Source organism: Nothobranchius furzeri, chromosome 6, assembly GCF_043380555.1.
Source record: "Nothobranchius furzeri strain GRZ-AD chromosome 6, NfurGRZ-RIMD1, whole genome shotgun sequence".
Classification (NCBI taxonomy): domain Eukaryota; kingdom Metazoa; phylum Chordata; class Actinopteri; order Cyprinodontiformes; family Nothobranchiidae; genus Nothobranchius; species Nothobranchius furzeri.
In genome coordinates, this window is record NC_091746.1 from 69,891,157 (window position 1) to 70,030,520 (window position 139,364).

General features: G+C 44.9%; 7 protein-coding genes across 10 annotated transcripts in view; 6 read left to right on the forward strand and 1 right to left on the reverse strand.

Moving 5' to 3' along the window:
• Nucleotides 1-2,711, reverse strand: part of apc (APC regulator of WNT signaling pathway) — a 45,624-nt gene extending 42,913 nt beyond the window's left edge. For both annotated transcript variants that reach the window (XM_015943293.3, XM_015943292.3), the window contains exon 1: nt 2,525-2,711. The gene's annotated coding sequence lies outside the window, so the exon portion shown is untranslated. The remainder of the gene's footprint in view (nt 1-2,524) is intronic.
• Nucleotides 2,712-11,247: 8,536 nt separating this feature from the next.
• On the forward strand, nt 11,248-14,974 carry slc25a46 (solute carrier family 25 member 46). Its single transcript, XM_015943297.3, has 8 exons — nt 11,248-11,664; nt 11,869-11,911; nt 12,210-12,267; nt 12,337-12,414; nt 12,498-12,598; nt 12,751-12,807; nt 12,880-12,937; nt 14,159-14,974. Exons 1-8 carry the CDS (start codon nt 11,400-11,402, stop codon nt 14,753-14,755), a joined length of 1,257 nt encoding a protein of 418 aa, XP_015798783.3. The 5' UTR covers nt 11,248-11,399; the 3' UTR covers nt 14,756-14,974.
• Nucleotides 14,975-18,051: 3,077 nt separating this feature from the next.
• On the forward strand, nt 18,052-41,478 carry wdr36 (WD repeat domain 36). Of its 2 annotated transcripts, none has more exons than XM_015943298.3 (22): nt 18,052-18,306; nt 21,344-21,371; nt 21,447-21,547; nt 21,641-21,758; nt 21,848-21,980; nt 22,171-22,225; nt 29,738-29,870; nt 31,440-31,615; nt 31,695-31,815; nt 31,891-31,956; nt 32,048-32,137; nt 32,229-32,371; nt 32,499-32,616; nt 37,668-37,833; nt 38,002-38,110; nt 39,709-39,788; nt 39,899-40,006; nt 40,094-40,325; nt 40,398-40,517; nt 40,612-40,693; nt 40,981-41,168; nt 41,252-41,478. In XM_015943298.3, the coding sequence occupies exons 1-22, from the start codon at nt 18,160-18,162 to the stop codon at nt 41,399-41,401; spliced, it is 2,664 nt and encodes an 887-aa protein (XP_015798784.3). In that variant the 5' UTR covers nt 18,052-18,159; the 3' UTR covers nt 41,402-41,478. The 2 variants fall into 2 exon arrangements, with proteins under 2 accessions (XP_015798784.3, XP_054600600.2); XM_054744625.2 differs by lacking the exon at nt 18,052-18,306 and adding an exon at nt 18,342-18,462.
• A 5,787-nt stretch (nt 41,479-47,265) lies between these two features.
• Nucleotides 47,266-95,849, forward strand: man2a1 (mannosidase, alpha, class 2A, member 1). The gene is made up of 24 exons (XM_015943299.3): nt 47,266-47,455; nt 50,767-50,909; nt 51,122-51,319; nt 62,965-63,109; nt 63,182-63,269; nt 63,483-63,566; nt 69,240-69,367; nt 69,446-69,619; nt 69,708-69,894; nt 70,325-70,502; nt 70,637-70,827; nt 70,900-71,097; nt 73,094-73,208; nt 78,442-78,509; nt 78,584-78,752; nt 78,830-79,066; nt 82,471-82,599; nt 86,546-86,660; nt 89,155-89,288; nt 90,877-91,018; nt 91,799-91,932; nt 92,049-92,243; nt 95,117-95,227; nt 95,476-95,849. The coding sequence occupies exons 2-24, from the start codon at nt 50,769-50,771 to the stop codon at nt 95,629-95,631; spliced, it is 3,417 nt and encodes a 1,138-aa protein (XP_015798785.2). The 5' UTR covers nt 47,266-47,455; nt 50,767-50,768; the 3' UTR covers nt 95,632-95,849.
• Nucleotides 95,850-97,485: 1,636 nt separating this feature from the next.
• On the forward strand, nt 97,486-103,382 carry LOC139061546 (molybdenum cofactor synthesis 2). Its single transcript, XM_070552503.1, has 3 exons — nt 97,486-97,612; nt 102,534-102,658; nt 103,134-103,382. Exons 1-3 carry the CDS (start codon nt 97,601-97,603, stop codon nt 103,237-103,239), a joined length of 243 nt encoding a protein of 80 aa, XP_070408604.1. The 5' UTR covers nt 97,486-97,600; the 3' UTR covers nt 103,240-103,382.
• Nucleotides 103,383-107,423: 4,041 nt separating this feature from the next.
• mocs2 (molybdenum cofactor synthesis 2) lies at nt 107,424-116,984 on the forward strand. Of its 2 annotated transcripts, none has more exons than XM_070552502.1 (5): nt 107,424-107,556; nt 107,633-107,752; nt 116,408-116,564; nt 116,641-116,764; nt 116,832-116,984. In XM_070552502.1, exons 2-5 carry the CDS (start codon nt 107,641-107,643, stop codon nt 116,850-116,852), a joined length of 414 nt encoding a protein of 137 aa, XP_070408603.1. In that variant the 5' UTR covers nt 107,424-107,556; nt 107,633-107,640; the 3' UTR covers nt 116,853-116,984. The 2 variants fall into 2 exon arrangements, with proteins under 2 accessions (XP_070408603.1, XP_015798787.3); XM_015943301.3 differs by having other exon boundaries at nt 116,856-116,984.
• A 7,524-nt stretch (nt 116,985-124,508) lies between these two features.
• Nucleotides 124,509-133,174, forward strand: ugcg (UDP-glucose ceramide glucosyltransferase). The gene is made up of 10 exons (XM_015943302.3): nt 124,509-124,812; nt 125,248-125,392; nt 127,842-127,944; nt 128,028-128,129; nt 130,135-130,247; nt 130,314-130,492; nt 130,569-130,655; nt 130,755-130,862; nt 132,050-132,128; nt 132,779-133,174. Exons 1-10 carry the CDS (start codon nt 124,715-124,717, stop codon nt 132,947-132,949), a joined length of 1,185 nt encoding a protein of 394 aa, XP_015798788.1. The 5' UTR covers nt 124,509-124,714; the 3' UTR covers nt 132,950-133,174.
• Nucleotides 133,175-139,364: the final 6,190 nt, after the last annotated feature.

The window sequence follows — 139,364 nt, forward strand, 5'->3', positions numbered from 1 at the left end:
TTAGCTGTTTTTCTGCTCTAGTCTGGGGGTGTTTAGCTGTTTTTCTGCTCTAGTCTGGGGGTGTTTAGCTGTATTTCTGCTCTAGTCTGGCGGTGTTTAGTTGTTTTTCTGCTCTAGTCTGGAGGTGTTTAGCTGTTTTTCTGCTCTAGTCTGGCGGTGTTTAGCTGTTTTTCTGCTCTAGTCTGGCGGTGTTTAGCTGTTTTTCTGCTCTAGTCTGGGGGTGTTTAGCTGTTTTTCTGCTCTAGTCTGGGGGTGTTTAGCTGTATTTCTGCTCTAGTCTGGCGGTGTTTAGCTGTTTTTCTGCTCTAGTCTGGGGGTGTTTAGCTGTTTTTCTGCTCTAGTCTGGGGGTGTTTAGCTGTATTTCTGCTCTAGTCTGGCGGTGTTTAGCTGTTTTTCTGCTCTAGTCTGGGGGTGTTTAGCTGTTTTTCTGCTCTAGTCTGGGGGTGTTTAGCTGTTTTTCTGCTCTAGTCTGGCGGTGTTTAGCTGTTTTTCTGCTCTAGTCTGGAGGTGTTTAGCTGTATTTCTGCTCTAGTCTGGAGGTGTTTAGCTGTTTTTCTGCTCTAGTCTGGGGGTGTTTAGCTGTTTTTCTGCTCTAGTCTGGCGGTGTTTAGCTGTTTTTCTGCTCTAGTCTGGAGGTGTTTAGCTGTTTTTCTGCTCTAGTCTGGCGGTGTTTAGCTGTTTTTCTGCTCTAGTCTGGAGGTGTTTAGCTGTTTTTCTGCTCTAGTCTGGAGGTGTTTAGCTGTTTTTCTGCTCTAGTCTGGCGGTGTTTAGCTGTTTTTCTGCTCTAGTCTGGCGGTGTTTAGCTGTTTTTCTGCTCTAGTCTGGCGGTGTTTAGCTGTTATTCTGCTCTAGTCTGGCGGTGTTTAGCTGTTTTTCTGCTCTAGTCTGGAGGTGTTTAGCTGTTTTTCTGCTCTAGTCTGGAGGTGTTAAGCTGTTTTTCTGCTCTAGTCTGGCGGTGTTTAGCTGTTTTTCTGCTCTAGTCTGGGGGTGTTTAGCTGTTTTTCTGCTCTAGTCTGGCGGTGTTTAGCTGTTTTTCTGCTCTAGTCTGGGGGTGTTTAGCTGTTTTTCTGCTCTAGTCTGGCGGTGTTTAGCTGTATTTCTGCTCTAGTCTGGGGGTGTTTAGCTGTTTTTCTGCTCTAGTCTGGAGGTGTTTAGCTGTTTTTCTGCTCTAGTCTGGCGGTGTTTAGCTGTTTTTCTGCTCTAGTCTGGGGGTGTTTAGCTGTTTTTCTGCTCTAGTCTGGCAGTGTTTAGCTGTTTTTCTGCTCTAGTCTGGCGGTGTTTAGCTGTTTTTCTGCTCTAGTCTGGCGGTGTTTAGCTGTTTTTCTGCTCTAGTCTGGAGGTGTTTAGCTGTTTTTCTGCTCTAGTCTGGAGGTGTTTAGCTGTTTTTCTGCTCTAGTCTGGGGGTGTTTAGCTGTTTTTCTGCTCTAGTCTGGAGGTGTTTAGCTGTTTTTCTGCTCTAGTCTGGCGGTGTTAAGCTGTTTTTCTGCTCTAGTCTGGGGGTGTTTAGCTGTTTTTCTGCTCTAGTCTGGCGGTGTTTAGCTGTTATTCTGCTCTAGTCTGGCAGTGTTTAGCTGTATTTCTGCTCTAGTCTGGGGTTGTTTAGCTGTTTTTCTGCTCTAGTCTGGAGGTGTTTAGCTGTATTTCTGCTCTAGTCTGGCTGTGTTTAGCTGTTTTTCTGCTCTAGTCTGGGGGTGTTTAGCTGTTTTTCTGCTCTAGTCTGGAGGTGTTTAGCTGTTTTTCTGATCTAGTCTGGCGGTGTTTAGCTGTTATTCTGCTCTAGTCTGGCAGTGTTTAGCTGTATTTCTGCTCTAGTCTGGGGGTGTTTAGCTGTTATTCTGCTCTAGTCTGGCAGTGTTTAGCTGTATTTCTGCTCTAGTCTGGGGGTGTTTAGCTGTTTTTCTGCTCTAGTCTGGCAGTGTTTAGCTGTATTTCTGCTCTAGTCTGGGGGTGTTTAGCTGTTTTTCTGCTCTAGTCTGGCGGTGTTTAGCTGTTATTCTGCTCTAGTCTGGCAGTGTTTAGCTGTATTTCTGCTCTAGTCTGGGGGTGTTTAGCTGTATTTCTGCTCTAGTCTCGTGGTGTTTAGCTGTATTTCTGCTCTAGTCTGGGGGTGTTTAGCTGTTTTTCTGCTCTAGTCTGGCGGTGTTTAGCTGTATTTCTGCTATAGTCTGGCGGTGTTTAGCTGTTTTTCTGCTCAAGTCTGGAGGCGTTTTGCTGTTTTTCTGTACTATATCAGATAGTCTCTGTGTTAGCACACCACACAGCCGTTTTCCGGGTTTTAACCAGAATAAAGACATCTAGATCCGTTTTATGTTTTTTTTACATGAAACGTTGGCTCATACCAGTCAGTCCAACCAAAACGGCAGCATTCATTTCTGTGTTCTCGGTTCTGCCTAAATTCAATTCAATTCAAATTAATTCAATTCAAAAATACTTTAATAATCCCAGAGGGAAACTGATTAACACCGACTTGGTACCAAAACAAGTGTTAGTCTCCGAGCTAAGCTAACGGGGAGAAGCTCCTACCTTCCGGTAAAAAGTGTCTTCAGACGGCAGGCATACACAGCTGGTGTGTGGGTCTTCAGAGCCACCGGGGAGCCCTCATGTGTTTAAGTCTAGTGCTAAAAGTAAAGTTAAATAAAAGTCCGGGGGGATTTTAACGGGAACCGCTGAGTGTATCGGTGCAGCGGCTGCGGTGCACCGCCATCTTGTTTATGTGTGTGTGAAGGGTGTTACCGGCGCTGTGAGGACCTGTGTTCTGTTCTGCCGAGATTTGCGATGCTTTATCGCGGGAACTCACTCGGCCAATGTGAAGTGCCCTCTTCGTTTTGGTTCGTATCAAGTTTATGGAGTTTGACTTTTATTCTCTACGATATTTTTGTACTGTTTATTTTTTTAATAAACAGAGTTTACCTGGAGCAAAATACTTTAGAATAAGAAGTTTATTTAATGTCGCACACAAATCACAGGGCACAATCCATATGGGCACAATCACAGGTCTTTGTCAGACACGTGACCTGCATGTCATCCCACCCCCTTGGCGCCATTTTGGGTGTATGACGCGTTGCTGGGGAAAGCCGCAGCAGACGTTGAAGCAGAACAAGAGTCAAAAAGATGGATAAAAAGAACAAGGATGAACACATCCCTTACAGGGATAAACTTCTGAAGGAGGTGTAGGCAAGGCAGCGTTGTTTATAAAGCACATTTCCTTCACAGAGGCAATTCAATGTGCCTTCCACTAGCAAGAACATTTAAATCAACGTGACAGAAAATGCAATTTAAAATGAAAAAGAAACAAAGTTAAAGGGTGAGCAGTTAAAATGCAGAAGGTGCAGCATAAGAACATTTATTCAAAGGCTGATGAAAACATGAAGATTTTTAATTCCATCCATCCATTTTCATCCGCTTATCCGGAGTCGGGTCGCGGGGGCAGTAGCCTAAGGCAAGAGGCCCAGACTTCCCTCTCCCCAACCACTTGGGCCAGCTCCTCTGGGAGAATCCCAAGGTGTTCCCTGGCCAGCCGTGAGACATAGTCCTTCCACCGCGTCCTCCACCTTTAGGTCTCCTCCCGGTTGGACGTGCCCAGAAAACCTTACCAGGGAGGCGTCCAGGAGGCATCCTGACCAGATGCCCGAGCCACCTCAACTGGCTTCTCTCGATGTGGAGAAGCAGCGGGCCTACTCCGAGCCCCTCCCGAATGACTGAGCTTCTCACCCTATCTCTAAGGGAGAGCCCAGCCACTCTTCGGAGAAAACTAATTTCAGCAGCTTGTATCCGCAATCTCGTTCTTTCGGTCACTCCCCAAAGATCATGACCATAGGTGAAGGTAGGAATGTAGATCGACCGGTAAATCGAGAGCTTCGCCTTCTGACTTAGCTCCCTCTTCACCACGACAAACCGGTACAACGCCCGCATCACTGCAGATGCAGCACCAATTCGCCTATCGACCTCACGCTCCAGTTTTCCCTCACTGGTGAACAAGACCCCGAGATACTTAAACTCCTTCACTTGGGGCAGGACCTCATCCCTGACCTGGAGAAGACATTCTATCCTTTTCCGAATCAAGACCATGGTCTCAGATTTAGAGGAGCTTGTTGAGATGTTCAATATTGTGAACTCATGAGCTAAGCTGTGTAATCTGGTGTTATTAAGCAGGTTGTGCTTTCAGTTGTTCACCACTAGGGGGGCACGCACACTGCGTCATTACGTAACAGTTGCTTGAGGAGAATGGAGTCTCCGGTGTGGATGTTAACGTGTGTGTCGCATGCTCTAATAAAAGACACAAGAAGAAAACACTTTTGATCCCATCTTTCTTTTCCTCAAGTTCATACGCGATTGATGCTGCAACGCTCAACAGAGCTGATTCTCATCCCAGCTGCTTCACACTCGGCTGCGAACCACTCCAGCGAAAGCTGAAGATCACGTTCTGATGAAGCCAACAGGACCACATCATCTGCAAAAAGCAGAGACCTGATCCTCAGGCCATCAAAACGGATGCCCTCCACACCTTGGCTGCATCTAGAAATCCTATCAATAAAGGTTATGAACAGAATCGGTGACAATGGGCAGCCTTGGCACAGTCCAACTCACTGGGAACGAGCCCGACTTACTGCCGGCAATGCGGAACAAGCTCTGACACCAGTCATACAGGGACCTAAGAGCCCATATCAGAGGGCCTGGTACCCCATACTCCTGGAGTACCCCCCACAGGGCCCTCGAGGGACGCGGTCAAACGCCTTCTCCAAATTCGCAAAACACATGTGGCTGGGCAAATTCCCACGCACCCTCCAGGATCCCCCTAAGGGTACAGAGCTGGTCCAGTGTTCCATGGCCAGGACGAAAACCACATTGCTCCTCCTGAATCTGAGGTTCAACAATCCGATGGACCCTCCTCTCCAGAACCCCTGAATAGACCTTACCAGGAAGGCTCAGGAGTATGATCCCCCTGTAGTTGGAACACACCTGCGGTCCCCCTTTTTAAATAAGGGGACCACCACCCCAGTCTGCCAGTCCAGTGGGACTGCTCCCGATGTCCACGCGATATTGCAGAGCCACATCAGCCAACACAGCCCCACAACATCCAGAGCCTTAAGGAACTCTGGGTGGATCTCATCCACCCCCTGGAGCCTTGCCACAGAGGAGCTTTTTAACCACCTCAGTGACCTCAGCACCAGAGATTTGAGAGGCCAACCCAAAGTCCCTAGACTCTGCTTCCTCACTGGAAGATGTGTTGGTGGGATTGAGGAGGTATTCGATTTATTCTGCCCACTGATCCACAACGTCCTGAGTAGAGGTCAGCAGAACACCGTCCACACTATAGATAGTGTTGGTAGCATACTGCTTTCTCCCCCTGAGGCGCCGGATGGTGGACCAGAATCTCCTCGAAGCCGACACGGAAGTCTTGCTCCTTGATCTCACCAAACTCCTCCCATGCCCGGGTTTTTTCATTGGCGACCACCCGAGCCGCATTCCGCTTGGACTGCCGGTACCTGTCAGCTGCCTCTGGAGTCCCACAGGCCAAAAAGACCTGACAGGACTCTTTCTTCAGCTTGGCAGCATTCATAACCGCCGGTGTCCACCAGCAGGTTTGGGGATTGCCACCACGACAGGCACCGACGATACTGCAACCACAGCTCCAGTCAGCCGCCTCAACAATGGAGGCACAGAACATTATGGAAGTTCTGTCGGAGGTGGGAATTGAAGCTCCTTCTGACAGGAGACTCTGCCAGACGTTCCCAGCAGATCCTTGCGATACGTTTGGGCCTGCCTGGTCTGACCGGCATCCTCCTCCACCATCTGAGCGAACTCTCCACCAGGTAGTGGTCAGTTGATAGCTCCGCCCCTCTCTTCACCCGAGTGTCCAAGACATGCGGCCGCAGGTCAGATGAAACAACAACAAAGTCGATCATTGAGCTGCGGCCTAAGGTATCCTGGTTCCTGGTGCCAAGAGCACATATGGACACCTTTATGTCTGAACATGGTGTTCATTATGGACAATCCATGACTGGCACAGAAGTCCAGTTCAGATCAGGGGGGCCGTTCCTCCCAAACACACCTCTCCAGGACTCACTGTCATTAACCATGTGAGCTTTAAAGTCCCCCAGCAGAACGAGGGAGTCACCGGAAGGAGCACTTTCCAGCACCCTCTCCAAGGTCTCCAAAAAGGGTGGGTAGTCTTAACTGTAATTTGGTGCACAAGCAGAGACCACAGTCAGAACCCGTCCCCCCACATGTAGGCGGAGGGAGGCTACCCTCTCATTCACTGGGGCAAACCCCAACGTACTGGCACCAAGATGGGGGGCAACTAGTATGCCCACCCCTGCTCGGTGCCCCTCAGTGGGAGCAACTCCATAGTGGTAGAAAGTCCAACCCCTCTCAAGGAAACTGGTTCCAGAGCCAGAGCCATGTGTTGAGGTGAGTCCGACTATATCTAGTCGGAACCTCTCAACCTCACACACCAACTCAGGCTCCTTCCCCACCAGAGAGGTGACATTCCATGTGCCAAGAGCCAGCTTCTCTAGCCGAGGATCAGACCGCCAAGGTCCCCGCCCTTGACTACCACCCGTCACACACTGCACTCGACCCCTTTGGCCCCTCCCACGAGTGGTGAGCCCATGGGAAGGGGGACCCACTTTTCGTCTTCGGGCTGCTCTTTGTCTGATCCCTCACCTAGGACCTGTTTGTCATGGGTGACCCTGAAAGCCTCAGACAACTTAGCTCCTAGGATCATTGAGAGACTCAAACCCCTCCACCACGGTATGGTGGCAACCCGGGGAGAGGGAAGGTTTTTAATTGTGATTTAAAAGTTTCTAGAGTTGAGACATCTGAGGTCATGAGGAAGCTGGTTCCATCTGTGAGCAGCATAGTAGCTAAAGGCAGCGTCACCCTGTGTGGTTCTGATCGGGTTCTATCAGCTCACTGCTTCCAAAGGATCTCAGAGCGCTGCTGGGCATAGATACCTGAAGGAGATCTGACATGTATTCTGGCCCCATGCCATTGAGTGATTTATAAACTAGTAGAAGTACTTTGAAATGGATTATGTTGCTTACTAGTGACCAGTGTAGGGACCTTAGAACAGGAGTGATGTGCTCGGTTCTCCTGGTTCTTGTTAAGACTCTAGCACCAGCATTCTGCAGTTGCTTCACAGCTTTTTTGGGAAGACCAGTCAAAAGACCATTGCAATAATCCAGCCTACTGTAGATGAACACATGAATCAAAATCAGATTTATTGCCGTGTAGGTGAGAGGCTCATCTACTAGGAATTTGTTTCGATGGCAAGGTGCAAACATACATTCAAGTCAAAGTCAGGTTAGGCAGTATTTACATTAGGATACATCAAATAATCACAAAAGAAACACAGCCAGAATGCAATCATATGTGTAGGAATGTGGGTGACCGGGGCATTTCTTTGTGTTTTGGCTATTCATTGATTGTTCTAAAGCCTTACAGCAGAGGGGAAGAAGCTGTATTTGTGGCGTGAGGTTCTAGTCTGTAAGGACCTGAACCTCCTCCCTGATGGTTCAGTTCAATTCAAGTGTATTTACAAAGTGTCAAATCACGACCAGAGTCGTCTCAAGGACTTTCACAATGTTAACATTCCAGTACAGGTCAGTTCATTAAGCCAATCAGTAAAAAGTTTCCTATATAAGGAACCCAGCAAATTGCATCACTATACAGAAATCCTCATGCTAAGCAAGCATGCAGCGACTGTGGAGAGGAAAACTCCCTTTTATGTTTATGTTTATTCATTTCGCAGACGCTTTTATCCAAAGCGACGTACAAGTTTTTTTTTATAACCTGTAGGGCATGTTGTGATGTGTGGGGGAAACCGGAGTACCCGGAGGAAACCCACGCATGCATGGGGAGAACACGCAACTCCACGCAGAAAGGCGAGTTTTGAACCTGCAACCTTCGTGCTGCGAGGCAACAGTGCTAACCACTGCGCCACCATGCAGCCCTTTTAACAGGAAGAAACCTCCAGAGGATCCTGGCTCAGTATGAGCAGCCATCCACCACGACTCACTGGGGATGGAGAAGACAGAGCACACACACACACCTACACACACACACACACACACACACACACACACACACACACACACAAAGAGAGTAAAATGTTATTATCAGGAGAGGGAGGATGTTTAAGTGGTTAGCAGCAGTGTGCTAGACGATGGCCCCCTCCATGAGGCCACCACAGCTCAGCAGAACATCGTTGTAGCTTCCTCTGGGGAGAAAAACACTTAGAGAAAAAATAAAGTTAACAGCTGAAATAGCAGGAAATAATACAGTTAAAGACCAGGAGTCTCATTTATCAAACATTGCGTAGAATCCTGACTAAAACTGTACTTAAGCTCAGCTAAAAAACGTACTTACGCCAAGCAGGTTTGTGATGTATCAAACATGGAGTACACACAGCTGCACGCAATCTCCGCTTCATAAATCAGAGACTAACGAGAATGTTTCTCAGCTGCATTTTAGTCACATCCCGCCCTCACCACGCCCACTTACTGCCATAAATGGTCGATGCAAAGTGCCTTGTGGATCTCATGCATATACATAAGCCGGCTGTTGCAGCGCTCCGCCAATGACATGGCGACCGTAGATCAAAGAAGCGCAATTTCACGGAAGCAGAAGTTGAGGTACCTGTGGGTGAGGTGGAGAAATGAAAGGAAGTGCTTTTGCAAAACAAATAAGAGAAAATCCACGAAGTGGCACAGCGTTGCTGAAGCCGTCAATGTTGTGAATTCTTCAGAGAGATCTGTGGCGGATAAAAAAAAGGTCCGATCAGGATTCAATCCCCAGATTCCTGGATGAAAGTCACACGCGCTAACCAGTCACCCAAACAGAGATCTCCACTGTACAGGTAGCCAGGGCACATGATCAATCAGATTACAGTCAGTGGCGGGTTTGGCATTTTGGGGGCCCAAGACGAACACAGACATGGGGCCCCTTACACTAAATTTTCAACAATCTTATCTTTAACTGGATTTGCGAAACTACCCTCTTCTGACATGAGTTATTTTCCCTTTTTATTATTCCTCCTCTTTTTTTCCTGTATTTCCCTCCCTTTGAGCGCTTTCAATATTTGCTCTGCTTTCCTTTCCTGTCAGTGTTCCTGTGTTTTTGCCTTTGTTTTTTTCCATTTTCCATTTTGGTCTATGTTTTCCTCCCTTTAAACATTTTCCATTGTCTTTCCTTTTCTGCTTCTTTTTGATGTTTACATTGAAAAACGACGTCACTTTTGGAAGTGAAAATAAAAGGTTTTTTGAAGCAAGCTGCTTCTTTCTCTTATTGGAGCCACTAGGACAACTCCATTTATGCTTAATGTTTTGACTACCGCTTCGAGTTTGTTACGAACGCTCGCGCCTCTCTTCTTCTTTTTCTGCTATCTTCTTCTTATTTGTGGTCTTATGGCACTTGGCAAACAACGAATTGGTGCTTTACTGCCACCAACTGGATTGGAGTGGAATGACTACCAATCACTTCCTGTTTGTGCAATAGGAATAGTCCATTGCGGCATTAACAGAGGGGTGCCAGCAGTCAGGGCAGGGGGGCTCCCCAACATAAGGGGGCCCCAGGTGGCTGCCGACCTATGCCCAATGGTAAAACCGCCACTGATTACAGTGACAGGACACACACTGTCACAGACGCATGACATTCTATCTCAATCTGTCCCCCTGCAGATATTCTGCATTTCGTATTCTGCGCTTCAGGCTGTGTGTGTGTGTGTCTGCATGTGTGTGTACACGCGTGCGTGTGTGTGTGTGGGGGGAGGGGGGGATCTTGTTCTGTGTGAAAACGAAGCGGTACAAGTGATAATGCTGCAGGATTTCATACTACTCAGCAGCAGCACTGCAGGTGCTCTCCATGTTCAACATGTGCGTAAGCCAGGTCCTTAGTCAACTTAAAGTTTCGTACATTTTTCCGCTAAGTTTTCCTTCATAAATCCTAAAGTTTGCGTGGAAAGTTGCTTATGCAGTTTTCCGACCCCGTTTTGTGCGTAAGCAAGCTTGATAAATGCGACCCAAAGAAAGTAGTCGAGTGTGAAAAGTGGTCAGTGTGTCCTCCAGCAGTCTAAGCCTATAGCAGCATAACTACAGAGATAACTCTGGATAACCTAGCCTTTTAGATGGAGGCATGTTGGAGGCAGGGCAAGGGAGAGCCGTCTTTACTGACTGTACACTCCACCTCCCTCTACTCCCCCATTTGTCCAGATCTAGGCTAACATCAGATTTTAACCATAGGCCCTATCAAATAAAAATGTTTTAAGCCTAGTCTTAAAAGTAGACAAGGTGTCTCATCTCTCATCTCAGCCTTCAGTCTGACAGCGCAGAGCCAGAGTTGGTGCAGTGTGCTCTCTGAATGAATCAGTGAGTGTGTGTGTGTGTGTGGCACAGCTCCATGAGAGGCTCCACAAATGAGTTTCTGGCTACGCCACAGATCCAAGGTTCGCAAATATAACTTTGGGAAGAAAAAACAAATATTGTTACTTTTCTATAAAAAAGATTGCAACCATTTCATTTCGATGGACCCAGTCGTTGACTCAAAATCAATTGCATTTAAACGTCCTTCACTGTATCTCGATTGATCATGTGACCAGGCTACTTGGCTAAGGGGATGTCCCTTTGGCTCTGTAGTTAGTGCGCGTGAGTTGCCCAGAAGTCTGGGGATCGAATCCCACCTGGGCCCTCATTTCTCCACCTTGCCACAATAACAATTGAAATAAATGAGTGTTTGTGTAGTTCATATACATATAGTGTCAATATAATTTGATAAATAATAATTTTATAATTTGAGTGTGAGTGAACACGACAACCCGTCCATCAGAACCGACTGCTTAGTGATATTCTGTTTATGTTTAATTTTTGTGTCTCTCCTCCTTTCTGCAGATTCTTGTACATCCTTTGTTTATTTTTGTGCCCCCCCCCACACACACACACACACACACACACACACCTCTTACTTTGCTCTCATTTAATTTGAGGAGACCCGTCCAATATGGCGGCGACTATGTTACGCTTTCCCACTGCCCAATGGGGCGTCTACGTATTCCTGTCGGTCTGGCTACCCTAATGCTGTTCCTGCGCCTCCAAAAGTTTACTGCTTTAATAGAATACATAATAAGCGTAGTAATAAATACACATTATTGGTCCCATCGTTCTGACAACAGGGGAAGTTAGAAAGGGTCCTGCCAGAAGCCGCCGAGCTGTTTGGAACCGGGCTTTGGGCGGCAGCATAGATACCTTCTGCGACTGTAAGGAGAGACGAAGAAGAAAAGTACTTCCGGGTTCAGGTGGATGTTTTGCTTCTGATCGATCGACCTCCGTCGGTTCGAGTCCTCCGTTCTGTCATCGATACACTCGCTTTCACCCCGGATCTCTGCAATCACACCAGCTCCCCGATGGCCTCCAGGCGGCCGGATACTTTCGACGGGTTTGGATACCGAGCCCGCGACGATCCGCTGTACGGAACCGGATACTCGGTCCGGAGCTCCGGAGGCCCGTCCGATCCGCAGCTCCACCACTGGGTCACTACGCCACCGGACATCCCGGGCAGCCGCAACTTGCACCCGGGAGAGCGTACCCCGCTGGAGGACGAGCTCCCAGCCGGCCATGGAGGTCCCGGAGCCGGCTGGGAGGGCCCGGGATCGGCGGTGCCATCCGCCGGTAGGTCTCCCTGTATGCCGGGGTTCTAGTCTATCTAACAGCGTCTCAGGTCCAGGTGTCAGTGAACGCATCACAGGCACTTTACTCACCTGCATACGTGTGTGCGCGTGTGTATGAGTGAGTGTGAATGAGAGAGAGAAAGGTCGGGTTGACCAGTTCCAATGGTTCTGGTTTCGACTCTGTTTTTTTCTGTTTGGGTTCCAGATCAGCTGAACCGGTTCGCCGGGTTCGGAATCGGTCTCGTCAGGTAAGCTCCCACCAGACCCCCTTGAGCATAATTCATCCAGGTTCTGGTTCTGCCTCCGATCTGACCCGGTTCAGGTCTGGACTCTGCAGCTCCACAAGCCCGGTAGAGTTTACATAACCAACACTTTAAACCTGGCCCCTAGACAAGCCCATCAGAATCTGGTTCTGGTGAAGGAAACTGCAGCTTTTCTTAATATCACACCAAACTTCTCAGAGTCTGGTCTCAGCCTGTCAGGCAAAGCAGAGGGATGAAAGCCCCTGGGACAGGAGGGATTTTCAAAATAAAAGTCTGTTTGTAGTCTCTTCACAGAGAATGTGCTGGCCCACCCGTGCATCGTGTTCCGTAGACAGTGCCAGGTACATGTCTGATCAATACCTCCTGTACCTGTGGGGATCTGCTGCCTTCTGATTGGCTGTTTGTCTCAGGTGAACTACCACGCCCGCTGTTACCACCTGACTCCATTCAGCATCGTTTCTGTCATGTCAGCCATCACCAAAGCTCAGGTACTGATCAGCTGATCCATGAACAAGACCAATCAGGTTAGTCAGAGTCCATGTGTGGATCAGGTGATGCTGTGTCCCACCAGGGTGTGAAGGCGCTGTGGAAGGGGATGGGTGGCACTTTCATCGTTCACGGCATCACACTCGGCGCCGAGGGCATCATCAGCGAGGTGACATCGTTACCACGGTAACCACATGGTCATCATTCCTCAGGTCCACAGAACTCAATTCTCCCACTACAATTCTTCCTTCTTCCACTTTGTGTGTGCGTGTGTGTGTGTGTGTGTGTGTGTGTGTGTGTGTGTGTGTGTGTGTGTGTGTGTGTGTGTGTGTTTACAGGGAGCTCCCTCACAACTGGGGCTGGAAACAGCTGGCAGGACATTTACTGCTCAAAGGGTTTGTTCACTTCCTGTTGTTGTTGTTGTTGTGGTTGTTGTTTGACTTCCTCTGTCCCTCTCTCACCCACAGATTAACAGCTGTTGTAGCTCTTCCATTTTACTGTTCGAGCCTCATCGAGACCGTCCAGGTGACTGATTATTGATTATTGATCAAGATGGCTTCAGGTAAACTCAGACTTCCTGTTGGTGGTCGGTTTTGAGGTCATTGGCTGTTCACTTCCTGTGTCCATCTAAAACTCAATGAGCCAAAGATGGAGTCCGTTATGTTGGACCCTAGGAACCTAACCAGCGCATCGTCAGAACCAAACCTACCAGGTCCGGACCCTGGACAGGGGGGCTTTGTGTTTGCTGCCCCATCCTCTGGAAGGTTCCACATCCCAATCCATCAGTCCTCATCCGTCGCTGTCTTCATGTCGTGCTTGAAGACCTAACGTTGTTATTGGCTTTTGGACGGTGACTCTGTTGTAACGTTCTCTTTCCCCTCACTTTGTTTTTAATCATATTTATTGATTGGTTTTAACAATTTTAAGCGATCCTTTTATGATTATTGGCTGCAGTATGGCATGTGTCTCATGATGTCATCACATGCTCCGGTGCAGTGAAGCTGTGTGTGTGCGCGTGTGTGTGTGTGTGCGTGTGTGTGTGTGTGTGTGTGTATATATATGTGTGTGGGTGTGTGTGTGCGCGTGCGTGTGTGTGTGTTTGTATATATGTGTGTGTGTGTGTGTGTATATGTGCGTGTGTGTGTATATATATATGTGTGTGTGTGTGCATGTGTGTGTATATATATATGTGTGTGTGTGTGTGTACGTGCGTGCGTGCATGCGTGTGTGTGTGTGTTTGTTTGTGCGTGTGTGTGTGTGTGAGTGTGCGTGCGTGCGTGTGTGTGTATGTATGTATGTGTGTGTGTGTGTATGTATGTATGTGTGTGTGCGTGCGTGTGTGCGTGCGTGTGTGTATGTATGTTTGTATGTGTGTGTGTGTGTGTGCGTGCGTGTGTGTGTGTGTGTGTGTGTGTATATTTGTGTGCGTGCATGTGTGTGTGTTTGTTTGTGCGTGTGTGTGTATGTATGTATGTGTGTGTGTGTGTATGTATGTATGTGTGTGTGCGTGCGTGTGTGTATGTATGTGTGTGTGTGTGTGTGTGTGTATATTTGTGTGCGTGTGTGTGTGCGCGTGCATGTGTGTGTGTATATATGTGTTTGTGTGCGTGCGTTTGTGCGTGTATGTATGTATGTATGTGTGTGTGTGTGTATATTTGTGTGTGTGAGAGAGAATGAACTGGGGTGTAATGAACCTGTGGATGTTAGGATCCTGACTGTGTCCTCTCTCACCCATGTGTCCTCAAGAGTGAAATTGTGCGGGACGAGTCGTCCTCCGGTCTGCTGGACTGCCTCCGTGAGGGTTTGGCTCGGCTCCTCGGTGTCGGAGCGCCACACAGCCATCGCCTACTTCCTCTCAGCCGGTTGCTGTTCCCCGCCGCTCTGCACGCTGTGCTGCGCTACACCATCTCCACCTCCATTCAGCGAGCAATGATGTGGCTCCACCAGCGGACCAAGAGCCAGCAGTTGGACTCTCCTGATCCGCTAGACGCCTACTTTCCTGAGTTGGCTGCAGGGTGGGCAGGGTCTCTGGTGGCTGACGTGGTACTGTTTCCTCTGGAAACAGCACTTCACCGTCTCAGCCTTCAGGGGACTCGCACTATTATTGATGCCACAGACGGCATACTCGCCACAGGAGGTGGCAACAGCCCCATGGTTCTGCCCGTCAACACGCAGTACGATGGATTGTCTGACTGCCTGAGTGCCATCCGCCGTAAGGAGGGAGGGGCCGGCTTCTACCGGGGCTTTGGAGCGCTGGTGATGCAGTATGCTCTGCATGGAGTTCTGCTGGCTGCTGCCAGATCTCTGCTCAGGGTGCTACTGGTAGAGGCTAAGGCAGGCTAGGGCATCGCCATGGAGACGCAGCTGAGGCGGACTGCTGCCGTGTCAACAGGACTTCTCAGACCGTGATTGGTTGTTAATCGCCTGACTTCCTTTTCAAACGTCCCCCATAATGACATCAAGGCCACACCCACCTTTCTTTACAACGCTATGACCTTTTAAGGCTGGCTATATGTTGCCATGGAAACGGTTTGGATCTGAGCAGCTGATTGGTTCCTCGCAGCAGTAAAAAAAAGTCTTGTTTATAAAAGTGTAAAAAGTAAAACGTTCTTAGCTGAATTTAGATTAAATTATTTGTGAAATTAGTCAAATGATCTGAAATCAATAAAAACAGGTGTTTAACCAGAAAATGTCTCTCCTGTGGTTTTTGTGTCTTGTGAGGGCAGACTAATGTCACCTGGACGCTCCACCTGCCTGTTTGTGTAGCCAACCAGCACCGGTGCTAACCAGTCCTTCAGGGGCGGTCCAGCATCTTTTAGATGTTTCCTGCTTCAGTGCTTTAGTGGTTTCTCTGCTCCAACACTTCCGATTCAGTGGTTGAGTCACCTGCAGCAGCTCATCAGGAGCTGCAGAAGCCTGTTAATCACCTGCTGGTTGAAATCAGGTGTTTTGAAGCAGGTTAGAACTAAAACCTGGTGGACCGGCCCTCCAGGACCAGGATTGGGCACCTCTGTTCCAGAGACATGAACCAGACTAATCCACAAAGTACCATGGGTTCGTCTGCTTTTATTTGTAAAAGCAACACAGTAAAATTGTCATGTGGGTTGTTAAAGCAAGCTTCGTTGACACGCTCCTTTTATGCTCTTTACATGCCTCCAAGCCTGAGAGTCTGAGGTAGTGCTGCCACAATTGGTTGATCCGTCCCGATGACGTCGACAGTAAATTCAGCAGTCAGCGTCCCTTATTCTATGAAGCCTTATTTAATCTTGCCTGCAGCAGCCATGCCTGCGACTGCAGTACCACTGCTGTTTTCAGCTCGAGGCACATGCACGGTAGGGTTTGTAATTTAACACTAGCTGACAACAAGCTCCAGAGTTGTGTAAATAATGTCAGAATAGCAGGAGCAACCCAGAAGTCTCCTTAGAGGTGGTGCCTGAGCAGCGCTCGAACCTGCAGCCATCCAGTGGCAAGGCACTTAACCTCTGATTTGATAATGTTACTGTGGCCGTGCTCAGGACGCAGATGTCTGGAGCGCGTCAACGATCAGAGCTTTGCATGCGCAAGCTGGTTAAGGTAAGGATGGGGGTGAGTGGAAGGTTAATTTGCAAGAGGGTAAACGTCACAATTTGGTTACATGTCCGTTTTACGGCGGGTGTCGGTACCGACGCTCTGGCACAGCGCGTTGCCTCCCGACGCGCAGGAGCTTGTCACCTGCTGACAGCAGGCTGCTGTCTTTTCCGAGGACTGCATCTTGCCGGTCATTATCACGTGACAGCGACTAGTCGATGACAGGCATAAAAAGTCACTATAGTGAAATCGACTAGTTCATACAACCCCTGCTACTGCTCCCCAGAGTGTTCTGCAGCGCACGTTCTCTTTGAACTTGATATCAAATTTTCGCCTCCTCTTCGTCTCCGCACGGTTAAAGTTACCCTCGCGGTCTATCACTGGCAAAACAAAAGTGAGACGATGACACAACCGCCCCCCGTACTTGCTTGTTACCACATTCCACCCGACCACAATAAAAAAACGGCCATTATTCACCTCCGCCGACTCCGACACCGGCCAAAATGTGATACCCGGCCGTTAACTGAATACAGGCCAGTATTAGAGGATTTACGGTATATCAAACAAGTCTACTGGAAAATGATCTACTCGCATAACTTTAGAAGAAGAAGAAGAAGAAGAAGAAGATGAAGAAGAAGAAAGTATAATTTCTATAGCACCTCTCAAGATAAAAATCACGAGGCGTTTCACAAAAGCAAAGAATGTAAAAATAAAAAAAGCATTTAGAAAATGTTTAAAAATATATTTAAAATGAGCAAAAAATAGGCAATTGTGATAAAAAAAAATTTTAAGAAAGAGAGAGAGTGAACAGGAAAGAGGGAAATCAAGCCCACATTCCTCCTCTATATGGAATAACAGATTTGTTTTGTATAAACGGAAATCGATGCATTATAAAAGTTGGATGGACAAAGGGGTTTGGGCCATAGTACAGTTGATGGACAGTAATGGTAAGTTTCTGGAGCATAATAAGTTCAAAATGAAGTATAATCTAGACTGTTCGGTAACGGAACACTAGAGTTAGAAAGGCCTTTTCTCCAGTGTTTGGTCAGATGATCAGTCAAATTATTCAACATGGAGCAAGTACACCTAAGCTTCCTAAATTATTTATAGTTGATTTGTGTTTTACAGACCTTAAATGTAATAACTCTTACCTAAGAGCAGTCTTGTCAGACAAGTTTTTCCCTATTCCTGTCAGAAGGAAAATTCTTTCTCCGATTCTCTCAAATAAAGATACCAAATTCATAAGAACAGATTTTCTTTCTTATCCTCTTCTCCCCAAATTGAAGGAAGTCCACTTTAAAACGATTAATAATATATATCCATGTAAAGAATTCTTAAATATCAGATTTAATATACAAGATAATTTATGTGTCTTATGTAATAGTGATATTGAAACTCAGAAACACCTTTTCTATAATTGCAACTCTGTAAATACCTTTTGGTCAGATTTATACAATTTGCTATTATCCAAAAGGAGTTGCAATATCCCCTTATTCACATATAATATTATTCAGTTTGGTTGTATAGAAAAAAATAAACAGATTTAATTCGTTGTTAACAATTTGATAATTTTTTGGGAAATTCTTTATTCACAAATGCAGTTTTATGAAAGTGAAGCCAAGTCTGCCTTTATCCCAAAAATTATTTTATTCGTTTTTGCAATCCCTTTAAAAGGTAAATAATATACAGGCTGTTGAACTTGTCAGTTTTATTGAAGATTTCTTGAACTAAAGTCCTCTGTCTGTTACTTTACCTTATACTTTATTATTTATAAATCTGGTTATTTCTGCTGCTTAGACTTTTTCCAATTGGATTTGATGAAAGTTGTTGGTTGCCTACTGAGTGTTATTGTTTGTTATTAAAGTGTAATGTGATTGATGTTCAATAAAAAAAGTTATATCCTCACACTCTATGCCGTAAGTCAGTACAAGGTTTAATGTATGATGGCATTAAAACACTCAAAATGTAACTTATTCGAATGTAGGATTGTAAATACATATTTTACGTATATGAATTTGAAAATCTAAATTTGTTCTTTTTCTGTTTCCGCTTCCGAGCGGAACCTTTGAGCTTTGGGATGTGTTTCTACACGGACTCGGTCCCTCTACGCGGCTGCATGTGTCCCGTCTTCCACCGCGGTTCCAGCGTGTGTGAGTTTGTTTGTATAGACTCCGGTAATCATGCCGGGAGGCGGCAGCTGCTTGTTCTCCGGGTTTCGGGTTGTCGGCCTTTACTCGGACCACGTTCCGCATGCGATCCGGTACCACCTGAAGCACCGAGAGTTCTACGTGGTGACGTCAGTCGGACGAAGCTTCCACACGTTTAACGTAAGTTGAGACTTATTGATCCGTTCTGGAGCCTGCTCAGCGGTAGGCTTTTGGCTGCTTTAGCTAACCCGCCTGAGTCCGCGTGTCTGCAGCCTGGCCCGCGGCTGATGGCGCTGCTGGTCCGGCTGGTGAGTTTGGGATGAAGATGAACCTTTGGTAAGCTCCTGGTCCACTCGAGCTTCTTGGTTCAGGCCGACCTTTTCCATACACACAGTTCTGACTCGCACATAAAGCAGCGGCTAGTGTGTTCCCGCTGCCACACACCTCCTGACCTAAATGAATGAGTGATTAACAGGCATCTGCAGCACTTGATGTCCTGACGAGCAGATGTAAATCAGGTGTGCTGAAGCAGAGACATGAAAGCATGCAGGTCAGTGTGGCCTGAGGACCAGGGCTGGGACACACTGATGTGGACATAATCATTAGTGTGGCAGTTCAGTGCTGGCCTGGCCCGCCAGACTCCTCCTCTGTTTAATTCTGCACAGAGAAAGGCTCTGGGAACTCTCCTATTCAATAACCCCGCCCCTGAGAATTCTAACCGAGCCAATCAGCGCTGAGCAGCATGCAGTGTCATAAACATGGCGACTGAAGCGGAGCTCGCTGCGGCTCTTTCATCTGTTCTAAATGACTTGGATGTCTTTAAAACAAGTAGAAGCACTAAAAGCCTTTCTTCTAAAGGAAGATGCTAGCGCTGTCGCCAGACGCCATTTTTTTTACTACAGCAAAAAAACCTACAGCGTTGCGCGGTACAGTCGGTGTTTCCGTCTGTTTTCTGATTGGTTGTTTTTGTGCTGCCTAGTCCCGCCCCTCATGTGCCTCTCTGCCTGTGAGGTACCAGACTTGTTCTCTGTGTAGGGCACGAGTCTGGCAGGCCAGGCTAACGGCCCGCCACTCTGAAGTTGCAAGTGTGATGTTCTGGCTACAGAGGGCGCTGGGGTCTGAGTGACTCCATTAACCAGTAAACCAGGGGTGTCGAACTCAAACTCCCACTGGGACCAAGTCGCGGGCTAAACGCGATATTTTTAAAAAGTGACGCTAAACGTGCTCTTTTAGTCTCCAGATCTGTATGTTGAGCCTTTTCATTTGGAAACCAACAGATTTTAGCAGTAACACCGAATGTGGAATAACCAAATTACACACGAGCAAATCCATGTTAAACAAAGCACACATCAGTGGTCTCACTTATTAAAAATAGTTTTATTCCCTAAAATATTCAGCTTTTTACAACGTTTTAATCTTTGGTGTTTCTATATAGTGTTTTCTTGTTTTTATTTTTTACTCTGTTTTTGCTCCTGTAATAAATGTTATTGCTGCTTTCCCACTGAGGGAAAATAAAGGCACTTTCTATTCTTTTATCTGTAGTTTTTCCAGTTCCTGTTTTAAAGTCGGTAAACTTAATCTCACCTTTTACCTTTCATGCTTTTGGAGCAGAAAAATAACCCAAGCCCAGTTTGCTCCCACACCTGCACCTGTGGGGTTGGCTCGGAGCTGAGGAAGACCTGTTCATCTTCATCACAGAGAGCAGGTGCACACATAGATAAGTGCTGCTGAACATGGAGAGCAGCTGGACCACGCTGTTGGTCAGTGAGAGAGAGAAGCTGCAGCAGCCACAGAGGCCTGCTGGTGGAGCGTTGCTAAACTGGAGTTAAATCATCTGGGTGGAAGTTGGTCGGTGTGCTGTCTGCCGGCCAAGAACAGATTAGTGAGCTATTAAACTCGGGGCTGAGTAAGAAGAGGTACCGCTGATGCTAGTAGCATGGACGCTAATGACCGTAAACATACCGTTTTTTTGCCCTCTATCATCAACATGTTCCATCTTTGTTGAAACACCTTCCTTCTGCACCAACCCTTCCCTTCCTGGACATGTTGGGATCATTTGTGGAAAGTTATTTTCTCTTGTTGCATTAATTAAACCTGGATGTGGAAACACTGCCACCTAGTGGGGAAATACTGTCACTGCACTGCTAATGCAATCGCCATGCATTATGGGAAATGTAGTTTATATGCTGTGTGCTTTGAACTCAACTCAACTTTATTTATAAATCGCGCCATTCAGGCAAAAAGATGCCTCCAAGGCACTACACAGATCAAGTAAAAACATGAAACATTAAATCCAGAAAATTAAAACATTGTATCACAAGATACAGATAAAAATACAGTGTATACATATGTGTGTACCTGGGTACATACCTGTATACATATGTGTGTACCTGGGTACATACCTGTATACATATGTGTGTACCTGGGTACATACCTGTATACATATGTGTGTACCTGGGTACATACCTGTATACATATGTGTGTACCTGGGTACATACCTGTATACATATGTGTGTACCTGGGTACATACCTGTATACATATGTGCGTACCTGGGTACATACCTGTATACATATCTGTGTACCTGGGCACATACCTGTATACATATGTGCGTACCTGAGTACATACCTGTATACATATCTGTGTACCTGGGTACATACCTGTAAACATATGTGTGTACCTGGGTACATACCCAGGGTTTCCTCCAGTGCTTTATAAGCCTGGCGGCCCACCAGGCTTTACTTTCCCACCCACCAGGCTAAGCCTCATGCCCCGCCCCCTCCCCGACCCTACCGTGCACAGCAAAACCAGAGCCCTCCATCAGCTGATACTGGTGAGAAACAGCAGAGGAACGTGTGCAACCACCCCACCCCCGCTCTCACAGAGGAGGGCTGCAGAATGGAGCGCGCGAATCTCTCCCCCCCCCCCCCCCCCCCGACGGCTGAAGCAGCCAGGCTTAACTCCTTTTCTGGGAGAAACCCTGCATACCTATACATACCTGTATACATACCTCTGTACCTGGGTACATACCCGAACACATACCTGGTTACATACTTGTATACATATGTTTGTACCTGTGTACATACCTGTATCCATACCTGTGTCCATACCTGTGTACATAACTGTGTATATACCTGTAGCCATACCTGTGTACATACCTGTATACATATGTGTGTATCTGTGTAATGTAATCTAAACCCAAGTATTCATTCTCTTCAGGTGAGCCGATTGGGGATCGTTTCAGTCAGTGAGTGATCTACATTTTTTCCCATGATCCAGCCATGTTTGAGCTTCTGTGATCTAACACTGTGTGGTTGCCTAGGTAACAGTCTGAAAGATGACATCAGTTGCTTGGCAGCTGACAGGATGCTCGTGTTTGCTGCTAGCGGGCGGACGGTGTACGCATTTGCCAGAAACAAAGAGGTGACATTTGTCTTCATCCTTTCTTTTTCTTTTGTTTTTGTGCTTCTGTCTGACCTCACCTGTTAGTTTTGAGCTTTTCTGCTTTCCGTACAGGTGGTGATTCAATACGTTGGTCACAAACAGAACGTGTGTCTGCTGCTGCCAATGGGCGATCAGCTAATCTCTTCTGACAACAGTGGTGATGTCATAGTGTGGGACGTCCAGGGAGGAGGTGAGCCGAGGGGCTGGAGCTGCAGGCACATTCACCTGCTGCTCCAGTGTTCCTGTTACCCATCATGCTTTGCTCTCTGCGTCTGTCAGACATCTACTTGCAGCTGCACTTTGATCCGAACACCTTTGATATATCTGCCATGATGCATCCCAGCACTTACCTGAATAAAGTGCTGCTGGGCAGCTCCCAGGGTGCACTGCAGCTCTGGAACATCAAGACCAGGTAAGACCAACCTGACAGCCATGGCAACGATCCACTTCCTGTTTTTGTGTTGTTCAGAAGAAGTTTGTCTTCATGGGACCAAACAAGCAAACCCTTGTTGGCATCTGTCTCGCTAACAATGATGATGATGATGATGACGATGATGATGATGATGATGTGACACATGAGTAAACTTACACCTCTTCCTCAGTAAGCTGCTGTACGTGTTTCCTGGATGGTCGGCTGGAGTCACCGTTCTGCAGCAGGTCAGTCTGATCCACCTGTCCTCTGAGTCCAGGCCTGATCTTTTCTGGACACGACTTGTTGATTATGAATAATGTTAACAGTAGGGTTGGGTGTCGTTTGAATTTGAATGATTCCAATTCCTCGTTTTGATTCTGGTTCCTATCGATTCCCGATTCTGATTCTTTCCAGTGGTAGGATCCAAAAACATGGCGCGGCTTAAACGAGCCGGCTAACCACAGGTATTACTCGATGAAATAATCTGAACTCAACATCCATCCATCGGAGCTCCCTCCATCTCCTACACATCTTTGGGGGCGGATCTGCGGCCCCTCACTCTCTATTGGACGCTCCTATAGAGAAACCTTACAGATACAAGCGCGTGTACACACACAGATACACACAGGTGCTCACATAAGGATGGACTTGGGCATTTTCGACACAGGTCTTAAAGCTGGAAGGTAAATCGAGAGCTTCGCCTTCTGACTCAGCTCTCTCTTCACCACGACAGACCGGTACAACGCCCGCATCACTGCAGATGCAGCACCGATCCGCCTATCGATCTCACGCTCCAGTTTTCCCTCACTCGTGAACAAGACCCCGAGATACTTAAACTCCTCCCCTTGGGGCGGGACCTCATCCCTGACCCGGAGAAGACATTCTACCCTTTTCTGACTCAAATCCATGATCTCAGTTTTAGAGTAGGGATGTCCCGATCAGGTGTTTTTGCCCTCGAGTCCGAGTCATTTGATTTTGAGAATCTGCCGATACCGAGTCCCGATCCGATACTTTTGATACATAAAAAAACAAATAAGAAGAAAAGGAAGAAACAGTTCCAGAATGTTCCTTCTTTTTTATTTAATTACCTTTTATTTAAATTTTTAACAACAGATCACTTCTGTGAGGTAGCTTGAACAAGTAATAAATAACATAAATTCTTCACTTTTGGACTTTATTGCAAATATAAAAAGTCTAATATAAAAACAGATCGCACTTCAACTTAAAATACCTGGCAGGGGTTTATTTTGCCTCGGCCCCCAAAATGCTTAGATACATCCCTGGACATGGGACGGAGTTTTGAAGACGATCTGAATTGTATCGACTATATAAACATGCTGATAAGTTATTGCTGTATACAGGTACAAACGTGTAGTGGGATCAATCTACCTACTTTTTATTTTTTTAAGAGCTTTGTTTTGTTTTCTTGGTTTTTATTTTCCTGTCTTCCTGTCCTGTCTCTCTGATCTTCCTGTCCTGTCTCTCTGATCTTCCTGTCCTGTCTCTCTGATCTTCCTGTCCTGTCTGTCTCTGATCGTCCTGTCCTGTCTGTTTCTGACCTTCCTGTCCTGTCTCTCTGATCTTCCTGTCCTGTCTGTCTCTGATCTTCCTGTCCTGTCTGTCTCTGATCTTCCTGTCCTGTCTGTTTCTGACCTTCCTGTCCTGTCTCTCTGACCTTCCTGTCCTGTCTGTCTCTGACCTTCCTGTCCTGTCTCTCTGATCCTCCTGTCCTGTCTGTCTCTGACCTTCCTGCCCTGTCTCTCTGATCTTCCTGTCCTGTCTCTCTGATCTTCCTGTCCTGTCTCTCTGATCTTCCTGTCCTGTCTGTCTCTGATCTTCCTGTCCTGTCTGTCTCTGATCTTCCTGTCCTGTCTCTCTGACCTTCCTGTCCTGTCTGTCTCTGACCTTCCTGTCCTGTCTCTCTGATCTTCCTGTCCTGTCTCTCTGATCTTCCTGTCCTGTCTCTCTGATCTTCCTGTCCTGTCTGTTTCTGACCTTCCTGTCCTGTCTCTCTGATCTTCCTGTCCTGTCTCTCTGATCTTCCTGTCCTGTCTCTCTGATCTTCCTGTCCCGTCTGTCTCTGATCTTCCTGTCCTGTCTCTCTGATCTTCCTGTCCCGTCTGTCTCTGATCTTCCTGTCCCGTCTGTCTCTGATCTTCCTGTCCTGTCTCTCTGATCTTCCTGTCCTGTCTCTCTGATCTTCCTGTCCCGTCTGTCTCTGATCTTCCTGTCCTGTCTCTCTGATCTTCCTGTCCTGTCTCTCTGATCTTCCTGTCCTGTCTCTCTGATCTTCCTGTCCTGTCTGTCTCTGATCTTCCTGTCCTGTCTCTCTGATCTTCCTGTCCTGTCTGTCTCTGATCTTCCTGTCCTGTCTGTCTCTGATCTTCCTGTCCCGTCTGTCTCTGATCTTCCTGTCCTGTCTCTCTGATCTTCCTGTCCTGTCTCTCTGATCTTCCTGTCCTGTCTCTCTGATCTTCCTGTCCTGTCTCTCTGATCTTCCTGTCCTGTCTCTCTGATCTTCCTGTCCTGTCTGTCTCTGATCTTCCTGTCCTGTCTGTCTCTGATCTTCCTGTCCTGTCTGTCTCTGATCTTCCTGTCCTGTCTCTCTGATCTTCCTGTCCTGTCTGTCTCTGATCTTCCTGTCCTGTCTGTCTCTGATCTTCCTGTCCTGTCTGTCTCTGATCTTCCTGTCCTGTCTCTCTGATCTTCCTGTCCTGTCTGTCTCTGATCTTCCTGTCCCGTCTGTCTCTGATCTTCCTGTCCTGTCTCTCTGATCTTCCTGTCCTGTCTCTCTGATCTTCCTGTCCTGTCTCTCTGATCTTCCTGTCCTGTCTCTCTGATCTTCCTGTTCTGTCTCTCTGACCTTCCTGTCCTGTCTCTCTGATCTTCCTGTCCTGTCTGTCTCTGATCTTCCTGTCCTGTCTGTCTCTGATCTTCCTGTCCTGTCTCTCTGATCTTCCTGTCCTGTCTGTCTCTGATCTTCCTGCATCTCCCAGTCCTCCAGACAAACTCCTGCCTGCTTCCTTCTTTTTCACCTCACAAGTAACTTTTTAACCAGCAGATCAAATTGATCTGTTGACCGCAAAAAAAGGCGGAGTGTGCGCCGCGCTGCCCGGCTGCGCTAGTGACGAGCGCTGCAGCGTGAGCGCATCCACACGTCATGCTCAAATAACAGACAGAACTTACCAGAGAGAAAATGAACGGACACGAATGACTGTGTGTTAATTATATATTTTTTGGTGACGCCACTTAGAAACTTAGGAAGTGTTACTGTGGCCGTATGCAGAGCGCAGCTGGAGTTCATGAATGATCAGCGGTCTGCCTGCCGCTCTGCATCTCTGCTCAGAAGAATCCCCGCTACGCTGACTCCATGTAAATAATATAATAAAGGTAGAAACTGGATCTCTTTGGTGCTCCTTCTGGGTGTGTAAGTTAAGGGCATCAGGGGAGCCTGAAAACCTTTAAGGAGAACCAAGTTGCTCTCCTGTAATTTGAACCCAGTATCCAACTCCGGATCGGGGCTTGGACCGGGAAGTAAAGCCCGAGTCCCGATCAGTCTGAAACCACGTGATTGGGCTTATTTCCGATCATGTGATCGGATCGGGACATCCCTAATTTAGAGGAGCTGATTCTCATCCCAGCTGCTTCACACTCGGCTGCGAACCGCTCCAGCGAAAGCTGAAGGTCATGTTCTGATGAAGCCAACAGGACCACATCATCTGCAAAAAGCAGAGACCTGATCCTCAGGCCACCAAAATGGATGCCCTCCACACCTTGGCTGCGCCTAGAAATCCTGTCCATAAAGGTTATGAACAGAATCGGTGACAAAGGGCAGCCTTGGCGGAGTCCAACTCTCACTGGGAACGAGCCCGACTTACTGCCGGCAATGTGGTCCAAGCTCTGACACCGGTCATACAGGGACCTAACAGCCCGTATCAGAGGGCCTGGTACCCCATACTCCCGGAGTACCCCCCACAGGGCCCCCCGAGGGACGCGGTCAAACGCCTTCTCCAAATCCACAAAACACATGTAGACTGGTTGGGCGAATTCTCACGCACCCTCCAGGATCCCCCTAAGGGTACAGAGCTGGTCCAGTGTTCCACGGCCTGGACGAAAACCACATCGCTCCTCCTGAATCTGCCAACTGAATCCTCCAAATGTCGATCCAAAACATGCCTTTAAATCACGTCACATGTGTAAAAATTTATTAAAAGTTAGAAATGTCACAATTTGAAAAAAGCAGCAATAAAATGGTTTAGTTGCTGGTGAAACTTAACATCAGTGATCCTAGGAGCTAAGCTGTCCGAGGCTTTGTGCCTGGTGGCCGGGCTTTTACCCACGGAGCCCGGCCGGGTTCAGCCCAAAGAGGAGAGGTGAGAAGCCAGGCGTCTTCAAGAAACCAAAGAAGTCTGCTTGGGTTACCGTGACCTGTATGAGTGGGAACCTTCACCTGCACGTAATACACAAATCATCAAGTAGACTCATTTAGTGTGTTTAGGATCTGAAATGAGAAGCATTTATGTTGATTAATGAATCAATAAATCACTTTATTCGGTTCATTTATTTCAAACATATACATTCACCAACATTTCATAAAATCATTCCATGCAGTTGTTTGAAAAGGAGTAGGGAGAAGTGTATACTTATTTAGCCCCACCCCCTCAGGTTTACATCCTCATCATCTAAATTTAAACAACAAAATGTTTACAATGCCTTCAAAAAAAAACAAATTATAATAATAATAATTCTCATGTTCAACTAGAACTGTATTTAGATTTTCTAATTTGTAGAAGAGATTAAACATCGGTTTGCATGCCGTCCTGGGTTAATTGCATTTTCTTCATTCTTATACTTATTTAACATTTCTTTTTTGAGTTTTATTTTAAACTGGTTTATGTCACTACTGACCTTTATTTCTTCTGTTAACTCATTCCAGAATTTAACACCCGCTATTGAAATAGCCATCCTTTTCAATTTTGTTCTTACTCTTTGTACTTTTAAATTCCACTTCCCTCTAAAATTATACCTCCCTTCTCTTTCTAAGAACCATTTACTTATTTCAATTGGGAGCATCCCTTTCCTTGCCTTATATATTATTTGCACTGTTTTAAACTTGACCAGGTCCTGGAATTTTAAAGCTTGCGTCTTAATATAGAGTGCGTTTGTGCGAGCCCTATACCCCCCCTGATTTATTAGTCTAATAGCCCTTTTCTGCATTATGATGATAGTCTGAATATTACTTTTATATGTGTTTCCCCAAACCTCTACACAATAACTCATGTATGGTAATATGAAAGCACAATATAACATATATAATGTTTTCCTATCCAGAAAATGTTTTACTTTCCCCAAGACAGCAATGCCCCGTGCTAACTTTCCCCTCACATAAGTGATGTGTGATTTCCAACAGGCCTTATGATCAATGATCACACCAAGAAATTTTATGGTATTAACCCTTTCTAGATACACATTATCAACACAAATTTCAATGTTAATGTTTTTCTTATAGTTTCTGAATAACATAAATTTTGTTTTATTTAAATTTAAGGACAATTTGTTTCTATCAAACCACGTCTTTAATATCTTTAACTCCTGTGTGATCACCTCCACAACCTGTTGAATTCCCCCACTTGAACAAAGTATATTGGTATCATCTGCAAAAATTACAAACTTTAGCATCTTCGATACTTTACAAATATCATTTATATTCATTATAAACAATTTTGGTCCCAATACTGATCCTTGGGGTACTCCACATTCAATATCCATCAATTTAGATTTAAACTAATTTATTTGTACATATTGCTGTCGATTCATCGCATAGCTTTTTATCCAATCCAATACCACACCCCTAAACCCATATTTCTCCAGTTTGATTATTAGAATTTTGTGGTCAACCTTAGGTAGACCGTTCATTGTAGATAACAGAATATGATTTTAAACAACCTTTGGGTTGAAAGAAATCATTTATGAGTCTAAAATAAGAGTAAAAGTCTCGTCTGCTGAAGGATGTGAGGTTCGGGCCAGATCAGGGCGTCAGGGACCGTGCTAAATCAAACGTTCCCGGAACGCAAATACTGACGTCAAATCAAAGCTCACTAAGGGTAAAACTGATGCCGGAACGCGCGGAGGGGGTGGGGCTTAAAATTGTGTCCACATTTTCAAAGTTAACACACATCTTTAACTCTGAGTTCCTGCTGCTCTAAACATTAAAATAATTATTTAATTTTCTGTTCCTCACTTCTGATTACCTTCAATGGTGTCTGTTTGTTGCAACCACCAGGTACAAAAACTAACTTGTTTTTATTTGACTATTTTTCTATCCTGTCTGTTTATTATCTTCCTGCATCTCCTCTCAATCCTAAAGAGAAACTGCTACCTGGGTTCATTTATATTCACCTCATGAGTTACCTTTGAACTGCAGTTCTAAAAGATCTACCGACCGCTAAAACAGAGGAGTGCATCACCTGGTGCGGTGATGTCACCGGAGGACGAAACAGGTGATGCGCTCCGCTCCGCAGCAGCGAAAAGCATCAGGCACAAATAAAAGATAGAAAACACTAAAGGAAATGAGCCGACATGAACGATCACGTGTTAGTTTTTGAGGTGGCGACACCTGATTTGATAATGTTACTGTGGCCGTGCTCAGGACGCAGATGTCTGGAGCGTGTCAATGATCAGAGCTCTGCGCCTCTCAGGTAGAAATAATCCCCGGAGAGTCCACATAGATAATGTAATATAAGCAGAACCAGCATCGATCGGGCTCCCCCGGGTGTGTTGAGGGCTTCCAGGAGCTCCTTTAGCTCACCCGTAATTCGGACGCTGCGTATAGCACAAGTTTGTGGCGTGAGTTGTTGGATCCTAGCAGACAGTTGCCGTAACGGTCCTTTCAAAATAAAATAGTTACCTGATCTTGTTCCGGCAGGATCCGGCTCAAATGAAGCCCTGGTGTCAGGAGAAGGGATTTTTTTATGGCTTCCCTGCTTGGTAGCAAGGTCACAGAGCCCGTGTCCTGGGGTGGAAAACGCACAGTTAACAGCGGACAAAGCACTCTGGACATTTCCAACTCCACATCGTGGAACACTGGACCACCTCTGTATCCTTAGGGGGTCCTGGAGGGGGCGTGTGATTTCGCCCAACCAGTCTACGTGTGTTTGTGGATTTGGAGAAGGCGTTGGATGGCGTCTTTCGGGGAGTGTAGTCCTGATTCTGTTGGTGTTGTTTGTGAACGGGGATGTAACGTTGTGTGAGATTACTATTCTGTCTCCTTTTGCCGGTTCTGTGCTGTTTTACAGTGTTGGTCTGTGTTAGTCGGCTGAAGGTTTAGCCCATCAGCTGTCTAAGTGGGGGGGTCGGTTTGTGTGTTTTGGGGTAATGTATATTTTTGGTAGGAAATCAGCGTTTGTACATTTTTTCTGTTATTTACCTTTTTTCTTGTGGTTTCAGTCATTTTTGATGTTTTTCTTAATATCTTCTGTTGGATCTTTTTTTGCATGTTTTTCTGTCCTCTAGCATCTGTTCTGTCTGTACCTCAGTCGGGTGTTTTCTGGAGAAAAGAAGAAAACACAATGGTCACTAGCTCTAGACTTTGGCTCTTACATGATATGATGTAGCGTGGCTGGAGCAGCTCGTTCTGGAAGGCCTACGTGAGACCTGATGAAACAAAATTCGTGTCTGTAAATCAGGCTAATAACTGACCTCCGTCGCCCTCATGGAGACTGTCACCTACCACTTTAAACAAAGACGTCCTTTTTCAGAGTCCTGCGGTGGATGTGGTTGGTGTTGGCATGGCAACGGGCCGCATCGTCATTCACAACATCCGACTGGACGAGACGCTCATGAGCTTTACGCAGGACTGGGGACCAATCAGCTCACTGGCCTTCAGGACAGGTATGCTGCACCTCAGCTTTATTTACTCAGAAGGATAGGAAGCTGGTTCAGACTTAAATCCTGACTGTGGCTGTTGTCGGTGCCAAGGAACCTCGCCTTGATGCCTTGGTCCTACCCCTATTGCCTAGGAGCATGGATGTAATTTTTTGGGGGGGACAGGGGGGACATGTCCCCCCCACTTTTTCCAAAGTCAAGTTTTGACCCCTGCACTTTTTACCATCCAAAAACAATATTACGCTATATTAAATTGACATTAGTTGAGCTCTAGGACCAAGCAGAAAACAACCGTTTGTGTTGAAGCCTGTTTCCCATTAGAGCATACTGTAAAGATCCCCCCCCCCCCCACTCCGTGTCCCCCCCACTTCTAAAGTGAAAATTACGTCCGTGCCTAGGAGATACATCATCAGGAACCGCCAAGGCGTGTTCCAATGTTCATCAGGGTATCCGCGGGTCCTTAAAAAGTCTTAAAAAGTCTTAAATTAGCTTTTCCAAATTTAAGGCCTTAAAAATCCTTAAAAATGACAAATAATCCTTAAATAGTTTCCAAAGGTCTTAAATTACCAAAGACCCAATAAACGAGATTCTTTTATTTCTATAAAATTTTCATGAATTTCTAGTTAGTTTGGCATTTTTTGTGTATGATATTGGCATAAGCGGAACCGTATACATTCGGTTGGTTGTGAAAGGGGGCTATTTTTAGATGAGCATGCTAGTGGGAGTTTGCGCCATGGGGAAGTGCAACATTAATGGTAACTGAATGGCTAATCCCACGTTCACGACGTGGTTAGCACCGGTTCCAGGCAATAGCTGGAAATTATAACTTAAGTTTAATTTAAAAAAAAAATAGCTTAAATTTGGTCAAAGTGGTCTTAAAAAAGGTCTTAAAAGCCTTAAATTTGGCTCCCTTAAACCTGCAGATACCCTGTTCATGTGCTAGCGCGGCGTGTAACTGTTTAGCTAGCTGACCAAGAATACACAGGAGGTGTCTTGTAGCCTAGCCTTGGTCAAGAATGTCAGGGAACAGCGCGGTATTTTCAAAAGGATGGCGGGTCAGGAGCCGGCAGCGACTTCATATTTAATTAAACCGATAAATAAACAGACTAAAAGGCTCATTATACATTTATATTGAAACTTATACGTGTAAAATACAACTTAACCTCGCGTGTCACATGGCGTTCGGAGAACAGTCCGGCCCGAAGAAGGATGACCCTCTGAGACGGTGGAAAGTGGGTTCGGGTCAGCGTTAGCTGTAGCTTTCCTGCTGCAGCGGTGGTTTTCAGCAGCAGGTGATGCCGTGTCAAAGATGAGGCCTCGCCTCAGCCCTGAACATGGAGACACGCTCGCCGAATCAGGAGATGTCAGCCCAAACCAGGTCCGTCTAACCCGAGTTGGGACTTAAAGTAGATTTATTTAGAACTTTAAATCCAGAGGGTGGGACCTGAACCTGGTTAGGAATGATGGGAATTCCAGTCTGTGGTTCTGTAGGATCATGTCTTAACCCCACTGAGGGTTCTCCTCTGCACCTTCATGTCGCACAAACACGTGTTCCTGCTGTGTTCTCTGAGTCAGATGGCCCACCCATCATGGCATCAGGCAGTCCTCAGGGCCACATTGCATTTTGGGACTTAGAACGCCAGCAGCTGATAAATCAGCAGAGACACGCCCACAAAACAGCTGTTGCTGGAGCAACGTTCCTGCATGGAGAGCCGCTACTGGTCACCAATGGAGCCGATAACGCCATCAAGGTAAACAAACAAACAAACAAACAAACAATTAGAGCGCTACGTGAACGCCTGACAAATCACTAGAGCTGTTTTATCTCAGGTGTGGATCTTTGATCAAGAGGGAGGTGGAGCCAGACTTCTGCGTTGTCGTCAGGGCCACAGCGCCCCTCCTACAACCATCCGTCACCATGGTAACGACGGAAAGAACATCCTCAGTGCTGGTAAAAGCCACTGGATTAAACAATCATGTGACCCTTGATGTTTTCAGAAGAAGAAAGTTGTGCTGCTCTCTGCAGGTCAGGATGGGACGCTGCAGTCGTTCTCCACCGTGCATGAGCGCTTCAACAAGAACCTGGGTCATGGTCGGTTCCCTCCTCCACCAAGTTCTGCTTAGAACCGCGGTCACCAGATGAGGATTCTCACGGAGTTTAGTTTTCATCCAACATTTTCCAGGTTCCGTCAGCAAGAAGAAAGAAAAAAAGAAGAAGAAAGGTCTTTCATACGACGAGCTGCGACTTCCTGCAATAACAGCATTTTCCTCAGGTGGGTGTGCCGCCACGTCACAAACCCACAGATGAGCCATAGGTGTTGGGCGGTCCTTAGGAAAACCTTGTGCTCGTCTGTTGATTGGCAGCTGTCGCTCGTCAGTCAGACTGGGATGGCATTGTTGCTTGTCATCGCAATCGCTTGACTGTCACCACGTGGAACTACCTGCGGTGCACCATGGGAGCTCATCAGCTGAAGCCCCCGGGACCTAGAGGAGAAGCCATCGCCACGGTAACGTCGAGTTCTTATAACGTATCATTTCTGTTGTGTTCCTTCTCGTGCGATTGTTTTTTCTAAATGAGCATGAGTCTCTTAACTCCACCCACCTCTCAGAAGGACTGCCTGCTTCTGTTCCTAGGCTGTTGACATCACTTCCTGTGGAAACTTTGCTGTGATTGGCTCGTCGTGTGGCCGTGTTGATGTCTATAACCTGCAGTCTGGCCTGCACCGTGGTTTCTACGGTGACAATGAGAAAGGTGAGGTCACCTTTTTTTTTATTATGACAGAAAACCGACAAACGTGACGCCAATGAGAAGATGGATGGAACCCCGAACACGGCATTACAGGGAGTGTCATGTTGCCATGGATACCAGAGAGGGAGTGAGGGGGGTTATAGGTTTCGTTTCGTTTTATTGAGATCCTCATTAGCTTCTGCCTGAGTGCAGATGCTAGTCTTCCTGGGGTCTCATACATTTTCATACAATTGTTTACATGGGATAATACCCTTTACACACAAACACACACACATTCACGCACACACATCCCTAATTCCCATAATACCAGTAGCTCAAGATGAAATCACATATCTAGAACAAAATTATATATATAAACTAATATCGGGAAAGGAGTTAATCACACCAATAAAGATTGAAAATAAAATATAACAGAATGGTGACATCATGTCCATTGTTTCGTATCATAGTTCATCGATATCCAGTATTCGACCTCAAACACAGATTCTCAATCCTTCGTTGCAGAGTTCATAGTCACTATACAATTAAGTGTGTAAACAAAAACATTTTCAGTTTCTTATGAAAAGAAATGTTATGTAGGTGTGTTCTATTCATGAGGATTCTTAAAGCAGACCTGCCAGCCTCTACCCATTTTGCGTAGCGAGTACGTATCTAGTTACGCAGATACATCTCTCCCCTCTGAACGACGCCTACAGCGGCGGACACGTGAGTTCTGTAGCAGATACGCTCGTGTCTGACAACACCACTCAGCAGCACGGTGAAGAAGGCTAGGCCTGTCCCTGCTGCATCTGCCCAACGCCCCTCTCCATCCTCCGGTTCCCGCTCGCTGCTTTTCTGTGGTTAAAGAGGTAAACGGAAGCCTGAGTGGAAAAGAAAGATCTGCGAGGAAAGGGGCGTCTGTGCATGTTTTTCAGCCGTTACACATACATGGCACACACATTTAAAGGATGAATGTGAATATTTCTACAGTTTAAACGCGTCTTTTGCAGCACGGTTTACAACCCATGCTATGGCAGATGAGGGAGAGGTTAGCGGGCCTGCGAGCAAGAAGAGGGTCGGTGCGTTTCAGACGGTTTCGCCTACAGCAGCAGTGGCCATGCTGGCAGTCTAAACCCGGAGTCGGGTTACGGGGGCAGAAGCGTGGAGAGGCCCAGACTTCCCTCTCCCCAGCCACTTGGGCCAGCTCCTCCGAGGAAATCCCAAGGGGTTCCCCGGCCAGGTCCGGTAAGAAGTCCGCTCCAACAGCTTCTGGCATTTTTAAAAAGTATCCCAGGGACACGGTAAGGGTCGGAGATGTTTAGTCAATTTAATTTCTGACTATATAAAACGATTTCTTCGGTTTTAAAGTGTGAAGTAAACTCCGATGAAGTAAAATCCAAGCCGATCCCGTTCATGTTTACTATCCGTGTTTGTTTACCTTTTTTGCCTGCCAATAAGGCGTCTACTAACTGAGAGTCACGTGGGGTCCGGAGCTCTATAGCCCCAGTTGACGTCAACAGCTCCCCATCCCCACTGTAAATGCGTTTACATGCAGCCAGTAACCCTTTTAAAACCCGAATATTCACAATAACCTGGTTCCGCAGGTCCATGTAAACACTGCCAAAAACCCGGATATGCTCATAACGGGTTTTTTAAAAACCCGGTTACTACACCTGGGGTAACCCTTTTCTAACCCGAATGTTTGGTCGTGTAAACGCATACCGGGATATCCCCATCAAAGCGTGTGTTCTGTGCATGCTCTGTTCACAAGGAATCTTGGTCTTTTGAGTAGCGAGACGTCTTGTTTGCGCCAGAACACCGGAAGTAAACAACAAGTTGGGAGCAACATGGCGAGTCGCGGCACAGCACCACACTTTTGGAGTGACGAGGAAACTAAAGCACAAACAAACGCGGTCGCTTTCTCTTCCGAACTGGGAAACATGTTGTTTTCACGGATACCGGAACAAGAAGAACCGGAAATGAGGCATATTGCGTCTGGACGTAGTCCATACGTCCTGAAGCTACCCCAACGTCCGCATTTAAATCGGGTTATGCAAGTTAGGGGTAACTCTTTCTATTTATGCTTGTAAACGGGTTATTCTGATCAACTCAGAAACCCGAATACCGACCTTAACCCGATCATAACCCGGATATTGGCTGCATGTAAACGTAGTGTGAGCAAATTGCTGCCTTCTATTCCTGAGGCACCGAAAGGTTTGCCCGAACCTTTTTGGAACTGATCGATAGTCTGTCTCCAGGGTCTCGCCAAACTTCTCCCACGCCCAAGATTTTGCCTCGGCAACTGCCACCGCTGCACCCCTCTTAGCCCTCCTGTACGTGTCTGCTGCCTCTGGAGATGCACAGACCAGCCTTGCCCTGTAGGCCGCCTCCTTCAGCTAGACAGCTCCCCCAATCTCTGGTGTCCACCAGCGGGTACGGGGGTTACTGCCACAACTGGCACCGGCCACCCTGCGACCACAGCTAGCAACAGCCGCCTCAACAATTGCAGAGCGGAACAAGGCCCACTCGGAGTCAATATCCCCCACTGCTCTCAGGACGCGGTCAAAGCTCTGCCGGAGTTGAAGACCTTCTGGACTTCTGATTCATCTGCCAGGCGTTCCCAGAAAACCCTCACAATACATTTGGGTCTACCAGACCTGCGCAGCATCTTGCCCTGCCATCTGATCCAGCTCACCACCAGGTGTTGATCAGTTGACAGCTCTGCTCCTCTCTTTACTTTAGTGTCCAAAGCATATGGTCTCTGGTCAGATGATACAACTACAAAGTGAATCATTGACCTGTAACCTAGGCTGCCCTGGTACCAGGCATACCGATGGACATCCTTATGTTTGAACATGGTGTTTGTTATGGCCAAACTGCGACTTGTGCAGAAGTCCAATAACAAAACACCACTTGAGTTCAGATTTGGCAGGCCGTTTCTCCAAATCATGCCACTCCAGGTCACGCTATCATTGCCAACGTGAGCAATGGAGTCCCCAGTTGGAGCACCATCTAGTACTCGTCCCAGGGACTCCAAAAAGGGGGGGTACTCTGAACTGCTATTTGTTGCATAAGCACAAACAACAGTCAGGACCCATTTCCCGAACTGAAGGCGCAAGGATGCTACCCTTTCGTCCCCTTGAGAAAACCCCAACATGCAGGCAGAGTCTTGGTCTAACAAAAAGCCCACCCTACCCTCTCACCCTGACCAACTCCAGCATAAAAGAGAGTCCAACCTCTCTCAAGGACTTGGGTTCCAGAGCCAATGCTTTGTGTCGAGATGAGCCAGACTATATCTAGCCGGTACCGCTCGACCTCCTTCACAAGCTCCAGGTCCTTCCCGCCAGAGAGGTAACGTTCCATGTCCCAATAGCCAGTTTTTGTGTCCGGGGATCGGACCGCCAAAACTCCCACCTTAGTCTGCTACCTGATCCACATTGCACCGGACCCTTCCTGTTCCTCCTGCTGGTGGTTGGTCCGGTTCGGGCTAGGCCTGGGCCCGGGCCCCATGGGCGCGTTCAAGGAGGAGTAGTCAAACAAATGGATGACTAATCAAGTGGTGATTTGTATTTTTTCTCAAGATTTCTGAATTGCTTACTGTAGTGCTCCGCTCTCCTGTCGGCTTGCATGAGTTTAAATTCTTCCAGGGAAACCTCAGAGTCTGCTATGAGCTTGTTCATCCACATCTCCGTAAAAAAACATCATGCTCTCAGTAGTACCGCTGCAGCAGCCGGGTCAGCGCTTAGAGCTCAACCATTTTATTGGGGAGAGAGCGGACATTTACCATAATCGCAAAGGATAGATGTGGTTTATATCTCTGTTCCCTCTAAGAGCTTAATTCTGGAGGCAGAACTGACGTTTCCCATAAAAAGTTAGCTGCTTAAGGGAGCTAGCATTAGTTGCGCCCACCTTAAGGCCATTAAAACGCGCACAGAAGAAACGGCAAAGTATAAAAAGAGAGTAACAAAGCAAGAGCTGCTGTTACTGGCTGCAGCTTCCCTTATGCTCTCTGTAACTGAACCTGATCTTTACTTTTGGACTTTAGAGTCCATCTTCACGGTAGCAACTCACCACTAAATAAAGCTACCTGAAATATAACAATCTACATCTGACCTCCTCCCACTTCTCTGAGTTTACACCAGTACGTGTCCCCACTCCTCACCTCCTCCTCCTGCTCGCTGCAAATTAGGAGCAGAGCCAGGGCTCATCGAGGAGTTGACCAATCACGTGCGGCTTAAAGACAAAGAGAGAGAAAGGGGAAAAAGAAAAACAACCTCTGAGACTGAGCCGGCTCTGATTGGTTACTTCAAAGAGCCGTTTCATCCGTGAACGACACATCACTAACCCGTATGAAGAAAGTTCACTTTGGGCCATTTGGGGAAATGCAGACCTTGAGCACGCTACACAGCTAAAGGTGTGACAGTGATGCATGTCTGAAGTGCCCCCTAAGTTTCTGGACTAATCCTTGGCGGAGTCGCGTGCAGATCTGGGTTTGTTTTTGTTTCTAATGCAGATTGGACCTAATCAGGTGTTGATGGAGTCTTCCAGTTCTTACACAGTTTCTGCTTTAAATCACATGCTGTTTCATGAAGTTCAGAGCAGAGTCCTGCATGGGTCTATTTTTACAAACTCGACCCGAGACCCCGACATGGACACGGTGAAGTGCCTTTACCCGTTTTATTGCAGCTCTCTCCTCATCTGCCTCCAGACGCCCTCAGGATGGGGAGGCCTGATTAGTGGTAGCACACAGGTGTGTGTTGTCTCCTCCTGCTGCCTCTCATGGTCCTGTGCCACTGACACAATATTGAATATAAAATCTGAATATTTTTCTCTTGTATTTTTATGTAAATAAAAGGAGAAAATGAAACTTGTGGGATGAGGTTTTGATCTGACTTGTTCTGGAAATCGTGACCATAGCAGCTCAAGTCTGCTCCTCAGTGTGTGCAGACCCAGATCTGTGAAAAATAATTTATGCATTTTCCTGTTGCAGGACTCTGGTTCTGAGTCGATAGATGAATATTATTGTGTTCGGTTCGCCGTGCCTGCCTGCGTTAATACCATCTCCTCTGCTCTAGCTCACAGAGGTGTGGTGCGAGGTGTTGCCACGGATACACTGAACCAGCTGACTCTCACCTGTGGCTCTGATTGGCTGCTAAAGTTCTGGCGCTTTAAGAAAAAGACTCTACAAGGAGAGCTGAAGCTGAACGCGGCACCAGCTAGCATGAGGCTTCACAGAGACAGGTAGGTGTTTACCTGAGATGAAGAAGAAACATGACCTGAAACAGCTGTTTAATCTGCTGTGTGTGTGTGTGTGTGTGTGTGTGTGTGTGTGTGTGTGTGTGTGTGTGTGTGTGTGTGTGTGTGTGTGTGTGTGTGTGTGTGTGTGTGTGTGTGTGTGTGTGTCATTAGCGGGATGCTCGCCATGGCACTGGATGACTTCACACTAATCGTGGTTGACATCGAAATGCGAAAAGTTGTCAGGAAGTTTGGAGGTCACCATGGCAACATAACCGACATGGTTTGTGGCACTAACTATGCTATCTAAAGGTGCTAGCTAACGATGCTAACAATATTATATGGCACCAGATGTTGTATTCATCTTTAGAACAGGGTTAATTGTAGAAGAAAGTAGTCTTAAGAGTAGGCTTAAAACATTTTTATTTGATAGGGCCTGTCAAGCACCTTGGGGGGGTTCCATAACTCTAGAAGACGCTATATTAAATACAAGAGAAAATAAATAATCAAGCTCCATCATACATGAGTGACCTGATTGTTCCATACGTTCCTAACCGAGCACTTCTCTCTCAGACTGCAGGTTCACTGGTGGTTCCCATAATATCAAAAAATACGATGGGAGGCAGATCTTGTAGTTATCAGGCTCCTCTCTTGTGGAACCAGCTCCCAGCTTTAGTCCGTGAGGCAGACACTTTGTCTACTTTTAAGACTAGGCTTAAAATATTTTTATTTGATAGGGCCTATGGTTAAAATCTGATGTTTGTCCAGATCTGGACAAGTGGGGGAGTAGAGGGAGGTGGAGTGTACAGTCGGTAAAGACGGCTCTCCCTTGCCCTACCTTCAACATGCCTCCATCTAAAAGGCTAGGCTATCCAGAGTTATCCCTGTAGTTATGCTGCTATAGGCTTAGACTGCTGGAGGACACACTGACCACTTTCCACACTCGACTACTTTCTTCTACAATCTGCTCTTTAACTGTATTATTTCCTGCTATTTCAGCTGTTAACTTTATTTTTTCTCTAAGTGTTTTTCTCCCCAGAAGAAGCTACAACGATGTTCTGCTGAGCTGTGGTGGCCTCATGGAGGGGGCCATCGGCTAACACACTGCTGCTAGTCACTTAAACATTCTCCCTCTCCTGATAATAACTTTTTACTCTTTGACGTTGGATGTGCTACTACTAGTTTACCCGTTTAATTATAGATTCACTAGGATAAATACAATAAAGTTTATCTCTCACCAAATAGAATATTTACTAAGAAATCACAATGTAGCCATAGAAACACTACTTGGTTTGTGTGTGTGTGTGTGTGCGTGCACGTGCGTGTGTGTGTGTCTGCTCTGTCTTCTCCATCCCCAGTGAGTCGTGGAGGATGGCTGCTTATACTGAGCCAGGATCCTCTGGAGGTTTCTTCCTGTTAAAAGGGAGTTTTCCTCTCCACTATCGCTGCATGCTTGCTTAGTAGTCAGTGACTCGATGCAACCTGCTGGGTTCCTTATATAGGAAACTTTTTCATATTGGTTAAATGAACTGACCTGTATTGGGATGTTTATTATGTGAAGGTCCTTGAGACGGCTTTGGTCCTGATTTGGTGCTTTAGAAATAAACTGGACTGAATTGGAGAGGAGGGCTATTCAGAGGTAGTTTCTTTTGGACAGCTACAGCTTATAAACTTGACCCTCCCATATTCCAGTCAGAATTGACAAAGCTCCTCAGATGAAAAACTCCAGCTCTGTGATAAATGGCTGATGGATCTGTTGGTATCTAGATGGTACCTATCTAACCTTCTACACTGTAGTACGGCTGAATTGTGGTTAGCAACAGTAAACTCTGCTCTGATCAGTAACAGGAAGTACTAAAGTTTGTTGTCTTTGTGCGTCAGACCTTCAGCCCTGACAGCCGCTGGCTGGTCACCGTTGGGATGGACTGCACCATCCGTACCTGGGACCTCCCGTCTGGAAGGTGAGGGCATCAGGTTTGAGGGTGTTTGTGCAAACCAAACCCTCCTGTTTGTTGTTGCCACGCCCCCTGCTGGCAGCTTTGACAGTCGCCTGGTCTTTCTTTCCTCTTAGCCTGGTGGACTGCTTTCTGGTTGCCATGGCGCCTGTGGGCGTGTCTATGTCTCCGACCGGAGACTTCCTGGCAACGGCTCATGTGGACAGTCTTGGCGTTTACCTCTGGTTTGAGTCACTCAGTTATTGTTACCATGATCACATCGCTTAAGTCTCCCTGTATCGTCCAATTAAATTACATTTGTCCTTCTTCAGGGCCAATAGGAGTCTTTGTGGGCCTGTGGGGCTCCACCCCCTTCCATCTGACTACCAGCCAGCAGAGGAGATGCTGCCAGGTGTCTCCACAGAAGAAACATTGCAGGACATTTCTTTAGAAGATGCTGATGATGTGTATCAGTCAGCTGCACAGCTGGGGGCGGAGCTTGTGACACTGTCCCTGCTGCCAGAGTCCCGCTGGAAAAGTCTACTACACCTGGACACCATCAAGGTGAGCTGAATTACAGCTGGCAGGCCAAGCAAGCAGGTGGGTGTTTTTCTTACCTGTTGTTTTAATTTACAGAAGAGGAACAAACCTACAGCGCCCCCTGTGGCTCCGCCCACTGCCCCCTTCTTCCTGCCAACAGTTCCTGGTCTCACACCTAGATTTGAGTTACCTCTAGGAACCACGCATGATGCACAGGTAGATAGCTCAGGCTCCACCCCTGCAATACACTGTCATTGCTCTGGGTCATGTGACTGACTTCTAAATAAGGTTCTCACTTCCTGTGTGTAAGTCAAAGGTCCTGCCCTGGGGTTCTTTGGCTCAGAGGTCTGAGTTCATTTCATCTCTAGAGTCCGCTCTGCATTCCGGGTCATGTGAGTACACACCTGGCCTTCAAAGTAAAAGCCTTACCTCACAGCAGTGTTTACTGGAGACCAGCTGAACCAGCTGTCCTTGTTTATTAAATCAGTGTGTTTGGAATCATTCTGCCAAGAAGAGTCGACTAGTCACGCCTACGCTGCTCATCAAACCGGCATCAATGTTCATTTCTGAAGCTTTGTTTTGTCTCATAAGTGCTGCTGTAACCTCTGCTGTGTGTGTGTGTGAGTGTGTGTGAGAGAGAGACTGAAAATTGTTTTAAAACATTTGACATCACCAACAGTTGATGTGCCGCTGCGCCTCCTGAGAGAATGTGGGCCGTCAGCGCTGTCTGTGGAACTTGCCTCTCTGACATCAGAAGGAGGCGGGGCTAGCAGCCTCTTGGTTGGCTTCATTAGAATGATTGACAGCATGCTGGCGACTGGACGAGACTTTGACCTGAGTCATGCCTACTTGGCTCTTTTCCTGAAAGTGAGCCATTCAAAGAACTTCTCTGGTCTTTTATTGTGAAAAGGTTCCAGTTTTTTGTTTACTGTAATATTTTGTTTTTTCAGCTCCATCTGCGCACTCTTTCTCAGGATGCTGTTGCCATGGCAGCGTTGCTCCAGCTCTCATCCAGGCTGGAGGCTGGGTGGGCAGAGCTTAGATCATCATTCAACCAGTCATTGTGTTTGCTGTCATTCACAAAGAGTGCAATGCTGTGACACACACACACACGCTTACGTGCACACACATATGTGCAGAGTCAGATTGTGTTTTAATAAAGTTTCTGGTTTTTGAATAGAGCTTCAGAGTTGCTTTGTTTGCAGAAGATGAACTGATTGATCAGTGATTGGTGTGGGGTTGGGCAGAAGTAACTGGGTACAAGTACTCGAGTAGTTAAACAATGTGTGGCAAGGTGGAGATATGAGGACCCCGGTGGGATTCGATCTCCAGACTCCCAGGTGAGAGTCACGTGTGCTAACCAGTCAGCCAAAGAGGCATCTCATTGGCCACACAGCCAGTAGACAGGACACTCACCCTGTCACAGTACCATATCTGGTGTTCTGTGCAGTTTAGTTAAATTTATCCTGAATTATTCATTCATTTATTGGTTAAATAGCCCTTTAAAACAGTCAACTAGACAGCCAAAGTGCCTAACAGATGACAAAAAAACCCGAAAATCAAAAGTAAACATTAAAAACACAAATCAGACGAGAAAGCCAGATGGGATCGAATCAGAAGTCCCCGTTGCTGTGCACTAAAAGCTTTCCTGAATTAAAAGGTTTTAAGTTTAGATTTAAAAGGCCAGGGTCGGAGATGGAGCATAAGTCCAGAGGGAGCTGGTTCACAGAAAGCCCAGTCGCCCCAGTGTTTATTTCTTATTTTTGGAAGAGTAACTGGGATGAAGACCGTAGGGCTCTACTGCTGGTGCTGAAGCTCAGGCCTGAAGTGCAGGATGAGGCCAGAGCATTAAAGACGAACAATGCCACTGCCAATAAAACTGAAAAGGACCGGTCCGTCAGGTAGGACTTGACCCAGTTAAGTGCTGTGCCACAAATACCAACATCATGGTTTAAACGGGAAGAAGGACGGCATGATCCACAGTATCAACGCTGCCGAGAGGTCCAGTAAGGAGTACAACAGGACACTTACTATCAGCAGACAGCAATGTCAGTAGGAAGTAGAGCCGTCTGCACTACGTCGCTGTCTGAAGACCGACTGGAATTTTTCCAAAATAGAAATGTTCTCCAAAAGCCAACAGCTGAGTGTACATTTTTTCAAGAACCTTTGAAAGGAAGGGCAGATGAGAGATGGGTCTAAATTAGCTGAAACCATGGGGTCCAAGTTGGCTTTTTTAAGAAGGGGCCTCACAACGACGTGTTTATAGCTCTTTTCCATCGCCTGGTCTGGAACGATTGGGTCTGGGTATTATGGACCGGTATGTTCCGGTGTCGATACAGGATCGGCTCGGGGTCCTTCGACTGCTGATGACATCAAAGTAGTTGATTGGCTGAACATGAAGCTTACGGAAGTTACATTATCACGTTATGATTTTGGTCAGAACAACTTTGCGGTCATAGTCTTAGCAGTTGTAGTCCTGTAGTCCAAAAATCAACACTTTTTGTAGAAAATATGTTTGAATTTCTAAAGGAAATGTAAAATATAAGCAAATGAGAAACGGTGACCCTCAAAAGCTCTTGATGTTGATGAAATGGGGCAAAATAAAATACAAGAACTTTATTGAAAGACACCAAGCAATATTTTGAGTCAAACAATGTATTTAGATAACAACTAAGGAAATAGACAGACGAACTCCACATGAATACAAACAGATGTGGCTTCACATATAAGAACTGCTCTATTTTTTGTCCGTCCGATGTTGGTTTTATGCAGTTTCACATTCTTTACAAAACAAAGATAATATGGTGTTTTATTAACAAATTACAATTATAAAGAAAACATTTAGGTGTTAACAAACAAGAATTTATTAACAAAACTGCTGATGCCTTTCCAAAACGTGTGTGTGAAAGCCGAGTAGATTAGCAGTAATGTGACGTCATCGGGGGTCGAAGGACCCCGAGCCGATCCTGTACCGACACCGGTATGGGCCGCACAGTTAGTAACTTTTTTAAAAAGTAAAGCAACCGGAAGGCAGTACGTTTCTTTATTCTGAAAATCTCGGAAAGCTTTGCTCCGTTTCAGCGTCCGATTTCCTATCTTTCCTTCCCCAAAAATGTCGCACTTGACCCGTTTCAGAGGCGTAGCGCGTAGAAAATAGAACCGGCGTGTATGGGCCGCGGCATGCTGCTCCTGAGACGCGGCCGACTCGCGCTGCTGACGGCTGCTGAAGGCTCCGGTGGAAAGAAGGGGTAAGCGTGAGGAGATGAAGGTGTGGATAACTATCTCAAGTTCAGAGCAGGACAGAATGGGGCTCAGCTTAGCAACGTTCCTGAGATGGAAGAAGGAAGAGCCAACAAGAGAACTGACATGAGAATCCAGTGTGAGAGCTGGGTCAAAGGTCACGCCAAGATTCCTGACAGAAGGTTTGGTGTGAGAAGCAAGCTGACCAAGAGAGTCTCTGACTTTGGGAACCAGCTTGTCTGGGGCACAGATGAGGATCTCAGTCTTATCTTCATTCAGCTGAAGAAAGCTCCCACCATCCAGGTTTTGATAGAGTCTAAGCAGGTGTGTAACAGCTGCAGCTTAGACATCTCATGGGGCTTAAAGGAGATGTACAGTTGGAAGTCATCTGCATAAAGATGGTAGGAGATTCCTTTGAAGGAGCTCAGGATGTGCTGAAGAGGAAGCAGACAGAGGAGGAAGAGCAGAGGCCCCAGCACAGAACCTTGTGGGACACCATGGGTAAGAGAGGTGGTTGGAGACAGCTTGGAGACGGCCACAGAAAAGGAGCACTCAGAAAGATAAGAGGAGAACCACTTCAGAGCGGGCCAGTTTCAAATTCCTCTCTTTATTTCCTTCTGCTGAATGTGAAAGAACCCTTTGTGTGACAATGTTATTGTTCTTTTCCGTGTAAACCCATACAAAGTTAACCTGAGGATATGAAATGTGAATTTCCGCTTCATTTGAGCTTTTTATAACTGAGTTCTCGAGACATGAAAGTTGCCCCTTTAAAAAAGAAGGTAATTAGGCACAGGAAGTTGGCTCCCTGGTTTAATTCTCATTTACAAACTTTAAAACAAAACTAGAAAATTGGAGAGAACATGGCGCTATACATACCAGGAGGAGTGCTACTTTTCCTGGAAAAATAGTCTTGTGCTTTATAAATATAAGCTTCGACAAACTACAACTGCTTTTTTCTCAGCTTTAATTGAGGAGAATAAGAATAGCATTCTCTGGCGCTCACAGGGAGCAGACGCTTCTGCCTTTCCTCCCTTATCTGTGTTTTCCCAAGGCTCTTTTTGTCCCGTCTGCCTACAGAGCGCTTCTCTGCATTTCCTCTGCAATCACCTTTTTATTTTTCAATATGGACTTAATTAATTGGTCATTCAACGCGATTGATAAGATTTTTTCTACAATGAGGACGGAGGAGGGGGCTCACGCTTGTCCTCAGGGGACACATGCAGCGGGATACATGTTCGATTCCTGGAAAAAGTGGAATGTCATCTTTCTCTCTCAGCTGTCCATTGAGGACGGCGAAGATATGTGGATATTTGGCCTGATGATCGTTGGATTTCTTCTGATTGGAGTGGGAGGATATCTGGCTTTCCGTAAAATTGGGATGACGGGAGCGATTGGAGGGCGACCCGCATCCATGGACGGCACCGTCCGGGTGGATACCTCACAGACTGGTACGTTGCTCGAGGTGAATCGCAAGCTGGACAATGTCTTGGCTGCGTTAACGGTGTTAGCGCGCAGGATTGATAACATCTCGGAAAGGGTCACCGGACGGTGTGGAGATGTTTAATCACTGAATTGGCTTCACTGGAGGACTTGAATGATCAATACAGACTTAAGGCAGAGAGGAAAAATTATCTCTGTCTGACCCAAAACAAAGTTCTGTTATCGAATCTGACGCCATAAGCAGCCTTGGAGTTGCATGCAAAACCCCCACGCTGGAAGGAATGCAGACAAATGCTGTGAATCTCTATCCACCCCACCGCAGCCCCCCCACCCCCAACACCCACCGACCTTCAGATTGTGCTCTCTACCGAGGTCATGAAGCTGAAGGACTCACTGCTCTCTGTGCTTCCCCTGACCTCCCTCCCACCTGCGGAGCCAGCTGGTGAGCGCCACACAGGCCGCCCCCGCTGATGAAACCAGGATCCCAGCCCCACCCCCCTACCTACCGGGTCTCATGTTGTGAACTGTGACATTTGTTGCTTACATGTCGGGTGTTTTTTTGCATTGGAGCGCTACACCCTGCTGGTGTAACCCTGTTAATGCCTTTTTTCTCCCTCCCTGAACTTTCCTCATGTATTCCCTTACTCATCTACAAAGGAGCGCCGTTATGGCTGCTCTCATGGTCTGCCTGTATCTGTCTTGTCTATATGTGTGTGTGTGTGTGTAACCTTGGTCAGGTTGTACTGTGGAGTCAAGTTCCTACGCTCTGAAAGGAGCGCTGGCAATAAAATTCTTCTGATTCTGATTCTGATTCTGATAATCCAAATTTTCTTTTCAGTACAGTTGCCAAACTTACACAGAATCATAGCTCTGAACCATCTATTCCCTTAGCCCTCAGCAGCAATGACTTTATGGAATTTTTCACAAGTAAAATTAATTCTATTAGAAACAAAATCTTTAGTATCCTCCCTAATGCGATTTCTTCTTCCCCAGTAAGTAAGGCAGCAGCAGAGGTAACTGTAGAACCTCATCTGTGTTTGAACCATTTAGATCCAGTTGAGCTTTCAGAGTTATCAAAAATATTAGCTTCATCTAAACCTTCAACTTGCATTTTAGATCCAATCCCAACCAAATTATTTAAAGATAATCAATCTATCCTTAGTAAATGGATGTGTACCACAGGATTTGAAGATTGCTGTAATCAAACCTTCACTTAAGAAACCTTCTCTGGATCCAGATGACCCAATGAATTATAGACCAATATCTAACCTTCCATTTTTATCCAAAGTCCTGGAGAAAATAATGGCCATCCAAGTGTGTCAGCATTTAAACACGAATGCTCTGTTTGAGGAATTTCAGTCTGGTTTTAGAAAGTATCACAGCACTGAAACTGCATTAGTGAGAGTTACAAATGATATTCTCATGGCCTCAGATAAGAATCTTGTGTCTGTTCTAGTCTTGTTGATCTCAGTGCTGCCTTTGACACAGTAGATCACAATGTTCTTGTAGAAAGACTTGAACATGTTGTAGGGATCAAAGGAACAGCGCTAGGCTGGTTTAAATCCTACCAGTCTGACAGATTTCATTTTGTAAATGTACATGACAAATCTTCTTCATACTCCAGGGTTACTTGTGGAGTACCACAGGGTTCAGTGCTTGGACCAATTCTTTTTACTATATATATGCTCCCAATTGGTAAAATCATTAGACAGCATGGGATAAACTTCCACTGTTATGCTGACGATACAGTTATATCTATCCATTAACCCTGATGAACCTAATCGGTTGGGTAGATTACAGGCTTGTCTTGAGGACATAAAACATTGGATGACTCAAAACTTTCTGCTTTTAAATCAAGACAAGACGGAAGTTCTCATCTTCGAACCTGAAATTCAGAAAAGGAAATTGCTTAGTCAATCACCTGACCTGAACAGCATGAAATTAGTCTCAGAGAATAATACAATAAATACATATTTTTTGTATAAAAAATAAAATAATAAAATCCCATTAGGTGTCACACACACTGATGTGTGTGTGTGGGTACCCTGTCTATTTAGATGGAGTCCTTCAGGCCCAAACAGATGCTTCCTGCCCCAAAAAATGTAAAAAAAAAATGTTAAAATTGTCAATAAAAGCCTGGACACACACACGCAGCTCAATAAAGGGGGTAAACCAACACACCTTAATGCTAAGATTTAGCACTAACAGGAAGTGACGTTGCTGATTGCTGACTATGCCAAACTAAAACGGGAAGCAAAACAAAGCGCAGCGCAGTCGCAGTAGAGTGGTGTACTAATGTCCAGCGGCAACAAACGACTTGAAACTTTGTTTTCTTGCTGTTTTCTTGCATTCTCGGAATTGTTTTGTTGGTTTACTTCACTTTTGTTGCTTTCCCGGTAAACTGAAGCCGCAGCTGAGACGTACTGCCACAGGTCCGAACTGGAAGTGAGGAAGAGAAGTTCGGACCGGTTCAGGTAAAGTTCTGGCCCGCTTAAGTTTGGAGTCGTCTCAACTCAAAATTCGCTTATCGAACAAAAACAATTGAGAAGCAGCTAGTCCCTGTAGGCCTGGAGCCATGCTAGTCCAAGGCGTTCAAATGAAGACGACCTTCTATAAGTTACAAAAGTATACAAAAATACTTCAAAAATTATTAAAATATGTTTAAAATGAGAAGAAATACAACTTGTGATTACAAATTTAAGGAAAGGGAGAGAGAGAAATAATAGGAAAGAGGGGAGGTGGAGAAGGTCCCACCAAACCTGAACTGGTGAGTTTTTTTAAAGGAGACCACTGAGTCCACTGATCTCAGGCTCAGGTAGAGGTCCAGAGTCTGGGGGCCACAGCAGCTGCTGCAGCTTTGTTCTTGATGGATAAGTTAGTAATAAATGTGAAGTTTAAACATGAGCTCTAACTGGATTTACATCTTTGTTGTATTTAATGTTCATTTGCAGCGTCTGATTCCACTGATGTCAGCATTATTAATAATTATACATCAGCTTTAGTCTGGGATGGACCCATATCATTAACACGCTGTCCTCTTTATGTTAAATAGCCTTAGACTAGCTTACAGCTGCTAACATAACACATGTAAGCTACTTTACTGGTGTGACTATATATGTACTGTGGTCACACGTGTCAAATGTCTGATTTTAATGACCTATGTGATGTTTTACCCTCAGCGTGTAATATGAGAGCTAAACGGTTTCCAGCGCTAACTTTAGGGTCACATGACCACAAACGTATATTCTTAAAGCTCACAGCTGCTCAGCAGAAATAACGTCCTGCAGCAGAAACCTCCAGACTCTGGAGCAGAACATAAAAACCACATAAATGATGAAACTTTAACAAAGCAGGTGGAGAAACGAGCTGAAGTAGACTTCTGGCGTTGCCATGGAGACATGTAAATTCTGCAAGCTCTGATTAAACAGCTCCAGCTGCACAGCTTTAATCAAACAGCTGATGGTCTCTGTTTTAGTTCTGATATCTTTGTGGTCCTCGTAGGCATGAATGAATAATTATTTCTCTGGATCATCATTTATCTAGTATCGATTAACAGGGTCTGCTTACATGCGTGTTAGCCTTGATTGGAATAGAGTTACCACCAAGCATCGTTGGAGGTACCGTAGCAGGCACACTTTTATCAGGATAGCCCTGATGTTCTGAGCCCACTTAGAGAAATATCCCCTGGTCCCCGTAGACCTGGCCCTAATTTATCATCCTCGGTCATCTGGCCTCTCGTACACACCTTCCTCCACACTCGTCTGATGATAAATGCCACCTATAATCTTTACCACTCTCTTTATTCTGCTCTCCCCACCTGTTCCACCTTCCTCAGGATCCACTGATTTCCCTCTTTCCTACTCACTTTCTCTCTTTCTTTAAATTTTTTAATCACAATTGCCTATTTTTTGCTCATTTTAAATATATTTTTAACCATTTTCTAAATTGTTTTGCACCTGTTCTAGTTATCGGGTACATAACTGTTACACCTGTTCTAGTTATCAGGTACATAACACCTGTTACACCTGTTCTAGTTATCGGGTACATAACAGCAGTTACACCTGTTCTAGTTATCGTGTACATAACAGCAGTTACACCTGTTCTAGTTATCGGGTACATAACTGTTACACCTGTTCTAGTTATCGGGTACATAACTGTTACACCTGTTCTAGTTATTAGGTACATAACACCTGTTACACCTGTTCTAGTTGTCGGGTACGTAACACCTGTTACACCTGTTCTAGTTATCGGGTACATAACTGTTACACCTGTTCTAGTTATTAGGTACATAACACCTGTTACACCTGTTCTAGTTATCAGGTACATAACACCTGTTACACCTGTTCTAGTTGTCGGGTACATAACACCTGTTACACCTGTTCTAGTTATCGGGTACATAACTGTTACACCTGTTCTAGTTATTAGGTACATAACACCTGTTACACCTGTTCTAGTTATTAGGTACATAACACCTGTTACACCTGTTCTAGTTATCAGGTACATAACACCAGTTACACCTGTTCTAGTTGTCGGGTACGTAACACCTGTTACACCTGTTATAGTTATCGAGTACATAACAACAGTTACACCTGTTCTAGTTATCGGGTACATAACTGTTACACCTGTTCTAGTTGTCGGGTACATAACACCTGTTACACCTGTTCTAGTTATCGGGTACATAACTGTTACACCTGTTCTAGTTATTAGGTACATAACACCTGTTACACCTGTTCTAGTTATTAGGTACATAACACCTGTTACACCTGTTCTAGTTATCAGGTACATAACACCAGTTACACCTGTTCTAGTTGTCGGGTACGTAACACCTGTTACACCTGTTATAGTTATCGAGTACATAACAACAGTTACACCTGTTCTAGTTATCGGGTACATAACTGTTACACCTGTTCTAGTTATTAGGTACATAACACCTGTTACACCTGTTCTAGTTGTCGGGTACATAACTGTTACACCTGTTCTAGTTATTAGGTACATAACACCTGTTACACCTGTTCTAGTTGTCGGGTACGTAACACCTGTTACACCTGTTATAGTTATCGAGTACATAACAACAGTTACACCTGTGTTTTACCAAACAAACCTCAGAAACACTCCTCCTTCAGATAAAAGTTGCTGATTTAGTGGATAAGAAAATCTCTATGTGTCATGACATTTAACTGTAGCCTTGTATTAGGAAGATATGCACGTGTGTGTGAGTGTAGATCATGATTACCTTGTCATATCAAACATTACTGATCATAACCTATAAGTCTTTCATTGTAATAATAATATTCATTTCAACTTCATTGATTTAGGCACAGATTAATCAAAACATTATTGCTTTGGTTCTTTTTTTGTACCTTTGACTATATGGTGAAGGTCTAAAATGTTGTAGTATTTTTATTAGTATTACTTCAAGCCACACCTTCTTTTGTTGATTGCTCCTATATTTCTGAATTAGTCTTGCAGGAAAACGTGAAGAAATAGAATAATTTTTCAATGACCTTTTTATTGTTTTTGAGTGTAGTGCATTAAAATTCTGCCTTCTGTCCATGCCTCAAGGCAGCTGTGGCTATGATGCAGCTCATCAACACCAGTGTGTGAATGGGTGAATGAGTCACTGTAGTTTTAAACATTTTGGAGACCTCTGACTCAAATAGGTGCTACACAGGTGCAGATCATTTATCATCCACGTGGAGCAGGACTGGGTGCTGTGGTTTAGCATAATCGATAATGGTAATGAAGACATCAAATAACACTTGATTTGGTTTGCTTGTTGTCATAGTGATGAAGAGGGGGCGGGTTCTAGCTGTGCTTGTGGGTGGTCTCTTCTGCTTTGCTGTGATGTCACTGTACCGTATGCTGGAGCTGATGCAGAGGGCGGAGCCTGAGCAACATAGGGGCACACCTTATGGACAGGTGGATGAAGTATGTAACTACAAACCTAAACTTCCTGTTTCAAAGTAAAAGGTTATCTAATGCAAGTTTCAACTTCTTGTTTGTTAAATTTCACTTCATAGCTGTATCTGTAGAATGCACACTCATAACTTTACAACCAAACTGAACCTTTAATGAATGTTTTTAATAAAGATGAAATGTATATTATTTGAAACATTAACAATTCAGCGGTGTGTGTTCAGGATCTGTCCCAGCTTCAACAGAAGATTGACAGGTTGGAGCATCTTCTGGTGGACAACAATCACCTGGTTGCTCAGCTGCGTGACTCGCTGCTGCATAAAAGCTCCAACAGTAGCTTAGACTCCTCCCACAGACGAGTAGAACTGCTTCCTGGCTGCCGAATAGCTGAGGACATGAAGGGAAGTGCTGACGGAGTTCAGGTGAGGTTCCTACTGGGTTTGGAATATTTTAATATTGAGTGATTTTTGGGTTGTGCAATAGTGCTGCCATGCAGGAAGAAGTTTGTAGGTTTGAATCCCAGCCAGGGATCATCTGTATAACACACATAAATCACACACACATTCTATAAATGACTGATTAAAGCCACGATTACCTTCTATAAAGGGTTTGAACCCCTGAAATATCCGAGTGAAATAAATTCAGTCTACTACTGATTTGCAACATTGATGTTTCATCTCCACAAATACCCCAAGCTTGGAGGAGTTCTGCTGTGTGTTGGAGTTGCTAATGCTAACAGTTAACTTCTACTAGCAGAGACCTTCTCAGCTGTTTTCTGTTCAGAGAGTCAAAATGGCCTAACATCTATTAACATGACACCGAGGCCCAAGCTGAGGGCTTTCCCCAGAGCTAGCTCTGAAGTCACATGGATGCTCTTTAATTATTCAAATCTTCTTAAACAGAAGAGTTTCAAATAAATCCACCCCTCAGAGTTGTCATGACTGTAAACTAGATCTACTAAACCTAGAATATGTTTCTGAACCAGGCTGTAAACATGTTTATTTCTGCTGTTTAGTTGGCTTTTTTAACATGGGAGTCAATGAGGATTTACTCACTTCTGACACCAGCCCCTAGTGGATGGGGGTGGAACTGCAAGTTTGCCACTTCCTTGCTTGCTTCATATCCAGAACCGAATTATGGGGCTTGGTTCAACGAGGCAGAGAACACAAGCTGTGATTGGTCAGGATGCTGCTTTTGTCAACAGCACTGCTATTGTGCCCTCAAAATATTAAGAGAGCCAGATATATCTAGTGACAGACAAGGAGCAGCTTGAAGAACACCTCACGGAAAAACTCTTAACAACATGATCGCTTTATTCACCCGTGACTGGAGGAGTTAAAAGATACGCAGCAAGCATTTTATTCGCGGATGGAAACAACGGTAAACCACACCGCCTGCACCAACCACTGACTAAACTCGATGGTGGTGTTTGGAGGGGGCGAGCGCATGAAGAGGTGGAGGAGAATGAGGGACAAATTAGTCTGCGCTGGAAAGTCTCTAAAGTACAGAAAACACAATATAAACACAATAGTAAATGCACTATCTTGGACCGGATACATGACAGGATACCCCAGAACAGCTCTACGCCTTCTGTTGACCTGCAGGGATTGCTTTTCAACACTCAGCAGGAGACGGAGAAGTCTGAAGTTTCCTATACAAGGAACCCAGCAGGTTGCATCGAGTCACTGACTAGTGTCAGAGTCTTTACAGCAATCCTCATACTAAACAAACAAAACTGAGGTAATAATGAAGGGGTGCTTGAGCACCTGACCCTTTTGTCTGAAGTTCCCAAAGTGTCCTTTTTCCGGTCTTCTGTGTAGCAATTAACTACCTTCTGACCTTCCGTGATGCTACATCTGTCAGATTTTACTGTTCAAAACTGTCATACTTTGATACAGGCCAGGCACTAGGACCATGCGGAGGCAGCTCCCTCAAGCTGAAGCCTATTTTCCTTTAGACCCACCCACAATCTCACTGATTGGCTCTGGCATGTCATGTGTGATTGATTGTCCCTGCTGTCGCTGTAACTCGCAGCCATGGAGACGACAGACTGGTGTTTTGCCTTTCGGCAGCAGTCTGCGTTCATCTAGCTAATGCGTGCTTTTATAACCAGTAGAATTGATTACTGCAATGCCCTTGCTTTCTGGTCTTCCCAAAAAGAGCATCTCAGGTCTACAACTTTTACAAAACTCATCAGCACGTGTCCTGATGAAGACCAGGAAGCGGGAGCACATCACTCCGGTTTTAAAATCACTGCACTGGCTCCCCGTATGTTTCAGGATCGATTTTAAGGTTCTTTTAATGGTTTTTAAGTGTCTTAATGGTCTTGGGCCTTCTTATCTTTCAGAAATGCTTTTACAAAATAAACCCTCGCGGTCTCTGTGCTCCTCTGGCAGCCGTCTCCTAGTTATCCCTAAAGTTAAGACTCACACCCACGGCGAGGCGTCCTTCAAGTACTACGGCCCTCGCCTTTGGAACGGGCTGCCGGAGGACCTCAGGGCCGAAGGGAACGTCCAGGCTTTTAAGAATAAGCTCAAGACCCACCTTTTTAGCTTAGCTTTTAAATGATTACTATTTATCTAGTCTGTTTAACTGAATCGTCTGTCATATTTGTTTATTTATATATATCTATATCTATATATATATATATATATATCTTTTAATTAATTTGATCATTTTATCTACATCTTAGTGTTTTTACATGATTATGTTTTCTTTTACTATCTTTATAATCACTTTTTATCAGTTACTGTTTATCCATATTAGCTTTTGTTATTTTACAGTTATATATTTTAATCCTCCAGTGTTTCCTCTGCGGAGCCCTCTGCCTTGGGGCCGGTGGTCGGCAGCGGCAGCGGCCGGGGCGCTCCTCGGGTAGTGCCCGGGCAGTGGTGGGGGTTTCTGCCCTCCCCCACTGGGCGTCATGGGCCGGTGTCTAGGCTGCTGCCGTGGATCTGTTGCTGCCAGGGCAGATGGCTCCGCTGATGATGTGTCGTTCATTACCTGACCCATCTGAACTCAGCCTATTGTTTCCTCTGTTGTTCACGTGTGTGTGTGTGTGTGTGTGTGTGTGTGTGTGTGTGTGTGTGTGTGTGTGTGTGTGTGTGTGTGTGTGTGTGTCACAGTCAGGTAGCAGCATGTCTGAGACAGAAGTGGACACGAGAGAGACTTCTGATGTGAAGTTAGAGAAACTCACACAACAAAGAATCACAGATGATGTTTCTCACTCTAGAATCTCTGTGTCATAACTTCTGAATGCCTGATCCAATTAAAATATTTCCAATGGTTTCTAAAAGGACATAAAACAAGCTTCCCAACGAGGTATTTCATGATGTAAATCATATTTCTCCAAATATCGCTATTAGCAGTGTGTGATTTGTGAAAAAAGCATGGGGGGGGGGGGGTGGTGGTGGTATTGGGGGGGGGGGTAGTTTTTTCACTTTAAATTTATGAAAACTATAACATGTATAAACTACAACATGTATAAACTGCAACGCGCATAAACTACAACGCGTATAAAACTACAACGCGTATACAACTACAACGTGTATAAAACTACAACGTGTATAAAATTACAGCACGTATAAAACTACAGCACGTATAAAACTACAACACGATAAAACTACAACACGATAAAACCACAACGCGTATAAAACCACAACGTGTATAAAATTACAGCACGTATAAAACTACAGCACGTATAAAACTACAACACGATAAAACCACAACGCGTATAAAACCACAACGCGTATAAACTACAACGCGTATAAACGACAACGCTTATAAAACGACAACACGTAAAAAACTACAGCACGTACAAAACTACAACATGTATAAACTACAACATGCTTTTGTATGCTGACTGCAGGGTATTTTGTACCAAGGTTTCCCCTTTTGACCGACAGGAAAAACGCAAAAAAGGAAAGTTATGCTGACATCTTTATTCATCTCTGTGTACGAGTGGCTCGGTGGCAAAAACAAACAATATGCCTGCTATCAAAATGCCACATACACTTGTAAGGAAGTTTACGTACAAAATCCCTGATATATAAAAACTTTACCATTGTAGCGTTTACAAATTGATGATTTTAATCTGTTATGACCACGAAGATGTAATATTCTATATAAATATAAAATGTTAACCTGCGAGGTCTTTATGGCAATTAATCAGGAGACTCTAGGATTTAATGCAGAAGATCTAGGTTCTTTGCTTTTTCAGTGATCAACCACGCTTCGTGTTACTTCAAGAAAGAGTCAGGTTTATAAAAGCAAGAATTTATTTTACAATCCATTTAAAACATGACTACTGAATTAAACATTTAAGGTGAATGAGTGGAACTAAGATGCTGAAGTAACCAAGGCGTAGATGCTTGTATCTCAGGGATTCTCTTAAAGAGCAAGTCACCCCTAAATCAACTTTTTTTTTGCTGATAAACCAAATTAATGAGTGTCTAATTGTGCTGCAGACACGTGCAGTCAATAATTTGGCATTTCAGTGCATCTTAGTTAAAATTTAAATATTCTGCCTAAAACTGTCAGTGTTGTACTGTTGTCAGGTAAAAACTATGCACTGTATTTGAATTTAAATCTGCCACCGCTATTGGCTAAGAGGTATGCTATGATGTAAACTGGTACATTATCAGGGTATCTGCGGGTCCTTAAAAAGTCTTAAAAAGTCTTAAATTGGCTTTTCCAAATTTAAGGCCTTAAAAATCCTTAAAAATGACAAATAATCCTTAAATACAGTTTCCAAAGGTCTTAAATGACCAAAGACCCAATAAACAAGATTATTTTATTACTATAAAATTTTCGTGAATTTCTAGTTAGTGTTCAGCTTCTTTTTTGTGTACGATGTTGGCGTAAGCGGAACCATACACATTCAGTTGGTTGTGAAAGGGGGCTATTTTTAGATGAGCACATTAGCTGGTTAAGCTAGTGGGAGCTTGCGCCATGGGGAAGGGCAAGTTTAATGGCTACTGGATGGCTAATCCCACGTTCGCGACGTGGTTAGCACCGGTTCCAGGCAATAGCTGGAAATTATAGTTTAAATTTGGTCAAAGTGGCCTTAAAAAGGTCTTAAAAATTCTTAAATTTGGCTCCCTTAAACCTGCAGATACCCTGATTATGATGTCACCATGCTGTCGTGAGTCTCTGTGTGTGTGTGTGTGTGTATTTGTTAGGGGCTCCGCCCTCTCGGTCTGCCAGGCAACGGCATTTGTTGCATTTTGTAGACGTGAAGTGGGAGTGGAGTTAGACTCTGGTAGGGGGTGACTTGCTCTTTAAGGAGTTGAACAATATCAGCTTTGATCTGCAGGAAGTTTTTCTCATCAGCTTTGCAGGAGACAAAAGGTTTTTTCGACGTGTCAAAAACTTGGATGTTTCTAGAGTCTTGCAACAGATGGCCAGTCTGAGGGAACTCTCCAGTACTCTCCAGAACTGAAGAACTCTCAATCTGTTGTAGTTTTAAAGTTTAGCTGTTATGATTTGGGCAGCCAATAAGAGGCTGACAGGAAAGTTGATGTTACCAAGGCAACACAGAGACACGCCTTCTTCAATATGGAGACTCTGAAATGTGTGAAAGGTCTAGCTATGTGGAATGAATTTAACTTAGCCGTACTTGTTATTGTGAAGCAGGTGTGAGGACCTTGTCGTCAAAACATGGTGAACACAGTCTAGTGGATAAACATAACATCCACTCAGTGAGTTAGATTAATGAAGCATTTCATTTCGTTATACTATTTTACCACAAGTGATAATAAGCAAATGTTTATTTAATGATTAAATAGATTAAAAGTCATAGAAGAAAGTATTAATGATTTAATAATAATAATAATAATAATAATACATTTTATTTATAATGCGCTTTACATTACAGAAGTAATCTCAAAGTGCTACAGAGTATAGGGGACAGGTATAAGGTACACACCTAGTTACAAACAGTTACAATTTCAGGATACTATCAAGCATGGAAAATAAAAACAGTCCCCAGAAATAGATAAAACCCATCTAAAAAGTCATTACAGTAGATACAAACAATAAGTAAAAACAACACAATAAAGTAAAACACTCAATAAGTCATTGTGCACTAGAAAGCCTTATTAAACAAAAAGGTCTTGAGGCCTTTTTTGAAAAGCTCCACAGATTGTGTGGCCCTTAGAAACTCTGGGAGAGAATTCCAAAATTGAGGGGCCAGTGCCTTGAAGGACCTGTCTCCCATAGTGGAGAGTTTAGTCAGTTGTTGGTGCAGGCGGTGTGAAGAGGTGGTAGATCGGAGGGTTCTTGTGGCAGTGTGTGGGATGAGAAGTTCACTCAGATAGGCAGGAGCAGTCCCATGGATGCATTGGTGAGTAAGAAGGCCAATTTTGTACTGAACTCGATATTGGATGGGCAGCCAATGAAGTGATCTCAGAACTGGAGTGATATGTTCGTATTTGCGTCTCCTCATCAGGACCCGGGCAGCTGAGTTCTGGATGTGCTGGAGTTTTTGTGTGCTCTTGCCGGGGGCCCCAACGAGGAGGGCATTGCAATAGTCCAACCTGGAGGAGATAAATGCATGGACCAACTTCTCTGCATCTGGCTGGGAAAGAGAGGGACGGAGTTTAGCAATGTTTTTGAGGTGGAGAAAAGAGACCTTGCAGAGGTGACGGATGTGGGTGTCAAATGTAAGATTTGAATCTAGTCTGATACCAAGATTCGTTACAGTAGAGGAAAGGGGAATGTCATGACCGAAAATGGAAATACTGCTAAGGGAGAGAGACTGTGTTTGATGTGGAGTGCCGATAATGATAGCTTCAGTTTTATTACTGTTCAGTTGAAGAAAATTTGCGGCCATCCATGCCCTCATCTCCTCCAGGCAGACCTGAAGTACAGATGGAAGAGTTTTAGGTGTATTAGAGTCCATTTGTAATAGTCCTATTATAATAACTCTTGCGTTTAGCAACTGATCCGAGCTGGGTCTTCTTTCTTCTGGAGCTGAGACCTTGAGGAAATTAGGTTACTGTTATGATTTAGACTTGTGGAGTCTGAATCCCTGCTGGTGTGAAGGCAGACTTGTTTAAAGGGAACACAAGCAATGTTGTGTCTCCTTAATGACCAGATGTTGAATAGATGGTGGAAGGTCAGGCTGTACCTAACTGACCATTGCTGGACGCTACACCATCCAAAGACAGGATTTAGAGAGGAGCTTATTGAAGACTAAATTAAAATTATTAAAAGCCCGTGTGAGCTCTGGGATGACAGAAAACGTTGCTCCCATTCGTCTGTTTTATACACAAATCTGCTGAGGAGATACTTTTTCTTAACAGAAAGCCCTCGACCCTTCACTCATGACAATGAAAGGCTTTCAAATGTCTGGAGGACTACGATTATTTAGTTTCAGGGGCTTGAGGCCCTTTCCGTTGCAAAATGTCTTTATCATTGGGATATTTTAGGTTTACAACTTAGTAGGCACAGATTAAATGAGCCTCTTTCAACAATGGAAGAGGCCTTCTGCACACACATCTCCTTCTGAAGTCACCTGTGAGGTCATCTGATGCTGTGTTACTCCTGAGCTGAGCTGATGACAGCCAGGATACTCAGGTGTTCTTGTGCTATAGAGGAGCCTCAGGTGGAGAAGCTTCATTCAGCAGAACTAGGAACTGCACTTAAATCACGCAAATAAAAATTCATTGTTTAACAGAAAAATAAAACGAAACAATACGAAGTGGACCAAAACGAAATGGTTCAACACCCCCTGTTAACCGTTACTCCCCTAGTAGTGACCAAAAGAACAAGATCACGGATAGGGGTGGCCGAAATGACTTTTCTCCGCAGGGTGGCTAAGCTCTCCTGTTGAGATAGGGTGAGAAGCTCTGCCATCCGGGAGGGGCTCGGAGTAGACCTGCTGCTCCTCCACATCAAGAGGAGCCAGTTGAGATGGCTCGGGCATCTGGTCAGGATGCCTCCTGGACGCCTACCTGGTGAGGTTTTCCACATCCAACTGGGAGGATACCCAAGGGAAAACCCAGGACATGCTGGAGGGACCATGTCTCTCAGCTGGCCAGGGAACGCCTTGGGATTCTTCCGGAGGAGCTGGTCTAAGAAGAAGAAGAAAGTATCATTTCTATAGCGCCTCTCAAGATAAAAATCACGAGGCGCTTCACAAAAACAAAAAATGTAAAAATATAAAAAAGAATTTAGAAAATGATTAAAAAATATATTAAAAATGAGCAAAAAATAGACAATTGTGATTAAAAATGTAAAGAAAGGGAGAGAGTAAATAGGAAAGAGGGAAATCAGTGGATCCTGAGGAAGGTGGAATAGGTGGGGAGAGCAGAATAAAGAGAGAGTGGTGAAGAAGGTCATATAAAGGCCAGCTTGAACAAGTGAGTCTTCAGCTGCTTTTTAAAGGAGACCACTGAGTCCACTGATCTCAGGCTCAGGGGGAGAGAGGTCCAGAGTCTGGAGGCCACAGCAGCAAATGATCTGTCACCTTTGGTCTTTAGCCTGGTGCTGCACAACCAGTAGGCTTTGATCACTGGATCTCAGGGACATGCTGGGGGTGTAGGGACTAAGAAGATCACCAATGTAAGATGGTGCTTGTCCATGTAAGGCCCTATAGACCAGAACCAGGATCTTGAAAGGAACCCTGAAGTTGACTGGCAGCCAATGAAGCTGGAGGAGAAGCCGGATGATGTGGGTGTGTTTGGAGGACTTGGTCAGAAGCCGAGCACAGGCATTCTGAACCACCTGTAGACGGTTCAGGGAGGTTCTGCTCAGACACGAGAAAAGAGAGTTACAGTAGTCTAAGCGTGAGGAGATGAAGGTGTGGATAACTGTCTCAAGTTCAGAGCGGGACAGAATGGGACTCAGCTTGGCAATGTTCCTGAGATGGAAGAAGGAAGAGCGAACAAGAGAACTGACATGAGAATCCAGGGTGAGAGCTGGGTCAAAGGTCACGCCAAGATTCCTGATGGAAGGTTTGGTGTGAGAAGCAAGCTGACCAAGAGAGTCTCTGACTTTGGGAACCAGCTTGTCTGGGGCACAGATGAGGATCTCAGTCTTATCTTCATTCAGCTGTAGAAAGCTCCCAGCCGTCCAGGTTTTGATAGAGTCTAAGCAGGTGTGTAACAGCTCCAGCTTAGATTTCTCATGGGGCTTAATGGAGATGTACAGTTGGATGTCATCTGCATAAAGATGGTAGGAGATTCCTTTGAAGGAGCTCAGAATGTGCTGAAGAGGAAGCAGATAGAGGAGGAAGAGCAGAGGCCCCAGCACAGAACCTTGTGGGACACCATGGGTAAGGGAGGTGGTGGAGGACCTAAACTTGGAGACGGCCACAGAAAAGGACCGCTCAGAAAGATAAGAGGAGAACCACTCCAGAGCAGATCCTGATAGGTCTACCCAGTCTTGCAGCCTCTCCAGTAGCAGGTAATGGTCAACTGTATCAAAAGCTGCAGTCAGGTCCAACAGGACCAGAACAGAACAGTCCCCTGCATCACTGTGAGTCAGAAGGTCATTAGAGACCCTAAGAAGAGCCGTTTCAGTAGAATGAGCTCTACGAAAACCTGACTGGAAGCTATCATAGATGTATGTTCATCAAGAGCAGCTGTGAGTTGTTTAGCCACAACCTTTTCCAAGATCTTGGAGATGAACGGAAGTTTAGAGATGGGTCTGAAGCTGCTATGGAGAGAGGGGTCAAGACTCTGTTTTTTAAGAAGCGGGTGGATTACAGCATTCTTAAAGTAAGCAGGGACCTGACCAAAGACCAGAGAAGCATTAATTCTAGAGAGCACGCTGGGACCGATGGACTGAAAAGCACTTTTAAACAAAGATGAGGGTAAGATGTGGAGAGGGCATGCAGAGGTCTTCATAGAGTTAACTAGTTTGGTTAACTCAGGCAAAGAAACAGGAGCAAAGTTATCTAGGATGATGGGCCTGGTTGGAGTCGAGAGAGGTGGCGATAAGGCTGAAGGAGAGATGCTAGATCTAACCTTATTGACTTTGTCCACAAAGAAAGACAGAAAGTTCTCACAGTCTGCAACAGAGTGGATGGAGGCTGTAGGAGAGGCAGGAGAGACGATGCTGCTGATGGTGTTAAACAGCACCTTGGGGTTCACTTTGCTCTGGGACACCAGGTTGGAGAAATAGGAAACCCTCGCGTCTCTGACTGCAGAGTGAAAGGATGTCAGAAGATCCTTTAGGTGCAGCAGATGGACGTGGAGATGGGTTTTCTTCCACAAGCACTCAATTTTTCTGCATTGGTGCTTCAGGCTGTGAAGGCTGTCATTAAACCAGGGAGTAGGGTTCACTGCAGGAACTGATCTGGTTCTGACAGGACAGATGTTGTCCAGAATGGAGAGGCAGTGCTCGTTAAACTGAGAAGTTACGGAATCTGGGTCGTTATCAGAAGAACAGGGTGGATCAAAAGCAGCAGAACATTAGCTAGCTGTGCTCTCATTAAGAAAACGAGAACTAACCATACGGCGAGCAGGAGGTAGGGACGCAGAAACTGACAAGTTAAAGAAAATGCAATGGTGATCTGAAATATAAACGTCCTCAGGACAAACACGGCCAGCATTTAGACTCAGGGTAAAAACAAGGTCTAGAGTGTGCCCCCTGGTGTGTGTGGGGCCAGAAACATGCTGGGTAAAGCTGAAGGAGCCCATAAGGCTGGAGAAATTCATGGCAAAGTGATCAGAGGAATCAACGTGGATGTTAAAATCACCAACAGTCACCAGTCTGGACAGCTTCACAGTGGAGGATAGAAAGTCACTAAACTCCTGAAGGAAAAAACCGTTTGTACCAGGTGGACGATAGACCACAGCACAGTAGAACGGGTCCTTACGCCCGACTTTAATCAGCTGCAGTTCAAAGGAAGCAAAGTGACCAGAGGTTGTAGAGCTACATGGAAGAGGGTCTCTAAAAACAACAGCTAGGCCTCCACCACGACCAGAACCCCGGGGCTGGCTAAGAAAAGAATAACCACTCGGGCAGAGTTCAATCAGAGCAGAATAATCAGATGTTTGCTGCCAAACTTCAGTCAGAAACAGAAAATGCAGGTTTTTAGAGAGAATTAGATCATTGAGCAGGAAGGACTTATTGTTAACAGAGCGGGTATTTAATAGAGCCATGCTGAGTGAGGTGGAGGAATCAGAAACTACAGAAACAGCTGGAGTTAGTGGACGTAAATTAGCAGGGGGTTAGATCCACGGTGTTTATAAAAACCACTTTATGGAGGGAACAGGAGGAGAAACCACTGAGGAATGAGGATAAACCAACCTTAAAAAACTTGGACGGAGAAACCGCGCCGCAACACGGCCTGGCGGGAATGCGGAAGTGGCGCTCAAGTCGCCAAACAAAGGATAAGAAGATCACGCCGATGTTTACTAGATAAACCACACTTTAAGAGAAGTGTTATTCTCACCTGGATTCCTGCTCGTTTACCTCTCTTCCTCCGACGTTTTCCCGGGACCAGATAAACATTGCAGGAGGCGCCCTGGTTGGAATCGTCATTTGGCTCCGGGCCAGTGCACCACTCAGATAAACAAACAGGGAGGTACGTCCTCGGTGCGTCTTGGGCGATCGTGAACGATCGGAAGGACAAAAGAGTCTAGTGATTATAGGAGATGGTAGCAGGGACACTACCGAACAGGACGCAGACAGGAGCAAGGTGGAAAAGAGGAGGTTAGTGGAGAAATGTTTGAAAAAGTGGCCGGTGACTGCGGCTAAGCCAAGCACAGGCGCCATCTTGTTACCAACTGCAAGGATAGGGTCAAATGTCACTTCCAAGTAGCTGGAGAGAGGGACATCTGGGCCTCTCGGCTAAGACTGCTGCAACCCTAACCTGCGTCTGCAGCTGAAAGTTCACCTGTTTAGACTGGCTTTGGTGTGACCTCCTATTCTGCACTTGTTTCTCTTAACACAGCTGTTTCTGCCAATTCTGTTTTTCTCAGGTTCCCAATTCTTTTCATTTGTATTTTTAAATTAGTTTCATTTTCTGTTGTGCTTGTGATTTTATTCTCAAAAGTCACTAAACAAGTAAACGTTTCTTCTTCTGTTATCATTTATTTATCTGTTTGTTGGCCAGTTGCTGGATGTTTATGACCTTCTGCCCTTCGATAACCCCGATGGCGGCGTGTGGAAGCAGGGCTTTGAAATCAGTTACCGTGGTGACGAGTGGGCAGAACATCCATTGGAGCTTTTCCTGGTTCCTCACTCTCATAATGACCCAGGTGGGTGAGACGAATGTCAAATGATTAGTGCTCAGGTGTGCTGAGGCCAAACTGATGTCTTCTGTGCTTCAGGTTGGCTGAAGACGTTTGACGGGTACTACCAGGACCAAACTCGACACATCCTGGACAACATGTTGGTGAAGCTGGGAGAGGACAGCAGGTATAGTCACTTCCTGTGGCTGTGAGGTGGGTTGGGCTGGTCCAGATTAAATGTGACTTCACAACCCAGATGAGATCAGTCAGGTTCATTGTATCATCCTCTCAAATGGACCCTACAGGAAGTCTAGAGTCAAGCGTAGGGTCAAATGTCACTTTTGTTCTTGTTGCTCAGACCTGGTGGTTCTGACCCAATCAGCTTATCTGATGTGTGCAGGAGGAAGATGATCTGGGCAGAAATCAGTTACTTCTCTAAGTGGTGGAACAGCATTGATGAGCAAAAGAGAGTGCTGGTCAAACGGTAACCTTCTCCTTCATTGCTTCTTGCCTTCTTCACTATCAGACATTAAAGCTGCAATGGCAAATCTGCAAAACAAGCTAGCTTGAAATGTGTTTCTCATGCCTCATAATGTTAGAACATCATATAGCTGTAACATGTTGACATTGCATGAATTGTTTATTTAGTATTTACTGGTAAATAATTTGACAAAGTTTCGAAACCGGATATTAGCATTCTGAATTTCAAAATAAGAGTAATGTGAACATTAAAAAGAATAAATTGCTCAGCGATATTAGTATTTAAATAATATCTAATAAAACAAATAATCTGGGATATTAACACCTCATACTAAGCAAGCATGCAGCGACAGTGGAGAGGAAAACTCCCTTTTAAGGGGAAGAAACCTCCAGAGGATCCTGACTCAGTTTAAGCAGCCATCCACCACGACTCACTGGGGATGAAGACAGAGCAGACACACACACACACACACACACACACACACACACACACACACACACACACACACACACACACACACACACACACACACACACACAATATATATACCAAGTATTATTTCTATGGTTACATTGTGATTTCTTAGTAAATATTCTATTTGGTGAGAGAACACCTTTATTGTATTTATCCTAGTGGATCTACAGGGTGGGCTGTTTCTATGGATACACCTTAATAAAATGGGAATGGTTGGAACATTCAGTCCAAGCACACCATTTCTTTTTCTTGTGAAATTCCCAATAAGTTTGATGTGTCACATGACCCTCTTCCTATTGAATAAACAAAAGTTGGGTCAAAGATGCCCGACTTCAAAATGGCCACCATGGTGTAGGGTTTTGGAAATTGAGTGCTTTAAGAGCTCAATATATATTACCTCTACTTATGACCAATAAGCTGTGATACTCTATATAAATATAGAATATCAACCTGCTTGGTCTTTACTGAGTTTAATCAGAAGATTCTAGGATTCTTTGTTTTATTCAGGGATCGTAAACACTTCGTTTTGATTCAGGAAAGAGTCAGGTTTGTAAAAGTAAGAATTTAATTTACAAACAATTAAAACATGACAAGTTAACAAATATTTACTGTGATGGATGGACCTAGATGGAGCAGATGTGATGTCAAACCTATGTGTGGATGCGATGTTATCAGAACTTCCGTATCTAGGAGAGCTGAGCTCTGGGTGTAAAAGAATTTGGTTTGCGTTAAGCTATGAAGTTAATTCTTATCAAAAATACATCAGACGCAATCTGTCATGTCTACATACCCCCTCGAAGACCCTCGTGATAGATCCTGAATGCCGAAGTCCTTGTGTTGGGTAATTAAATGTTGGGTAAGTTTTACTTCTCCATAACCCCGGAACCTGGAATGAATACACAGGACAAAAGGGAGACATTTTGCACTGAATTAGCCAAATGAGGGGAGACCACTAATGACACTAACTCTCTCCAGGGCTAGCTGCCATGCGACTTCCCCTTCTTCAGAGTTTCCAGTGGCTTTAATCAGCAAAGGATGGAGAAGGCGGGGCCTTCTCAAGTTACATACAGGTACACCCATCTCCTAGGGTTACCATGGTTACCACATTCCAGAGACTCTCTGGCCTCAGGCATTACAAATTTCACAGGAGCTCGTCAATCTCACAGAAAGAAAGATTCACAGACCAACCAACATGAACATTTAATAAAAATACCTAACACCTTGGACTCCCAGGCACCGAGGTCCATAGAAGAAACTGCGACACTACTAGACCGGTCTTAGAGTTGTCTCCAGGTCACAACAGGTAGTTGTTCTGTGTCTCGAGCGGATTCTTTAGGAATCTTGCTGTATCAGCTTTGCAGGTGCCAAAAGATTTTGATGGCGTGACAAAAGCTTTGATGGGTTAGAGTGTTTTTGCTTCAGATGGCCGGTCTGAAGCTTTCTCTAGAACTGATGAATCACCAGAGTGATCCGGTTTTAATGTTCTCATGTTATGACTTGTGTTGCCAACCAGAGGTTGACATGTTGAGGAATATTACCAAGACAATCTCAGAAACACGCCTTCTTTGATACCGGATGCTCTGATCTGGGGTAAAGAACTATCCATGTGTCATGCGTTTGACTTAACTTTACTTTGTTTTTGTGTGAGTGTAAATGGTTATGACCTTGTCATATAAACATGCTGAAACATATATCAATCAATGTAATCATAACATTCATTTCAAACTTCAATCACAGATTAATGAAAGCATTTCATTATATTGTAATTATTATAAGTAGCAGTAAACAAACGTTTATTTAAAGGGGCATTATGGAAGTTTGACAGCCAAAACATGTATAGAAATAATAAATGTCTTCTTCATACATTCTCCTGCAACGCCCTGGTCCTGTAGAACGAGCCCTGACATTTTTACTGTGATTGCCTGTTTTTCTGTAAAATCACAGAAAAGGAGATCTGCTCGGGTCGAGCAGGCTGCTTCATGCGCGTTCACGCTCAGGCATAGCCCGTTGCATTTGCAATCCGTAGCTTTAGCAGCAGAGAGAGAGGCAGTGCCAACTCGGCGACTTTGTCGCTGTTCCTAACGCCTAGTGATGAACCTAGCTACATTTCTGAGGACCTTAGCTACTTTCTTCTAAACATTTCCTGCAAATTAGCAACAAAATAGCCATTTTCACTCCAAATTGTTCTCCAAATGTTGTTTCAGCTGTCATCAAGGATATAAATATTACAGATACACAAGATGTTACTGGTGCTTTAGCTCATCTAATAAGAAGATGGACTGTCGTGCAAGGAGACCCGGGTTTGATTCTCGATGTGAACATAGTTTGTTTAGAGTTTACTTTTTACATTAATTGTATTTTTTTACAGTAAGATGCCTAAATTTTTATTTGAGACTCGCCGAACGGCATTGAATTCACAGATAAAAAAGATGTGGGTTCAACTTTCATTTTGGAACAAATTTTCAAGCAAGGGAAGGGAATGATCTGAGCATGCAGGAAGACTGACCCATCATAAACCTTTGTCGGCTGTGCTGAAGAGAAAGGTACAGAACCAATTTATTTAATTAATTAGCTGCATGTTCTCCTTTCCTCCTGGCCACACACACACACACACACACACACACACACACACACACACACACACACACACACACACACACACACACACACACACACACACACACACACACACACACACACACACACACACACACACACACACACACACACACACACACACAGGACTGTCTCAGCTGTTATTTTCATTAAGGAGTGTGCACGTACAGCATGCGCGCCTCGTGCACGAGCCTACTATTGAAGCTGACATTACGCTTTTGGCCTGAGGGGGCAATAGCGAGCATAAAAATTCAAAATTCCGTAAAGTCCCTTTAATGATTATCTAACTGTTTTAAATGTTCATATTTAATTTAAGAAATCATTCTTTGATTTAGCTACTAATCCGAGCTTCAAATGTTCACTTATTCAGAGGCATGAAGAATTCTGTAGGATGATAAGGGAAGCTTGGGCCTTGAGGAGAGAACATAATTGTTGACGGTATGTTATCACGTGTTCAGAGCTGCAGAGAGGCTCTGAGCTCCAGCTGATAGTTTGAAGGCAGGCAGATTAAAGGGAACACATGCAGTCTTGTGTCTTCATTGTGACCAGATGTTTAAGGTCAAACTGTACCTAAAAACTGACCATTGCCAGACATGACAATGGTCACCACCCATCTTGAAAAGTTTGCCCCCTCACATATACTAATGTGCCACGAACAGGACGCTAATATCACCAGCCATTCCCATCTTATTAAGGTGTATCCATAGAAACGGCCCATCGTGTAGTTAAAAGTCTTCAGCTTGTCCCAATATGCTGCAGCTAGAGTTCTGATGAGAATTAAAAAGAGATCATATCTCTCCTGTCTTAGCTTCCCTACATTGGCTGCCTGTTAAATTCACAATAGATTTTAAGATCCTTCTTCTCACATATAAAGCTCTTAATAATCAAGGTCCATCATCCATCAGTGATCTGATTGTTCCATACGTTCCTAACCGAGCACTTCGCTCTCAGACTGCAGGTTTACTGGTGGTTCCCAGAATATCAATAAATAGGATGAGAGGCAGATCTTTTAGCTATCAGGCTCCTCTCTTGTGGAACCAGCTCCCAGCCTTAGTCCGTGAGGCAGACACCTTGTCTACTTTTAAGACTAGGCTTAAAACATTTTTATTTGATAGGGCCTATGGTTAAAATCTGATGTTAGCCTAATTCAGGACAAGTGGGGGAGTAGAGGGAGGTGGAGTGTACAGTCGGTAAAGACGGCTCTCCCTTGCCCTGACTCCAACATGCCTCCATCTAAATAGGATAGATTATCCTGAGTTATCTCTGTAGTTATGCTGCTATAGGCTTAGACTGCTGGAGGACACACTGACCACTTTTCACACTTTACTGCTTTATTCTACAATCTGCTCTTTACCTGTATTATTTCCTGCTATTTCAGCTGTTAACTTATTTTTTCTCTAAGTGTTTTTCTCCCCAGAAGAAGCTACAATGATGTTCTGCTGAGCTGTGGTGGCCTCATGGAGGGGGCCATCATCTAGCACACTGCTGCTAACCACTTAAACATTCTCCCTCTCCTGATAATAACTTTTTACTCTCTTTGACATTGAATGTGCTACTACTAGTTTACCCGTTTAATTATAGATCCACTAGGATAAATACAATAAAGTTTATCTCTCACCAGTTAGAACATTTACTAAGAAATCACAATGTAACCTTAGTAACATTTCTTGTGTGTATGTGTGTGTGTGCGTGCGTGTGCGTGCGCGTGCGTGCGTGCGCTCTTGTCTTCTCCATCCCCAGTGAGTCGTGGTGGATGGCTGCTTATACTGAGCCAGGATCCTCTGGAGGTTTCTTCCTGTTAAAAGGGAGTTTTCCTCTCCACTGTTGCTGCATGCTTGCTTAGTATGAGGATTGCTGTAAAGACTGACACTAGTCAGTGACTCGATGCAACCTGCTGGGTTCCTTATATAGGAAACTTGTTACTGAATGACCTGACCTGTGTTGGGATGTTTACTGTGTGAAGGTCCTTGAGACGACTCTGGTTCTGATTTGGTGCTTTATAAATAAACTGGATTGAATTGAACCGCCACATTTCCCTGGGTCCTCCACTCATTACACATTTGCATGTTTAGCAACAAAACACCAGTAGTGTGAGGGGTTCTCCGTTCCATCATTTCAGAGAAGGAGAAACAGCCGGCTGTTTACACTTCAGATTTAGGACATACCAACCAGAGTCCCAAAAAGAAAAACGCCATTTAAAGTCACGAACAACAAAAGACGTTTGGATGTAGAAAACGGTGACTATAGTGTTTAGCACTCACTTGTTTCCTCTGTTACTGCGGGTTCCATATCAGGGGGGCGTGGCCTAGGGATGATAGCCGACAGAACTGGTGAGGGGTTATGGTTAGGGTTTTGTGTTTAAAGCTAGCTTGTTTGCAGATTGGCTATAGCAGCTTTAATGTCCTTGAATCCAAACTTCTGCTTCAAATTTTTTAATCTTTTTCTGAATCAGAGAAAAGTGAAACCCAAACATCAGAATACATAAATCCAACTGAAGTGATCATTTCTTCTTCTGTTTTTGCTGCACATGAACATAAAGTTTCTCTTTTCTTTTGTCTTCCTCCATGCTGCACTGTGATTGGTCAGTCTGGTGGAGGCGGGGCAGCTGGAGCTGGTGACGGGAGGATGGGTCATGGCGGATGAAGCCAACTCTCATTACTTTGCAATGCTGGATCAGCTGATCGAGGGCCATCAGTGGCTGCAGACTCACCTGGGTGCTCACCCTTCTCCATAACATGACCGGACAGATTGACTCTACTCACAAGTCTTTTTAACACTGTGTTTGTTCGCAGGTGTGAAGCCAAGTAACAGTTGGGCCATTGATCCCTTTGGTCACTCCCCATCTATGACCTACCTCCTGAAGGGGGCGGGGCTTACTAACATGGTCGTCCAGAGGATTCATTACTCGGTGAAGAAGCACTTTGCCCAGCAGCAGACCCTTGAGTTTCGATGGCGACAGAGCTGGGGTGACTAGACTAGCCCTAATCCGAAGCCAGACCGAGTAACGACTCAACAGTTGATTGTTGTTTTTCTTGCTTACTTTGCACATTCCAGACTCCTCCTCTCGCAGTGACATCATGTGTCACATGATGCCATTCTACAGTTACGATGTGCCACACACATGTGGTCCAAACCCAGCCGTCTGCTGCCAGTTTGATTTTCACCGTCTGCCTGGAGGACGCGTCTTCTGTCCATGGAGAATCCCACCTGAGCCAATCACAGACCAGAACATCAAAGAGAGGTAAGCAGGGGGCGGAGCCACCTATAACATTAAGAAATATTCCATAATAATAATAAATCAGTGCAGTTCTCCCATAAAAGCTGATGGCTGTCCTCATGGACGTAATTTTCACTTGTGGGGGGGTGGGGGGTGTATCTTTACAGTATGTTCTAATGGGGAACAGGCTTCAACACAAACGGTTGTTTTCCTCTTGGTCCTAGAGCTCAACCAGTGTCAATTTAATATAGCTTAATAGTGTTTTTGGATGGTAAAAAGTGCAGGGGTCAAAACTTGATTTTGGAAAAAGTGGGGGGGACATCCCCCCCCCCAAAAAAAAATTTACGTCCATGGTTGTCCTGGAACTTTATGTAGTTCATCTATGGGTGCTCTTAATGTTTTAGTGTGATCAATGATCAACCACTCTGTAGTGATCCCACTCTGGTTCTGTCAGAGCTCTTCTCCTCTTGGACCAGTATCGCCAGAAGTCTCGCCTTTTCCGCTCTTCGGTTCTTCTCGTTCCTCTTGGAGACGACTTTCGCTTCGTCGAGTCGAGGGAGTGGGACGCTCAGTTCGACAACTACCAGAAGCTGTTCGACTACTTCAATCAGCACCCAGAGCTCCACGTTAGGGTGAGCGGAGATCTGCTGAGATGGTTGAACAGTTCAGACGGATCTCTGACCAGATGATGAGTTGACACAAAGCAGTCCGAAGCTGCTGACCACGGAAGGCCTAACCTCGTGTTTATTTCCACCGTTTGCTCCAGGCGCATTTTGGGACTCTGTCTGATTACTTCACAGCGCTTCAGCGGCGGCTGAGCACCACAGGGACAACTCTTCCAACACTTCAGGGAGATTTCTTCACGTATGCCGACCGAGACGATCACTACTGGAGTGGATATTTTACATCGCGGCCATTCTACAAACGTCTGGACCGAACGCTAGAGTCCACGCTCAGGTGAGGTCAGCGGAGGTGTTCTGGTCTGTGTGCCCGCTTGCTGTTCAACTGATCATCTCTCTCCGCCTTCAGAGCAACAGAGATCGTCTTCAGTCTCACCATGGCAGAGATGCGCCGTTTCCGTGGAGATGGCCGGCTGGTGGAAGGTTTTCCTGCACAAGAACACTTCCAACGTCTGATTTCAGGGAGGCAGAACCTGGGGTTGTTCCAGCACCATGATGCTGTGGCCGGCACCGCCCGCGACTCTGTGGTCATCGACTATGGCACAAGGTTGCTACTTCCTGTTAGACAGCCTGACAGCTCGTTGGCATGCTGGAGAATTTCACTTTAATCCAAAAGTTAACGGCTACAGACACACTTTATGAACTTATTGGTAGGGATGCTCCGATCCGGTCGTGATTGGAAATCCGGGCCTGATCACATGATTTTTAACTCATTCACTGCCAGACGTTCCTGGTCAGTAGAGCCCTTTGCTGCCAGCAATGTTCAAAATTTGGATTTAAAATGACGACTTTTGTCGTCAATGGCAGTGAATGAGTTAAAGATCAGAATCAGGTGACAAGATCGGATTTAACTTTATCAAACAACAAATGCAATCGTCTACATCAGTGTTCTTTGCTTCATAGAGACAAGGACAAGTCATGGCAGGCAGACTAATTCAGAGCTAGTGTGTCTCCTCAGAAGGGAATGTCGGCAGTTTGGACATATTTAAACCAGACCGTGTCGACAGAAGCACATCCACTTGTAACGTGTGCAGACTGGGTATTCGACATGGTGCATGAAGAAGAAGAAAATATAATTTCTATAGCGCCTCTCATGATACGCAGCCTTCATAACAAACTTCGTTATCTTTTTTTCTTATTCAACACGGAGCAGTAATTAGATGTTTTTACCTTCGGCTGACATGTTCGTCCTGAACTTCCGCCTTCGTCAGAGCCGCCAGCTGTTCGTGGCGTCACTTCCGTTAATGTGCGGTCATCAGAGGATGATGTCACCCTCTTCATGCTGATAACACCGTCCCATGTGTGATCCAGCGTGTAAACGCCGTCGTCTCTGTTCATGGTGTTGTGTCTGCGTCTCCTTATCTCCGTCGCTTCCTTAACCCATTGTCTGTATTTTTGTTGTTCCGTGTTTATGGTCTGATGAGTCTTAATCTTCTGGCGTTTGCTTTGCGGTGTTGCCACAGTGAATCTCCTGTCTGTTTGCCGCTAGCAGTCCCAGTTCACTGTGGCAACTCTGACTAAAACACAGAGCAAGCCGGCGGGGAAAGAGTCGCTCATAATCTAAGATAAATTACCAACATATTGCAAAACATCGGGTTTCTCATTTGTCTGCAGCACCTGAGCCATGCGGGGTAGCTACAGGTGTTGTGCAGAGAAAAGTTAGCCTGCTGGCTGTGGTGCCGCGGGCCTCCCCCGTCACGAAAATCGCTCCCATACAATGAAGATGCATGAGCAGTGAGGCTACTTTTAAACATATATATAATATTAACACGTTTCTTCCCAAAAAAGTGACGTTTGGCAGATAAACGAAGGAAATGAATGGGTGTTATTTTATTTTTTTTATCTGTTGCCGAAGTTTCAGGTTCGGACTCGGTATCGGCAGGTACTCAGAATCAAATGAGTTGGATAAAACTACGCGATTGGAACATCCTTACTTATTGGACAAACACGGGGAAACTTTTTAATCGACTGGAGGGTAGAAGTTAACTGTAGTTGAGCCTTAATGCTCGTAGGTAAGGAAGAAAGAATATATATTAAATAGTGCCGCTCAAGATAACAGTCATGAAACGCTTCACAAAAAATAAAACTAACTAAATAAAAACATTTTGGGTAAAAATTTACTGAGTCAGTGTTAACTCTACCACGATCACAGCACACCAGAGGGTTTCTACCTAGACCTTATGTTAGTAGTCATGAACTAATCAGCCAGTCGAGGCAAGTAACAAACTTAAGTTTGCCACGTGTGCATGCTAAATTAGGCTAGAACCAATGTAGCTTGTTAGCATTAGCCTATTCTTGTCTAATTTTTTACTTCCATGCTCTCTGTTGAAGGATGATGTCATCATGGGAAATTAAAAGAGGTAACACGTCCATTAGTGTAAATAGTTAGCATGTAGCTTTAGCTTTACATCACACCTATGCATTTAGATTTAACATCTAGCATTAGCCTGTTAGCATGTATTTAGCGTGTTTTCACTGACTTTGTGTTTTATTAGCATGAATTTAAAAGCTGCATTTATCTGAATGTGTTGTTTGTTTTACAGGTTGTTTCACTCCATCCTGAACCTCCATCAGGTTCTCCAAAGCTCCGCCCACTGGTTGCTTCTGTCGGACAAGAGCCAGTACAACCCCGACCAATCCAAAACGCTCCTGCAAATGGTGACCTATGACCTTTGTAGCTGTTGTAGATGTTATTGCTGGGTTTCACGTAACGTTGCATCTACATCACCAAATGCAGATGGGGGTTCAGAAGTAGCCGGCGTGGCACAGAACCCTGTTTACATTGGTGACTGGGCGTAAAATGCTGACATTCTGTGCGGTCTACAGTTATTACAATCACTCTAATCGAGCCAAAGGCAAACATTTTTTTAAATCCTGAATGTAGTGCACCACAAAGGACTTGATTAAAAAATAAAAATACATACTGAAAGAAGTGGATCAGTGATCTATGGCTAAAACAGGAGCAGAAACGGACGATGCTGGAGATACAGCTTTCTACCAGGTAACAGGTTACTGAGTGTTTTATTAATCTGTTGCTTAGAAACAGCCATAAAAGCCACAGCTTGACCGTTGTATACGGTTTTCACACGTCCTCACTGCTAACAGCTTTCAGAATGCTAATGTTTTTAGCAGTTAGCTTATTGTGGTAACGTTTATACCTTATTAAAATCAAACTAACACCAGAAATTTGAATTTAAAAGGCATAAAAAGTTAGTTACAAGTAGATCCTAGCACAGACCGATCGTTAGCGTTAGCGATAGCATTATTATTGAAAAAGTAACACAACTCACTACTTACATGAGCAAAAACAAGATGGCGGTCATTTAAAGCTTCTCCGGATCACTGAAAATTTAACCAACCTGAATTAAAACAGCTGCAGGCTTCCAGGCTAGGAAAGGCTTTTGTTTGGTTTGCTGTGTGATGTGAGGAAGTCAGCACACGGTAGTTTGTTGCTGATCGCTTCAGCGCTGGATAAATCCTCCACAGTGGATGAAACGTGTGACTTTTAAAACTGTAGGGGTCATAACCTAAAAGATGTATTGTTTTGCGATATCGCGTCTGTGCCAGCTCATTTACAGCCGTAGTAAAATCGCTTTCATCCGTCGCGCCGCGTTATATCTCAGTGTTTTGTTGCGAAGCAAAACACTTCCTGTCCCCCATTTGAGTTTTGTGCGGCTGCAGACGCCACGTGAGCGAAACCCATCAACAGTAAGGAGTTCAGTGTTTCACTGTGGTGAAAGCTTTTTAAAGCCTAGTTTATTCTTCTCCGTCAGGTAGTTTGGGCTCACATGTTTACGAAGACGTTTTCATTTTGTACTTCTCCATTGGTGTGTCAGTGTTATGAAACAATTCACTGCCAGGACAGTATGTTTATGTTTATTTATTTGGCAGACGCTTTAGTTCCCTGGATTTTTTGACTATAAAAATTGCGGCCACATTTTCAAAGTTAATGAGCAAGTCACCCCCAAATCACATTTTTTTGCTGAAAAACTATATAAAGGAGTGTCTAATCGTGCTACAGACACGTGTAGTCAGTAATTTGGCAGTTCAGTGCATCTTGGTTAAAATTCAAATATTCTGCCTAAAACTGTCAGTGTTGCGCCGTCGTCAGGGAAAAATTCTGCACTGTATCTGAATTTAAATCTGCCACTGCTATTGGCTAAGAGGTATGCTATGATGTCATCTGGTACATTATGATGTCACAATGCCATTGTGAGCCTGTGTGAGCGTGTGTGTATTTGTTAGCGGCTCCGCCCTCTCGGTCTGCCAAGCAACAGCATTTGTTGCATTTTTCAAACATGAAGTGGGAGTAAAGTAAGTTTCTTGTAGGGGGTGACTTGCTCTTTAAACATCTCTTTTAACAACGGTAGTTTCTGCATCTATACTGCTCCGCTTCAGCCCTCTCCCCCCTCCCCCTGCGCCGCGGCCGCAAACTCACTGATGTGCCTGCAGCCTCTCGGAGTTCCTGCTGCTCTAAACATTAAAATAATTATTTCATTTTCTGTTACTCACTTCTGATTACCTTCAATGGTGTCTGTTTGTTGCAACCACCAGGTACAAAAACTAACTTGTTTTTATTTGACTATTTTTCTGTCCTGTCTGTTTATTATCTTCCTGCATCTCCTCTCAATCCTAAAGAGAAACTGCTACCTGGGTTCATATGTATTCACCTTATGAGTTACCTTTGAACTGCAGTTCTAAAAGATCTACCGACCGCAAAAACAGTGGAGTGCGTGCTGCTCGCCGGCCGCACCGGTGAGGTGCGTCACCGGAACACAAAAGAGGTGATGCGCCCGCTCCACAGCAGCGAAACGCATCAGGCACAAATAAAAGACAGAAAACATAAAAGGAAATGAGCCGACATGAATGATCGTGTGTTAAATTAGTTTTTGAGGTGGCGACACCTAATTTGATAATGTTACTGTGGCCGTGCTCAGGACGCAGATGTCTGGAACGCGTCAACGATCAGAGCTTTGCATGCGCAAGCTGGTTAAGGTTAGGATGGGGGTGAGGGGAAAGTTAAATTGCAAGAGGGTAAAGGTCACAATTTGGTTAAATGTCCGTTTTACGGCGGGCGTCAGATACTAGAATCCTCCTCCACCTCTTGACTAGAATCCTCCTCCACCTCTTGACTAGAATCCTCCTCCACCTCTTGACTAGAATCCTCCTCCACCTCTAGACTAGAGTCCTCCTCCACCTCTAGACTAGAGTCCTCCTCCACCTCTAGAATCCTCCTCCACCTCTAGACTAGAGTCCTCCTCCACCTCTTGACTAGAGTCCTCCTCCACCTCTAGACTAGAGTCCTCCTCCACCTCTAGACTAGAGTCCTCCTCCACCTCTAGAATCCTCCTCCACCTCTAGACTAGAATCCTCCTCCACCTCTAGACTAGAGTCCTCCTCCACCTCTTGACTAGAGTCCTCCTCCACCTCTAGACTAGAGTCCTCCTCCACCTCTAGACTAGAGTCCTCCTCCACCTCTAGAATCCTCCTCCACCTCTAGACTAGAATCCTCCTCCACCTCTAGACTAGAGTCCTCCTCCACCTCTTGACTAGAATCCTCCTCCACCTCTAGACTAGAATCCTCCTCCACCTCTTGACTAGAATCCTCCTCCACCTCTTGACTAGAATCCTCCTCCACCTCTTGACTAGAGTCCTCCTTCACCTCTTGACTAGAATCCTCCTCCACCTCTTGACTAGAATCCTCCTCCACCTCTTGACTAGAGTCCTTCTCCACCTCTAGACTAGAGTCCTCCTCCACCTCTAGACTAGAGTCCTCCTCCACCTCTAGACTAGAGTCCTCCTCCACCTCTTGACTAGAGTCCTCCTCCACCTCTAGACTAGAGTCCTCCTCCACCTCTAGACTAGAGTCCTCCTCCACCTCTAGAATCCTCCTCCACCTCTAGACTAGAATCCTCCTCCACCTCTAGACTAGAGTCCTCCTCCACCTCTTGACTAGAATCCTCCTCCACCTCTAGACTAGAATCCTCCTCCACCTCTTGACTAGAATCCTCCTCCACCTCTTGACTAGAATCCTCCTCCACCTCTTGACTAGAGTCCTCCTTCACCTCTTGACTAGAATCCTCCTCCACCTCTTGACTAGAATCCTCCTCCACCTCTTGACTAGAATCCTCCTCCACCTCTTGACTAGAATCCTCCTTCACCTCTTGACTAGAATCCTCCTCCACCTCTTGACTAGAATCCTCCTCCACCTCTTGACTAGAGTCCTTCTCCACCTCTAGACTAGAGTCCTCCTCCACCTCTAGACTAGAGTCCTCCTCCACCTCTAGAATCCTCCTCCACCTCTAGAATCCTCCTCCACCTCTAGACTAGAATCCTCCTCCACCTCTAGACTAGAGTCCTCCTCCACCTCTTGACTAGAATCCTCCTCCACCTCTAGACTAGAATCCTCCTCCACCTCTTGACTAGAATCCTCCTCCACCTCTTGACTAGAATCCTCCTCCACCTCTTGACTAGAGTCCTCCTCCACCTCTAGACTAGAGTCCTCCTCCACCTCTAGACTAGAATCCTCCTCCACCTCTAGACTAGAGTCCTCCTCCACCTCTAGAATCCTCCTCCACCTCTAGACTAGAATCCTCCTCCACCTCTAGACTAGAATCCTCCTCCCCCCTCTAGACTAGAGTCCTCCTCCACCTCTAGAATCCTCCTCCACCTCTAGACTAGAATCCTCCTCCACCTCTAGACTAGAATCCTCCTCCACCTCTAGACTAGAGTCCTCCTCCACCTCTAGACTACAGTCCTCCTCCCCCTCTAGACTAGAGTCCTCCTCCACCTCTAGACTAGAATCCTCCTCCCCCTCTAGACTAGAGTCCTCCTCCACCTCTAGAGTCCTCCTCCACCTCTAGACTAGAATCCTCCTCCCCCTCTAGACTAGAGTCCTCCTCCACCTCTAGACTAGAGTCCTCCTCCACCGCTAGACTAGAATCCTCCTCCACCTCTAGACTAGAGTCCTCCTCCCCCTCTAGACTAGAGTCCTCCTCCACCTCTTCACTAGAGTCCTCCTCCACCACTAGACTAGAGTCCTCCTCCACCTCTAGACTAGAGTCCTCCTCCACCTCTTGACTAGAGTCCTCCTCCACCTCTTGACTAGAGTCCTCCTCCACCTCTAGACTAGAGTCCTCCTCCCCCTCTAGACTAGAGTCCTCCTCCACCTCTTGACTAGAGTCCTCCTCCACCTCTAGACTAGAGTCCTCCTCCACCTCTTGACTAGAGTCCTCCTCCACCTCTTGACTAGAGTCCTCCTCCCCCTCTAGACTAGAATCCTCCTCCCCCTCTAGACTAGATTCCTCCTCCACCTCTAGACTAGAGTCCTCCTCCACCTCTAGACTAGAATCTAGACCATCGTTTATGGTCTTTAACCCATCGTTCGCTGAAGAAAAATGATTTTGCTTGAATGTATTCACATATATAGGATTGTTTGCCAGTCTACCTTCACCCTCCCATCCAGTCACCTCCTCATTTCCTGTCATTTTCTGACACGTGTAAAGAGTCTGCTCCGAATCTGAGTGCTTCTTCAGTGACAGTTTTATAAGCGTTTATATCTTCAGTCTTCTTCTGCGAGACATTCAGTTTTCTGTGTGTCTGCCACTAGATATCGTCGGCTCCCTTTTACATTTTTAAGGCGGGTGGAGAGGCGTCCTCACCAATCACAGACTTGCAGTCTCCATCCCTTTCAACATTTATTTAGAAAATTGGGCCCTACTCTATCCGTCCTTGTGTGCCTGCTGAGCCTTGCAACCATGAATTGTTGCGTGACTGCACCCCTGCAGACAGAAAAGTATAATTAGGTTTATGATTTGACCTCACCTGGACTCACCTGTGGTAAACTGACTCTTTTATTGGCAGACCAGCTGACTCTGATATAATATTCCAGGATGAAACCATCTCAGCACAGGATACTCTTCCTCAGAAGATGACGCTGGCACTCAGTGATGTGCCCAGGTAAGAGGTGGGGCTTTAAGACCACCCAGATTATTAGAATGTAATCCCAGGTATTAATCTTTGTTTTATGTAAGGTCGGTGGTGGTCTTTAACCCTACGGAGCAGTTTCGAACCTCTGTTGTCAGCATTGTCGTGGACTCTCCAGATGCTCGTGTTGTTGATGCCAAGACTAGTCAGCCAATGGCTACTCAGATCTCCGCGGTTTGGGTGGAGCCAAGCCAAGTTTCTGCAGAGGTTTTCCAGGTGAAGGATAGATTATTGTCTAGTTTATTAATCGCCGTGGTTTCTTCTAATCATCTCAGTTGTGTTTCTTCTTTCAGCTCTCCTTCATTGCTGAACTTCCTCCTCTGGCCCTTCTTGTATATCATGTGACCAAAGCACCCACTGGCTCCACCCCCCGGGCTCATTACATCCTCCATCGTCATGGCAACCTGCCAACTGTACACTCTGAATATTTTCAGGTGTCTCCTCTGCAAGGAACGGAGGCCAACACCCCTCTGTTGCTTAGCAACAAGCACCTCCAAATATGGAGCTCTCCAGAAACGGGCCTTATGCAGGTGAGTTGCTTCCACATAAAAGCCTGAGCACGAGACCTGGGTTGCAACAACTTTTAAAGCACTGAGGGAAATTAGTGGTTAAATATTCAAAGTCAAATATTGAAATGTCCAGAATGGAAAGATTTTATGAACAATAACATTGATCTGGAGATAACTTCCTTTAAGGATTTATGTGTGGTTTACAGAAATCTACAAAAGATATGAGCTATAAAGTAGGCAGTATGTAATTGTTTTACTAAGCCTGGCCCTGGCCCTGTCCCCTCTTTTCAATCCACCATTACCGTCTGATAATTACCCAGATTCCTTACACAGCAAATGTAACTGGGGTGTTGGTCCAACTTAAGCATATGTAGAGTTAGTCTGACACTAAGAAGAGTTGTATAGCTGCTATGTAACACTGACATGCCAAATAGTGAGGGTCAAACCAGAGTGTTTCTTAATCCGCTCTGTAGGTGTCGTTTTAAAAATAATAACTCCGAACTCCTACAGCCAATTTAACACCTGCAGAGTTAATTTTCAGATTACTCCCACTTCTTCTAACTAGGGATGTCCTGTTCCGATATCGATATCAGAAGTTATTCGATATCGGCCCAAAAGCAGTGTATCAGATTATATCGGACGGCATCAAAAATATCCGATATGAGCGATCTAAGGTTCACATTTACCAACCAATTGGTTAAAAAAATAGTCATTTTTTTCATACTTACTTTTATTGGCTCTTGTTCTCTGATGAATTCACATGGCAGGATTTTTAAAGAATTTATTGGTAAATCAGGGTGGAAAATAAGTATTTGGTCACTTCAAACAAGAAAAATCTCTGGCTCTCACAGACCTGTAACGTCTTCTTTAAGAAGCTTTTCTGTCCTCCACTCGTTACCTGTATTAATGGCACCTGTTTGAACTCATTAACTGTATAAAAGACACCTGTCCACAGCTTCAAACAGTCAGACTCCAAACTCCACTATGGCCAAGACCAAAGAGCTTTCGAAGGACACCAGGAAAAGAATTGTAGACCTGCACCAGACTGGGAAGAGTGAATCTACAATAGGCAAGCAGCTTGGTGTGAAAAAATCAACTGTGGGAGCAATTATCAGAAAATGGAAGACATACAAGACCACTGATAATCTCCCTCGATCGGGGGCTCCATGCAAGATCTCATCCCGTGGGGTCAAAATGATCATGAGAACGGTGAGCAAGAATCCCAGAACCACACGGGGGGACCTGGTGAATGACCTGTAGAGAGCTGGGACCACAGTAACAAAGGTCACCATCAGTAACACACTACAACGGCAGGGAATCAAATCCTGCAGTGCCAGACGTGTTCCGCTGCTGAAGCCAGTGCATGTCCAGGCCCGTCTGAAGTTTGCCAGAGAGCACATGGATGATACAGCAGAGGATTGGGAGAATGTCATGTGGTCAGATGAAACCAAAGTAGAACTTTTTGGTATAAACTCAACTCGTCGTGTTTGGAGGAAGAAGAATACTGAGTTGCATCCCAAGAACACCATACCTACTGTGAAGCATGGGGGTGGGAACATCATGCTTTGGGGCTGTTTTTCTGCTAAGGGGACAGGACAACTGATCTGTGTTAAGGACAGAATGAATGGGGCCATGTATCGTGAGATTCTGAGCCAAAACCTCCTTCCCTCAGTGAGAGCTTTGAAGATGAAACGTGGCTGGGTCTTCCAACACGACAATGATCCCAAACACACCGCCCGGGCAACAAAGGAGTGGCTCCGTAAGAAGCATTTTAAAGTCCTGGAGTGGCCTAGCCAGTCTCCAGACCTCAACCCCATAGGAAATCTGTGGAGGGAGTTGAAAGTCCGTGTTGCTCGGCGACAGCCCCAAAACATCACTGCTCTCGAGAAGATCTGCATGGAGGAATGGGCCAAAATACCAGCTACTGTGTGTGCAAACCTGGTAAAGACCTATAGTAATTGTTTGACCTCTGTTATTGCCAACAAAGGTTATGTTACAAAGTATTGAGTTGAATTTTTGTTATTGACCAAATACTTATTTTCCACCCTGATTTACAAATACATTTTTTTAAATCCTGCCATGTGAATTCATGGATTATTTTTCACATTCTGTCTCTCACAGTTGAAGTGTACCTATGATGAAAATTACTGACCTCTGCCATCATTTTAAGTGGCAGAACTTGCACAATCGGTGGCTGACTAAGTACTTTTTTGCCCCACTGTATATATATATATATATATATATATATATATATATATATATATATATATATATATATGTGTGTGTATAAATATATGTGTATATATGTGTATATGTACATATATACATACATATATATATGTATACATATATATATACATATATACACACATATATATATATATACACACATATGTACACATATATATATATATATATATGTCTGTGTATATTTGTGTATATATGTGTGTGTGTATATATGTGTATATATATGTATATATATATATATATATATATATATATATATACATACACATATACATACATATATATATATATATATATATATATATATATATATATATATATATATATATATACACACACATATATACACAAATATACACACACATATATACACAAATATACACACAGACATATATATCTATATATATGTGTACATATGTGTGTGTGTATATATATGTATATATATATATATATGTATATATATAAATATATATATATATATATATTTATATATATATATATGTATATACACATACACACACATATATGTATGTATATATATATATATAAATATACATATGTATATGTATATGTGTGTGTATGTATTGTAGCATCATCAGGGTCTCTAATTTGTGGCAAAGGTCACATTTACCCAGCTGGGTCAGACAGTAATTTTTAAATCCACAGATTAACCCAGGAGTCATGATGTCTGAAGAATATATCTGATTATCTGCTGCTGTTCCATCCCAGAAGAAGGACACTTCAAGTTCACGATAATAATTAAATAATAATATTAATAAACTCTTTGACTTTATTACTATTTATTATAATCATCATAAATAATCACTTGGTTAAGTATCAATGTATTTTAATTACATGAAATGAATTATTATGCTTTGGGTATAATTATGATTATGATTGATGACAGTAATGTGTGTTCAGCAAATCAGAAGGTCACTTCCACTTATCCATCTTACATATACACATAAATAAACAGCACAACACGAGAGGCGTTGCTTAAGGCTGAATCACGGAAGATAGGAGAGGGACTTAAAGGAATAATGCACCTCTAGGTGGAGCCCTCTGAATGAAATATGCTTTAATATGAGCATTAATCAGTAAGATGGTTGTTGCATCAACTTTAATAACAGCACAGAATTACAATCATCCAAATCATCATTAATGTTTTTGTTATTTAGAAACTCCGCCTACAGTCTGGTCTGGTTCGTCAGGTCCAGGTAAAATTCTTGTGGTACGGAACCAGAACTTCAGCACACAAGGACAAGAGTGGTGCATACCTGTTTCTTCCAGGGGAAGAGGGGCCCCAGGTGAGTCAGGTCCATCAGACAAGGGTGTATATTTTGGGGGGGGGGGGGGGGGGGGTTGTTTTTAGGGACAGCAGTAGGTCGGAAGGTAGAGCAGGTAGTCCAGTAATCTGAAGGTGGCAGGTTCGATCCCAGCTCTGACCAGAGAATGCTGCTGTTGTGTCCTTGGGCCTCGTCTCGTCTCGTCTTCCTCCGCTTATCCGGGTCCGGGTCGCGGGGGCAGCATCCCAACTAGGGAGCTCCAGGCCGTCCTCTCCCCAGCCTTGCCCACCAGCTCCTCCGGCAGGACCCCAAGGCGTTCCCGGACCAGATTGGAGATGTAACCTCTCCAACGTGTCCTGGGTCGACCCGGGGGCCTTCTGCCGGCAGGACATGCCCGAAACACCTCCCCGGGGTGGCGTCCAGGAGGCATCCTGACCAGATGCCCAAACCACCTCAACTGGCTCCTTTCGATCCGGAGGAGCAGCGGTTCTACTCCGAGTCCCTCCCGAATGTCCGAGCTCCTCACCCTATCTCTAAGGCTGAGCCCGGCCACCCTACGGAGGAAACTCATTTCGGCCGCTAGTATCCGCGATCTCGTTCTTTCGGTCATTACCCAAAGCTCATGACCATAGGTGAGGATTGGGACGTAGATCGACCGGTAAATCGAGAGCCTGGCTTTCTGGCTCAGCTCCCTGAAACTAGTTTTCTTGTCCGGGGATTGGACCGCCAAGGCTCCCGCCTTGGTCTGCCACCCGATTCGCATTGCACCGGACCCTTCATGTTCCTCCTGCGGGTGGTGGGTCCACAGTTGGACGAGCCCATGTATCCGGTTCGGGCTGGGCCCGGCCGGGCCCCATGGGCGAAAGCCCGGCCACCAGGCGCTCGCTCACGGGCCCCAACCCCAGGCCTGGCTCCAGGGTGGGACCCCGGTAACCCTCCGGGCCGGGTACTCCGACTCCTTGAATTTTCATCCATGAAAGATCCTCTGAACTGTTCTTTGTCTCACCCTTCACCTAAGACCAATTTGTCATGGGAGACCCTACCAGGGGCACTAAGTGCCCCAGACAACATAGCTCCTAGGATCATTAGGGCACTCAAACTCCTCCACCACGATAAGGTGACGGTTCAAGGAGGAGAACAAGAAAGCAGCAATGACGACAAGGCCACAAACAAAGAGGGAGCTGTGTCCTTGGGCAAGACACTTAACCCACCTTGCCCGCTGCTGGTGGTCTTTGACCGGGTGGTCATTACTACACTGTTGAACAAGAAAAAAGACGATTATGAATCAACACACAGAACAAACATTCAGAAGAGTTTTAAAGATAGATAAAGAGAACAAGCGAAGGACGACTTCCGACGGTTGGAAAAACACCTAAAGCTGGCGTGTCTAAGCAACCACCTCTGCTTCAACTGAAGGTGCCGAGACAAGGACATAACACCCACAAGTCTGCAATTAAAACCTGATCAGAACGATGACGGCACAACACATAATGGACCGGTCAAGGAAAGCATTAGAAACGTCACAACCAAACAAAAACAAATAGAGAAGGATCTGGAAAATGGACACCTGAACTTACAAAAGATTTACAAACTGGATAAAGCCACAGTGGCACAAGTAAAAGGACACGTAATGCAAGAACAAGAAGAATTCACCACGGTCAAACAAAGACACACAACGAAATTAAACAAACTGATAGACAAGAAAAAGAGAAAAGAAAACAGGACAACACCTTGATATGCAACCTTTCACAACATAAACTCACAGAAGCAGAAGAAAGTTTACTGAAAAAAGACTAAATTAAGCTGCAACACCAAAAATATACAGTATGAAGAATTCAAAGTAGCAACGGAGTTGGCTTGTCGACAAATCACAGAAGAAAGCAATAAAGCAGAAATAAGGAACAGCATACCTGGCGCATTAAAAACCAGCTAAATACAACATGGCAACATCACAAACAAGAAAGCAGCAATGACGACAAGGCCACAAACAAAGACACCGTCCTACCAGCCGACAAGGGAAGAACTACAGTAATAATGGACACATTCAAATACAAATGTTAAAAAACTAAAACATAAAAACCTTTAAAAAAAAGACCCTATAGAAGAAATCAAAAACAACATGAAAAATATGTTAAAACCATTAATTGAAAAAGGAAAAATGACAGAAAACGTACAAACAATGGATCCCAATGGCAAACATTATACCAAGAGCATATGGAACACCCAAGATCCATAAAAAGGACAGTCCACTGAGAACAGTAGTTAACAGCATAGGTACACCCACACACAAAATGACAAAAGACATAAGCTGAATCATCAGTCCACTGTTAGGCAATACAGACCAACACTGCAAAAATAACACAGAACCAGCTAATGAAGTCAATAGGATTACAATAGAGGACAGCAACATCTCATTTCACACAGCGTCACTTCTCTGTTTACAAAAACTCGCTCCCAAAAAACCATCGACATTAATAAACAGAATCAAACCAGACAGAACGTTCCATAAAAAGACCAAACTGAAGGCAGACGACATAAACAAGTAATAGAACTGGTAGCAGACTCTACATACTTCACGTACAACGGACGTATTTACAAACAATTAGAAGGATTTGCAATGGGAACCCTGCCATCTCTGGGAATTCTTCATGGAAAACCTGGAACAAGAAGCCATCACCCCCCCCCCCCCCCCCCCCCCCCCCCGAACCCCACCCCAACATGCAAAATAAAGTTATGGAAAAGATACGTGGACGACATGTTAGAAGTAATCCCTAAAGGACAAACAGACACGCTAACAACACACCTAAACAGTATCAACGACAACAACACAAAATTCACACATGAAGAAGCAAAAGAGAACTGCAATCATAGACATGAGAATAACCAGACAGCAGGAATCAACACATACAGATCAATACCTACCATGGACATCAGAACATCCCATAATACACCAGTGATCAGAGATCAGAACACTATACCACAGAGCTAACATGATAACAGAAGAACAGGATCGCAAACTAGAGGACCAAAACTTGCAAAACACACCAAATACCTGCAGATACCCACCATGGGCACCACAGAGAAAAAACAACAACAACAAGGAGAACCAGGACAACAGAGGGAGCAGAACAGAACCAGCAATAGCCCTTCCCCACATTAAGGCATAACAGAAATCTAAGGACAGTGATGAACATACATGACATCAACACAGCAACTAAACCAAACCTGACGGTCAACAACAGAGTGGTGCATTCCAACGACCAAATACCAGCTGGACAAAAACACAGTGTCATCTACCAGATATCATGTGACCTCTGCAGTAGAACATACATCGGAGAACCAGGACGCCAACTCATCACACGAACAACAGAACATCAGAAAGAGTGTGAGAAAGAAACTAAACAAAGGCACACAAGAGCAGCACAACAGGAAGTGGAAAGTTCAATGAAAGAATCGGCGATAACGGGCCGCTGCACAAGGGAAAATCGCATAATGGATTGGGACAGCACACGGATCATAAACACGGAACAACACAGAAGATGGATTAAGGAAGCGATGGAGATAAGGAGACGCAGACACAACACCATGAACAGAGACGACTTTGGATCACACATGGGATGGTGTTATCAGCATGAAGGATGCGGGCAGCAGGGGGCGGCATCGTGACGCCACAAACAGCTGGCGGCTCTGACGAAGGCGAAAGTTCCGGCCGAAACACGCCAGCCGAAGGTAAAAAATCGTCACATTACTGCTCCGTGTTAAAGAAGAAGATGATTATGAACCACCTCTGTCAGGGCGCCTCAGGGCAGCTGTGGCTACAGTGTAGCTCATCCCCACCAGCGTGTAAATGGGTAAATGACTGATGGGTTTGTGAAGCGCCTTGGGGGGTTGTAGAACCCTAGGAAGGTGCTATACAAGCACAGGCCGTTTACCATGTGTGTTATTGTGAATGTTTCTCTCCCTGCAGCCATACTTGTCCTCTGATCCCCCGCTGATCCGTGTCACCAGAGGTCCAATCTTCTCTGACATCACTTCCTGTTTCAAACACTTCACACACACGGTCCGAGTCTTCCACCTGGATGGTAATTTTAAACCTTTTTCATTTAAAACAACAAAAGCTTGTATGCGTGTAATCCTTGTTTGGTTGATTTGCTGAACAAGGGGACAGTGTGTGTAACAGGAAATTCTCCATCAAAGTGTTTGCATATGAAAATGTAATAAATACATCTAACATGTAGTACCATATGACAGTCGATAGTATTTATGTAGCATCAGTACTGAAACAACAGGCTGAACTGTAGAAAGACTGAATTTAAGGCCATATCCCTTTGATGCAGACCTTCATACAGAGAATGAAAATAAAGTATTAGCTAGTTGTGTGAATCTATTATGATTTATTTGGGTGACCACATACACCACAGTACAAACCAGGACAAAAGATGGTGTTCACCGTCTCAGCCTCATACCGCGGTGTCTTCTTCATCCTTACATTCATAGAGAATTAGTGCTCATATTTTTAGTTTGAGCCTTGTTTCGTTTCTGTTCCATGGTCTAACGTCTGCTGTTGCTCTGATAAAGTGTCTTTTCCCAGTCCTTCCCTTTCTTTAAACATTTTCATGATTTCGTGGTGAATTTGGTCGTGTCTTTGGGTTGAGAGTGGCTCATGGGGCACGAGCTTGCGTTGTAACCAGTGGGTAGCTGGTTCGAACCAGACACTTCAACTCCCCACCTGCTGCTGGTGGTCGGACGGACCGGTGGCGCCTCGCCTCTGTCAGTGTGTTCCAGGGCAGCTGTGGCTATGATGTAGCTCACCACCACCAGGGTGTGAATGGGTGAATGACATAGACCGGTAAGCTTTCATAGGCAGTCCAAGGTCCAGACCCGGTCAAAGAAGCATTATATCCAAGCTTTTCTGCCTAGGCAGCGCTCCATTTAAACAACAGGAAGCCAGGAGAGTTTGGCGTGTCTCCTCGGTAAAAGAGCTACGGGAAAGTCTTTTCTCACTTTCACTCTCAGCTGCTCGTTCATTGGTTCGTCCTCCGCAAGTGTGCTGATGGGAAATGTGTGTCTTAAAGACGACTGACGATAAAAGCGGTTTCAAGATGAATGGACCAAACTCTTCAAGTACTTCTCCATATGAAGTCATCCTATGAAGTTGTCCTAGTTACCACGGTGACTCCACAACAACAAGCTACAGAATGCTCCCTCATAGTCTGATGGGTTTTGTAGGAGCAGAAGAAACCGTTCTTTGATGCAGAAGTGATGGGAGTGTGTGACGGAAGTGAAGTGAACCGTGCGATGACTACTAGATCCCCCTTTTAGAGTCTACGGCAGCAAGCCGTACAAAAGCTACGGCCGCTGATCTGACTCCACAGCTTTGTGGTGGATCTTAAAGAAGCAGAATGCGTTTCCTTAGGAGTCCACTGACCTTATCGACGAGGCTCCGCGGTTGGTGGTTGTGAGGTATTATGGGACAAATAAAAGCACTTTTATTTTTGCACGTTTTCTTAATCTTCATGTAGGAAGAGAACTTTTCCTTTGGTTTAGATTTATTACAGGAGTTTGTTTTTAGTTTGAATTAAACACTAACTGGAAATGACATCAGGTTCTTGTTGCTGTATCAACTGAAAAAGACAATTGTTGTTCAAACTAATGTGATGAAGGCTGATGGATGGATGGATCTTCGACTTGCTGAATTAGTTTGTGGCCCTTTACGATTCGTATTTGAAGACCCGACAGACTGTTTACACAAGATGGACAAACCCTCTGCGCCACCACAGTAGGTTCCTGAAGAGCAGTTTCCACCCCCTCCATCTTGGCCATGACATCACTCCTGTAAAATGGAGCTAAGAGCTGGGCTGTGTGGGTGGAGGCAGATGAGTGGCACCCATCAAATGCTGAGCAGATGTAGCTACGAGCTAACTGAGCTAACCTGGAGGTTATCAACTCACCGAGCTGCGACCTTACTGTGGTCTCCCTCGGAGAGCTCTACAGGCAGCCAGCCCTCGATCAGCCCCACTCCACTGCTGTCAGAAAAGGGGTGTGGCTTCCACTGGCACACCAGCAGCAGGAAGGGAGAGGGTACTGAGTTTTTGGGACTTGGTCCTACCAAAACATCATATTTCAACCCATTTTCAAGGATTCTAATGATTTAGTTTGTAATAGAAATAATTTTACTCGTGAAAAATCCCATAAAGTCGTTGCTGCTGAGGGCTAAGGGAATAGATGGTTCAGAGCGATGATTCTGTGGAAGTTTGGCAACTGTACTGAAAAAAAATTGTAGGATTATTCTTGTAATCCAGTTATAGTTGAGAGGTCTACCAGAGGTAGCTCGTATGCTGCTAAGTTTGGCTGAAACTTCTGTTCAGCGTTTCTGTTCAGCATTGTCACGGTTGCTAGGCAACAGGATATATACTAAGGTAAGGCTGTACAGTTTCACAGCCGTTCACCTTCGGTCTTGTTGTTGGGCACCACGGGACTCTGTGTCTGGTACCGCTACCAGCCTGTGTGGACCTGGGTCTTGTACTTCTGGTTCTGGTGCTGGATAACTATTACATTTATTTATTTATATCTCAGGGCATGCTGGGAAATCACTGGAGATTTCCAACACAGTGGACATCAGGTCAGAGGTCAACCGGGAGCTTGTCATGAGACTCGTCAGCGACGTGGCGAGCAGCAACCGCTTTTATAGCGATCTCAACGGTTTTCAGGTTTTTATTCCATCACTTTTCATTTTATTTTGAAATGCCATCAAACACTGATTTAGAGTGAATTTCTGTAGACGAGTCCCATTTATTTCCTAAACTCTTAGCCAAGTCTGGCCCACACTCCCCAGGAAGTTATTACAGCGGTCTACAGTTTCATTCATATTAAAGTTGTCTTCATCAATAAAACAGTCAGGATGTTAATTATTTTAATTCCCCTCAATAACAGTATTTATTATTCCCCATAACCTTTTAGTGTTACTCCTATTATCATTTATTAAGTTGGTAGAATATAATATATTACTAGGTCTTATTATAATGGTCCATTTATTAGAAATGTTTATACGTTTGCTCAGATTCTTTGGTCCTTAATCTAACGAATTATCTTTATGAAGTATTTTTCTTCTGACAAGCATTTTTAACCCTCGAGTCCTCGACATAACCATAGTCCTTTTATAGCGATGTTGCTTTCCTACGTCGTGGAATTGGACCGTTTTTATTGAATGCTGAATTAAAGGGAGAAGAATGCAGTTTAATCTAAAACTTGGTCTTTAATATCTAAGAAGCAGAAGGAATGTTCTGTCCCAGGACCCGGGTACGGGCCCTTCTAAACCCCTAAATCAGCCTCGCTGTTAACCCCTCCCACCTGGTCAGGACATGAATATGCTAATGAGCTGCTTGCTGATTGGTTGGTTTAAACCAGAAGGCCTCACACACTGGAGACTGCAGACTGACATCTTCTTATCCTTCTCTAGGTGAGCACGCAGCAGGAGAACTTCCTCCTCAAGTTTAAGAATTTTATCTTGTTTGATTTTTCTATCCGAGACGTCCTGTGAGAGACAGTCAGGTGCCTTTCTGAGACCCTCAGCCTCCTCTGCCACCAGGCTTTGTTCGGTGCCATGGTGATGACACGCAGCATCAACAAACAGATACACTGTCAAGGCTGGTTAGCTTTGTGGCTAACCGCTAGTCCCCGTCAACCTGACGCCGTAGGGACAGCTAGTTAGCTTGCGGCTAGCTCCAGTCCTAACTTCCACGGCAGCCTTCTTTTTTAATGGAAGTGTCCAGCGTCTAAATATAAGTCCGTAATCCTTTCTCGGTGTCCTTAATCCGTACATTAATCCGTCCAAAATCTTTTGAAAATAAAGCTTCATTCAGAATTCAAAACTGAGGCGCAACCATAACCGGAACCAGTCCCCCCCCCCCCCCTCCCACACACACACACACGTGGTTTTTCTCATTTAAGCATTTGTAATAATTTTAAAAAAATCTTTTTGTACTATAATTTTAATCGTAATTTTTATCTTGAGACGCTATAAAAGATTGTTTTCTTTCTTATCAAATAAATACAAACAAATAAAGGTGAATGTTTAGTGAAGTTGCACAGTAATGGTGTAGTCCTCTCCAGCAGTGCTGTAGGAGTGTGGCAAGGTGCCGCTCGGAGAGATGAATTCATATTTATATGCCTGAGGAGCTTATTTCTAAACTAGTTATTTACAGATCCCATCAGGTTATGTCATGATTGTCCCAGGCAGCGATCGTGTGTGTGTGTGTGTGTGTCACCCTTGACCTGTTTGACGTCTGCTGGTTGCAGATGCAGCAGCGCCGCACTCTGGAGAAGCTTCCCTTGCAGGCTAACTTTTACCCGATGAGCTCATCGTCATTCCTCCAGGACTCGACCAGTCGTCTGTCTCTGCTGTCGGCTCAGAGTCAGGCTGTGGCGTCGCTACGATCAGGTGAGTTCTGGTCCAGCCAGACCCACCTGCTGGTTAGTTTAGCACATCCTTTCCACCAAATGGACTTTGTTTCTCTTCTGAACCTCTACTGGAGGCTGAAGATGAAATCAGAAACGCAGGTCTGAGTTTCATCCCAGCTGAAGCCACGTTGGATAGGTATCAGACACACCTGAGCTCAGCTCCCTCTCTATTAAAGACTTGTTGGGCGTTCAGCCCATCACCTGCTAGAGCAGCAGAGTTTACTTGAGTTTTAGGAAATGGTTTGTATTTCTATAGGGCCTTCTACAGCCCCCCAAGGCGCTTCACAACACAATCAGTCATTCAAGCATTCACACGCTAGTGGGGATGAGCTATATTGTAGCCACGGCTACCCTGGGGTGGACTGGTCCCTCCGCCCACCACCAGCAGGCAAGCAGCATTCTCTAGCAAGCAGTGCTCGCTGCAGAAGGTGGAGCTGCACCAGAGTCAGCCCCGCCCACTGACTTCTTCTGTTTTTTGTTTTTTTTTACTTTATCACAAACTAACCTGACCCACATGAGCTACGGCTGTTACTGCTATGCTCTACGCTCCGGTTAAGCTAGATGAGTGTAATTGGCCATGAGCGGCCCACGGCCGCTCCAACTAAAGGCGTCTACAACAGCCTTTAAGGCTTCATACAGCGTGACCGCTGGTAGTCCAGCACCCTCTCTTCTCTAGCGGGAGCCGGAGTTGATCCTGCTAACTTCCAGTTACTGGACAACCCCTCTATCTGCTGAGCTTCTGTGGTGTGTTCCTGTACAGGTGAGCTGGAGGTGGTGCTGGACCGGAGACTGCAGCAGGATGATAACCGTGGCCTTGGACAGGGCGTCACTGACAACAAGCTGACTGCCAGTCTCTACCACCTGCTGCTGGAGGACCGCGTAGGAGGTGCTCAGGTGCGTGGGTGGGCTCAGATCTGTTGGACCTCTTTCTGTGTTTATACCTGGAGCAGAACTTTCTGTTTCATGGCGGCATTGGATCGTATTCATCTTTGTTGTCTTTTTTATAAAAGGAAGTGGGAGGAGCCTCAGTAGATCACCTGTCTCTGCTTGCCCACCTGGCCTCCCTCTCCCTTTGTCACCCGCCAATCACCATGGCCGCCCCTACCAACACCGAGGTGCCAAAGCTCCACCCCTTCCTCCCACTGCACTCATCACTTCCGTGTGACATCCACCTGCTTAATCTGAGGACACTGGAAGACCCGCAGGTGAGCTATGATGTCACTTCCTTTTGCAGGTCTTACTGGTTCTGACTGAGAACAGCTTTAACATCGACAAAATATGTGAACACCTCGTAGACTGATGCTGCTGACGTATCAATACAGCCATCCGCCATCTTGGATGGGTCCCCATGCGCCCCCAGCAAAGTATTAGCCAGCGAGCCGTCCGGTCATCGTTTGGGCGGCTTGACGGCCTAAATAATGATTGACAGCTTTAAAATGAGATGGCAAGCCATCCCTGTTTTCTGTTATATCAAACCTAGAATTCCCCTTTTGAAAAGAAAAACATGAAAAATGATTCAATGTAAGAGTGACAACCCCCACGCTTCCCTGTGGGACGCCCACTTTCCCAGTTCCTGGCTAGTTCCTGGGGAGGTCCGATGTTATTGGTCTGCCATTAATAAATGCTGATATCGACATAAAGTGTATTGGTGTGAGTTTTCCGTCTTTTATTGCTTCTCTCCCTCCACATTTCAGACTCTTTATTTTCAAACACGTTTTTAGAAGATGCAACAAAAATAAACGGTCATTCTAGATATCAGAATGAAACCAGCACTGATGATCACACATAACCAACTGTCCTGTTCAGGAAGGAGTAGGAGGAAGCAAACGCTTATTAAATCCTACCCTCAGCTCACTCATTATACAGTTTTGTCTAATGTGCAAATTAAAAAACTGATAAAAAGTCAAGTAAAAGGTTGTTGTCGTCTTCCTCCGCTTATCCGGGTCCGGGTCGCGGGGGCAGCATCCCAACTAGGGATCTCCAGACCGTCCTCTCCCCGGCCACCTCCACCAGCTCCTCCGGCAGGACCCCAAGGCGTTCCCGGACCAGATTGGAGATGTAACCTCTCCAACGTGTCCTGGGTCGACCCGGGGGCCTCCTGCTGGCAGGACATGCCCGAAACACCTCCCCAGGGAGGCGTCCAGGAGGCATCCTGACCAGATGCCCAAACCACCTCAACTGACTCCTTTCGATCCGGAGGAGCAGCGGTTCTACTCCGAGTCCCTCCTGAATGTCCGAGCTCCTCACCCTATCTCTAAGGCTGAGCCCGGCCACCCTACAGAGGAAACTCATTTCGGCCGCTTGTATCCGCGATCTCGTTCTTTCGGTCATTACCCAAAGCTCATGACCATAGGTGAGGATTGGGACGTAGATCGACCGGTAAATCGAGAGCCTGGCTTTCTGGCTCAGCTCCCTCTTCCCCACGACAGATCGGCTCAGCGTCCGCATCACTGCAGACGCCGAACCAATCCGCCTGTCGATCTCCTGATCCCTCCTACCCTCACTCGTGAACAAGACCCCGAGATACTTAAACTCCTCCACTTGAGGTAGGACCTCTCCCCCGACCCGGAGTTGGCAAGCCACCCTTTTCCGGTCGAGAACCATGGCCTCATATTTGGAGGTGCTGATCCTCATCCCAGCCGCTTCACACTCGGCCGCGAACCTACCCAGCAAGAGCTGAAGGTCAGAGCTGGATGAAGCTAGGAGGACCACATCATCCGCAAAAAGCAGAGACGCGTTTCTCCTGCCACCAAACTCGACACACTCCGCACCACGGCTGCGCCTAGAAATTCTGTCCATAAAGGTAATGAACAGGACCGGTGACAAAGGGCAGCCCTGGCGGAGTCCAACCCTCACCGGGAACAGGTCCATCTTATGCGGACCAAACTCACGCTCCTCTGGTAAAGGGACTGAATGGCTCTTAACAGAAAGCCACCCACCCCATACTCCTGGAGCGTCCCCCACAGGGTGCCTCTGGGGACACGGTCATAAGCCTTCTCCAAATCTACAAAACACATGTGGATTGGTTGGGCTCCTCCTTCAACCGACACCTTATCGTGGTGGAGGAGTTTGAGTGCCCTAATGATCCTAGGAGCTATGTTGTCTGGGGCACTTTTTGCCCCTGGTAGGGTCTCCCATAACAAATGGGTCTTAGGTGAAGGGTGAGACAAAGAACAGTTCAGAGGATCTTTCATGGATGAAAATTCAAGGAGTCGGAGTACCCGGCCCGGAGGGTTACCGGGGTCCCACCCTGGAGTCAGGCCTGGGGTTGGGGCCCGTGAGCGAGCGCCAGGTGGCCGGGCTTTCGCCCATGGGGCCCGGCTGGGCCCAGCCAGAACCGGATACATGGGCTCATCCAACTGTGGACCCACCACCCGCAGGAGGAACATGAAGGGTCCGGTGCAATGTGGATCGGGTGGCAGACCAAGGCAGGAGTCTTGGTGGTCCGATCCCCGGACAATAAAACTGGTTTTTGGGACATGGAATGTCACCTCGCTGGCAGGGAAGGAGCAGGAGCTGGTGGCAGAGGTTGAGCGGTACCGACTAGATATAGTCGGACTCACCTCAACACATAGCATTGGCTCTGGAACCCAAGTCCTTGAGAGGGGTTGGACACTCTCCTTTGCTGGAGTTGCTCCGGGTGAGAGGCGGAGGGCTGGGATTGGCTTTTTGTTAGCCCCAAGACTCTCTGCCTGTGTGTTGGGGTTTACCCCGGGGGCCATGAAACACCGCCACTGGACTACTGAAGACTGGTCAAATGGTCAAATTTAGCTCAGGAGGTAGAGCGGGTTTATGCTTTCGCGTCAGCTCCGTGAGGGAGACGCCTATACGCACCGACCGGTATCCTTTCATGTAATTTCAGAGACTTTTTAACACGGAAAAACTTTGTCCCTCGTCCTCTGTCACCTCTTCATGCTCTCGCTGCCTCTAAACCCACGTTTTCCCTCATTTTCATCCACGAATAAAACGCATGCTGAATGGATTTGAAAGAGAGGAACCCACCCAATATGGCCGCTATGCTGGATCACGCTATTCATGTCTATTGTTTTTTACTATAACCTAAAATGCTCTTCAACAGGAATCAGGAAGTCCATCACAGGAAGTGGGCCTCCTACTCCACAGGAAGGGCTTTGATTGTAGCACCAGCCCCAGCCCTGCACTATCGTGCACGTGGACCTCACAGGAGGAGGTGTGAGAACACACACACACACACACACACATACACACACACACAAACACACACCCTAACCTTAACTCAAACTTCATTCACACCATACCTCTAAAACCAACTGCTAAGCTCTTTTAGAAAGTGCGGACCAGATCAAATGGCCTCACCCTGTTGGTTAAACCCTCCCAATGGTCCTCAGTAGGTAGTAAGTACAAGAACACACACAGTAAATCACTGGCTCTGTATTTGTTTGTGTTTACTGCTTCCAGGTGAACTTGGACGATCTTTTCTCTCCTCTCCGATTCCGCTCCGTTCGTCGGACAGGTCTCACACTGCTGCGTGACCACGACGAGTCAGACTCCGCCCACAAGCAGGTGCTGCTGCGCCCCATGGAGATCAGTGCATTCCGTGTGCACCTTGACTGAAACCAAATGCATCTGATCAGGAAGTGAGTGACCGATCAGCTGTTACACCTCAGACAGGAAAGGAAAGGTTTTCAGAATAAAAACCTTCCAAGGTGAAAGTATGAAATACAGACTGATGCTGTAGTGTTGCTACGGTTACACAAAAGGACCAGTCAGTCTGTTTGACCAGTGAATGTGTGCGTTTCCACGGCAACGCTGTTACTGCTGTTTTTGTGGGTTTGATTATAATGAATGTTGTTGAAAAGGGGATTTTGGGAAAAATGCTATATTTTCTGTAAACTGGTGAAATGATTTAATGTGTCTGTTTGTGGGAAAAAAATCAAGATTTAATAAAAACTAAATTATTGTTTAAATGAACTCATCTTGTGCTTTCTGGTGTGAGATCCTTTAAAATAAGACCTGGTCCCCGTAGACTCAGTCCTGATCATTAATCCATCCATTCTCCGTCCCCTATCCGGGGTCGGGTCTTGCATCCGTAATCTTGTTATGTGCTATGGAGGCCATTGAAGCTAACATTCTCACGGAGCTGAAAGGAGTTCAAGCTAACCTAAAAAAAGAAATAACTGAGCAGACTGGGCTGGTGAAGTCAGAAATGACAGAGTTTAGAAAAGACATGGGAAGACAACTTGACGAGATTGCTGCGCACATGAAGGAGGCCACAAACAGGATCGAGGAAGTCGAGCAGAAGGTGGCCGACATGGAGGAGTTTGCCGCAGATGCCAAGGACGTCCTAAATACATACATAAACATAAACGTCCTTGGCTATACTCTCCAGCTGCAGGAGGACCTCCAGTCATGTACGTCTGACCTGGAAGCCTGCTCATGCAGGAACAACATACATAAGACCAGATTTAAAACTAGAGGGGACCTGTCCTTTCAAGCTGTAACTCCCAGACTTTGGAACGCCCTGCCCTTGTTTCTTCGTGTGGCCGACTCTGTTGATTCTTTTAAAAAGCAGCTGAAGACACTTATTTAGACAAGCTTTTACGTAAGATGACCTTGTGCTCCTGTTCTGTTTTGCCCTTTTTATGTATGTTGTGAAGCACTTTGTGATTTTATCTGTGAAAAGTGCTATATAAATAAAGTTTCACTTACTTACATATTCATGGCATAACAGAGGGAGAGGAAGGGGACAACATGTCTGAGTTCATCGAAACCTTCATGAAGAAAGAACTCTCCCTAACGGACAGTAATTTGGGCATACAGCGCTGTCACCGTTCCCTGGGCCCTTAACCACCACCGGGAGCCAACCCTAGATCCATCGTGATATATTTCTTGGAGTATAAGATAAAAGACAAGATCCTCCGCTTGGTGTGTGTGTGTGTATGTGAGAGAGAGATGTGTAGCAGAAGCTACTTTAATGACAGAAATAAATATTCTGTCACTTTTCTTTATAATTTATTTTATTACAGCAGCTGTGGAGTCGGGCAGGGGTTGAGGTGAAGTTGGTTCTGAAATCTGAGGCTTGCTGGTTCGGCTGTATTGTGTGCTTCCCTACAAAATAATGGTTTCTTGGCAGAGAAATAAAAAAATTACTGTTTCCAACATGTTGTATTTCAAATAATAATAACGAATCTATAAAAGGTTTGTAATTTTGAGTCACATTGCTTGCTTTATTTTTTTTTTACCAATGGCAAACTAGTTTAAGTAAAACACATACTCAGTTAAACATCCTAAATTATTGAGTGATGATTTTATCGTGTTTGTAGTCTAAAACAGAACATTTTCAGGAGAAATCGCACTAGAAACGTGAATCTAGTAAAAACTGCCTCGTCGCTCATAATGTTTTCTTACGGGACTTGCGGGTCTTTCGACAGGGGGATGCTCTTTTCGGCACAACACTTGTTCACACTCCAGCCCAGTTGGTGGCGCTAACGCACCACCACGCTGCTGGCCAGGCGCTTAGAAACCAGTCAGATGATTTCCGGTCACGCTGTTTCTGTGCTAGCGGGCAGCTGTAGGAGAACTCATGACTGCGCAGGTGAGTTTGTTCATGTTTTAACGTTTCAGTCGCGGCAGCCATGACTTTATTCAGAGTTTATTACTTTTCTGTCAGAGAGTTGCCACCATGGACGTCACTAGGATTGAGATATAGGGGTGACAACCCCAGGAGCTTGACCTGAACGTTTTTTGTCACGCCCTGCAAAAACTTTGTCAATTAATTCATTACACGAAGAACATTTAACAAAACCTATTATTTTATCACTTTCTTTTCCTTTCCTACCTTTGTGCATTTTCTCTCTTCTCTTTATAAAAAATAACACTTAATCAGTTCATTAGTGGGGTCTATGTTGAAGAAAGATTTTATGTAAGTCCATTAAAAATTAGATATGTTATATTTCCAAATAAAGCTATTCATTTCAGTCTACTGCACTTAACAGGGGGAAATGTTGCAGTCATTTATTTAATTTGTTTAATTACAACTTGTTTAATTATAAATGTTACTGAAATGTGAAAATAAAGAACAAATGAATAATTGTCAAACTTTTATTCTGCCAAATTAGTGTACAGTTGACGGTTTTAATATATGAATAACACTGCTATGATATGGAATAAAGGAGTATGTAATTAACAATTACAAGACAAAATAACAGTGTACATAAAAATATCCAGCAAGTGGTAGAACTTATAATACAGAAAGTCAACTATACAGATACAACTTGATATAAGGTTGCAGGCCAGATGATAATTATAGCTTTTTTTTTCTCAAGGTCTCTTACCTGTTCACTCCTAAATAGAAAACTGTTCAATTTTGCTTGGGAACTTTGTGCTCAGGTAAATGCTCATAACGGTGCGCTCGCCCCTGTTTTTGCTATAGATCACTGACCTTGACCATGCAGATCTCCTCAGCATCAACCACCTGGTCTCTCTCCTGTTCCTCACTCACTCTCTTAAAAATCTTCGTATATCCATCTAGCCAACACATTGAAAAACATTTTCAATTTTTAATGCCAAAACAAATGCTACTATGCCATTTAGTTTTCACTCACAATAATTGAAACAGCCATTGGTGGATAAATGGGACAGAATATGGACAACTGTTAGCCTAATATAGCCTATGTTTGGTTGCTCATGATGTTTATGTTTATTCATTTAGGAGACGCTTTTATCCAAAGCGACTTACAATTTATAACCTATAGAGCATGTTGTGATCTGTGGGGGGAAACCGGAGTACCCGGAGGAAACCCACTCATGCATGGGGAGAACACGCAACTCCACGCAGAAAGGCCCCAGCCGAGCCGAGTTTCGAACCTGCAACCTTCGTGCTGCGAGGCAACAGTGCTAACCACTGCGCCACCATGCAGCCCTCCTTTAGGAGGACATCAGCAAGTATGATCATCATCTATGGGACTATGGTCCCATCAGCAAGTATGATCATTTGCTTATACTTGGAGATTTTAATATTCATGTCTGTTGTCCTGAGAAGTTCCTGGTGGCTGATTTTTGTAATTTAATTGACTCTTGTGGACTGACTCAGTTGGTTGACTTCCCCACTCATGGGGGGTCTCACATATTGGATTTAGTTTTTTCTTTTGGTGTTAATGTAACAGAGGTCTGCCCTGATGTTTTTTCTCTGTCTGATCATGTTCCTGTTTTGTTTTCTGTGGATGTGGCCCGGCCTGTCTCTCCTAGGCAGGTGGGGATTTGCCGTGCTCGCCGCATTACCCCTTCCTCAGTTGTTGAGTTTTCTGTTTTATTTTCAGAATTTTTGTTTTTCTATGAGGATTCTTCTGATCCTGAGATCCTCCTATCCCTCTTTTCTGCCTCTTGCACTTCCGTGCTCGATCAGATTGCCCCTCTAAGATCACGACGTTCCCGCTGTCGCTCTGACCCTTGGCTCAACCTTCATACGCGTACTGCTAGACGGGACTGTAGGAGATGTGAGCGGCGGAGGATAAAGGTTAAATCTCTGGCTTCCTTCCAACTTCTCCGTGAGGCCTGGAGGAATTACCAACGCATCGTTTGAAAGGCCCGTTTTGACTATTTTGCTGCTATTGTTACCAAATATTCGGGTAACTAGCTAGTCCTCTACTCCACTGTTAATGCAGTTTTGTCACCCAACGTTCCTCTGCTTAATACGTCTGAGGAAAGGTGCACCCAATTTTTGCATTTTTTTATCTCTAAAGTTGCCACAATTAGGGCTCAGATTCTGCCTCCCTCTCACCCAGAAGCCCCTGTTTGTTCTCCATTATATTCCTTTGATCGTTTTTTCCCCCGTCTCTCCTTCCTCTCTATGGAAGACAGTGGCTGATATGAAGCCCTCTGGCTCTCCTTGTGATTTTATGCCCCCTCGCTTCCTGAAGGACGTCTTCCCAGTAATTGCTCAACCGATCCTGGAGATCCTTAATGTAAGCCTTAGGACGGGGATTGTTCCCCAGGAGTTTAAGCATGCGGTGGTCCAGCCTGTTCTATAAAAGCAAGGCTTGGACTCTTAACGACTTGAACAATTATTGCCTTATATCTTAACTCTCTTTCCTCTTCAAATTGTTGGAGAAGATGGTTTTTATCCAGATTTTTAATTTCATTACATCCAACAATGTTTTAGATTTTTTTATGTCTAGTTTTCGCCCTCACCACAGCACTGAGACTGCTCTTATTCGTGTTTTTAACTATATTTTGCTTGCCTCTGATTCTGGTGCTCATGTGTTGTTGGTGCTTTTAGACTTATCTGCCGCCTTCGACACTGTCGACCATGCAAGCCTACTACAGCGGCTTGAGCAGTTAATTGGCATTCATGGAACTGCTTTAGAGTGGTTCCACTCCTATTTCAATGGCAGATGTTTTAATGTTGCCCTGGGGAACTGCGCCTCTAGAGTGGCACCTCTTTTTTTGGGGGTTCCCCAGGGGTCCGTTTTAGGTCCGCTTCTATTTAATCTATATATTTTACCTTTGGCAGCCATTTTTAGAAAATTCCGGGTAAATTTTCATCTCTACGCTGACGATTGTCAGCTTTATATGGCCCTAAACTCTGCTGACTCTGTGCAACCACTGACTGACTGCCTGAGTGAAGTCAGGTCCTGGCTTTTGGCAATTTTCTCTATCTTAACAGCTCCAAACTGGAGGCTATTCTCTTTGCCCCCTGCTCCCCCTCTGCTGTGGAGCTATCTCCAATCCAATCTAATCCAATTTTATTTATAAAGCGCAATCACAAGGCATTACAACCAAACAAGGCGCTGTACACTAAAAATGTTGGTTAATTAAACCGGCGTTATACAAACATGTCGAACACAGATAAAAGTTAAAAAGGAAATACAACAAAATTCCCAAAAATAACAGCTAAAAATCAATAAAACACAGGGTGAATAAAAATAGGAAAAAACATTTTACAAAGAACCTCAATAATACGGAAGTCGATAATTGTGGAGTCCATTTTTAAACAGAGCAGATGTCAATGAGGTCCATAATTATGTTGTATAAGCTAGGTTGAAGTAGTGAGTTTTCAGGCGTGATTTAAAAATGCTAGCTGTTGGTGCTAGCCTCACTAGCAGTGGTAATGCGTTAGCTTCGGTGCACAGACAGAGAAAGCCCTTTCTCCACGGCTTTTTAAACGAGCATTCGGAACAGCTAGGAGGAGCTTATCTTCAGACCTGAGAGCATGCGGCGGGTTGTAGTAATGGACAAGTTCACACAGATATGGAGGAGCTTGATGGTTCAAGGATTTGTAAGTGAGAAGCATAATTTTGAAGTTTATCCTGAACTGCACGGGCAACCAGTGGAGAGATTTCAGAATTGGAGCTATCTCTGCCCCTGTTATTGTCAGTTTTGGTGAAGCCAACAATTACAAATTTGGGGGTCACTCTGGACGCTTTTTAAAAAATGGATGCACAGATAAATCAGGTAGTCAAGTCGTGTTTCTTTCATCTTTGCCGGCTGGCCAAACTAAAATCTGTCCTGAACAAAAAAGATCTTCAGTCAGTTGTTCATGCTTTTGTAACATCACATCTGGACTATGCCAACTCTCTCTTATATGGTATTCCCTCCTCTTCAGTGGTATACCTCCAATTGGTTCAGAATGCTGCCGCAAGGTTTCTTACGGGCATAGACCGACAGCAGCATATCACCCCTGTTTTGGAAAATTTACACTGGCTTCCAGTTCGGTTTCGGATGAAATTCAAAATTCTTCTGTTGGTTTACAAATCTATTCATGAAAAGGCCCCCTCATGTTTGGCACATCTTTTGAGTCCCTATGTTCCGGCGCGAACCCTGAGGTCCTCTGACCAGCACCTTCTGCTTGTCCCTCCGTCCCGCTATATGGCCCTTGGCGAACGGGCATTTTCAGTTTGTGCGCCTAAACTTTGGAACCAACTCCCCCTGACGGTCCGACTTGCCCCCTCCCTTCCCACTTTTAAAGAACGTTTGAAGACATATTTCTGTTCCCAGGCCTTCCCAGCTGAGACTGTTTAACCCTTGTGCTTTCCTGTTATTTTATTTTTGTTATTATAGTTTTTATTTGTTTTATCTATTTTATGTTGCTGTATCTAGTTTGGTGATGTACTGTCATGTACAGCACTTTGGTTGGCGTTGTCGCCATTTAAATGTGCTTTATAAATAAAGATTGATGATGATGATGATGATGATGATACATGGTATAATTCGGCAGGAAATGGTCAGTGTTCCAACAGCATCAGAATCACAAACTGGTTCCAGTTGGATGACTGGTGGATTATCTCGGAAGAGAAAGAAGTGTGTTTTAATGCGGCGTAAAGATTAAAATTCCCACCGGTATTGACACAAGTGTCGTTGCTCGGCCTCGCTGTCCAATTTAAAACACGGCTGAAACGCTGAGGTTTCCACCTGAGGAGACACGCCAGCTCTGCATTAGCCTGCTAGCTAACAGCTATGTGTTGGAATCATTGATGACTGCTCGCAGTTCTAGTTACTGTTGCACCTTTTGACTTCAGGTGACCGTGTTGTTCTTCGCTAAGAGTGCAGAGCTAGCTGGACTAAAGGAGGAGGAGCTTGTTGCTGTTCCAACACCAATCAGCAGCAAAGACCTGTGGGGTCTGTTGCTACGTAAACATCCCAGGTAAGGTCGGTTCAGGCTGGTGGTCGGGGCGAGTCTGATTCTGAGTGCTTTGTGCAGGCTGAACATGAATAGTCTCCTACACCTGTCGGCTGCTTTATCTTCCTGTAGAAACCAGTGCACATCTGAATAAATGAGTAAAACACACATTTAAGTTTAGTCACTGTGTAAAAATAGCTGAGAATTTCAGCGTTATGCTTCTGATAAGAATGTGTGGTAAAATATCGTATCTGTAGAAAAAACACGAGTTACAGAATCAGGTTGGAGTCGACCTGTGGGTCATTCCTTCTTTCTATTTTCAGTTGAAAACAAAAAATCATAAAAGGAAAAATAGAAACTTTTTATTTGTTTTTTAAACGGATTCAAAAAGAACAAAAACGTTGTGTTTTTCGTATTTTACATTTTAGTCTGAGATCAAATATAAGAAATGGAAAAACGGCCGCACAACCACGTTTTATTTTAATGTTTCATTTGTCAGGTTTGCGTCAGCAGGTGTTCTACCGATGTGCGTATCCCCGACAGAATGTGACCCTGAACCAGCTAGGACGACGCAGACTCCCTCCACAGCGCCCGAGTCCAGCTAGATGTAGTTACGGTTCTGTTCTGTGATTACCTGAAAGATGGGCGTCGCTGCTTTATTGTTCAGACTCTGGTGACAACAGAAAGCGCTAGGTTTTATCCAGGTGCTATCGGTCACTTTAGCTGTGAACACACGTGGTCCTCAGCTGTCTACCTGACTGTCTGCTAGCAAACACCAACAAGGTAAGCACTAATCAGTGTTTTACACTCATGCCACTCGTGATCATGTGGGGTTCATGACAAAGCTAACTAGCAGGCAGTAGCTAACGTTAGCTAACTTTGTGCATGTGTACAAGTCATGTGACATCATCTTCTACTAGCTGAGTAAGTAACTTACTTAACTTTAACAGGACTGTTTATGATGGAGGAGGGAGAGGTAACATCTGTGGTTTATGTCAGAGCAGATGGAGAGAGACAGCAGAGTGTGTGTGTGTGTGTGTGTGCGCGCGCGTGTGTGTGTGTTTGTGCGCGCACGCGCGCGTGTGTGTAACAATTATGTTGTTGAATAAATGTAGCTTCATCAGCTTTGAGTTGATTAATCAGACATGATTAGATTAATTTTCACCTCTGCCTTTATTCTAAAACGTTGAGGCGTGTGTTCTGGTACCAGGTGACACGTTGACGCGACCTCACACATCATCTCAGATCCATCCTGATTAGGGCCCGACCGATATGCTTTTTTGGGATGGATACCGATGTAAAACTTTTAACAAAGGCGATATAATGGCCGATAAATCTCCCTCACAAACAAAAGAAATAAAAATTTTCTTAAGCTTAAACCCTTCATTCTCTGCCTTTGTGATGCAAACTTATTCCTCTGTTACACACCAAAGAACGGTCTCCATAGCTCACTAGGGTTTCCAAGTAATGCAAATAAGATTTATTTAGCAGATCTCAAAAACAACAGAACACACAAACTCAGTCACAGCATAAATCTAACATTCAAGTTTTTTCTTGTAAACGGTGGTTTCCACAAATACATTTTAACTTAAAGGAATATTCCACCACTCAGTAAAACTGTGTCTTGTTAAGATTCCCCAGAGTTAGACAAGTCAGAAAAAGCGTTTTATAACCAGCCCAATGTGATCTGGCAGCAGTTGGTTTTCTTAGTTTAGCATAAAACAATGGAAGTGAATTCACACACACTGTAGTGTTTTTTATGTAGGTGAATGCAAGCCTTCGCTTCCATAGCTTTATAATAAAGCAGCTGGTTACAACTTGTTTATTTCTGACTTAGCTAACTCTGGGGAATCTAACAACACTGTTACGATCCCTGAGTTCCCCAGCGCCCGGCTTCTACTCCGCTCTGTTGCAGCACCATGGTCAGCACCCTGGAGCGCCCAGCCACACTCGCGCAGCTGATGCGCATCAGGAAATCCTCGGGCTGGAGCACATAAAATCAGCGCTGCACTGCAGGACAGGATGGAGAGAGAGAGAGAGAGAGAGAGAGAGAGAGAGAGAGAGAGAGAGAGAGAGAGAGAGAGAGAGAGAGAGAGAGAGAGAGAGAGAGAGAGAGAGAGAGAGAGAGAGAGAGAGAGAGAGAGAGAGAGAGAGAGAGAGAGAGAGAGAGAGAGAGAGAGAGAGAGAGAGAGAGAGAGAGAGAGAGAGAGAGAGAGAGAGAGAGAGAGAGAGAGTGAGAGTGAGAGTGAGAGTGAGAGTGAGAGTGAGAGTGAGAGTGAGAGTGAGAGAGAGAGAGAGAGAGAGAGACTGTGTTTGAGAACTTTTGGGAACTCATAGTTGCCCCCGGATGGTTAATTTCCACCTGCTTGGGAAAACCTATTTGTTTTCCTCATGCTCTTAACAGAGCTGTCGGTTGTGTGGGTGAGTTAGTCACCAGTGGACTTTTTGGTAGGGCCTCCGGGCAAGCTTCTGTTGTTCCTGGTTCTATTTTTGGAACCAGTGAGTTTTAGTTCTCTTTTTAGTGCTCTTTAAGTTACTTAAGTCCTCATCTTTGGTTACTGCAGCATAAATTAAAACTTCCTTTGTTTATTAACCAGGTTTTCTCCCTTAGGGACGTTTTTTGTTAATAAAACTTCTTCTTTGGTTGTGACTTGGTGTCAGATCATTTTCTTTTTATTTTCACGTTTCTGTGTTAGACCTCCCTGGATCCTAGACCAGGTTGGGGTCGTAACAACACACACAAGTTTAGGGACGGAGGATCCCTATAAGAATATTAAAATAATAAAAATGCAGCAATAAATAAAACATAATACTTGTGCTTTGTAACAAAGTAATGCTGTGGAAGTTAACTTGGTGAACTTATTCACCCTGGACAGGAAATAATTTCACATAAGAAACATAAATAAGAATAAATAAAACAAAGTTTCAAAACAATAAATTGTGTTCAAAGTTCAAAGGACTGGAGCCACACAACATGAGTTCATAAAGCTGGCGCCATCTGCTGGACGGGTAGCGCAATATCGGCCATATCGGCCGTCTTTTTTGGCCGATAGCCGATACTGTTAATGACCCCAATATCGGCCGGCCGATATATCGGTCGGGCCCTAATCCTGACCTCTTGCTGCATCCTAGGAGTCTACATGGATCCTTCCTCCCAGCAGCGCTTTTATAACCACCCCCCCTCCCAACAACACCTGTAGGTGTTTACATCCCAGTTATTATTTGTGGTTTGTGTTTACTGTACAGTCTGAGTCTGTTTTATACTTTTAAATTTGTGTGGACGTGTTTGTTTGTACAAATAAAAGCATTTTTTTAATTTCTACTTCTTGGATGAATGAAAATGAATTTAAATCCAGATGTTCCAGAGTTATGAATAATTCTGGGATTAACATTGTTCAGGTATTATTAATATTGATCTGTTTCACATAATCTACTCATGTTGTCCATCTGTCTACATACACGTGTTTTACTAGAATGAAGCAGTCGGCTGTTTCCAGGTGTTAAACTGTCTCAGAACTAGCAGCCATGCTAACTATCAGCTGTTTACTGGTCATGGACCTGGTTTAGTGAGCGTTAACGTTTATATGAACGCAGCTGACGTGATTATCCTCATATAGGGAAACTTTGACTTGTTGTAAGAACGATCCAACATGAGAATAATAAACGTAGCACTTCCTGTTGTCTCCCACAGACTGAACGATGAAGTAACGACGACACTACACAACTATTATAAAACATTTCCACGTCCAGCTAGTTGGAATCAAGGCGCGGTCCACTGGATCAGCACTTTCTGGTCAGTGCGCTCCCGATGTAGAGGAAGCTTGTGTCGGCACGTTGCCACAGCAACAGATTATGAATGCACATGCTCAGTCATAAACTGACCCTTACGACATCAAAAATCCCCACCTGACCCGAGTGTGATGTCATAACAAGGGATGCTCACGCCTGTGTGAACTCCATCAGCTTGAACCTACATCAGTACAACATCTGCCTTTATCAACCCCAGAAAGCAAATATTCCAGTTTGGTCCTGCGGCCGATTTTCCATTTCTCATGTTCGATCCGAGACTAAAATAGAAAATACGAAAACACGACATGTTTTGTTTTTTAAACCCGTTTATAAAACTAAATAATCCGTTTTTTCTTGTTTGATTTTTTGTTTTCAGTCGAAAATAGAACGACTGATACACGGACTGGAAGGTTTTACTGAAACATGTTTCATATCCAGCTGCTGGACTGTCAAGTTTTCTCCTTCAAAACAGGAAGTAGGGACGTAACAACTGTTTACCATCCGGGGGGGTGGGCGGGGTCTCCTGAGAGCTAATGCTACAGCGCCCACTATTGTAATTGATGACGGCCGGCAAAAAGCTCCAGTTGTTTAAAGTGGTTGCAATACCCACGTTTTACCACAAGATGTCCCTTTTACTGCAGTACTACACAATGCACCTTTAAATATTCTGCTGATTACTGCGTGAGAGCGCCTGGCTGCAGGTAGAAGAGGGATTGAAGGAGCCAGCTGACTGCAAGCCAACGTAGTGTTTAGAAAATCCACATCACACCTCAGGGACGGGAGAACGAGCGGGCCAGGTCAGAGTTCGCCTAGAACCCAACGTCAGTCCCAAACAAACAGAATCTGACCACAAACGCCAACGTGTGCATCGGTGGTTAATCACAGCTGTTCATTACACCTGAAGTCCCATGGCAAATGGTGTGTGTGTGTGTGTGTGTGTGTGTGTGTGTGTGTGTGTGTGTGTGTGTGTGTGTGTGTGTGTGTGCATGGACTCGCTCAGACTGCTGGTTCTGGAGGGTCAGGTGGTCCTGGCGGTGCGTCAGCAGTACGTTGCCATCTGTGACCAGGTGTTGACTCTGGCAGACGGAGACGAGGTTGCCGTGGTACCGCCGCTGAGTGGAGGATAGAGGGAAGTGAGTGATGAGCTGATCTCTGGTCAGTCTGATCCATCCTGATGGCCTGATTCACAACAGTTTATTACTCTTTCAGTTTCAGTGATGTCAGCGGAGGTGAGAGACGTCTTCAAGCTGAGCCGTGATTGGCTGTCAGTACAGGAAGTGGTGGACACTGTCAGCAGCTCATCCTGTGGAGCTATCTCAGTATTTATAGGTTGGTAATGAACCACTGATCTAACAGGCACACATGGCTGTGTGGAACAAACGATCAGCCTGTGAAAGGTTGTCTCGACTGGGGTGCTGACAGAAACGTCCGACTGAAATGTTCGCTCCGGGGTCAGAAAGAGGAGGCTCACGGGCCGCCTATATACCATTGAGATAAAACGTCAACATTACAGAGCAAACTTGTCATGTGCCTATGTATGCATGTCTGATCTCAGACTTGTGTGTACTGAATCTCTAATTTCCCTCTGGGGTTAATAAAGTATCTTTGAATTGAATTGAATTGAAACAGAGTCAGTGGTAGGGTCGTGTTGCTGTTGGCCAATCAGAGCAGAGATGTCTGACTATCAGGAAGTAAGAGTCCATGTCCTATTGTCTGATGCTCTTCTCTCCTCCGGCTGATGTAAACAGGAAAGTTAGTCCCCCAGAGAGTGACTTACAAGGCCTTCATTCCTACTGGATACGCCTGCAGACGTAAAAAAACAGGAGTGAAGTTAAATATTCATAAAGAGGACGTGTTGGTTATGGTTTTTAATAATGCTGAGTAGGGCTGGACAATAGAGACAAAAGTGTATCTATAAAAAAATCATATTGATCGATATCAATGAATATTGAAAACTGTAGAAAATATATTTTAAGTGCAGCCCTGACTGTTTTATGTAAATACTTTATAATGAAACCAGAGCTGTAGAAAGAGAGAGTTACGACATGCTTTGAACTCGCCGACTCGCAGTCCCGCGGTTCATGGAGCTCTCAGTTCCAAACATCCCAGTGCCGTAAGTCAGTTTGAACGGCGTATGGTGGGACAAATCACAAAAATTTAATATAATCACATTTCCCCTGGCGATTTGTGGTAATTATTGAATACTATTAGATATTATATTATATATTATGTCCTAAGTCCTTCACAAAGTAGCCTATTTATATTTTTCCGAGCATTTGTAGGAAGACAAACACCCGTGACTGTTCTACATTACAGGAACACGACAGTCCTAACACACTAGAACACATTTAGACCACATACATTACTATAATATAGCAATAAATCTGATGTAGTAATGCAACACACTGCTCTAATATAAGCATACTTAATAACTAAATCCTACAAGAAGCCGTAAACTCGAGTTGTAATATCCATTTTAAAGTGTTTATTGAAAGCTAGAATTCTGCTCCAGCTTACCTTGAAAATACAGGTGCTGGCCAGTAAATTAGAATATCATCAAAAGGTTGAAAATATTTCAGTAATTCCATTCAAAACGTGAAACTTGTACATTATATTCATGCAATGCACACAGACCAATGTATTTCCAATGTTCATTACATTTAAATTTGATATTCATAAGTGACAACTAATGAAAACTCCAAATTTGGTATCTCAAAAAATTAGAATATTCTGAAAAGGCTGAATATAGAAGACACCTGCTGCCACTCTAATCAGCTGATTTACTCAAAACACCTGCAAAGGCCTTTAAAAGGTCCCTCAGTCTTGTTTTGAAGGCACCACAATCATGGGGAAGACTTCTGACTTAACAGCTGTCCAAAAGACAATCATTGACACCTTGCACAAGGAGGGCAAGACACAAAAGGTGATTGCTAAAGAAGCTGGCTGTTCGCAGAGCTCTGTGTCCAAGCACATTAACAGACAGGCGAAGGGACGGAAAAAATGTGGTAGAAAAAAGTGTACAAGCTCTAGGGATAACCGCACCCTGCAGAGAATTGTGACGACAAACCCATTCAAAAATGTGGGGGAGATCCACAAAGAGTGGACTGCAGCTGGAGTCAGCGCTTCAAGAACCACCACGAGGAGACTCATGAAAGACATGGGATTCAGGTGTCGCATTCCGTGTGTCAAGCCACTCTTGAACAAGAAACAGCGCTAGAAGCGTCTCGCCTGGGCCAAGGACAAAAAGGACTGGACTGATGCTGAGTGGTCCAAAGTTATGTTTTCTGATGAAAGCAAGTTCTGCATTTCCTTTGGAAATCAAGGACCCAGAGTCTGGAGGAAGAGCGGAGAAGCACAGAATCCACGTTGCATGAGGTCCAGTGTAAAGTTTCCACCGTCAGTGATGGTGTGGGGTGCCATGTCATCTGCCGGTGTTGGCCCACTCTGTTTCCTGAGGTCCAGGGTCAATGCAGCCGTCTACCAGGAAGTTTTAGAGCACTTCATGCTTCCTGCTGCTGACCAACTTTATGGGGATGCAGACTTCACCTTTCAACAGGACTTGGCACCTGCACACAGTGCCAAAACCACCAGCACCTGGTTCAAGGACCATGGTATCCCTGTCCTTGATTGGCCAGCAAACTCGCCTGACCTTAACCCCATAGAAAATCTATGGGGTATTGTGAAGCGGAGGATGCAATACGCTAGACCCAACAATGCAGAGGAGCTGAAGACGACTATCAGAGCAACCTGGGCTCTCATAACACCTGAGCAGTGCCACAGACTGATCGAGTCCATGCCACGCCGCATTACTGCAGTTATTGAGGCAAAAGGAGCCCCGACTAAGTATTGAGTGCTATACATGCACATTCTTTTCATGTTCATTCTTTTCAGTTGGCCAACATTAGAGAAACAAACATTTTTTCATTGGCCTTTAGAATATTCTAATTTTCTGAGATACCAGATTTGATGTTTTCATTGGTTGTCACCTATAAATATCAAAATTAAACGTAATAAACATCGGAAATACATTGGTCTGTGTGCATTGCATGAATATAATGTACAAGTTTCACGTTTTGAATGGAATTACTGAAATATTTTCAACCTTTTGATGATATTCTAATTTACTGGCCAGCACCTGTATGTAGCTGTTTATGCTTTGAATGATGATCTGTTATGTTCAGTAGAATACATTTTACTATCATTACTTTATATTTTTATGTGAAGACAGCACATGCATCTATAACCCAGTTTATCTGGCTTCTATAGCAACTAATTAAATCAATAAAACTGTATGGTTCATCACAGTAGATAAAAAAGTGTTAATAATGAAAAAATGAATACAAACTTGTACAACATGTATAATAGCATTTTAATAAAGCATTTTACCAACATTATGTTTAATCATTACATATGCAGAAATAAGCTGAATCATTAATTATGAGCAACGTACTCAAGACCTAATGAAACTCTTTTGAATAACTTTATTTTGATTATTATCAAAATAAAATGTGTCCGTGGGTTAAAATTTTAAGTCACTAATTTTAGGGTTGGATAAAATTTAGAAATGTAATTTTACATCTCTATATTTTTGGTTTAGTTCAATATTTCTATATGTACAAAAACTGTATTTTAATAATCCCTTTATAGGTTGATTATCTTACCGTGGTTGGCTGCACTGCATAAAGCAATCGGTCTGAGGGAGGAATCAATGTATGGCTTCCACAAAGATGCAGAGAGAAGAAGAAAATGGTTGGCTCAAGCCAGCAGGAGCAACCTCACCATGACCAGAGATCACAATAACAAAAAGCTGTGTGCATTGAGTTTAATGTGCACTCTCAAATGTTTTCTATCAAGGCTCTACATGTTGTGCTCTCAACTGCACAAGGCTGCAATTAAACTGTTAAATGTGGCAGGAAATAAACTAATACACCACTCTACAGGCACATTTTGAGCAGGGACAGTTTACTAAGACTAGGCAAGGCAAGGTGAGACTCAGGGCTGATGCTGTGTTTGTTCATCGCCCTGAACCAAGGAGGAGGAAGGATCCCGCAGTGAGAAGTACAGCAGAACCACTGCATGTTGATCCACTGACCAGTGACCACACATATTGTACTCAAGTAAACTGTGCTACGAATCTTTTGAAATATTAGACATTTGTATTTATTTTATTTTAAAATGACGGCCAAAACCACACAGATTAAATATCAGGCTTAATAAAGCAAATCATGGAAATCTCATAAAAATGAGAACAAATTCAACTGAGCAGAAAACTAGAAAAATTAAATGTGGATTATTGAACATTAGGTCTATTTTTCTAAGACTTTGATAGTTAATGACTTGATTTGTGATAATCATATTTCTTTGCTTTCACAGAATCCTGGCTGCAGCAAGAGGGCTATGTTAGCTTAAATGAGTCAACTCCTTCTAATTATTTAAATCATCATATTGCTCCAAGTACAGGGTGAGGAGGAGGAGTAGCAACCATTTTTCATTTAGACCTATTAATCAGTCCCTTACCAATTAATAATTACAGCTTCCGGTCAGTAACAAGATGGCGCCTGTGCTTGGCTTAGCCGCAGTCACCGGCCACTTTTTCAAACTTTTCTCCACTAACCTCCTCTTTTCCACCTTGCTCCTGTCTGCGATCCTCTTCGGTAGTGTCCCTGCTACCATCTCCTATGATCGCCAGACTCTTTTGTCCTTCCATTCGTTCACAATCACCCAAGATGCACCGAGGACGTACCTCCCTGTTTGTTTATCTGAGTGGCGTGCTGGCCCGTAGCCAAACAACGATCCCAACCAGGGCACCTCCAGTGATGTTAATCCGGTCCCGGAAAACATCGGAGGAAAAGAGGTAAACGAGCAGGAATCCAGATGAGAATAAGACTTCTCTTAAAGCGTGGCTTATCTAGTAAACATCGGCGTGATCTTCTAGCTTCTTATCCTTTGTTTGGCGACTTGAGCGCCACTTCCGCATTCCCGCCAGGCCGCATTGCGGCGCGGTTTCTCCGTTCAAGTTTTTTAAGGTTGGTTTAACTCATTCCTCAGTGGCTTCTCCTCCTGTTCCCTCCATAAGTGGTTTTTATAAACACCGTGGATCTAACCCCCTGCTAATTTACGTCCACTAACTCCAGCTGTTTCTGTAGTTTCTGATTCCTCCACCTCACTCAGCATGGCTCTATTAAATACCCGCTCTGTTAACAATAAGTCCTTCCTGCTCAATGATCTAATTCTCTCTAAAAACCTGCATTTTCTGTTTCTGACTGAAGTTTGGCAGCAAACATCTGATTATTCTGGTCTGATTGAACTTTGCCCGAGTGATTATTCTTTTCTTAGCCAGCCCCGGGGTTCTGGTCGTGGTGGAGGCCTAGCTGTTGTTTTTAGAGACCATCTTCCATGTAGCTCTACAACCTCTGGTCACTTTGCTTCCTTTGAACTGCAGCTAATTAAAGTCGGGCGTAAGGACCCGTTCTACTGTGCTGTGGTCTATCGTCCACCTGGTCCAAAAGGTTGTCCCACAAGGTTCTGTACTGGGGCCTCTGCTCTCCCTCCTCTATCTGCTTCCTCTTCAGCGCATCCTGAGCTCATTCAAAGGAATCTCCTACCATCTTTATGCAGATGACATCCAACTGTACATCTCCTTTAAGCCCCATGAGAAATCTAAGCTGCAGCTGTTACACACCTGCTTAGACTCTATCAAAACCTGGATGGCTGGGAGCTTTCTTCAGCTGAATGAAGATAAGACTGAGATCCTCATCTGTGCCCCAGACAAGCTGGTTCCCAAAGTCAGAGACTCTTGGTCAGTTTGCTTCTCACACCAAACCTTCCGTCAGGAATCTTGGCGTGACCTTTGACCCAGCTCTCACCCTGGATTCTCATGTCAGTTCTCTTGTTTGCTCTTCCTTCTTCCATCTCAGGAACGTTGCTAAGCTGAGCCCCATTCTGTCCCGCTCTGAACTTGAGACAGTTATCCACACCTTCATCTCCTCACGCTTAGACTACTGTAACTCTCTTTTCACGTGTCTGAGCAGAACCTCCCTGAACCGTCTACAGGTGGTTCAGAACGCCTGTGCTCGGCTTCTGACCAAGTCCTCCAAACACACCCACATCACCCCGCTTCTCCTCCAGCTTCACTGGCTGCCAGTCAACTTCAGGGTTCATTTCAAGATCCTGGTTCTGGTCTATAGGGCCTTACATGGACAAGCACTATCTTACATTGGTGATCTTCTTAGTCCCTACACCCCCAGCATGTCCCTGAGGTCCAGTGATCAAAGCCTACTGGTTGTGCAGCACCAGGCTAAAGACCAAAGGTGACAGATCATCTGCTGCTGTGGCCCCCAGACTCTGGACCTCTCTCCCCCTGAGCCTGAGATCAGTGGACTCAGTGGTCTCCTTTAAAAAGCAGCTGAAGACTCACTTGTTCAAGCTGGCTTTTATATGACCTTCTTCACCACTCTCTTTATTCTGCTCTCCCCACCTATTCCACCTTCCTCAGGATCCACTGATTTCCCTCTTTCCTATTCACTCTCTCTCTCTTTCTTAACATATTTTTGATCACAATTGTCTATTTTTTGCTCATTTTAAATATATTTTTAACCATTTTCTAATTTTTTAAATATTTTGACATTTTTTTGTTTTTGTGAAGCGCCTCGTGCTTTTTATCTTGAGAGGCGCTATAGAAATGAGATTTTCTTCTTCTTCGTCTTCTTCTTCTTTTGAACATCTTATTCTTAGTTTTCCTAATCCAGATTGCAAAACTGTAAAACCACTCTTGTTTGTAGTTATGTATCGTCCACCAGGCCCATTCTCTGAGTTTTTGGATCAGATCTCTGATTTTTTTTATATGATTTGGTGCTAAATACTGATAAGGTCATTGTAGTGGGGGATTTTAACATTCATGTGGACATTGAAAATGATAGCCTCAATGTAGTCTTTAGTAATATCTTAGACTCAATTGGTTTTACCCAAAGAATACATAGCTCCACCCACTCCTGCCATCATTTATTAGACCTTGTGCTGACTTATGGCATAGAGTGCGAGGAAATAACCATATATCCACATAATACAGTCCTCTCGGACTACTTTTTGATAACTTGGAGTAACCAAAAATTCAATGAAAACTGCTTAAATGGATCCATTAGTTAAGAGTGGTGATAAACACATTTAATTAACTACAGACCAGTGTCACCACTTCCACAGTTTTCCAAAATATTAGAATGAGTGTATCAAGGTTGGAGAAATTAATCGAAGCAAACAATATTTTAAACCATGAACAGTGTGGATTTAGGACCAAACATTCAACAGCAATGGCTATAATTAATTTAACAGGTAAAATATCAACAGCAATCAACGATAAAAACAACTACTTATTATTTTTATTGACTTAGAGAAAGAATTTTTATGTCTTTAATCATTTGAGGTTACTTCAGAGATTACATCAATATGGAATAAGAGATATGGCTCATCATTGGATAAAAAGTTATTTGGAAATTAGGAAACAGTTTATTAAGATTATGATGCTAGATCTAAACTGAGCGATATTGTGGAGTGCCACAAGGGTCAGTTCTTGGGCCTAAATTGTTAATGTTTATCAATTACCTTATAAGGTCATTACCATTTACCACTGCTGGGAAGAAGTTCTTCCTTTTTTCTGAAAAACACATGGTCAAACATAGCAAATGTTGTTGTTTCTGGAAATATAAAGTCACTATACCTGGTTTTCTGTTGGTTTTTTTTTTTTTTTTTTGTTTCTGATGAGTCTTCAGAGATGCTTCTACATGTCCTAACAGTGCCTAGATCTGCTGTATAAAAGCAAATTAGGTTTTAATAGTTTCACTAGGTCAGGCATCTGGATGAATTTTCTTACATAGGGTTGTTAATATTTAATACCTTTTGATGTACAGCTGCTTTTCACTTCGGATCCACTGTCATTCCAGAAAAGAGAAAGAAAAACAGCATGAGTGTAAATTTTTGGACAAATAAAATTAGAAATAGAAAAATCACGTACCTTTGTAGTTTTTTGTTCTGCTTGGATATAGTCTTCTGTCTCAGAAGATGCTTCCTTTATGGAATCACTGGATACCAGTAAAGAAGTAGAAATATATACTGTGTTAGTTGTCACAGTGAGCAAGCTAATTACTACAGATGTATGCCTATTCCAAAATGCCTCAACACTGTGTAGCACCTCTTCTTCTGTTCGGTGGCTGGACAGAGGAAGAGGCCTATCATACATATGCAGGGTTTCTCTTACATAGGCTCAGGCGTGAGGCTGCGCCACTGCTGAAATTCCAGCGCCACGCCTAAGAGAGCCCCCACACAGACGAATGGAATGGAAGCACTCTGTTCACAACGAACCCCCCCCCCCCCAGGACAACAACATGTGGCAGCGCTCTCAGACTGCAGGTTTATGGGTGGTTCCCAGAATATCAAAAAATAGGATGGGAGGCAGATCTTTTAGTTATCAGGCTCCTCTCTTGTGGAACCAGCTCCCAGCTTTAGTCCGTGAGGCAGACACCTTGTCTACTTTTAAGACTAGGCTTAAAACATTTTTATTTGATAGTGCCTATGGTTAAAATCTGATGTTAGCCCAGATATGGACACGTGGGGGAGTAGAGGGAGGTAGAGTGTACAGTCGATAAAGACGGCTCTCCCTTGCTCTTCCTCCAACATGCCTCCATCTAAAAGGCTAGTTTATCCAGAGTTATCTCTGTAGTTATGCTGCTATAGGCTTAGACTGCTGGAGGATACACTGACCACTTTCCACACTCGACTACTTTCTTCTACAGTCTGCTCTTTAACTGTATTATTTCCTGCTATTTCAGCTGTTAACTTTATTTTCTCTCTAAGTGTTTTTCTCCCCAGAAGAAGCTACAAAGATGTTCTGCTGAGCTGTGGTGGCCTCATGGAGGGGGCCATCAGATAATTGGCTATTGCAACTTAAATCCAGTACCTAAAATTAAGGGTAACAACATCTGATGTGTGCAGGTACGACCCGGGAAGACCAGGTGGACGGCAGAAAGGTGGTTGGTCTGGAGTATGAGGCATATGAGTCCATGGTCCAGTCGGAGCTCACTAAGCTGTGTGCTGACATCAGAACTCGCTGGCCCAGCGTGAGACACGTCTGCATCCACCACCGCCTCGGGTGAGCTAATGACCGCTTCTCACTGGTACAGGTGTCACATTTCAACAGGAAGTTACTTGGTCACTTCCTCCCCCAGATGGGTGAGTGTGGGTGAGGCCAGTGTCATCATGGCGATCTCGTCCCCCCACCGCCATGAAGGCCAGCAGGCTGTCCAGTACTGCATTAGCCAGCTGAAGGCCAACGCCCCCATCTGGAAAAAGGTGAGAACTGGAGGAGGGTGGAGCTTAGTGCCTGTGATGGGGTTGGGTCATCAATCAATAATCTTAGTGGTTGGTTGTGACTGTTTGACAGGAGGTTTACGACAATCAGGAGACAAGCTGGAGAGAAAACTCTGAGTGTTCTTGGTCCCAGAGTCCAGAGAAGACCTGCTCAGAATCCCACAACCAGAACTAAATAAAACTACCTGTGAGGAGGAATAAACTGTGTGTGTGTTTGTGCGCGCGCGTGCGCATGCACGCATGTGTGTGTGTGTGCGCCCGTCCGTCCACATCAAACTGAGGACTGACAGACTTTTGACCTATCAAGTCACTTTTTTCAAGTGAGGACATTTTGCCTGGTCCTTAAATTTATAGTGTTACAGATCTCTACTTGTTAGTTTTAGATGTATGGCGTGAATTAAGTTTTAATTAAGGTTGGTGTTAGACTGGTAATGGTTAAGGTTGGGCACAATTCAGTCACTAAAATGAACAGAAGTTGATGACGGTCCTCACAACAAATGTAAGACAATAATGTGTCTGAATTTGCATTTGCATGTTAAACCTGCTAGTGCAATTCAAGTGAAAGGTGGCTCTACAAAGTATTGAGGCAGGTAATAGAATAAAATAGTCGTGTGCTTAATAAAAATAAGCTTCGACAAGCTAAAACTGCTTTATTTTTCATCGCTAATTGAAGAGAATAAGAATAATCCTAAATTTCTTTTCAGTACAGTTGCCAAACTTAGGCAGAATCATAGCTCTGAGCCATCTATTCCCTTAGCCCTCAGTAGCAACGACTTTATGAGATTTTTCACAAGTAAAATAAATTCTATTAGAAACAAAATCTTTAGCATCCTCCCTAATGCGATATCTTCTTCCTCAGTAAGTGAGGCAGCATCAGAGGTGACTGTAGAACCTCATCTGTGCTTGAACCGTTTTGATCCAGTTGAGCTTTCAGAGTTATCAAAAATATTAGCTTCATCTAAACCTTCAACTTGCATTTTGGATCCAATCCCAACCAAATTATTTAAAGATGCATTTCCTTTGTTTACTGCCCCCATTCTAGATATAATCAATCTATCCTTAGTAAATGCGTATGTACCACAAGATTTTAAGGTTGCTGTAATCAAACCTTCACTTAAGAAGCCTTCTCTGGATCCAGATGACCCAATGAATTATAGACCACTATCTAACCTTCCAAAGTCCTGGAGAAAATAGTGGCCATCCAAGTATGTGAGCATTTAAACTAATGATCTGTGTGAGGAATTTCAGTCTGGTTTTAGAAAGTATCACAGCACTGAAACTGCATTATTGAGAGTTACAAATGATATTCTCATGGCCTCAGATAAGAATCTTGTGTCTGTTCTAGTCTTGTTAGATCTCAGTGCTGCCTTTGACACAGTTGATCACAATGTTCTTGTAGAAAGACTTGAACATGTTGTAGGGATCAAAGGAACAGCGCTAGGCTGGTTTAAATCCTACCTGTCTGATAGATTTCATTTTGTAAACATACATGACAAATCTTCATACTCCAGGGCAGGGGTGTCAAACGCAAATTCACACTGGGCCTAAATGAAGTCAAACTCAATATTTACTGAAAAGCAATGGCAAATGTGCACATTTTCCTTTATTTAGAGTGAGTGTTGTTGAATGTTTTCATTTGGAAACAAACTTATTTTGACAAACACTGAATCTGGTATGACCAAATTACGCACAAGCAAGTACATTTGAAATAAAACACATCGGTCGTTATTTATGTCTTGATTTTTTTCTACTCTTTGTATTCCTTAAAATGTGTATTTATTCAGCATTTTTGAATTTTTTTTGTAATTGGCATATTTATTGAACTTTTTCGTTGAACAGCAAAGATAACAAAAGTCACAATAACAGCCATCATTCAATTTACTCTTATGTCCGTCAGTCACCCGTGATGAGTAAAAAATAAAGGAATAATAACAACATGCAGATCAAACAAACATATAAAATTGATCTTTGACTTTTTGAATGGGGCGTTTATCATCCCTTTCATTTATATAGTGTGGGCTCTTTAGAGCAATGCTTTTTTTGTCATCCATTCGTTTTTACATTCTCTTTACATGCAAGTTTAGACATCCTATCAAAGCCTTGTAACATAGTCCGGACTTCCTATCCCGTTCTATCCCCCCCGCAGTCTATCACTCCAAGAACTTCATCCATAATTCTTTAGAAATTTGCCCAGTACTGTGTTATCATAGGACATCCCCATAATACATGGAAATGGTTAGCTTTTGCTTCTCCGACAACCCGTTTCTCCGTACTTTCTTTGTGCCGGAGTTATAAAATATCTCACCGTATTCCCTCCAAGACCTTGAACTGCTTATTTTCTATTGGTTTTCATTTATTTCTTCCCAGTTCTCTATCTGGATTGTTGTTAGCTTCCCTTTCCCATTTTAATATAATTTATAGTATTCCCCTTCAGATCTTCCATTATTGTGTAGATTTTGGATACGATTTTTAGTTTTGCCTGAGATTTGCTTCAATCATTATTTTAAGTAACCCCTGCAATTTATTATCATAATAAATGTTTTTAAGGGCTTTCCCTAGGTGTGATCCCAACTGCAGGTACCTGTTTATTGTGGGAAGTATAATGGGCCATTCCCATCTGTACCGGGTTGGCCCGGGCCGGGTAGCCCCAGTTGGCCCCAGCCTGGCCCGGTTGATTCCACACATCCTTGCCTTAAGCCCATGTGGGCTGATTCTACCCACCAATCAGAGGCTTGCTCTAATGGAAGGTGTGAATTTGCTGTCAGCAGTGGGTGTGTTGGCCCTGGTCGGCCTGAAGCAGACCCCCTCGAGAAGAGGGCTGAGAATGAGCCTCGGTTGGCCCGGAAAAATACCAGGCCACCCAGATATGTAAACAACCTACGCTACCCGGCCCGGGCCGACCCGGTACTGATGGGAATGGCCCATAAGGGTACACCTGTGCACTACTAATGATGTCGGATCAGCATCTTGATGTGGCACGCCTGTGAGGTGGGATGGATTATCTCAGCACAGCAGAAGTGCTCACTGTCACACATTTAGACTGATTTGTGAACAATGTTTGAGAGAAATGGTAATATTGTGTATCTGGAATGAATTTTAGATCTTTAAGTCCATCTCATGAAAAATCAGAGCAGAAACAAAGGTGTTGCATTTATATTTTTGTTGAGTGTTTCATTCATTTCCTGAAATCCTATAATTCCTTATTTTGTAATTAAGTCCCAGTACCTCTGTGGTCCATCTTTCCACCATCTGAACGTGTTGTCTAATTTATTTGGTGTAAATTCTGGATCATATGCAATCCACCTCAAAAACCTGGTTTCTTCTGTTACATTGTGTTTTTTAAAAGTGTCATTCCAAATTTGTTGAGATAACTTGCGCCATGGATGTAAGTGAACCATTAAGTCATTCTCTCCCACAAGAGCCTTCATTGGGGGTCCTTCATCTAGTCGCTCCTCTATATCTTTCCACTCGGCCTGATAGTCGGGATCACATCGAAGGATGCCACCTCCTTCCTAAGAAGGGTAACAACAAGCCCACGATCATGCTTTCGCGTTGTCAACAGGAAAAATAAAATGGCATTGTTAAGGCAAGGACACAAGCTCAGGGGAACGACTGTTTATCTGAACGAGCACCTGACCAGGACGAATGCAGAAAAAGCAACAGCAAGCAGTCCAACACACATGGGTGGCAAAGTGGCTCACCAGAGGAGGCCAAGATCCTCACGGTGAGGCATTTTGGAGGAACTGGACAAGTTTCAGTGAAATCATGGAAGCAACGCATGGAAATCTGTCCAGGTAAAATTGAATCACTATTCCACCTTCCTGACCTACAAACGTCACAACAAAATAACAGTGACCTGTTGTCAGGAATCGTGCAGTTACAACAGCTGGATAGGAAAACTCGTGAATGCATCGATGACCATGATATAGAGACAGATATACCCGGAACGAAATGTTTTCTCCTCCACTTTTAATTGTGATTATTACACCAATAAACAGTTTAATACAAGCCTGATTATGAAGAGAAGATCCTCCATTATTCATGTTAACAGCAGAAGTGTGTATTCTCATTACAACAAAATAAATGAATAATTACAAACATTCAACCACCAGTTTAGTGTCATAGCAATATCCGAAACCTGGTTTAATGAAGAAAACAGGATTTAGAAAAGGACGATTATGAACTAAATTATATGAACAGAAGAAATAAAACTGGTGGAGGGTAGCGCTGTATGTGCTCAAAACAATCAAATACTCAGTACTAAATAGTATGTCCATTGTACTGGATACTATAATGGGATGCTTAAAGAGCAAGTCACCCCTTACAAGAAGTGTACTCCACTCCCACGTCATGTTTGAAAAATGCAACAAATGCTGTTGCCTAGCAGACCGAGAGGGTGGAGCCACTAACAAATACACACACTCACGACATTGTGACATCATAATGTACCAGTTTACATCATAGCATACCTCTTAGCCAATAGCGGTGGCAGATTTAAATTCAAATGCAGTGCAGACTTTTTACCTGACAACGGCACAACACTGACAGTTTCAGGCAGAAAATTTAAATTTTAACTAAAATGCACTAAAGTGCAAAACTATTGACTACACGTGTCTGTAGCACGATTAGACACACATTTATATAGTTTATCAGAAAAAAAAGTTGATTTGGGGGTGACTTGCTCTTTAAGTACTGAACTAAAAAATGAAAAACTACAGAATATTATTGTAAGCTGCATTTGTAGATCACCTGACTCAAGTGTAGATAACTTCAATGAGTGTATGGATAAAGTATTTTCTGTGGTTAGAAATATGCCTGTATTCATATGTGGGGAATTTAATATTAACCTTTTAAATCCAAACACTCACAAACCAACTTGTGACTATATTGATGGGAGTTGTAGCATCCATCCATACAAAGCCTAGTAGAACCCCTTCAAACGGTGCAACTTTAGTTGATGTTTTCTGTTATGATTTCTTTGTGACATTACTGACCATTTACCAGTTTTTAATATACATAACCACACGGTCTGTACGAGGAAAGAGACTTCTGATGTGTGTCATAAACTAATAACAACGGATCAAACAATAATTACATTAAATGAAGACTGAAAGTCTTGAGACTGGAATTCTTCCTGTGGAGCGACAGAAACAGACGAGGCTTACAGTCATTTTATAGAGATGTTAACTTCACTGTATAATAAGCACCGCCCCATCAGAAAATTAATAAATCAAACAAATATTCCAAATGCTCCTGGATTTCCACGGGATTACAAAACGCATGTAAGAAAAAAAGGTCTTTACAAAAAACGTCTTAATTTAAAACTAAAGAAGCTGAAGATGGAAACAAGGTGTCCAAGAACAAGTTAGCAGCGACATTGAGAACAGCAAAGTAATTATATAATACAAATGTGTTATCAACAAACAGATTCAACATGAAAAGCACACATTAGCCAGTTTCATAAAGCAAGGATCTAAAAAACTCGTGTCTGCATCACTTCGTTGGGTCCAACAGTGAAAGCGACAACGTGAGCGGTATCGTGAACAGCTGTAAACATCGGTCCTGACATAGCTAAGAAACTTCCCATCGAGAAGTAGAGCTCAAAATAGAGAGAAATGAATCCAGTTTTTCTTTCTGCAGTTTTTAGTATGAAATACTTCATATTATTGGTGACTGTAAAAGTAAATTCTCCAGACTGTCACTCAATTGATATGGTGTTAATAAAAAAGGCAATAAGTAATATTATCACACCTTAACACATCTGTAACCTGTCGCTCAACAACGGCGGTTCCCAAAGAAATGAAAAGGGCAAAGGTCGTACCGATAGATAAAAGTGGAGATAAGTATGATTTTAGTAACTATAGACCTGTCTCACTACTTCCGCAATTTTCAAATATTCCTGAGAAGGTTTTTGACAGTGGGTTAAAACGTTTTATTAAAATAATGTAATTAGTGAAAGGCGATATGGTTACAGATTTACTTCAACGGTTCTAACTGATGCGACAGAGGAGTAATCTGAAGCACTAGACAACAAAAAGCATGCTGTAGGAGTTTTCACTGATCTTAAAAACGCTTTTGACACAATCATGAAATATTAGGAAATGAGAACAATATGGAACACTTTGAGAAAACTAAAGTTAACAGCTGAAATAGCAGGAAATGATGCAGTTGAAGAGTAGATTGTAGAAGAAAGTGGTCAGCACGGCTGATACCCCAATTTTATTATAATGAATTTATGCATGGCTAAATGTCAGATAATGATTAATAAAGGTGCACCGTTGGTATTGTGCTTTGACTTTATTTTAGTTCATAGTAGCCAATCAGACTACGATTAATACTTTGTGCTTTTTTCTACTTTATGGGTCGTTTACATGCGCCATCTTGTCCTAATTTGTGTCTCTACCTGGCCACCCCAAAATAAATGTTCTAGACACACACCTGTTGAGCAGACCACCCTCAGACAGGCACTGTGAACAGATCCCTCCACGTTTCACTCTCTAGATACGTTTTACCAGTCAGGACGAAGGTTCAGAGTCCGCCTCTGTCAGCACAACCGGTACAAACGCTCACTTCTCCCATTATCAGTGAAGCTGTTAAAGCACAAGATGAACATGTCCACTAGAATGCGCTGTTGCCTAGGCAACGGAGTCAAAAACCAATGGCTCTGGAGCCAGCTTAGCAGACAACTCCTATGTCAGAGGCGAGTTATCACCAGTGTGTGTGTGTGTGTGTGTGTTGGACGTGTCTTGCCCAAGGGCACTACGTTAGACCCAGATGAAGCCTGGGTTAGAACTGGCAACCCACATGTTACAGGACAAATTCTTATCCCCTGAGCCACTGATGGACTGTGGACACCTGCCTCACCTCACCTGGGGCCTGACGGGGACAAACAGCTGTCTGAAACTCAGGAATAAACAATTTAGACAGAGAGAGAGAGAATAAAAGGTCCGAGCCAATCAGGCTTCTCAGAATCTCTGAATCACTTCCTGTTTCTTGCCTGGGGGAGCAGCTAATTACCACACTGACTTATGATGTCATCATGATGATGACACTACACATAAGCATCCTGGCTGTCACATGACAAGAGGGTTTAGGTGTTTTTGTTTAAAAAAGTGGAACTGGTTTCTAGATGATGTCATCAGGGACATAGTTCAGTTATTAGACGAGTTTCACCAAGTCAAACGAAAAAGTACCAAATAGCTAAGTTTGACCTGTAGTAGCTGCTGTAAGCGTGTGTGTGTGTGTGTGTGTTTTCCTTTATTTGAACTTTATTCGTGTCATTGTTTTCATTTTAAAGGTGAGAGGTAGTTCAGAAGGAGAAAGCTGGAGGTGAGACAGCTCGAGCCACACCTGCTGAGGTGCAGGTAGGTGCTACAATGAGGGCTGAGGAGATTTTAGATGGTTGATGACGAGAGGGAGGAGAACACCATGACAGCAGGACTGGACTTGATGGTTGGTCTGCAGGAGGAGCTCTGGTGGAGTCAGATCCACCAATGCGGGTTTACCTGTTGCCGATGTATACAGGTTAGGGGTTCTGAGAGCAGGGCGCAACCTGGATAAGCGGAAGTGAAAGGATGAATTACTAAAAGTATGTTTATTCAGACAAGCTTTTATTTTGGAAGCACAAGCCGAACTTTGCTTTCGCTTCCGGTGTCGGCGCCGTACCCCCCCCCCCCCCCGTGTTGATCAGCTGACCGTCCATCGGTCTGCTGACTGTCAATAAGCCCCGAACACAGAACCCGAACCCCGCTGCTGGAGCCCTCGGACCGGACCGGACCACTTCCTGCCGCCCTTCGCTGCTACCCGGAGAGCGGATCTCTGGCAGCAGCAGCCGTTGCTCCTGGTTCCGGTGTTGTCCAGTCAGCTGGTCGCGACCACCCAGAGCCGAAGCTCCCTGAGGCGGCCTTCAGCCCCGCAGCCCCCCGGAGAGCCATGGACCTGCTGGATGTCGCCATGCAGGGCCTGGCCGTGTTCGGCCTGGTTCTGTTCGCCGTTTTGTGGCTCATGCACTTCATGTCCATCATCTATGTGTGAGTGACCCTTCTGTCGTGTCTGGACCTTGATCACCGACCCGGTTCGGCTGCCGGTGATCCCCGTGTGTCAGCTAGACCAGCCGGTGACCGTTACCGGTTAGCTGCTGCTTACAGCCGAGTACAGCTGAGTCCGCCCGACGGAGGACTTCCTGCGGTTTCGGATCACACCCATCACGGCCTGTAGCATTAGCCGTTAGCCTTCCGGTGTTCCGCCGGTAGACCGGTCCTGGTTCTGACAGCTGCGTGTTTACCGGCGTCGAGTTTTTTTATTCAGCAAAACTTTATTATGTTTTATCCAGAAAAACCACAACTTCCGGTCTTGTTCCGGTTCGGTTGGGACTTTTACATAACTCCGGTTTCTGGTCCTGGTCCTGTTGCTGGTGAGCAGAACCACATCATTGTGTCTAAGCTGACCTTTGACCTCTGTTGCAGGCGTCTTTACCTCCATAGGAAGAGGTCAGAGGTCAAGCAGCCGTTCCTGCAGGTAGCTGGAGTCTCTCTGCTGAAACCACTGAAGGGGGTCGACCCGAACCTCATCTGCAACCTGGAGACCTTCTTCACTCTGGACTACCCCAAGGTAACACACACACACACACACACACACACACACACACACACACACACACACACACACACACACACACACACACACACACACACACACACACACACACACACACATTTACACACACATACACATTTACACACACACACACACACACACACACACACACACACACATACACATACACACACATACACATTTACATTCACACACACACACACACACACACACACACACACACACAGGGATTTACTGACATGTGACCCTCAGCTGACTGGGCCCTGACTCACTAACATCAAAACCTCTCATAAACGATGGGGGTTCTGCTGGTGCCCCGGCCTGGTTACCGGCCCCCTCCACCAGACCTGCTGCCGCTACGGTGTGTTGGTGCGTTTCCTGTGAAACGCTCAGCCACAATCCAAGTGACTGGAGGTAGTGTAGTATTAAATCAGGTGTGTGTGTGTGTGCGCGCGCTCTGACAGCACTGTATGGGCTGCGCTGACACTGATCTGCTAACAAAGTTCCTAACGGATAAATGAAGGGAATAAAGCGTAGCCTACGCTCACACGCCACTCTTCCAGAACATTCAAGCTCAGGAGTTCAGATCGGGTCAGACAGGAAGTCAAACAAGAAGCTGTTGTTAAACATGGGAACTTTAAAAAGTCCCATGCAGATTTGCTGTTTACTAGTAAAACATGAGACCTCCATAGCCGAGGCAAACCCAACAGAACCGAACCACAGACCTTCTGGGAAAGCTGCTTCTGTCGTAGAGATGAGCTCAGTGTTTCTGGGTCACATCCCGCCTCTTCCTGCCATGAATGAACAATGCTAACTTAGTTATGAAAATGCAGCATAGAAATGAGGTGTCATTTCACAGGTAACCATGGCAACTTGGATAGAAATTCAGACTCTAGGACGTCGCGTTGGTGCGCAAAAAATGTTTTCTCCCTTCCAGCGGCACTGTGCTGCTGCAGCGGTGGGCTGAGGAGCGATCAGGCAACATCCAAATAAAAACATGGTCAGATGGATGCGCTGCTGCATCAGGGTGCTCTGGGATGGCTGGATATCCCAGTCTAACACCGGCTTTTCAATTCCAGGCCTCGAGGACCGGTATCCAGCACATTTCAGTGGTTTCTCTGGTCCAACACACTGGATTTTGTGGTTGAATCACCTGTGCAGCAGCTCATCAGGCCCTGCAGAAGCCTGTTAATCACCTACTAACTGAAATGTTGAAGCAGGGTTAAAACCAAAACGTGCTGGACACCGGCCTCGAGGCTCGGGATGAATGTCCCTGCTGTACAGAATATTCCTGTCATCAAGATGCACAGTGAGCTGGGGGGTGGGGGGGTCAGAGGTAACTGGGGGTGTGTCAGAGGTAACTGGGGGGGGGGGGTGTCAGAGGTAACTGGGGGTGTGTTAGAGGTAACTGGGGGGCGTGTCAGAGGTAACTGGGGGGTATCAGAGGTAACTGGGGGGGTGTCTGAGGTAACTGGGGGTATGTCAGAGGTAACTGGGGGGTGTCAGAGGTAGCTGGGGGTGTGTCTGAGGTAACTGGGGGTGTGTGTCAGAGGTAACTGGGGGGTGTGTCTGAGGTAACTGGGGGGGTGTGTCAGAGGTAACTGTGGGTGTGTGTCAGAGGTAACTGGGGGGGGGGTGTCAGAGGTAACTGGGGGTGTGTCTGAGGTAACTGGGCGGGGGGGTGTCAGAGGTAACTGGGGGGTGTCAGAGGTAACTGGGGGTGTGTCTGAGGTAACTGGGCAGGGGGGGGGGTGTCAGAGGTAACTGGGGGGTGTCAGGGGTAACTGGGGATGTGTGTCAGAGGTAACTGAGGGTGTGTCTGAGGTAACTGGGCGGGGGGGTGTCAGAGGTAACTGGGGATGTCTGTCAGAGGTAACTGAGGGTGTGTCTGAGGTAACTGGGCGGGGGGGTGTCAGAGGTAACTGGGGGTGTGTCTGAGGTAACTGGGGGTGTGTCAGAGGTAACTGGGGGTGTGTCTGAGGTAACTGGGGGGGTGTCTGAGGTAACTGGGGGGGTGTCTGAGGTAACTGGGGGTGTGTCTGAGGTAACTGGGGGTGTGTCTGAGGTAACTGGGGGGTGTCAGAGGTAACTGGGGGTGTGTCTGAGGTAACTGGGGGTGTGTCAGAGGTAACTGGGGGTGTGTCTGAGGTAACTGGGGGTGTGTCAGAGGTAACTGGGGGTGTGTCTGAGGTAACTGGGGGTGTGTCAGAGGTAACTGGGGGTGTGTCTGAGGTAACTGGGGGGGTGTCTGAGGTAACTGGGGGTGTGTCTGAGGTAACTGGGGGTGTGTCTGAGGTAACTGGGGGGTGTCAGAGGTAACTGAGGGTGTGTCTGAGGTAACTGGGGGTGTGTCAGGTAACTGGGGGTGTGTCAGGTAACTGGGGGGGGGTGTCAGAGGTAACTGGGGTGTGTGTCTGAGGTAACGCTGCTGCCTGTTTTCCAGTTTGAAGTCCTGCTCTGCGTTCAGGATCAGGACGATCCAGCTGTTGACGTCTGTAAGAAGCTGTTGGGTAAATATCCTAACGTGGACGCTCGTTTGTTCATTGGTGAGTAATGTTTTGTCAGTAACGTTTAGTTGCTCCACCTCTTGTTAGCGCTCTCGTTAGCATGAGCTCTTTTTTGTTTGCAGGTGGGAAAAAGGTTGGAATCAATCCAAAGATCAACAACCTGATGCCGGGATACAATGGAGCCAAATATGGGCTGGTGTGGATCTGTGACAGCGGCATCAGAGGTCAGAACCGGATCCTGAGCTATGCTGTGTGTGAGGCATCAGCAGGTGTTGAGTGCTTCGTAGCTGTTGTAGAGGTTACTCCCAGATAGGCGTGGGAATTGATACGTTTTTATCCATATCAATGATATTGTCCATTCTGTCTATTGATCCAGTTCCAGAGAAGTTCAATAGTTGGCAAAAAAAAAAACGAATGGCACACGGCCTCCTGCATTAAAACTGGGTTTATTCATGAAAAATAATCAGTTGCACCTGACACGGTTGGAAGATCTTTCCTTTCTGCTCCTGTGAAGGCAGTCATCTTCTAGTTTGGTCGCTGTTGCTGTAGCTGTTGTAGAGAGGGACCATCTCACCACAGATCAGACGGGAGTCTGCTGGTGTGGAGGTGTGTGTGTAAGGCTAATGACGCTAACACGACGGGCAGTGTTACCTGCAGTATTAACAGGAGAGGACGCCTGCAGCTGCGTTGAAACTCACTGGTCCGGGTTAGGTCAAAACACGTCATTACCTCTAAATTATTGCGTATTTCATGCCCAAAGGCTTTTCCCTTCCCTTCATGTACCATCTACTTAGCAGTTGTTGGAAGTTACCCTCTTGGCACGCCTTCTTGTAACCTGTAACCAAACTTTCGAGTGTTTGGGCCACTTAGACGCCATGTTTCCGTCTTCTGTTAGCTACACAACGTGCGCACCGACGTCATTCGCGCCGACTGGAGTAGATCAGGGGAATCGTTTGAAAAGTGGCGAACGATTCCTAGGAATTAAAATCATAGGAACCGGTTCTCAAGAACTGGTTTTCCCAACCCTACTCCCAGACCTGAACCCATCTTGTTCAGAAACACTTCTGGGATTTAAACACAGCACCCAAAAGTGAACGTAACACTTTTAGACATCAGTTCCCATTTGGGAATATCTCCTGGATATCCGCCCTGATACGGAAAGCCAATGTGTTGAGCCTGATTGATTCTCCTGCGTGAGCTCCAGACTGGAGAGACGCAGACGGCGTGTCTGTTCAGGCAGGCTGTTGAAAACAATTCCCCGCCAGGACAACAGCGGGCGTAGCGTTTTCCTGTGGTACCCTGCCACCGTAACACTCGTGTATCCGGTCCCTGACTAATGTGTTTATATGTCAGAGGCTTTGTAACACGGACAACGTTGTCCTTTCTCTTCCACCTCTTGGTGCGGTCGGCACCTCTAAGCCCACGTTTGCCACCGCCTCCGTCCACGTTTGCTCTGTATTTTCTGCTCCTTCAGCCGCAGGTCAACAAACCTTCATATTTTTGGACTTTTTCCGTGATGCTTTCTTCAATCTGTTCTGGGTCTGCCGCTAAGTATCTTTACTTTTTAACAGTGCTGGTGACAATTTATAAAAGGTGGCGTCCTGACCAATCACAAGCTCGCGGTCTCCGTCACTTTGGACAGATGTTTAAAATTTTGGGCACGTCTTTGTCACCCTCTGTGAGCCCGTCGGAGAGCCCGAGGCTTCCCCAGTAAACCGTCCCGCTGCCGTTTTGCGCCGCTGATGCTTGCGGTAGGAAACTCTTTCTTCTCTTCGTGTGAAGGCCTTCTACGGTCTTTGAAAGCCCCAAGGTGCTTTACGTCACTTACTTCTGACCACCACCAGCCATGGTGACTCAGATGGGGGCGCTTCAGTTTGACGGCATCTTCTAACCGCGCGGGTCGGGATTTCCAAGGTCGCGGTATTTAGTGGGATCCCGTGATACACATTTGAAGTGGTCCGACCGAGGGGGTTCTGGTAGTTAGACCACCAAGATGTGTCCTAATACTTTGATTTGAGTCTCTTTCAGTTGTTTAACATTTTGTTGTTTTAGATTTTTTTTCCGAGCGATATTCTGTGAACGTTCCATCGTTCTGAAGATGGTTTATCTTCAGGTCTCATTTCAAAAAGAACCTTTTTTTTCTACCTGATTTGATCGTTATTATCATGATGGGAACATCTCATATCAGCCAGCTCAACAGATCAGTAACAGCCCACTTTTGTGCTGCAGTGAAACCGGACACCCTGACGGATCTGACCAATCAGATGACAGAGAAGGTGGGATTGGTCCACGGGTTGCCGTATGTTGCTGACCGCCCAGGCTTCGCCGCCACTCTGGAACAGGTAAGGTCACATTGGAGAGGTAGCTTCACCTGGATCTGCTTGCTAACGGAGGCTCACTTGTCCCAGGTGTACTTCGGGACGTCCCACCCTCGCTCGTATATCTCGGCCAATGTGACGGGGATCAAATGTGTGACAGGGATGTCGTGTCTGATGAGGAAGGATGTTCTGGACCAGGCAGGGGGGCTTTTGGCGTTCGCTCAATACATTGCAGAGGATTACTTCATGGCTAAAGCAATTGCCGACAGGTTACTACTTAGCATTAGCTTGCTGCTGGCGCCATGTTGTTCGGATATGATAACATCCTTCCTGTTTCCTACTCAGAGGCTGGAAGTTCTCCATGGCAACACAGGTGGCATTGCAGAACTCTGGTTCGTACTCCATTGCACAGTTCCAGTCACGCATGATAAGGTGAGCTTGCCCCCTGCTGCCTGATTGGCCAGTCTTTACCAACTCCATGAAAGTAGGGCTTAGAAGGTTCGACGTCATTCCTGCTGTGTGTTTGACCAGGTGGACCAAGCTCAGAATCAACATGGTTCCAGCAACTGTCCTGGAGCCCGTCTCAGAGTGCTTTCTCGCCAGCCTCATCATTGGCTGGGCTGCTCATCATGTCTTCAGGTACAGCCAATCAGAAAACAACAGCTCAGGGTTTGGTGCTTAGAGCAATTCAATTCAGTTTATTTCTAAAGCGCCAAATCACGACGAGTCGTCTCAAGGACCTTCACACAGTAAACATCCCAACACAGGTCAGGTCATTAAGCCAATCAGTAAACAGTTTCCTATATAAGGAACCCAGCAGGTCGCATCGAGTCACTGACTAGTGTCAGAGTGTTTACAGCAATCCTCATACTAAGCAAGCATAAAGCGACAGTGGAGAGAAAAACTCCCTTTTAACAGGAAGAAACCTCCAGAGGATCCTGGCTCAGTATAAGCAGCCATCCACCACGACTCACTGGGGATGGAGAAGACAACACACTCACACACACAGGTTACACTGTGATTTCTTAGTAAATATTCTATTTGGCGAGAGATAAACTTTATTGTATTTATCCTAGTGAATCTATAATTAAACGGGTAAACTAGTAGTAGCACATTCAATGTCAAAGAGAGTAAAATGTTATTATCAGGAGAGGGAGAATGTTTAAGTGGTTAGCAGCAGTGTGCTAGCCGATGGCCCCCTCCATGAGGCCACCACAGCTCAGCAGAACATGGTTGTAGCTTCTTCTGGGGAGAAAAACACTTAGAGAAAAAATAAAGTTAACAGCTGAAATAGCAGGAAATAATACAGTTAAAGAGCAGATTGTAGAAGAAAGTAGTCGAGTGTGGAAAGTGGTCAGTGTGTCCTCCAGCAGTCTAAGCCTATAGCAGCATAACTACAGAGATAACCCTGGATAACCTAGCCTTTTAGATGGAGGCATGTTGGAGGCAGGACAAGGGAGAGTCGTCTTTACCGACTGTACACTCCACCTCCCTCTACTCCCCCCACTTGTCCAGATCTAGGCTAACATCAGATTTTAACCATAGACCCTATCAAATAAAAATGTTTTAAGCCTATTCTTAAATGTAGACAAGGTGTCTGCCTCACGGACTAAAGCTGGGAGGTGGTTCCACAGGAGAGGAGCCTGATGGCTAAAAGATCTGCCTCCCGTCCTATTTTTAGATATTCTAGGAACCACCAGTAAACCTGCAGTTAAATAAGGAATAAGTAAGTAAACACTGGAATCATGCTGCTTAGGTTACATGGTGATCTATTAATGAGAACCAGATGGCTGCTGTAGCCCTGACAGACCTGCTGTGTGTTTCAGGTGGGACATGATGGTGTTCTTTATGTGTCACTGCCTCGCCTGGTTCATTGCTGACTACATCCAGCTCACTGGAGTCCAGGTACCTGCAGGCTTATATTTTGTAAGAACTCATCCTGGGTTTCACATAAATGAGCCTTATTTCTGTAAGGACTTCTACAGCTCAAGAACCCCCCAAGGTGCTTAACGTCTTTTACTTCTGAGCACCACCAGTCGTGGTGACTCAGACGGGTGCGGCTCGGTTTGTCAGCCTCTTCTCACGGCACAGGTTGGGATTTCCCCGACTGTACCTGTGTCGTCATGCTTCTTAGTGTACGAACCCGGTCCAAAAATGCAACATCAGCAACTGTCATACTGGGGACAGGCCAATACATCGAGCTGATATTTACCCTACTATACACAGAACCAAAATATAAACGCAACACTTTGGGTTTTGCTGCCATTTTTCATGAGCTGAACTCAAACATCTGAAAATGTGTCTACATGTGTTGGTGAGCCCTTTTCCTTTACCAAGGTAACCCATCCACCTCACAGGCGTGGCACATCAAAGGGCTGGAGCAACCCTAACCCACGCTGTAGTGATCCATCAGGTGGAAGTTTGGATCAGAACTTTTTGCTCATGAAGAACCCACAGAACGGTTCTCTTTAACTAAATACGTTTCAAGTCTGTTAACGACATGTAAACAAAGTCTAAAATCTGAGCCTTTAATTGATTGGTGACATCATCAACAGGGCGGTCCCCTGAGCTTCTCTAAGCTCGACTTCGCCGTTGCGTGGTTCATCCGGGAGTCCATGGCCGTGCAGATCTTCCTGTCAGCTCTGTGGGACCCAACCATCAGCTGGAGGACCAGTCGGTACCGGCTGCGTTGTGGTGGCACTGCTGAGGAGATCCTGGATGTGTAGTTGCCACGGCAACCGTATCGTTACAAAGAGGAGCAGAAAGAGACTGATGTTTTATACCAGAGGACACTGAAGCGTGTGTGTGTGTGTGTGTGTGTGTTATTACCTATTTATATTTCTTTTGGTGCTACAGTTGAATTATAGGAGAGCTAACCATCAGGGTGCCGGTCGGAGGAACAAACAGGAAGCTGCTGCGCGTGAGGCGTTGCACTGAGTGATCTGATCTCTGACAATAAGAGCTGGGACAAAGTCAGCCAATCAGGACACAGCAACAACTAAACTTTACTCCTAACTAGCTCAAAAGAAACCACAACAAGCAGAATCTCCACAACTCCTCAACTTGTGTCTTATTTTGAAAGTCACAAGAAGTCTGCTGAGTGGTTCTGTTTGATCAAATGTGATTGGCTGATCTGACCGTTGCTGTTAAAGGGATTCAAACCTAAAATTGTTTGCTAGTTTTGCATCCACACCATTCAGCAGATTTTATTTTGGAGGAGCACTTGTCCCCATAAACATCCTGACCCTCTTGGACGCGAGGACTCTGACGAGCCTGAGGTTCAGACCTTCACAAGTTCATACAAAACCTGCACTTAATTTATTTAGTTTCTTGTTTCAACAAACTAATTAAAGCAACTTTTATTAAAACTTAAAACTAGCAACTAAATCTGGAAATGAGTGGAAGTCCTGTCTGATGAGGTCAAAAAAGAAAGTCCCAACTTTGACTTTAAAGTTCTGTTCCTCCCTAAATTAGACTGAAAAGTAAATATTAGGTTCTAGAGCTGACCAATCAGAGGAGAGGGTCACCATTAACAAATTCAAGTATTTAAATGCTGAAACGGTCAAAACATTTCAACACAAATGGACCAAAACAACACATTTCTCTCTCTCTGTGTGTGTGTGTGTGTGTGTGTGTGCGCGCGCGCGGCCTGTGGAGGTTTGGGTGATGACTTCCACAGTCGGATGAACCTCTGTATGTTTTATTTGTTTCTTGTTGTTATTTTGTAAAGATGTCTGCTGTAGTCTGAACTGACCAATCAGAGTAGAGGATTGTGCCAACACAGTAACGAAAACATTTTCAGTGAAATCTGAGCTGAAAGGTCCCGCTCTGTGATAGGACAAGCTGTGGATGGAGCTTAAATAGACAGCCCACAGCCATTGGTTGTTAGATTTATTTATTCAGTGATTCATGCTACTTCCTGTCACACGCAGAATAAATAGATTCAACACGTTCCATCATGCTTAACTACTTTTTAAATGCCCCACCACACACACACACACATGCACGCACGACTGTCTCACATTCAGACATTAAACCGCTGACACATCACTCCCACGGTTGTGACGTTAGCTTGGCCCCATATTGAGAATGGTGAGGTTGTCATGGAGACCAAAATCAGAAGTTTAATGATTCGGGATGAATCGTTTATACATGTAATTTTTTTGTACTAATGTTGATCAGAGATCAAAACTAATAAGTATAAATCTTTACAATTACTATAAAACACAAAGTACATAAAAAGTACTTTAATTGTGTTTATCGCTGAAGTATCAAAAACTCTTTCATTTGACGTGACCCTGATGTTGGTTTACATTGGAACCATCTGATGAACCATTCCTTCCTGATCACATAAGTACATGCTGCCACTCCCAAATCTGCCAGCAGGGGGCAGAGTTTCACTCTGCGAAGGCTACTGCACACCACTCCAGTGTGCAGTAGCGGTTGTTAGTAGAAATACTTGTTTAGAACATATACCACAGGACTGTGATCTGTCACCTGCGGGGAAGGAGCTTACCTGGACAGGTGGGACCAGACAGCTGTTACGGAAGCCTGAAAGTCCAAAAGGTGAGGAGGCATTGAAATAAAGTAGCTTTGTTTAAAATAAAATGTTGCAAAACTGCTAATAATAGTCAACAACTGGGCCTTTCTTAAGTCATTTGCAGCATTTCGATGGATATTTCCAGAGATTAAAGGTAAAACCTACACATTGTCACTTTAATCTCTCTGAGTATCTGAAGGAAGGCGTGATTTCTGAGATATTTTGAGTAACGCCTTTTAAACGTGTCAGATTCTGATTTGTTAACATTTAATACTTACTGGAATCGCTTCCTGATCTAGTAGTTCTCCTGGTTTGGCCGACCAGTGAGCAAGCATCTGGAACGGTCCTATCTTTTGACCTTTACACAACAATGAATTATTTACACGTTGATCCAGATTAACGACTGAAAAAGGGATGCACAGACATCAGATTTGATTGGAACATTTTCATATGAAGTAGAGGTTTTCTATTACTCATCTGTCCACACCAGATGCATAACAGGGAAGTTTTTTTGAACATTTTTTCAAAATAGAGGAATTTATCACATCATTTTTCAAAGTGCTTTAATTTTGAAATTCCACATCAGATGTTGATGACACTTCCTGTGGTGGAACTAGTGGCATTGTATTCTATACCTTTCCTCACCAGAAGCTGGAATAACGGAGATTTTTTGTGTTCTTAACACATTGTGTGTAATATGGTCAGGTTTTTGGATGCATAATTCATCATTTAAAAATAAGCTGTTGGATGGAGTATCACAGGAACAGCGCGAGGTTGTGGAACTGTAAAATAGTTTTAAATCACTATAAACTCAGAGGAACAGAGGGCCCTGGTGCATGTTTTTGTGCGAGGGTCCCCAGTGTAGCTTTTTATTGGTCAAATGTCGTTAAATATCCATTAAAATGGCGCCCCATAATCGGAAGGTTGCAAGTTCAAGCCCCGCTCAGTCTGTCGCTGCTGTTGTGTCCTTGGGCAAGACACTACCCCACCCCCCACCCCATGCCTGCTGGTGGTGGTCGGAGGCAACCGTGGCGCCAGCGCGCGGCAGCCTCGCCTGTCAGTGCACCCCAGGGCAGCTGTGGCTACATGGTAGCTCATCACCTCCAGAGTGTGAATGACTGATTGTTGTAAAGTGCCTTGGGGAGGGGGGTCCAGGACTCTAGAAGGCACCATATCAAATACAGGCCGTTTACCATCAGAAAATATGCTTCTGAGATGGGCTTTTATTTTGAAAAACAGTGGCCCGACCGTTTATGTTTATGTATGTAGCAGACGCTTTTGTCCAGAGCAACTTACAGGTGATAATCAGGCCAGCAGGTTGTTATTGAGGCTAACGACAAACACTAATCAGTCAAGCCTAGGTGGCAGCATGATTAATCATAGAGGGAAGTGGACAGTAGAGAGGGGGACGGGTGCTTAGAAGATGCTCTCTGAAGAGCTGGGTCTTCAGGAGTTAGACTAGGAAGCCCCTGTTCTGGTAGTGCTTGGTAGGTCATTCCACATCTGAGGAACGACACACGAAGAGTCTGGATCGTCCTGAGCATGGTGTAGGCTCTGCAAGCCGACCATCCTTTGATGACTGGGGCGGCTGGGCCGTGATGTACGCCTATAAGAGGATTCAGGTAGATGGACTTTGTATCCTCTCCACCGTCGCTGCAGGCTTGCTCAGGATGAGGATTGCTGTAAAGACTCTGATTCTAGTCAGTTGAGTAGAATAGAAAAATATTGGCAGCTTCTTACCGTAAAACCATAAAAATCAGGTCTAAAGTACATATTGTGGAAGACAGAATACGGGAGTTTCCAGATTCTGGGGGCGTGGCGACTGGACGCCGGCTGGTGCTCGTCAGGCGTAATGAGGCCGGAGAGGAGAAAAGGGTGGCAGATCTACCAAAGTGTGTGTGTGGTCGACCTGTGTGTCATTGTGGCACCTGGTTCTGTGGGGTCGGATCATTCGCAGTTGGTTAGGACTGCTGGCGATGAAGACAGCTGAGTAGGTGGGCAGTGTTCCGGCGCTAGGAGGGGAGGCTTGACGCCTTCTTTAGGTAGTGAGGGCTGGGAGTAGTTGGGTGCCAAGACCACGCCGACATCTGCCGCCGCAGACTCTGACAGCCGGACCCGAGCCGTGGACTCACCCGCCGTCCTCGCAAGCTGAGCCCCGGGGCGTTGGACGGTGTCGGAACTCAGACCCCGGGGAGGGGGTCGCATCGACTGGGCCAGCTAAATACCCACTTGCTTGATTTTACTTATGCTGAACAGCTGGGTTTTATTGTGAAGGAACTCGGCCGTAGTGTTTTATTGTTGGTTGTGTTAACTACTGTTGCTGTTTTGGGGTTCTGACTGGAGGGTAAGATATTCTGCCCGTGCTACCACTGAAACTTATATTACAATAAGGTGCGGGTCAAGCCTCTTTGGGGACGCCATGTTGGCCTGTTGACGACGTCACACCAGGTCACTGGCTGAACACACGTTTGGAAGTAACGTTACCTCGTTCAAAAACCTTTCGGCTGTAAGAAACACGAATTTAATAACAAAACTGCTAAACCCTTCCAAAACATACATAAAAGAACAGAATTTAAAAAAAGAGCTGCAATATATTCATGTTGAGCGGTACGGTGGCATCATCGACAGGCACAAGCCTCAGAGCAGATCCGGAAAGTACAGCACCTGAAAACAACGGGCATTGCATTCTCTTATGGAATTACCTGAAGAACCATCAAAGTCTGAGGAGTCACACAAGGCTGCTTTCTTTCTGCTCCACAGGTAACATTTACTGTAATGTTTTTTAACTAGTGTGGTGTGAAGAGGGTGGAGTTAACCTTCGAGGGCCAGGTGTGATGTATTAGCGCACTGATGAGGGCACGGAATAGATACTGGTGACGCAGCGCCCATCAAAATTATCCAGCCCTCCCACAGTCCATGGGCGGCTCCAGTGATCTTAAGCCGGGCGTACACTGTGCGACTTTTTCACTTTTTTGAGCCGATTTTCCACTCGTGCGAGAATCCACGAGATCGGGGCGAGTTTTGCGCCGAGCGTCGTGTAGTGTACAGGGGGTTACGAGAGGCGATTAACACCACGTGACCAGCTACCGATCAGCAATTGTGAGCTCGCACGGACTTCTGGCGTGTTTAATATTTCGCTCGTCCCTCGTGAGGGTATCGCACTGTTGAAGCGGCGCTGCGAGCAGCTGCGCCCCAAAAAGTATCAGAACCGCTTACGGCGCATGCGCAATCCTGCATCAACGCCGCTCCCCGCTATTTCCCTAATAACACACGCTGTTACTTTTTGTTTCTACACGTTTTTTTTTACTCACAAAGATTGTCAAGAAAGCGTGTTTGTCGTGTTCATGTCAAATTAAACTGATCACAAAACACAGATTTACTTTCTTTATTTTGTTTTCCTCATCCAACCCCCATAAATCCCTGTGTATCCTCCTGCAGCACTCCCGAAGGACAACAGGCAAAACAAGACAAAAAGTCTGACGTGTTGAGTAAAAACTGCTATTTTTAGCATATTTTTAGGGCCGACGTGTTGCTACCAGACGTACAGTGTGAGCAGTCAGGTCGCATCCGAGAACTGGGTCGTACAGTGTGAGCACATGGCTCGTGAGATCTGCCCTGCGAGGAAGTCGTACAGTTTGAGCTGAAGCTGAGTGCTACGAGTGAAAAAGTCGCACAGTGTATTGAGTTTTGGACTATGTAATGCCCCGGGTAACTTCCAACGTTTGATGGATTTGATCTTGGCCGATCTGCAGTGGACAACATGCCTGGTCTATTTAGATGACATCATTGTGTTTGGGCGGGACTTTCAGGAACATCTAGTGCGCCTTGACCAGGTGTTGGAGAAGTTAAAACAGGCTAACCTTAAGGTTAAACCCTCCAAATGTAATTCGTTTGCTACACAAGTCTGTTATTTAGGCCATGTGGGCAGTTAGAGAATGGCCAGTGCCCTGTACCCAGTCAGAATTGCAGAGCTTTTTGGGTCTAGCATCCTATTACAGGTGTTTCATCAGAGGGTTTGCACATATTGCTCGGCCCTTGCAACAGCTGGTGGAGAAGGGAAAGCGGTTTCAGTGGTCTAATGACTGTCAGGTGGCATTTGATGGCCTTAAAGCCAGATTAATAGCCGCTCCAGTCCTGGCTTACCCAGATCCTGATAAACCATTTATTTTAGATACCGATGCAAGTGATGTTGGGATTGGAGCAGTGCTGTCCCTGGTAGGAGGTTTGGGAGAGCGGGTCATAGCATATGCTAGTCGGGCGCTGACAAAACAGAAACGCAGTATGCTACCACAAAAAAGGAGTTGTTGGGCATGGTGGTGTTCACTACACACTTCAAGCATTACCTCTTAGGCAGAGAATTTGTCCTGAGAACTGATCATAACTCCCTCAGGTGGTTGCACAACTTCCAGGGTTTGGAGGGGCAGTTGGCTAGATGGGTGGAGCAACCGGCTTGTTCTCAGTATAAGATCGTTCACCGCCCAGGGAAGCTGCATTGTAATGCGGATGCCCTCTCCAGGTTAACATCAACCCATGGCGAGCCACAATTATTGGGGAAGGTGGGCTGGCAGGACCAAGACTGCCAAGTAGAACAAAGGGTGGAT

Coding starts and splice junctions, on each gene's coding strand:
- man2a1 (XM_015943299.3), top strand. CDS start 50,769: ATGAAGAGGGGGCGGGTTCTAGCTGTGCTTGTGGGTGGTCTCTTCTGC. Junction 79,067..82,470: donor CAGAAACGGGCCTTATGCAG/GTGAGTTGCTTC, acceptor TTTGTTATTTAG/AAACTCCGCCTACAGTCTGG. Junction 89,289..90,876: donor GCGATCTCAACGGTTTTCAG/GTTTTTATTCCA, acceptor TGCTGGTTGCAG/ATGCAGCAGCGCCGCACTCT.
- slc25a46 (XM_015943297.3), top strand. CDS start 11,400: ATGGCCTCCAGGCGGCCGGATACTTTCGACGGGTTTGGATACCGAGCC. Junction 12,599..12,750: donor GAGGTGACATCGTTACCACG/GTAACCACATGG, acceptor GTGTGTTTACAG/GGAGCTCCCTCACAACTGGG. Junction 12,808..12,879: donor GGACATTTACTGCTCAAAGG/GTTTGTTCACTT, acceptor TCTCACCCACAG/ATTAACAGCTGTTGTAGCTC.
- ugcg (XM_015943302.3), top strand. CDS start 124,715: ATGGACCTGCTGGATGTCGCCATGCAGGGCCTGGCCGTGTTCGGCCTG. Junction 128,130..130,134: donor CTGTGACAGCGGCATCAGAG/GTCAGAACCGGA, acceptor TTTGTGCTGCAG/TGAAACCGGACACCCTGACG. Junction 130,248..130,313: donor TCGCCGCCACTCTGGAACAG/GTAAGGTCACAT, acceptor CACTTGTCCCAG/GTGTACTTCGGGACGTCCCA.
- mocs2 (XM_015943301.3), top strand. CDS start 107,641: ATGTCAGCGGAGGTGAGAGACGTCTTCAAGCTGAGCCGTGATTGGCTG. Junction 116,565..116,640: donor TGCATCCACCACCGCCTCGG/GTGAGCTAATGA, acceptor TTCCTCCCCCAG/ATGGGTGAGTGTGGGTGAGG. Junction 116,765..116,855: donor ACGCCCCCATCTGGAAAAAG/GTGAGAACTGGA, acceptor ACTGTTTGACAG/GAGGTTTACGACAATCAGGA.
- LOC139061546 (XM_070552503.1), top strand. Junction 102,659..103,133: donor TTGCTACGTAAACATCCCAG/GTAAGGTCGGTT, acceptor TTCATTTGTCAG/GTTTGCGTCAGCAGGTGTTC.
- wdr36 (XM_015943298.3), top strand. CDS start 18,160: ATGCCGGGAGGCGGCAGCTGCTTGTTCTCCGGGTTTCGGGTTGTCGGC. Junction 29,871..31,439: donor CTCACTGGCCTTCAGGACAG/GTATGCTGCACC, acceptor TCTCTGAGTCAG/ATGGCCCACCCATCATGGCA. Junction 31,616..31,694: donor GAGCCGATAACGCCATCAAG/GTAAACAAACAA, acceptor GTTTTATCTCAG/GTGTGGATCTTTGATCAAGA.